Genomic DNA, 144,179 nt, shown 5'->3' on the forward strand with positions numbered 1-144,179 from the left:
GGAGTGGGGAGAGGGAGACTTCATGAAAGTTTTACAGTGGTTCAGGAATACTGGTAAAGTCCAAGTTGGTGGCAATAAAAAAAGGAGAGTGACACTAGAGATGTTACTAAGGAAGAATTATCTAGACTGCCTGGGCAGAAGGAGAAAAGGGGAAGGACTACTTAAATTCTTGAAAATGCTAAAGTAAGAATAAAAAGTTTTGTTTAGAAGGTAAATGTGACCACCTGGGGGAAAATATGAGAAGCCATTGAGGGATCATCTCCCACCAGGATGACCAAATGTCCTGATTTGCATAGGACTGAGAAGGTTCCCTGGACGTGGGAGTTTGGGTTTCAAAACAAGAATGGTCCTTAGCAAACAAACCAGTGCCAATATCATATAGTGTGGTGTTGAATAAGCGCTTTTATCTCTTTGGTGGGGGCTCTCTTGACACTCTGAGTCAACTTTGCTTGGGTCATCTGGGATAGGAATTTCAAATAGTTGGGATTTTAGTCAAAGAGGTTGAGATTTTATGCCTGGGGAAGATTGCTACATGTAAAAGTGGCAGGTGCCTGTGTGAGTGTAGCTAAACTTTATGCCTCCATTTTCATGAGAGGCAAATTTAAGAAGCAAAATCTTTCATTTTGGTGTATTTTCATCCTCTCTCACTAACCCTTTAACCTCTGCCTCCTGAAATCAGAGTTCAGTTTGCATAATTTAAAAGGCTTGTTGGAGGATCACTTCTTAAGTTACACAAATGTTTAATGACTATGCTGAAACTAACATAACATTGAATGTCAACTATAACTAAAAAAGGAAAAAAGGAAAAGAGAGGTTTGCTCCATTTATTATTTCTTATAGTGGATGATTTAATACTGAAACGGCTCACAGCAGAAATCAGAGGGATGAAGAGAAGGCAAGAGCAAGCAAGAAAGAGAACTTTTAGAGTGAACAAATTGATAGCTGATTGTTGAATTCAACTGTACAATACCCCAGAACCAGTATCTGGTAATCCCTCTTTTGTGAGGTTCAGATAAAGAGCTGATGAAGAGCTCAAAGGGCATTCAGCAGCCTGAATTGATGCCTCACATTCATGCACTGATGCTTACGCATTTAGATCAGAAGGCTAAGCTTCAGGGTACATTCCAGAACTGATTTACATTTAATGTAGATGTTGTTACAAGGAACTTATTTGGATTTCTAGCCATCTGAAAGCTGAAAGCAATAAATCCAAAGTTTGCTTCTACGGGCTGACATGAAAATCAATGCAAAATGACCACTGATTATTTGATTGTATGGAAAAAGACAGAAATAAAAATAAAAATTTGTCTAAGTACCTAAAGATAGTGGCCTATTTAATGTAGGGGCGAATAATTCCATGCATATGTTGTTTTATACCCCAATGTAATAACACAGTTAATTTTTAATTTTTTTTTATTTTCCAAAGGTTTTATTTATTTATTTTTAGAAGGGAAAGGAGGGGGAAAGAGAGGGAGAGAAACATCAATGTGTGGTTGCCTCTCACACATCCCTATTGGTGACCTGGACCACAACCCAGGCATGTGCCCCGACTGGGAATCAAACCAGCGACCCTTTGATTTGCAGGCTGGCACTCAATCCATTGAGCCACACCAGCCAAGGGTAATAACTGATAGTTTCAAGAGGACTCTAAATCATTAACAAAAAGTCAAATACATTTACCATATCTTGTCTGAGATCCAAAAAAACTTTTTAGAAAATTTCTATTAAACTACATTAAAAAGTCTCCATTTATCTGGAAAATTGACTTCTGTGGAGTACTTTGTTCTAGGAACCATCAACTATGGAAATGTTTCAGCATGTTTCAAATAAACAAAATGGAGGAACCAATGTGCTCCAGGCCTCTATGTCAGAATACCACTATGTCAGGCCCTGCATTTCTGAGAAAATGGACGTGCAATCTCCCTGTTCAGCGGGGCTGCGCAGTGGATGCTTACTGTAGGACAAAGCCTGATCTTGTAGACACTCTGTGGCCCTGGCTGCCGGCAGAGAGCCATCACAAGCTTTAGTGCAGTCCCAAGGTGCGCATATATTAGAGAAAAAACAAGAGCCATGCTCCAAAATGGCTTATTTAAAATGCAAAGGGTAACAAGAGAGCTACATTTGGGGAAAGCCCAGCTCTCAGAAACAGGAAAGCAATACCAAATCTTGGTTAAAGTTGCTTGCTCTTGAACTAATTAGCTGGGGATTGAATTCAGCATGAGAAGTCAGAATGTGGGTTAAGAGTGAAGGAAAATGTTATTTTTCCTCTTAGGTACCAGCCTGGCACTTCAGAATGTAGTAGCAGGCAGCACATGAGCTTCAGCCAATCTGGCGACATCAGAAATTGTGAAAAACACTATGGTTGATTGTAGAGGGGCTCCAGAGGTGTAATTTGGGTCAGATGCCTAATAACAGGCATTTTTATCTTCCTAGGTGGTAGACTCTTTGTAATAAGATATGGGTAGATTTGTCATTAAAGAAAAAAAAAGGAATGAATAATACAGAATTCAGTGGAACAGCAAATAATACATTCCCACTGCTTTTGAAATACTATTCCTACCTAATATTGATCTGCTATTGTTTTCTTTCAAATCTCTTTTCTTGTTTTTCTAAGATGAGAGATTTGTGGGAAAATCATACATAAAAGAAGGAAGCCAAGATCTTTTGTTTTTGTTTTACTTGTGAACCTTGAAGAAAAGGGTAGAACTTATGATAAAGTCACATTACCGGTTGATGGCATCCCTCACTGGATACGTGCCCTTAACAGAAGATATCTGCCTTTAAGAAGATTTTCTTAACAGGCCTGTGCTAGACTCAAAATTTTCATGCCTAATTAGCTGTGTAAACAAATTTGGAATTTGGGGAATTTTCTATGTCACAAGGGAGTGAAGGTTTATCATCTATTTTGAAGATGGGTTTCCTGCACCCACACCCCTCCATGTGCAGTGTCTATACTGTCTGAAATCCATGCTCTTCTCCGTGGGCTCCCTCTGACTTTGACACTGTGTGTTCTGTGTTCATTCGCTTGTGACTTCTGCATTCAGAAGTGTTCAGAGCCAGAACCAAGGACAGACCACCTCAGGGAGAGTTACACTGCCCACAAAGTGCAGGGCACATTTCAGCAGAGGGCACCCGGCCCTTCAGTCCTACCCTGCCAAAGCCCAATGGTTATGTAAGGTTCCCATGCCCAGATCGCTGCCAAAATTGAGGTTTCTGTGAATTTCTTGTTAGTTCATTGCAGAATGAAAGGAGAGGCAGATAGAGACTGTGCCAAATCAAGAGCTAGGAGAGAAGTGGAATAATGGGGTGTGGCTATCTATCAGCAGAGGGCACCCACCTTATCATCAGCTGGTGAGGAATCCATGAGGGAGCCAAGGGGCACAGTACAGGTCACCTGCAGGTGGCTTTATCTTCTATGACCCACACGGAACGGCGGAGCTCATTTGAAGCTGTTCCAGGCTTGCTGCTGGGTGTTTCTAATCGTGTGTTTTAATTAATGTTTTTATTGTACTTGGGCCCAGAGGCTGTTTCAACAGACCTGCATATATTTAGAAGTCTCTGAATAAATAAATTTAAAATAAGGGAAAACTGACTCTGCTGGAATAATGAGAGTGATTGTTTCTAAAGAGATAGATTAAGGCTTTAGATTTCTTTTTTTTTTTTTTTTTTTGGCTGGAGATTAATTCTCTGCTATGGCCTGTCACCTAGACACACTTTTTGGGTATAGCTGCATGGCCTTGGGATCTTATTCAGGATATGGCTTTAGAAGTCTATACTATGGATCTTGAGGAAGTTGGGGGCACTATAGAATTTATTGTGTCAATTTTGACTTTAAGAAAATAAAAATTTTAAAGATTTTATTTATTTATTTAATTTAAACTTCTTTTATTATAGTTCAAGTACAGTTGTCTCCATTTTCCCCCCACCCCCCACTCTGGACGAGGGTGGAAAGAGAGGGAAGGGAGGGAGAAAGAGAGGGGGAGAAAGAGAAGGAGAGTAAAATTTATGTGAGAGAGATACATCAATCAGTTTCCTCTTGCAAGTCCCCATCTGGGGACCTGGGCCACAAGCCAGCCATGTGCCCTGACTGGGAATGGAACCAGCGACCTTTCGGTTCATAGGCTGGCACTCAATGTACTGAGCCACAGCAGCCAGGGCTGATTTTAAGAAAAAATTTAACAAAGAAATAGGGTTGTTAAATTGGCAGCAAATTTGTGAGGCAACATTTTCTGGGACTAGTGTAGATCTCTTCCCACTGCTGGAGAGAAGAGGTATTGGAGTAGGCGAGTTCCTTTGACTCCTATTACTGTCGTCTTTCGAGTTTTTGCTCTTCCTTTTAAAAGGGGCTTATTTTTTTCCCCATACATTTTAAGTCAGTGGCACTTTTAAACAGTGGACTTAATTCAATTTAGACAATACTTAGCACCTCTTCGTTCAAGACAGGAGCTAGATTTTATAGAGGAATGAAATGTTTGCAAGTTTAAAGGAAATGTATTTGTAAGATATACCTCGCTTTCTAAATATGTGCTCCATTTTGGAGTAGATGAAAGCATCTTCCGTTCCTTTTTGTCAGAATCCATTACTAGTTGAATTTTCTGGTTGTGATTTTCTCTGGGTCCCAGAGAGCTTGTGAAAGTTACTCAACAACTCCAAGGCTGGAGTGTTAGCAAATTGTCTGGCAATAGTAACAGGTCTGGTCCTGGGCAGAGGATATGAGGTTTTGAAGTTTGTCTGGTTATCTGCCATCACATTTTTGCATATCTTTCCTACTAATGGCACCTCTTTTGTCCCCTTTTCTCCATCTTCAGGTGTCCAAATTCTTCAAAGGGCCCCAAATTAGTGGTTTTTGACCCTAGAGAGCATTGAGAACATACTTGTACCTGGGCCTCATGCCCAAACCATTATGAAAAGTGCTATATTGATTCTGCTGTACTGTTAGGGCTGAGACTATGGTGCCCCTGCCCACATTCAGTGATGTTTCTTCCCGTGCATTTTGGTAAATTTGGTAGTACTCAGGAAAGTACCTACTTAACCTGCCCTAGTTCCTTTATTGCAGATACTATCAGTTCTGAGATAAGCTACAGACTTAATAGCACCTTTTTGATCTTAAAGAAACCAAACAAATAAGAAAAACATCACCACATTGAAAACACACCTTAATGTTAGGTCATGACATGATTTCAGAAATATTAAAATTTGAAAAACATGTAAATCTTAGAATAAAGAGATTATGATTCTTAATACAACATTGGCTGAGAGTAAAACTTTACCTGTAATTTTTGAGCGTTATTTGTATTGTAAAAGAGGGTATTTTCTAAGCCAAAATATTGCATTTTTTAATGATAAATTTTCAAATTGGATTCTGGGCTAGGGAAGGGTTTCTGAGTCTTGGCACTACTGACAGTTTGGACTGGACAGATCTTGGTGGTGGTGGTGGTGGTGGAGCTGTCCTGAGCATTGTAGAATGTTCAGCAGCATCTCTGTCCTCTCTCTGCTAGATGCCAGGAGCAACCCCCGGCCCTTGGCCAATTCCAGCTATGACAACCAAAAATGTGGCCAGACATTGCCATGTGTCCTCTGGGCAGAGTGAAAAATTATCCTCAGTTGATAACCATTAAGCTAGTGAAATAGATATTTTGGGAGCCACAGCGTATATTGGTTAAGTGTTCAGTTGTAGAGAACAGACCCCACTCTAGCAGGCATAAGCTGGAATGTGTTAACTGGTCTACAGAACTGCTCTGTGGGCTGAAGAAACAGACTCTAGGCTGGTGAGCTTCCAAAAATGAGTCCTAAAGTCACACCACAACTGAGCCATCAAAGGCACTGCTATGCTGCCTTGGTCTGGTCACTGCCTGTCCAACAGGGAAGCTGTGGTCAGAAAGCTACTTCTGCTCAACTGGAGCATTGACACTCCATCTACAGCAGCAGAATGATGCCTCGTGTCCAGGCTTCCTCTTTGTTTCACTCAGTCTGAATTCATGTTCTGAAAGTGAATATAAAGACGACAGAGCCTGCATCATACCTGGAGCCCAATTTAGAAGGAATTGTGGAAAAAGCAGTTTTTAGTTTACTGGCCTCTGTAATATACAGGAAGACATTCCAGAGGGAGGTTGGAATAGGTTGAATGGGCTCATCTTTAATATCTTCCACAGGGTTCCTTCCAGAAATCCTTAATTCATACTATGGAGTAACCACATATTCTAGGTAATTGGGGTTGGTCCAAATGTCCCCTTTGCTCCCTGTTTACATTTTTTATATTGAGTTTATTTCCTCTCCATTTACATTTTAAATATCAAGTTTCTTTTACTCCACTCTGCTCCCTATTTTCTCTCTGAGAACCATTACTTCCTTTCCCTGATGCTAACTATAGGTTTCCTGAGAACTTGAATAAATTTCATGCTTGGCTTTGTCAACAGACATGACGTGTGAAATGTCTGTGTTGATAGGATGTGAGCTGAGGCCTAGGATATTCAACTAACACCACCTGTATCTCTAGCCACTCAAGACATTGTGGGAATGGATATTCTGGGGCAGAGAATTATGTCTTTGAATCATAGTTTCTCCATCTAGAAGAACTGAACACTAATTAACATGAACAATCGCATTGTCTGATTTGAAGTAAATATTGGTCAGTAACCTTAAGTCTAAGTGGGTAAGAATTAAGCTATGATTTCTGTCTCTGAGTTATAGTGTTTGGTAATTTTTAAAAAAGTATGGCTAAGCATAATAAGTGATCACTTATCTGATATATTTTTCTTCTAGTGTATTGCTAAAATCTCCTAATTATTAATTTGCTTTAAGCAATGGGAACTTTGGTCCTAGGCTAAATACCTTAGGAGGGGTAAAAACATCACAAGTCATTTATTCTGTAGTATAGGGTTGCCACAGAAAATATAATACAACCAGTTAAATTTGAATTTTAAATAAATAATTACTAATTTTAGTATTAGTATGTCCCAAATATTGCACAGGACATAGTTCTGCTAAAAGGTAATTTGCTGTTTATCTGAAATTCAAATTTAAGTGGTTATCTTGTATTTTTATTTGCTAAGTCTGGTGTGAATGAACTGATCAAGTGATTTCTTGAGAATCCATTTGCTGAGAAGGACAGGGATTAAAAAACATGAGGGTAAGGGACTCTTGAGAAAAAGATGAGCAAGTTGGGTTATCTACGGAGAGGAAGAAAGAAAGCTAAAAACAAACAGGCACCAAACTGGTGCTGGTTCTCACTGACCATTCCTAGACATGCAACCAAATAAAGCCCTGATGTGAAGATAAATCTCTGCAAATGTAGCCACTTTCCTCAAATATTTGGATCTGGTGCCAATGTAGCATTCTGTTGCCCAGGCTGGACAAGCCAAGCTTCGAGGTAAGCAGAAGAGATCAGCAGTGCAGGCACTGGATACCTTGGAGCCTTGTAATCTCGCTTGCACAACCTCCAGATTGCATGGTTCTTGGCTTCAGTGCAGCTGGGCACAATTTCAACGCACATCTATGGAGACCATGTCACAACAACAAAACAAACCAACGTAGCTGCGAGTTACATTAATAGCTTGAAAAAAAAAACAAGTCAACAGACTTGAAGACTGCTCTGGGAGCTCCTCCCGGGGAGTCAGACTTTGGCAGAAAGAGAGTTTCAGGGCTTCCTTTTGGATACTTTTAAAGCCGAGATTATTCTATATGATCTGAAGCTTGTCTCTTCCAAAGAGTTTTTGTTTGTTTGGAAAGAAACCTTATTTGCTTTATAATTGGTCAACACTAGATCTTCCTGAGGTGCCAAGTGTCTTGTGTGGCATGCAAGTTTCTTGTCTTGAGAGATGTTTTCTCTGCTACAGATGTCCTACCCACACAATGGTACATCCCTTCCTAAGCCCTGACATTGCTGTTGGTCACAAATACAGGGTCCAGCAGAAGTAACACCTGCTTGAGTATGGCTGGTAGGGTAATAATATGGGTGTAATAATTTATAGTTTTAATTTGATGTCGTATTTAATTTGATGTCAGATGTCATACGATGTGCTTCAGTGTGATATTGTTATGTTACAGAATTACATGCTAATGATTTGAAATAAAAGAGTTTATAATAGAAAAGGGGCATTATTTGTGCCAGACCCTATATATTGAGCCATATTTTCCAAACCTTCTGATAATTTAGTCACAGTCTGGTAGCAAATTGGTAGTCAGGAAGAGTTTGCACTTTTTGCAGCAATATCTCACATGACAATTCTAAAGTAATTTGTTGGAGGCATCTTGCTCCTTATAGAGAGTGCATTAGTACATGTAAATTAAGGCTGGTAGCAGCTTTCACATTACTGAAGTAAGAACAAATTGACTTCATAATGTTAGTGTATCAGCAGTGATATATTATAGAATTGTACACCTGAAACCTATATAATTTTATTAACTAATGTCACTCCAATAAATTTAATTAAAAATGTTAGTGGATCAGGCCCAGTAGTGTATGTGGATGGGAGTCTTGCCAGTATCAGGAACCTCCTGTGCTCACACATTTTTATATCTGATTTTTATGGAAAATTTGATTTATATGCTACTAACATCAGGATGTGTGAGTAAATACACTTTGAGGAAGCTGGTAAAGAAAAGGAAAATGAAACATTTTGGAAAAGATCTTCTTAGCTGCTCAATGTGATTTGTTTAAAACAAATATAAGGTATGCTTTATTTTACATCTCTAATATTTTAATCTGATTTGCATATATCCTTGGACTACTATATTTTACCTCAAAAGTTTTGTTCCCTATACATATAGTACATTATAGCAACACTAACTTTTGCTTTATTTAGTAACTGTAAACTTATGTCTGTAAGAGAATAAAAATGACAAAATTAACAAAACCAACTTCATTTTCCTGATTTTTCTTTGGTTGTCTTTTCATTTCTTTCCCCGCCCACCACCCCCAACCTCTTCTGACTCATATCCTGGGTTATCTCAATTTGGGCTTGTTTCCAGAAGTTTTTTTTTTTTCATTTTTAGTATTTCCCCTTGTTCTTATTTTCTTGTTACTCATTTCCCAACTCTTGTTTCCACATACTTCCCCTTTTCTCTATCATTTCTTTCTGTTTCTCTAGACCTTTGTGGAGAAATACAACCTTCTTTGCTCTTTTGTCACAGACCGTCCATCAGGTTCTGTTCCAAGCCTACTTAAACTATGTGGAACAAATTGCCTAGCTCAAGGAAACACTCCAGTGAGAGGCATGGAAAGAATTGGAACTGTGCGTGTGAAAGGGGATGGGCTCTGATCTCTCTTAGTTCCATTTTGCCCTTAGGATGCCATGATGCCATGAAAAGATACTCTTGGGATCAATGGATTAGGTAAAGTCTTTTTGTGCTTTAAGAGTCACCAATTCAAGTATTACAATTTGAGGTTAAGTTATGCTGAACTGAAAAATAAAGACAAAAACTTTCTAAGCCATAAAGAAACTGGGCTCTTTTCAAAGAAGCCAAAAGATCAATATTGTCAGATGGTCAGAAATCTTGACAGTGTCTGAGAGATTAACTTTCAGAAAGAAAAGTAAGCATGGACTGATTAATTCTTAATGCAGGTAATAAGTCTTTAGCTCTGGCACATCTTGGCTCTCCCTACCTGTGTGGTACCTTTATTTATTTATTTATTAATTATTTATTTATTCATTCATTCATTCATTCATTCGTTCATTTAATATTCCCAAAGGAACTAGAGGCCATTGATCTCTGTAGCATTCCATGCCCTGCCTTGTATTTCTGTGACGAGCAAGGGCTTTATCAGGGGTGAAAAACCTCGTGCTTTAATGAGACCATGCCCAATATGGGAGCTATTGACAAGGAAAGCTGCAGAGTTGTATGTCACAAGTGAAAATCATAAATTCAAATCTACTTATTTTGTTGAGGAAAAATAATATTTGTTCATTCGTTTCATTGTGCATCTATTCTGTTCCAGGCATGCTGTAAAACTGAACAGTGGTGAGTAAAGCCAGCGATGGGGGCCCCCCATCATGGAGTATAGAATCAGGGGGGACAACAGATGGTAATCACATAATCACACAAGTATATTTTGAATATTATCAGTAATAAGTACTAAAAAGGGAAATACATGGAGCTATTAGAGTACAGAATGGGTGGGTTTGACATAGTTGTGAAATGGGAGGTGGTAATCTGAAGGAAGAAGAGGATTTATTTGTTTGGTAAGTACGGTGAGTAGTTCCTCAGAGACAGTAGCCAAGCGTTAAAGCTTTGTGATAGAAGGGATGGTGAGAGAGGGCCAGTGCAGCTGGAATAAAGTGAGAATGAGGCAGCAGCAGGGGGCAATATGACGGTGGACAGCAAGGGCCAGATCATCCAGGGACACAAAGGCTATGTTGTGCGTGATTTTGGGCTTTAATCCTAAGGATAGTGAGAAGCAATAAAAATATTTTATTTAGATATTATAATAGGCATCCTACAAATTATTAGCAGAACTAAACCATTTACAACTAAGGTATATTTTCTTTTAAAAAACTAATTGTGATTAATGGAGACAACTGTACTTGAACAACAATAAAAAATATTAAAAACAACAAAAAAACTTATTGTGATTAGAACACAACATTAGATCTATCCTCTTAACCAATTTTAAGTGTATGTTATTGTTGACCATAGGCACAATATTATAGAGCAGATCTCTGGAGCTTATTCATCTTACTTAGCTGAAACTTTACGATTGCTGATTAATATCTTCTTATTTTCCCACAGCCCCTGGTAACTACCATTCAGTGTTTGACTTTATGAATTTGACTGTTGCAGATACCTTATATCAATAAAGTGTTTGTCTTTCTGTGTCTAGCTTGTTTCACTTAGCATAATGTCCTCAAGGTCCACCCATGTTATTAAATATTACAGAATTTACAGAATTTCCTTTTTTTTTTTTAAAAAAAGACTGAATAGCATTCTTTGGTATGTATTGTATATACTACATTTTCCTTCCATTCTTTCATCAATGGCTGTTTGTGTATTTTCCATTTCTTAGCTATTGTACTGCAATAAATATGGAAGTATTACCTCTTTGAGATCCCAGTTTTAATTTTGGGGGGTATATACATGGGAGTGAAATTGAATAATTTGATAGTTTTATTCTTAATTTTTTGAAGAACCTCTATACTATTTTCTATAGTGACTACACCACTTGTGCATTTCCACTAACACTATTCAAGAGTTCCATTTTCTCTACATCACAGGTGGCAAACACAAGGCCTACAGGCTGAATCTGACCCTCCACCTTGTTTTATATGGCTGGCACCTTGTTTCTACGCAGCAGCAGTGCCAAACTCCTTGCCCCTAGTTAAGGAGTGGTTATATTTATACAGTCCTAAAATTACATTTGGCCCCTTGAAGGCAACCGTGAGGCTGATGTGGCCCCCGGTGAAAATGAATTTGACACCCCTGCTCTACATCCTCATCAAAACTTGCTGCCTTTTGTTTTGTTTTGTTTTTATAATAGTCATTCTGACATGTATGAGATGACATCACATTGTGGTTTTGATTTGCATTTGCCTGATGATTAGTGGTAAGGTGCATTTTTTCCCACATCTTTTTTGGTCATTTGTCTTTGAAGAAATGTCTATTCAAGTCCTAGGCCCATTTATGAAATCAGATTATTAGTTTTTTTGTTATTGAATTGTAGGAGTTCCTTATATATTTTAGAGATTAACTCTTTTCAGATATATGGTTTAAAAATATTTTCTCCCACTCCATAGGTTGCTTTTTCACTCTGTTGATTTTTTCTTTTCCTGTGCAAAAGCTTATTTTGATGTACTCCCAATTGTTTATTTTTGTCTTTGTTGCTATTGCCTTTTGTGTCATATCCATAAAATCATTGTCAAGAGCACCTGAAGGTATTCCATTATTCCTTCTTCTAGGAGCTTTACACTTTCTAGCTTTATGTTTGAACTTATTTTTGTTTATGGCATCAGATAAAGGCCCAACTTCATTCTTTTGCATGTATATATTCAGTTTTCCCAGCACTACTTCTGGAAGACTATCCTTTCCATCTGTGTATTCTTGCCACCCTTGTCAAAAGTCAATTGACTGTGTGTGGATTTATTTCTGGGCTCTATTCTGTTTCATGGCTCTATATGTCTGCCTTTATGCTAGTACAATGCTTACTGTAGCTTCATAATCTATTTTGAAATCAGGGAATGTGATGCCTTCAGCTTTGTTCTTGTTTTTCAGGATTGGTTTGGCTATTTGTGGTCTCATGGTTTCATATGCATTTTAGAATTGTTTTTCTATTTCTGAAAAAATGCATTTGGGATTCTTTTAGAGATTGCATTGAATCTGTTGATGACTTGGAGTAATAAGTACATTTTAACAATTTTAAGTCTTTCCATGAACATGTGATTTATTTCCAGTTGTTTGTGTCTTGTTTATTGCATCACTGTGTTGCAGTTTTTCAGTATATAAATCTTTCCTAATTTCTTTTCCAGGTATTTCATTGTTAGGGTATAAAAATGCTACTGATTTTTGTACATTGATATTAAATCCTGCACCTTTTCTAAACTCCTTTATTAAGTCTAACAGTTTTTAAAGGAATCTTCAGAGTTTTCTGTATTTAAGATTATGCCATCTGCAAGCAGGGATAATTTTACTTTTTCCTTTCCATTTTGTATGTCTTTTATTTTTGACTTTTCTTGTCTAGTTGCTTTGGCTCGGACTTCTGGTACTATGTTAAACAGAATGGGAGAATAGGTGTCCTTGCCTTGTTCTCAGTTTTAGAGAAAAATTTTCCAGTTTTTTTGTTATTGCACATACTATTTTTGGGCTTTTCATATATAGTTTTAATTATATTGAGATATTTTTCTTCTGTTCCTAGTTCACTGAGAGTTGTTCTGCAAGGATGTTTAATTTTTTTAAATCAGTTTTTAATGCATCTGTTAAGACAATTTTGTCATTTTATTTTTTATTCTGTTGATGTGGTATATCACATTAATTGATTTTCATATGTTGAGTCACCCTTATATCCCAGGGATAAATCCCACTTGGATGTGTTGCATCATCCTTTTACTATGCTGTTGGATTTGGTTTGCTAGTATTTTGTTAAAGATTTTTGAACCTATATTCATCAGGCATGTTGGTCAGTAGCTAGCTTTCAGTTCTTGTGATGTGTTTGTTTGGCTTTTGTATCAGGATATACTTGAGATATATTTTTGAAGGGTTAATTTATAGTTATGGCTCACCTCCTAGGTAGTTGTATTCCTTAGACAAATCTTATGCTCTCTCTGTGGCCCAGTTATCATGCCAGTATAATGCCCTAATAGACTTTCCAAAGTGGTTATGAGTCTTAATTGATGCAATGGTTGTAAAAACATTGAGAAGGGCAGATTGATAAGCAAGTTACCATAAATATTGTAATTTTTAGGAATGATAGGCAGTCATTACAGGAGAAAGAAAGAAAGAAAGAAAGAAAGAAAGAAAGAAAGAAAGAAAAGGGAAAGGAAAGGACAAGAAAAAAGAAAGATCTCCAAGATGGCAGCATAGATAAACACAGCTCAGCTCCTAGCACAACCACATAAAGGTTACAACTAAACTATAGAAAAACCATCACTCAGAACTGGCAGAAATTGAGTTGAATGGAAGTCCTGCCACCATGGATTAAAAAGAAACCACATTCACCCAGACTGGTAGGAAGAGTAGAGATGCAGACATGAGGAGACATAGAATGGGCTGCTACCATACCCACATATAATGGATAAAAATTGAAAGGGACATCTTAGGAGTGAGAGGTTGCAGCCCCACACCAGGCCCCCTAGCCCAGGGTGCCAGTGCCAGGAAGATAAGTCCTTTCAACTTCTGGCTATAAAAACCAGGGGAGACTGGGTCCATGGAAGAAACTGCTGGATTCCCAAGCTGTTCTTCCTAAAGGGCCTGCACATGGACTTACTGAGACCCACATGCTGAGCTCCAGCACCAGGGCAGCTGTTGGGAACCACCCTGCCTGGTTTCAGAAGCTGTAATCCCCCCAAGGCTAAGGCTGAGAAAGTGACCTTTGTACCAGAAGCCACTAAGGAGAAAAAGCTTAACTCCCTGGCAGGAATGCTGCTTCTGTTCCCTTTACTTCATCCATAAATGGCCCCCAATGCTTGGTCAACCGACCAAGCATGACGGGCATGATCAAATGGGAGCCCCCCAAGGAAGGACCAATGACGGGCAAAATTCCCCAAGGTGGGGAACGATCTAAGACAGGCATGATCAAATGGGAGGCCCCCCAAGGAAGGACTTGGGGGGCTACAGCAAAAGGGGGTGATGGGCCCTTGACCCTCGACTTTGACACAGCCTGAGTCCTCATTCTGTCTGTGGGAAGTTTCCTAATCTCTTGGCTGCCTTACTTCCCCTGCCTGGTTTAAGCCTGAAACAATGACAGGATGGTGCAGCCCTGTGCTGGAAAGGGCAGGTTCCCTGGGCAATCAGGCCTAAGAAAGAATATATAAAATCCTGTGAAACCTGCTTTGTTTAGAATGCTCTCAATTAAATTATAAGGGTCCAAGCAAAAAGGCAAAAAGTGAGTTTGTTCCTCAAAGTTTTATAGCTCTTTAGCTATCTGACCCTGATTCAAAATGGGCCCTCAGAGTTCTGTTATCTATTGTTTGATCCTTACCACCTGACAATGATTAATGAGCTTTACCTGTATTCCTGTGCAAAATGAACCTAATAAAAGCCCATTGAGGAAAAGGCTCTTGGCCCTTTTTCTTTGAGAGATTGGCCACCTTTCCTCCTCAAGCAGATCATGTCTTGGTAGACTTATTCTCACCCATGGCAGCTGGGAGGGCCTTGTGGGAGGAACCCCCCTCCCCAGGCAGCAGCGTGCAAAGCACCAGTGGCATACAGGGAGGAACTGAAGTATCTGGCATCAGGACAAGATATAGGGGACAGCTTTCTTCCAGATGGAAAGGCAGGCAGAGGCCATTGTTCCTTGTGTGAGCCCTCCCCACACAGAGCCACAGAGCATGGCAGGAACCATATCTGAGACTCCATCAATCTAGCTCACACTATTTGCCTCACCCTGGTGATTTCCCGAGACTCTGCCCAACCAAACTTAGGGGTCCAACCAAGTGGTTATTAGTGGTTTTTCCTTATGAATGACTTGTTTTGACTCATGCTTCTGATCTTTCTAAGTCCTTTCAAACAAGAAGCAGCTGGCCTCAGTGAGCCTGGGTAACTTGCTAAGTGACCCCAGGCCTGGCACTAGCAGCAGCTGGCCTTCATTCATAGCCTAGCCTCACTAGAGCACTTCCAAGCCCAGAACAAGAAGCAGTCAGCTACAGATCACTTTGTAGCTTGTGCCAAGTGGCCCCAGGCAGAACATAAATGAGCACCAGGGCCCTGCTGAAGGAAGCCCTGCTCTGTGGAGTTGGCTCCTGCACAGCTGATCCTCACAGAGGGTGGAGGTTGGTGGTCAGTGGTTACAGGCAGTCCTTGTAGCTGACCTGACCTGGGTAAATCCCTCCCTACCTGCCAACAGCAATTAAGTCTCAACTACAAGAGGAGGATAACGCAGCCCATACAGAGGGTGCACCTTGAGTAGCCAGCTTGGGTGATAGAGGAGGTTATGCCACCTGGACCCCACAGGACACCTACTACATTAGGCAATGCTACCAAGACAGGGAGTCATAGAAGCTCTACTTAATACATAAAAACAAACACAGGGAAGCTGCCAAAATGAGGAGACAAAGAAGTGTGGTCCAAATGAAAGAAAAGATTAAAACTCCAGAATAAGAACTTAAAAAAAAAAAAAAAGGAAATAGGACTTCCGGCAAGATGGAGGAATAGGTGGACGCACCGTACCTCCTCATACAACCAAGATTAGAAAACCAATAATTTACAACAATAATTTACTATCAGAATAACACCCAGATCTGGCAGAGGATTTATCTGAATGGAAGTCGGGCAGCCAAGAAGTTGAAGTAGACGCGTTCATCCAGACTGGTAGGAGAAGACAAGCCGGGCGGGCGTGGGGCTGGCTCGGGTCAGCAGTGTGCGGAGGTCGGGGGAAGGTTTGGCGCGAAATCGGCGCAAAAGCCATCCGGTGCGCAAGAAGGCAGCGGGGATCCCTGAGTACGCAAGCTGCGGCTGGCAGACCCAGAGGGGTAGCGATTGTGGACCAGGGCAGAACTTGCGGCCCAGAAGCCCAGACAAGGGTCTGAGTCCAGGGGAACGGAACTACCGCCATTGTTTTCTCCCGCCCCGCTCCCACCCCACCCCCACATATAACGTCACAATCTAGCGACTGGGGTGCCCAGCCCCGGTGAGCACCTAAGGCTCCGCCCCCCACCGTAACAAGAGCAACCAGACCAGAAAAAAAAAAAGGAGAGACAGGGGAAAAAAAAATATGTTTTCAACAGAGCAGATCAGTCCCCCAGGACTCATCTTTTTGAGCGACCAAGAATTAGCCAATCTATCAGATGCGCAGTTCAAAACACTGGTGATCAGAAAGCTCACGGAACTGGTGGATTTTGGACGAAATTTAGATGAAAGAATGCAGATTACCATAAAACAGATGCAGGAAGACGCGCGGAGGAGAGCCAATAGTGAAAGGAAGGAATATGAGTCTCAAAACACTACAGTGGACCAGAAGGAAGATAGAATCAACCAAGCAGGAAAGCATGATGAAATAAGAATTCAAAAAATTGAGGAAAAGATTAAGAGCATCCAAGACACCTTTAAACATTCCAATATCCGAATTATAGGGGTACCAGAATCGGAAGGGGAAAAGCAACAGATTGAGCACGTATTTGAACAAATAATAAAGGAGAACTTCCCCAATCTGGCAAAGGGAACAGTCTTCCAAGAAATCCAAGAAGCTCAGAGAGCCCCAAAGAAGTTGGACCCAAGAAGAAACACACCAAGGCACATCATCATTACATTAGCCAAGGTAAAAATGAAGGAGAGAACCCTAGAAGCAGCAAGAGATAAGGGGACAGTCACCTACAAAGGAGTTCCCATCAGACTGTCAGCTGATTTCTCCAAAGAGACCTTACAGGCAAGAAGGGGCTGGAAAGAAATATTCCAAGTCATGAAAGACAAGGACCTACATCCCAGATTGCTCTATCCAGCAAAGCTCTCATTTAGAATGGAAGGGCAGATAAAGTGCTTCTCAGATAAGGTCAAGTTAAAGGAGTTCATCATCACCAAGCCCTTATTTTATGAAATGCTAAAGGGACTTATCTAAGAAAAGAAGATAAAGAAAAGACATGTATAGTAAAAGGACAGCAAACTCACAAATATTAACAACCACACCTAAAGCAAAACCAAAAGAAACTAAGTAAACAATTAGAACAGGAACAGAACCACAGAAATGGAGGGCACATGGAGGGTCAGCAACAGGGGAGTGGGAGGAGGAGAGGGGGGAAAAGGTATAGAGAATAAGTAGCATAGAATGTAGGTTGAAAATAGATAGGGGAGGGCAAGAATAGTACGGGAAATGTAGAAACTAAAGAACTCATAAGTATGACACATGGACATGAACTAAAGGGGGAAATGTGGGTGGGAGGGGGTACAGGGTGGAGGGGAGAGAAGGGGGGAAATGGGACAACTGTAATAGCATAATCAATAAAATATATTTAAAAATAAATAAATAAATAAATAAATAAATAAATAAATAAAAATGGAAATAAGCAGTCTTTCAGGTGCAGAGTTCAAACACTGGTTACAAGGATCCTCAAGGTATTTAGTGAGTACCTCAACAGCATAACAAAGATCCAGACAGAAATGAAGGGTACACTAATTGAAACAAAGAACAATTTATTGGGAATCAACAGTAGCTAAGGACCAAATCAATTATTTGGAACATAAGGAAGCAAAAAACAACCAACCAGAACAGCAAGAAGAAAAAAGAATTAAAAAAAAATGAGGATAGTATAAGAAGCCTCTGGGACAACTTCAAGTGCTATAACATTTGCATCATAGGGTTGCCAGAAGGAGAAGAGAAAGAGCAAGAAATTGGAAACCTGTTTGAAAAAATAATGAAAAAAATTTCCCTAATTTGGTGAAGGAAATAGATATATACAAGTCCAAGAAGCACAGCAAGTCCCAAACAAGATGGATGCAAAGAGATCCACACCAAGACATGTCATAATCAAAATGCCAAAGGTTAAATGTAAAGAGAGAATCTTCAAAGAAGCAAAAGAAAATCAGGTAGTTACCTACAGAGGAGTTCCCATAAGACTGTCAGTTGATTGCTCAAAACAAACTTTGCAGGCTGGAAAGGAAGGACAAGAAATATTCAGAATGATGAAAAGCAAGGACCTACAACCAATATTACTCTATCCAGCAAAGCTATCATTTAGCATCTAAGGTAGGTAAATATCTTCTGAGACAAGAAAAAGATAAAGGAGTTCATCCCCACCAGACCATTTTATATGAGATGTTAAAGGAACTTATTTAAGTAAAAGAAGATTAAAACTATGAACAATGGGAGTGTTTACACAATTGGCAATAAATACGTATCTATCAACAATTGACTCAAAAAAAAAACAAACTAAGGAAACAAGCAGAACAGAAACAGAGTCATAGATATGAAAAATGGTTTGATGGCTGTCAGAAGAGAGAGGTGTTTGGAGGAATGGGTGAAAAGCTCAATGGGATAAGAAGTACACATTGGTAGTTACAGAATAGTCATGGGGATGTAAAGTACAGTATAAGAAATGGAGTAGCCAAGAACTTATATGCATGACCCATGGACATGGAAAAGTTGTGGGGATTGTCTGAGGGAGCATGGGGTGCTGGGTGGAAAGGAGCAAAGGGAGAAAAACGGGGACAATTATAATAGCTTAATCAATAAAATATACTTAAAAATAAATAAACATGTAAGAATTTCAAAAAAAGAAAGACGAGGCAGTAGCAGGTTTGCTATGAATTACATGGTGTTGTATCATACCTTTACCTAAGTGAACTTAGTATATGAGAGGGGACTCAAAAAAATGGAATTTATTTATAAAAATTTTTGTGTTTGTTCTTACATGTCTATTCACTCACCTTTGAAATACCTTCATTCAATGCAATTCACCTATGAAGATGTTTTTTTCAGTGCTCAAAACAGTTTTTAAACTCGTTGATTTTTATGTCTTTTAATTCTTCTTCCTTTTTTTGTTTTATCTCTTTGACATCAGCAAAATGTTTCCATCTGAGGACTTTTTTCATTCAGGGAAACATGAAGTCTCTCAGCAAGACTAGGTGAATAGGGAGGTGGGGCACGGGAATCATTATTGGTCAAAGAGTCTTGAACATGCAGCACCTTGGGGACAGGTGTGCTTGTAAGTCACCCATAGTGAGATGAGCATGTGTGTTGAAAGAGTCTTCAAAAAAATTCACTGAAGCCAAATGTAGCCCCTTACAACAATGCCAGCTGGGACACTGATACAGAGGGGTTCCTAGAACACTCACCTATTGGGGGAAGCCTGTAGTACAAGGGGCCCACCCTCCAGAAGATAATTCTGTTTTCTTGTGTCACCCCTCATAAAGGTATTACTAAAACAGCAGAATGGTTGCTAAATTACGATCTAGTGTGTGATAAGAAAGTTTCTTCTTTCTCTATTTCAGGGTGGACTTGTAAATGAGTTGATACTATGTGTAAATAAAACAAGATATTTTGGTCTCATCTTTGATCTTCCTGGTTTGGTCTTGTCATTTTACTTTATCATATTGACATCAGGGACATTTTGATGCTTGTATCTATTCATTTCTGTGCCACTGATAACAATAGTGAAAAGTACCATAGCTATATCTATTGAGTGATTACTAGATGCTAAGGGTTCTTTTTAGGTGCTTTACATTTATACTCTCTTATAATTTAACAATTTAATTAAGTATATACCATTATAATTCTAATTTTATAAATGAGAATACTGAGAAACAGTCAGATAGGTTAAGTAACTTGACCAAGATCATTCAGTCAACAAGGCAGGTAGTTAGTACATGGAGTACAAAAGTGACTAGAAGTATACAAACTGTACAACAGGGTAACCCTTAATGATAGGCTAATCTTGGATTATCTGAGAAAAGTTACTCTTAATGTTATCATGAATCTATAATCAGTTATTTTTAATCAAGATCATAACGAATATCACAAGTGTAAATAATCAATAAGAAATAAAAGTGAAAATAATTAGAACTTTACATGATACAATGTGTTATTTACCAAATTTAACAGAAGAATAATATGCTCTTCACAAAATTTAGGTAGCAATATTTTACTTGGTATGAGAAAATGATCACAAAATGGCTGAAGGCACAATCAGTAAAATTTGATCTAGATGAAATCCTAAGTGATAAAATCTTGTAGAATTTTGAACCCAAAAAGAATTGATCTTGAAAATAGTATCATAAGATAAAAGTAGAAATGGAAAAATTAGAAACACTTTATATATATATATATAGAAGTTGGGTCAAAGTATTACAACGATTTAGTAAAATTTTTTTTAGGATGTAGCTTTCTCCATAAAAATGTGGTCAAAACAACACAGAATGAAAATAACTAGATCAAATGTGTGGGATAAATTTATTTTGGGACCTGTTTTCACTTTTTTATGTATCTTATCAGCATCTTTTGTAGGGTCTTATTCATCATAAATACCTTACTGAAGTAATGTACCATACTTGATATACTTAGTTTTTCATTCTTTGTTTTCAAATCAAATTTCTACTTATCTTATTTGGAAAATGAGTGAATAAAAATGAACCGTTGTGGACCATACGCTACTTGGAATGGAAGAGCTAAAAAAAGGTTGATCTTTTACATTTAACCAATAAATAACCCTTTTATTTCTGTCTGTAAATAATATGGATACTTGTTTTGGACTGCTAGTGACTATTCAGGCACATTATAGTCACCTAATAAATTCTATTTAATTATATTTACCAAATTAAATTATTCTGTAAGTTGATAGTGAAATTAATTTATAATTTATGACAGTGATTTGCAATTTGACACTTTGGAGAATTCTGATCAGCTTAAAAGTATGAGGTAAGTATTTGAAAAAGAAGCCATCTCCTATTTTGGACTTTAAAAAAAAATTCAGATTCTGTTTCAAAAAGGGCACACCTGAAGTTATGGTTAATTTGCCATTGGTAAAATATGTAGTAACTATTGGAATTTTTCATTTACCAATAGTGGAAAGGAACCCCATTAACAATCTGCTTAGGTTGTTCCAAAACCAAGCACAATTTCCACTAATAATTATGAGAACTGGAACAAGTGATAAATGATTACCAAAAGATACAGATGTTAAATGTTTAATTTGAAAAAACCAAGCTTCTAGAAAAAATCCAAGTTCTTGAAAAATACTAAAATCTGTGCATAGCCATAATTGTTAAACTGGATGCAATCTTACATTAATTTGTCATAAAAAATGGCTACTGAGTGAAATGCAACACATCAGTGGAAAGAGCAGCATGAGAACTGGGAGGTGTCAGGTTATTCTACCATTTTAGGTCAGCAGTTCCACGACATACTGTGAAAGAAGAAATATCTCAAAGTTCGTATGCAGAGTGAAATTCTTTTTTTAAGCTCTGGGAAGTCTGTTTGCAAATCAGTCTCATGCCTGTTGCTTATGGTGGGGTATATTAAGCCTAAATCTAGGCAGTGGCACGTAGTGATTGAGGTTGCAGCCTCTGGAGCCTGACAGCTAAGGTTCAAATCCTTACTTTCTCACTTATCAGCCACAGGACCTATGAACAATTGGAAAAATTACTGAAGTTCTTTGAGCCCTGGTTTCCTCACTTCTGAAATGGGATGATAATAATTATATTACTTCACAGAATTGTTGCCAATGCCAGATGTATAATGCATCTAAGAATTCTAATTATTATTATTATTATTATTAGCTTCAGAAGAGAATTTACTGGTTTAGTCCAAATAGCCTTCTTCTCAATTTAATATATAGTTGGTGTTTGGCAAATGTTCTTTCTTACTTAAATCATTCTTAACCTCTATATCCACGTTCTTCATGAAGGCCTCTGAGATAGCTGTGGGCTCTGCGTATGTGTGTGCTTAGGGTTATTAAGATTATAAACTGTAGCATACTATTATATTGTGACATGAGTCTAACATTGCAGATATTGAAACAATAATAACACAGAGAGAATAAAACTAATTCTGAGAAGGTACTTTTCATGAGGAAAGTAAAGTACCTTTCCTCATGTCAAGGCTTGTTTAATTTTATAGGAATTTATTAACATCTTACTGAGCTGAATTTCTTTAGGCAACATATTCTAGATAGAAGCTGCCATGAATTTTTACATTTAATTTTCAGCTTTACTATTCTGCCCTCTTACTGTTTATAAAAATCTACCTCTTACACGACTATTTGTTACTGGTGTTGAGTGTTACCACCATTAAGGACCCGCCATTTTTAAGGTACTCTTCTGGGTGTTGAATAAATATTAGCAAATGTTCTAAATGCCAGGGCCTCTTGAGAACTTAAGAGGAATGTTGCTTAGGCAGGGATAGGGGTAGGGCAGAATAATTTCTGGCTCTGAGAATCTGTGCTCAATGTCTCCAGAAAAAAAAAGTACCACATTTCACTGCTTTAACTGTTACTATGTTAGTGGCCGAATCTCCCTCAAACTGCCTTGAAATATTCTTTTATGTTGATACTTTGGAGAACAAGAATTCTCCTCTTCTCATTTGAGTTTTGAACTGTGTTTGAAAAGGGAATTCTGGAAAGGCTGGTCTGCAAAGGCATGACAAAGCAAGCCATCAACCTCACCATGAGGTCTCAGCAAGTTGCTTCATGTTTTCCATTTATAGCCTCCTCTTCTCTGTTAGTTCTTTTGAAGCACCCATAAAACAAAATAGGCTCATTAAATTTGAAGGGATAAGTGAACTTGGCAGTTGTGCCTATTCAAATAGGCTTTTAAAAATTTTTTAGATGTTCACACTCTAGAAAAAAAGAACAGTCAGAAGATGAATGCCTCTTTCAATTAGCAATAATCACGCCTCGGATAAACCTCATTGGCTACGATGCTGCCACTGCGCAAAGCTAGATGAATGCCTCTTTATCAGTGGCTGCTCATGGCTGCCCTTTTGGGGTGAGTGAGAATAGTTAGGGTCTGGAACATGTGGGCATTTTGCTATAGATCTAGCACTAAACTGGTCATTGAAGTTATTGTCACACTGAAAAGGCAGGATGGCCTCATCACTGCTATTTCAGTCATCAAGTTTATATATGAGGATGAAGACTGACCCTCTCAGTGCTCCTTCCTGAACAATCAAGGGCATTTTTTTATGACTCTTCCCACATGACGTGGACCTGTCTTAGCTGTGGCATAAGCAATAGTTCTGGCCTGTGGACTGGCTCTTCCTATCTTTAGAGTTTCTTCTTTTATGAATTGTTTTCTGCAAATTTGGCTCCTTTTCTGCATCTACAGCATCCACATTTTAATGAGCTAGGGAGGATGCCAAGATATGTAAGAGGTGCTTTTAACCCTCGAAAAGTATAGTCAGTAAATGAGTTACCATGTGATGAGTTTAGTAAATCACTAAGTAAATGTGAGGCAATTTGAGTGGATCCTTGAAAGATGGAAAAGTTTCTATGGTTTCTGGTTAAGGAATAGTTTGTTGAAAAGCATAGCAGTGTTTATAGTCAGCAGACACTGTTTTGGTCATTATTTTATTTGGTCTGAGCAGTGTATGACACTGTTGACCACTTGCTTCATCTTGAAGAATTCTCTTGGCTTCTGTGATACCACTTTTCACTGGGTTTCCTCCTTTTTTCTGACAGACCTTTTTTTTTTTTTTTCAATCTTACCACTAGGTTTCTATGACCAGGTAGATGCTGATGGAGTCTAGCCTGTGCTTCTGGCCAGGCTGATCGCTTAAAGGTCAGACACACGTATCTAACTAACTATCTGCTGTCCCCACTCACATATCCAGTTCTTATTTAGCTACTTTAAGTCCGGCATGTGCAAGGCTAAACTCATTATTTTTCTCCCCAGTTCTGCATCTTTGTTAGTGTTTCTTATCTTAGTAAATAATGTACATTCAGTTATTCAAGTCAGAAACATGGTATAATCTTTCTTTCCTTCTTCCCTCTCCATGTGGTAAACTATCACACCCTTTATATTATAGTTTCTTAATATCTCCTGAATCTGTCCAGGTCTCTCCATTTCCATTATTATCTCCTTGGGTCATCACTCCATCATCTTTTCTTTGCGTGACAGCAGTAGCCATCTATCTTATATCTTTTCTCCAGCTAATTTTTTTACATTGTAGTCAAATGAATCTTTCTAAAACAAAAATATGATCATTGTGTTGTTTCTTTCCTTAAAGGCCCCTGCTAGCTCTCCTTTGCCCTAAGAACAGTATCTTAGGGCTACTTGCCTCTCTTGTTTTGGCCCTACTGACCTCTCTTACCTCATCTCTTGCCACCACTACTCAGGCTCCCCGAACTTCAGCCCTTTTGATGTGCATTTGCAATTCAATGACTCACCAGGTGCGTTTTCATGTCTTTAGGACTTTGGGCATGCTGTTCTCTGTCTAGTACATTCTTTTCCCTTGCTCTTTCTATGGCCTCAGCTGGGAAATCACTGTTCATACTAATAGCTTGTTTACTTGTCTATATCCCCTTAGGTCTGTTAACACCTCTTACACAGTTTGGAACATTTTAGATATTCAGTAGATATCTTTTTGGATGTATGAGTTTGTGGTAATGCGTAACATATCTTTAAGGATTGGCAGATAACACAGTTTAACTGGAATGTAGGATATATGAAGGATAGGAGTGGAAGAGATGAAAGAAAGATGGTTAGGTATCAAGTTGGGTTTCCTGAACACAAATTCTGAGATAAGGATTCAGTGCAAGAAGTTTATTGGGGAATGCTTTTGGGGTCCACTCTTGTAAAGGACTTAGGAAGACAGGATGTGGCATACAGAGAGGCTGGACTAAAATGAAGTTGCAATGGAGCTCTAAGCTAATCCCACATGGCATGCAGAAGCTAGCATAACCCTACAAAGTCATCCTGAATTGAGACAAGGGGGCTGGGCCATTGTATACCACTACTGATCAGTCATGGGTTGTGGGCTGCCTCTAGAGAGGGAGCAAAACTTGGGCCAAGCAGCTCCTTTGGCCCGAGCAGTTTCTGGGGAGGAATTTAACCATGACCTGTCAGAAGCCAACTGTGGCATCTGGAAGACTGAATGCCTTGGTGCCGAAGGGGGATCTGGGTGGCACACCATAGCTCCATGACATGGGGCATATTTCATGACAGATTGAGGACTTTTTATACCTTATTTGATAGGTCTTAGGATGCCATTGAAGGTGTTTACATAGAGAAGTATCATGATTCAGATCTGTATTTAGGAAGAGTAATCTGGCTTAGGTGTTTAGATTGAACTGGAGGCAGAGAAATGGGAGATAGAGAAGACTGTGGAAAACTTTTGAAATAGTCCAGGTAAGGAAATAAAGACCCAAGCAAAAGTGTTGGTAGTGGAAGTGCAAAGGGCAGGTAGTTGATTGCAATAGATATGACAATGCTGGAAATCACAGGCCCTGGCCACTGATCAAATATGGGAAACATGAAAGAGGAAGGAGACTCCCAGGAGACTCCAAGGTTTGGAGCCTGGCTAAATCTAAGAGTGGTGGTGCTGATAAAAGAAGTTTAAGAAGAATATAGGTTTGTTGATAGATTGGTTGAATTTGAAGGGTGGTAGCCACTCAAGTAGAAGTGACCTACAGATGGCTAAGAAGTTTTTCAGAATGACAAAATACACGTAAATAAAGTTATATAATGAGATGGTCATGCAGTAAGATAAGTATCAAATGGATATATATACAGTTATTGTTAAGAGAAGTCAGAGAAGAGAGAAGTCACTGTGGCCAAGAAGTCTTCATGGGGCAGGTGGCTTCTGGGTGGGGTCCAGATGGAGGTGCGGGATCTGTGTTTGGGAAGGAGAGATGGGGAGGGAGGAATGATGACATTCTACATGGGGGGTGATGCTTTGAGTGGAAGCAGAGAAGTAGGAATACACACCACATGTTTAGGAGAGCATGGATAGAACAATTTGGCTAGAAGAGAGGATTCATTGAAGGAAATTTTTGTTTACAAAGCTGGCAAATTAATTGTGAAGGGGTTCAAATGACAGGCCAAATAGCAGGAAGGTTAGAGGAATTCAGGAGCTTTCTTGTAAACTCTGCCTCTGTTTCTGGAGTTTGATCCTGTCTACTGCCTGAAGGTGCGTCTGGGGCTCTCATGTAGAAGGAGACTACTTGCTGGGAGTTCTTTTTCTTATAGATTATAGTAAGACATTAAAGAAAATTCAGCCTGCATGTGTTTCTGAGGCTTTTATATTTACAGTCTTGCTTGGTTTCATGAGGCATGAAGAATCTGCGGCCTAATTGGTCAGCTGGTTTACAGGCTCACCCTGAAAAATAAACATTGTGTATCTTCAAGTGGAAAGTCAGTGTGTGTAATCTAGCTGCCTAGTCACACCTGCCCCAATGTTGTTGAAAACTTTGACCGAGGGCTATAAAACTGTCAAGAGCCAGGGCCCCAGCAAGCTTCCACATTTAGTAGTTCAATATTGAAGCTACTGGGAAGATAACAGAGCATGCATTTGACTTGCTGGGATCCCTGTTTGCTACAGAAGCATCTGGCAGACCTAAGTAGCTTTGTATTTCCTGAACTATTAAAAAAAACACTTGAGCATGTTATTAAGTTGCAACTGATATCCAACAGCTCTACATTAATGTCTAAGAAGCAAACAAAAGAGTATTTACTCTTTTTATTCATTGTTCAACCTCACATAATTGATTTCATTTTTTAGTTCATAGAAATGCTTACAGCACTATGAAATTTAAAAAAAAAAAACATATAGTAAAGTGTCCTTTAGCTGTTTGGTTTAATGTGGGTATGTTTCAGTGATCCACAGAAGACTGACACAAGGGTTGTGTGTTGTATTTTCATTGTTAATTAGAAACTTTAATTGCTTAATGCTTACTTACTCCACTTGGATCCTTTCTGAATCTAGCCTAGTTTTGGCAGCTGCCTTGAACATCCCTAGTATAAACTTTTAATTTCTTTCATAAATACCTTGACTGGACAGGAACAAGCATCATGTCCAGACCCCATGGTATGATGTTGAGGGTGCTGAGAAAACTTCCTTATTTCCCAAGTTAACTCTCATGTAGTTTTCCTTTATTGAGATATCATTGACATGTAACAATACAGGTGTACAACATAAGGCTTCCATATTTGTATATATTGTAAAATGATTACCAGAATAAATCTAGTTAACACTCATCATTATGCATAGTTACAGATTATTTTCTTGTGATGAGGACTTTTAAGATCTAGTCTTTTAGTAACTTTCAATATTGCAGTTGTCTTTTATTAGTAATATTCCTTTAACAGGGATCAAAGATCTTAATGCAATTTATTCACCCATGGCATCTGCTAGACTTATCCCTGGTAGATGGAGTTTTTGGTTTAATGACAGGTTTTTAAAGTCAAGCACAGATAAAATCAGTGGTCACTGAGCAAAAATGAGGTGATTAGGACTGTGAGCTTTGGAGTCAAATTGATCTGGGTTACAGACCTGGCTCCACCACTTCCTACTTGTGTGACTTGGGCAGTGTGTTTCTCTGAAGTTCAGCCTCTTCATCTTTCAAATAGAATGGAAATAAATGCCCATGCCACAAAGTGAGATAGTCTTTGTAAAGAATATCAAGTGTTTAGCACAGTGTAAGGCCACAGTGCATGGCATGTAATAGGTGCTCAGTAAATGCTAGCTCTCATTATTATTGAAATATCTAGGTGTTAAAAATGCCTTTCTTAAGAAAGGTTACCATAAGCTATACCTTTAAGATGCTTGAAAGCATGTCTTAAATTTTCAGCTGAGGCACTAGCCCAAATTCCTCCTTAGGAGATTAATGTGAGCTGCCCAACACCTGAGTCCTTTGCTTCTGATCCTCACTTAACAGATCTGAATCCAACCTGCTCCTGCAGCTTTACCTGTTGAATCTACTGTTTGATGTCTGGTACCTCTTGCCTCTTCTGCTGTGGTACACAAAGTCTGGCCTCTCCCCTGTTCTCTATCACCAGTTTGGCTTTGCTATGCCACCTCATCTATTCGGGTTGACCCTCTTGACCCAGTTCTGTATTTTGACTTTGCCTTACCAGGTTGGCAATGATGGACCCATTCTGGTGGCTGCATATAGGACACCAAGATGTTAAAATTCTCAGCTAATGGAATTGGTGAACTCTGTACCAAAACACTACTGAACAAGCATCCATACGCAAGATTCTGGTGACTTACTCCCAGATTTGGACTCAGTCTCCCATTTCAGTTTAATGCCCATTTTGTTTAGGGAGCTTTAATAATGGCCTGGCTGTGCTTACTTATATTTGCAGGTCTCCTATTTATTTCATGAGTTTGCTTTGAGCTTTTTAAAAAAGAACTTCTTAGTCTGATGTGAAATTCATTATAAAAAAAGTAAATTGCAGATATAGAAAAATTTAGAGAGAAGAGAATACACTGTTCTTTTAATCCTATCCCAGAAATAACTATAATTAACATTTGGAGTACTTTTTTTTGTTTCTGTGCATATATTTATGCAATTGAGATAGCACTAACTGCATTTTCTGCTTAACACTGTATCACAAACAGTCCCTATTCCATAAAAATTCTCTTTATAAACATTTTAATGACTGCATAATATTCTATTACATAGATGTACCATAGTTTTAATTACAGTACATTTAAAGTGTTTGGTTAATAGAAATAACATTAAAGTAACCATAATTGTGCATAAACATAAATTTGAAATCCAGTTCTAGTATTTTTTTTATTTGCATAAAGTAATAGTTTTTTTTCTTTCTGGCATCCTTGCACAAGGAGTAAACAGCTAGGCCAGGATAATGGTAGGCATTTAAATATCTATTGAATGAATGAAGTATTAAAAAAAATGATGTGCCTTCATTAAAAATGAATACCTGGAAGTGTGACACTAAGTAAGGACTCTACTTGCCCTTCAATACAAGAAGTACATTAAAGAGAAGGGATATAGAAAAAAATAAATGAAACTAAAAATAAATCTAGGAATTAGAAAACTGTTCTCTGCTGCAGTCAGAATAAAGAATATACTCATTCTCTAGCTTCCCCATGGAGACAGAGACTGGTGGCTAGTGACCAAATCTCTTTGCTCTTCTTCCTGGACACACTGTTAGACTCCATTTCTCAGCCTTTCTCCTAAATGTGGCAAAGGAAGATGAGCAGTTTGTGTAAGCCACTTCCAGGCCTTCCCATAAAAGGTTCTCATGTTCCATCTGCCATTGAGCCACCTCTTGATATAGATGAACAAAGTGACCTTGGAAGCCATCTGCTGAAGATGGTAGAGCCTCTGAATGTCAGAAGCTTGGAATCCTGAATCTGTGCCTAGAAACAATTGCCTATTGGGTTATAGGAGACAGAACCCAGGGTCATTTCTGACATGTCCTTATTCCTCACTCTACATCCAATCCATCTTAGAGTCCTTTATTTGTCCTCCATACATATTCAATCTGTTCTCTTATCTTTATGCTCTCCACCAATACTTTTGTCCAAATTGACATACCATCCTTTCCTGGGCTGCTGGCATAGCCTTCAAGCATGCATCTTTTCTGCACCCATCACCCACTCTGCCTTTCTAGACTATCAAAACCTGCCTTTCCTCTACTACCTACTCTGGTGCTAGATTCTGCAGGACATATTATATTTTGATAGGAACCCTGGCCTTGAATCTTTGTTCATGCTGTCAGATAATGTCAATATTGAGGTTGGTAGGATTATTAGAAGTTATTTGTATTCCAGACAGGAACTAAACTTAACCATACATAGAAATAACTGTGAATCACATAGATATATCCCACTAAACCCAAACCAAATGTACCTTCTTTTTTAAACTATGTTTTATTGATAATGTTATTATAGTTGTCCCATTTTTTCTCCCTTTGTCCACTTTGGATACCCCCTCTTTGCATACCCCCTCCCACCAGCATTCCCCTTTTGGTTCATGTCAATGGGTCATACATATAAGTTTTTTGGCTTCTCCATTTCCCATATTATTCTTAACCTCCCCCTGTTTATTTTGTGCCTATCAGTTATGCTTCTTATTCCCGGTACCTTTTTCCCCATTCTCCTCCCACCCCTCCCCACTGATAACCCTCCATGTGATCTCCATTTCTGTGATTCTGTTCCTGTTCTAGATGTTTACTTAGTTTGTTTTTGTTTTTGTTTTTTAGGTTCAGTTGTTCATAGTTGTGAGTTTGTTGTCATTTTACTGTTCATAGTTTTGATCTTTTTTCTTAGATAAGTCCCTTTAATATTTGATAAAATAAGGGTGTGGTGATGATGAGCTCCTTTGACTTTACTTATCTGGGGAGCACTTTATCTGCCCTTCAATTCTAAATGATAACTTTGCCAGATAGAGTAATCTTGGATGTAGATCCTTGCCTTTTGTGACTTCAAATACTTCTTCCCAGCCCCTTCTTGCCTACAAGGTTTCTTTTGAGAAATCAGCTGATAGCCTTATGGGAACTACTTTGTAGGTAACTATCTCCTTTTTTCTTGTAGCTTTTGAGATTCTCTCCCTATCTTTAATCTTGGGTAATTTAATTATAATGTGTCTTGGTGTGTTCCTCCATGGGTCCAACTTCTTTGGAACACTCTGAGCTTCCTGGACTTTCATGTCTACTTCCTTTGCCAGGCTGCGGAAGTTTTCTTTCATTGTTTTTTTAAAAACAAGTTTTCAATTTCTTGCTCTTCCTCTTCTCCTTTTGGCACCCCTATGATTTAGATGTTGGAATATTTAAAGTTGTCCCAGAGGTTCCTAAGCCTCTTCTTTTCTTGAATTCTTGTTTCTTCATTATGTTCCAGTCAAATGTTTATTCCTTCCTTCTGTTCCAAACCATTGTTTTGAGTCCCAGTTTCTTTCCCTTCACTGTTGGCTCCCTGTACATGTTTCTTCATTTCACTTTGTATAGCTTTTATTTCTTCCTTTATTTTGCAATTGTACCCAATCATTTCTGTGAGCATCCTGATTACCAGTATTTTGAACTTTACATCTGATAGGTTGTCTATGTCCTCATTGCTTAGTTCTTTTTCTGGAGTTTTGATTTGTTCTTTTATTTGGGCCATATTTCTTTGTCTCTGCTTACCTGCTAAGTTGTAAGAGATGGAGCCTTAGGTATTTGCCAGGGCAGGGCAACCCATGTTGCTGCATTGTGGCATTATATGTGGGGGAGGGGTCTGAGAGGGAACAATGCTGCTTGCTGGACTCTCACCCCACTTTCAGTCACTTCCCTCATTTCCTACAGCAGATTGTGCCCTTTCTGATGGTTATTTCTGGGTGGGTGGGTTTGTGTATTTTCTAGGATCCCATAGGTCCCTTCAATGAACTCTCCTGTGAGACAGGGAGTTTCTCCTGTGCTACAACCCCCACAAATTTTTACAGCCAGAGGTTTTGAGGTGTTAGTTTCCTGAGCTGGAACCCTGGGTTGTGCAGTCTGCCTCACTTCCCATTTGTTCCCTCTGGGTTATCCGCAGGTGAACATGGGATATCTTGGTCTACCAGCTGCCACCTTGCCACGTGTCCTCTCCATTTCTAGCTGTCTGTCTCTGCCCCTCCTACCAGTCTGGATGAATGTTTCTTTTCTAACTCCTTGATTGTCAGACTTCCATACAGTTCAAATTTCTGGCAGTCCTGATTGTGTTTTGTTTTTAATTTGGTTATTATTTTTCTTTTGGTTGTGTAAGAAAGTGAAGTGTATCTACCCACGCCTCCATCTGGGCCAGATCAGAAGTTTTTGTTTTCCAAACGTACCTTCTTCCATGTGCTAGATTTCTGAAAGTACTGTGATTACTTCAGTGCCATCCAGCACGAGAAGTGTGCTGTGACAAGGGGGGAGGGCCAAGTAGGGACCTAAAAGGACAGAGTGATTCTAACCAATTCAACTAAATGTATTACTTTTGCAAACTTTACAAAAATATTATGACCATGTGACACATTGGTAGGGTCTGTGCAGAGCCTTAGAAGCAACTGCTATAAGGGAAGGGTCTTGAAGCTTTATCTTCATTAGCTTCTCTGAAAATTCACCTTTGAAGGTCATCTGATTATATATACTACTTTGTGTTGAACTTATGATGTGTTCTGGAATCAGATAAGCTCATAGTATTAACTATAAGATGCAACTTTATGTAATAGCTAATGTATCTTTGCATAATTCAGATCTATGTGTCATAGACATGGTTAGTACCTGATTTGTTAAATGAGTGATACTCAGAGAAGAAACTAGAAGAAGAGAAAGAGAGAGGGAAAGAGAGAAAAAGATGGAGAACCAATAGGAAAAAGGTCAAGGAAGAGGTTCACATGGTATGAAGACATTAGGCTAGTTATTCTTACTTCAGGTGTCAGACTCATCAGTGTGCTGACCTCAGTCTGTCAGCAAATGTTGATGCCTGCCACATCCCCTCAGCTGCTTGAGTTTACTGGGGACTGCAGTGGAGTCTAGCTCAGTGACAGTATAGTAAATTTACTCAGTCTAGTAAATTTCTAGCTCAGTGACAGCATCCCACATCAAGCCAGTGTCTCTCTTTCTCTCTGCCTGAGGACTTTCTTCATTGCTAGAGAGCTTGCCCCCTGCAGGCAGTTACAACACGGATATAGCGTTAGTGCCCCTGGGGCAGCCCTCACCATAAGGATGGAAGGTGGTGGATAAATGGACCGGTCTAGGCAGCTTCTGAGGTGACTTCCACATGATTCCCCAGAGGCTTTCCAGGGAAACTGAGTGCCAGTTGCCCACAGAAATGACCAGTTCATTACCTCATTCATTTATTGGCATCTGTCCCTTTCCTGACTCATTTTCCCCACTTCCTCTCCTATGCTTCCTGAGGTAACCTCTCAAACTACTCACACTCAATTCTTGTGTCAGTCTGCTTTTGGGGCAACACAAACCAAGACACCTGGCTTAAGTAAGTAATTTGCCATTTAAAGGAACATAACCTAAATATTAAAATATAAAAACATGGAATACAGGTTTTGAAGAAAATAAATAATTTGGAGGTACCCCACAAACTCAAAAAAATATTTGTTTGTATTATATGCATCTGTTTAAAAATAATGCTGAGATCTTGAAAAAAGTAATTAAGTTTCTATGGGAAGAAAAGCAAAAGAACTGAATTATTGCATTCAGGTCTTTAAAATTCTCTTCCATTTATATTCCAACTCTGGCTTATTAAAGAGCTCTGTGCTCCGTTAACATATACATGTGCTTACAATATACACAGGTTAACTAGACATCTGTGTTGACTGCATATGAGGCAGTTAACTTTTTGCCTTGTTTCTGTTCAATGATTCTGATATTTTAGTCTGCTAGCCAGATGAAACAAGATTGGTTTTTTGGTACCAGATGTGTCACAGTATGGGTTTGTATTTTGCAGGTGCTCCCCCCAGCTGGGAAGATGGAAACTTGCCATCTTTTTGAGATGATGATTCAGGATAGAAATATAAGTGTGTTAAAAATAATTCAACATATTAATGCAGGGCTTTATCCCTTGTGGGCTTCTTATGCATAACATATGAGCAGGCTAACAGCTGTTCTATATTTTAAAAGAAGATTCAGAAAGTTAGAAGTTTTCGTGGGTACTCAAAACATAAGCAACTGCTTGGAGTCATGGAAACAAGATTCAACAATAAACTTGTATTTGTGAGGCTTCCCCCAAAATAATAATCCCACCGGGCTGTGTTCAGGTGGTCTGAGGGTACTGAACAATCTATTGCCAGCATTTGGATTCACTAAATCATCTTTTTTGTAGAGACAGAGTATAGAGATGGCAACATTTAAGAGATATGGGAACTAGTTTCCAGCTGATTTCTACCCTCCAATATTTATATTTTTAAATCACATTAAAAATTTACACTTATTCTTGCCATTTTACTTAAAATATATTGTGAAAGAACTAAAAGCCCAATTGAGAACTGAGGTGTTAATAAAATATATCTTATCTTATTCCAGGTCTCTAAGCAAAACTCCTTGAGGTGATGATATTCATTGTTTGCCCCTTCAAAAATCATTTAATGAGTATTCCCCAACATCAAGGAATGGCGTAATCCTTACATTACCCCTTACCTCACACTACTCCTATGGAAGAAGGACTCTGTGAGCCCTTTGATCCAGCTTCTGACCCAGGAGAGTGTTAGCCTGCTCCATCTTTACCACTGTGACTTGTCCATTTCCCCCGTGTTGACAGCTCCGTCTGGATCTTTAATAATAGGCATTTTTTTCTTTTGGAAATTGCTGTTCTCTCAAGTATAGTAGGTCTACACGACTTGTTTCTTGAATTTCAGTTTCTAGAGTTTAACAATATTTTGTGTAACACAATTACTTCTGTTCTCTGGAGTTTTTAAATAGAATAAGTCAGCTGAAGTTGAAGGGAGTAAATAACAATCAGGTTGTATCTATGTTATTTAGACCTCATTGCACGGAAGTATCTGCAGTGGTGAAAACTGGTCATGGCAATCAGCAAGTCTGGTCCAAGATGTGGGTGGACACTGTGCGCGAAGAAGGCTGGAAGGAAAAGGATGGGTGGTTTGTGTTGAAACTGGGAGTGTGGACAATGAAGAGCCCTAATCTAAGTCATAAGACCTGCATTCTTGGTACAGTGTTCTTGCTCAACAAACTGTATCCTTGAGCAAGTCTTAAAAATAAGGTGGTTTGATGAGGTGACATTTAAGTTTAGGATCCTATTATTATTAAAAAGCATATGTATATGTATAATAATTGGAGATTTTATATTTGGAGGAGACAGAGGTTGCAAGTGGCCAAAGAAACTAGTTAAGAGGGAAATTTGACAGTAGAAGGGAAGTTATTCTCCTTTTGAGAAGTCTTGACAACCAAGAGTGCTTTCTTAACCATTGTCAGAAAATAACTCTGTTCAGCCAGAGATGATGGAAGGTTCAGAGCCCAAGCATGAACATTAGAATAGTGAAGTGATGGAAATGACTAGTTCAGTTTTCATTACTGAGTAAGAACATGTGTATTTCCCCAGAAGCATGTTTGAAGTGTGGGAACCCTTGGCTGGACTTTTTCACTGGTGAAACAAGGTAAAAGGATTTCCAATTCAACATGACTAATCATATTTCAGTTAGTGTCAGTGGAAAGGAGCAAAAACATTCATAATTTAACACAATGAATTATAAAAATTCTTAATTTAAATTGTAATTTAAAAATTTTTATAGCTAAATTTGGTTATTTCTCATGTCCTTGGCCCCAGTGATGAAATCACATTGCAAAGACCTATTTTGGGGAGGGAACTATTAGTTTTCTCTTCTACCAATGTCCAATAGCCTCTGCATGCAAAGAATACTCAGATGCTTAAAATTGGCAAATAGAGCCATCTTCTCCCAATGCAGCACTGAGGTGGGGATTAGTTATACTTTATGAAGCTGAAAAAAAAAAACGCTGTTTGAATAGCCCAGTTTTATGAATAAAAAAATAAAACTAAGTTCTTCACAAAGCTAATTCTCACAGCTGATTGTTAGATGTGAGACTAAACCCTTGGTTCTCCTACACTACATCATGCTGATAGAAGTTGCTCAATAAATGTTTGCTGCTAAATAATAATGACTGATGATGAATTATTCTCGTAATTCTCATCTCTGGGAGTTGGTTTCAATCAGTGATTCTCATGGAGGAAGGGAGGTGGGAATCATATGTATTTTCAAAACAAAGCAGGGCTTTGTCTTACTGCTTTGGTATGTTCTTAGAAATGATAGTTACTGTATTTTGAATTTCAAATTACATGAAAAGAAAGCATATGATTGTTCTGTTAACTGAGAATGGTTGTACCTATAACTGAACTCATGCATTTCCAGGATTTTGTGTCTGTCAATTAAAAAAAAAAGACTTTTTAAATTTGCTATTATTTTTAGTTGAAAATGAAACTAAAAAATGGGTAATTTAGGCTGTGAAATTAGTCTAGGAATCAGTTTCCTCTTTGACACTCAAAGTAAAAAGGAATTTCAGTTAGAAACAACCTACTAACTGATGCTCATCAACTGATGGATTGTTAAACAAATGTAATATACCCACACAATGGAGTATTATTCAGTCATACAAAGGAATGAAGTAGTGATGTATGCTACAACATGAGTGAACCTTGAGAACATTTTGGTAAATGAAAGAAGCCAGACACAGAAGGCCACCTACTGTATGATTCTATTGATATAAAATGTCCAGAATAGGCAAATTCATAGAGACAGAAAGTAGGTTAGTGGTAACTCCCACCAAGGCTTCTGGAAGACAGGAATGGGGAATGACTGCTAATGTGTATGGAGTTTATTTTTAAGTGATAAAAATGTTAGAGACCTAGATAGTGGTGATGTTTGCGTAACATTGCACTGTACTAAATGGCACTGAGTTGTACACTTTAAAATGGATTTTATGTGTATTTTACAACAAAAAAGAAAATTCATCAGTGACACTTCAGTACATCTACCCTTTCCATGTGTCTATGATTTTTTAATACAACTAGGCTTTGGGATCAAGGGACAACCATCTTGTCGGAAGTTAATGGCTTCTGTAGATCCAGAAAACATACATGCATACATACATACATACATAAATACATGTATTTATGTAATTCTGCAATAATGTAATTATCTTCTATATAATTATATAATAATATATATGTTTAGCAGCCAGGACTTATGCATAGTAATTTCATAGACATTCCTGTTTCTTCCGTGATCCTTTGTGGAGTTATAGATAAGATACTGTCTTCTTGTTTAAGAGTGAAAAGTCTTAAGGTCTTAGGTTTAAAAAAAGCTTTTACCATTCTTAACTCTGACTTGAGAACTGTATCTATAAGTAGAAAAATCACTATACTGATTAAAAATGGAAGAGTTTAGATTAAGGCTTAATGTTTCTGGCCTGCAGGTAATCATATGAACAGGGTGACAGGAACACCCTCCCAATCCTGCTGTGTCGTAGCTGGCTGTTTTCTGTGCTTCCTTGCCCGGTTCTTGCTCAGGACTTCTCTCATCATCATTTCTGTGCCCCTCCAGCCTTTAGAAGCTCACCCCCTGTTTTACGCACACAAGACGTTTGTGTTTTGGTTTTTGGTCTCTTGGGTACACTTTCTTTTTGACAATCCTGCCCATTTAATCAACTCCTGAGAAACGTTTGTTTCGGTGTAAAGGTTACCTGGGGTCAGGGTTTATTCATAGGTATTTTGAAACAGTATGCAAGAGAAAATTGGCTGAACACCTTTTTGTGGCATGATTTTAACAGTCTTTTTGTTTCCTCGTCTCTAGATTAATTTTAAAAATCAAATGGTTGTTTTACTTTGGCAGCTATGACTAATTTTTTCCCTAGACATAAAAATTATATTGGCTGTTATAGGTTACCTTAAAAAAACCACCAAAGATTGGGTGATCCTCTGAAAGAACATTTGTTTTTATTTAAAACTATGATACATCAAAGTAAAGCAGTTATATTTTAAACAAGTAAGAAGATATAAAACTTTTTCACAGAATTGGGATGGAGGGTAATTTGCTTTAAGTTCACTGTCATTCTGGAGGCCAAGAACAGGAACCATCACCACTTTCTTTCTTATGAGCACTATATATAAAAATGGGAATTTTAGTTGTAAGTTGGTAAAGTTTTAGGGTTTTAATTTTATTCAGAAATTAAAACTTCTTCAGTAAAATACCTTTTTTTCATTTTACTCCACATCTCGAATTTAAGAATGTTATATTTACTCGGCATTATGGACTAAATGTTTGTGTCCACTCAAAATTTATATGTTGAAATTCTAACTCTCACTGTGATGAAATTAGGAGGTGGGGTGTTTGGGAGGTCATGAGGTCATGAGGGTGAATGCCACATTAGTGGGATTAGTGCTCTTATAAAAGGGACTCCTGAGAGCTCTCCCTCCCTCTCTTTCTTCCATGACACGTTATGAGTCCGTAACCCAGAAGAGGGTTCTCACCAGGACCTGACCATGCTGGCACCCTGATCTTGGGCTGCCAGCCTTCAGATTGTAAAAAACAGATTTTTGTGGTTTATAAGCCACCCAGACTATAATTTGTCCTAGCAGCTCCAGCTAAGATACTGTGTTTCCTTCTTCAGGTTAACTGTAATGTGGTTTAGAAGGTATTTGTTTTCTCATCTCCTCCCCATAGATTTCCCAATACAATAATTTTCTAAGGGATACCTCATTCATTTTGGAAATTTTGCTGTTTTTTTTTTTTTTACATTCACAATCAAACATTTCTGACAAAATTTAAAATACCCTACAGAAACCAGCATATTGTACAATGATTTATTACTGTGTAATAAACAACTGTGTTGAGACCGATCATGAAAATAAACACAAATGTGGTAGATACTCATTTTCTAAAGAAATATATCTTTATTGACTTTTTCCATTTTCTTACAAAGCAGTTAAAAAACTCATTCTTGAACTTGCTATTCAATGTTATTATGGCTGCCTCCTTATGAGACTTAGTGGGGCTATAGTGAGGTTCCTTAAGCACCACAGAAGACAGTCATTGCTTGGTCCCACTTTTACAGAGAAGATTCCAAGTTTCACTGGATAGAGTATGCTTAGCTCTCTTGAAGATGACCAGTTTAGTGGATTAATGTCTAATTTACATACAGTTATAAAGACAAACTTTGAATCTTTACAGATTAAATGCCCACTTTATACCATGGTGTAATTATTTGAATTATTGGTGAGTGTACAGTATATAGATGTAGATGTACTAGATGTGTCTATAAATAAAATAGTGCTTTAAGGTAACAATATTCTTTGGCTGATTTAAATGCCTAAAGTGGACTCTTTTAAAATACTAAAATGAAAATGGACCCACTATTATTGTCAGTCTTAACACTGAGCTTGTGCGGAAGGTTCCTATACTGCTGACTGTCAGCATCTCTAGGTCCACGATGTACTCTCTTGGTCCTGATAGTGACTTCACCAGCACCAGCATTGCACTGACAGGACTTGTCGGCTGAAGTAAAAGAAAAAAGAGGAAGGGAGAAAATAATTTTTTTTGGATTGACATTTCTGTTTTTTTGTGAGTATACCTCCTGTAAGAAATAGGAGAAGAATTTTGAGGGTGGGATAAAAGTTACTCCTAGTCTCTTCCTGCTTCCAATTCTTGCGCCTTACCTCTTGTCCACAGTCATTAGTTCCAAGTTACAGGAGCCTGATGTTCTCTTTGTTTTCTATTTGTCCGTCTCTGTTAATGTTCCCTCCACTCTTATTGAATATTTCCAGCCTTTATAGAGACTGGAGTTCAGAGGATAATCTGAGAACTTGAATTGGTGAACAAAGTTGTCGTCTTTCACTTCTCAACATTGTGGATGTGTTTACATTCTAGTAGATGAAGAGACATCTACTGGATGGTACCACTCTATGTGCAGTGCACAGAAGAGTGAACAGACAGCTAAACTCTCTGCTCTTATTACACTCACACTCTAGTGGGTGACCTAGACAAATGAATATTATGCAAGTGTCGATAAAGGCTGTAAAGAAAAATAGGGCTCAGTAAAGGAGGACAGATATTGGGTGGGATGGGAGGAGGATGGTATTCCACCTTGAATTTCATGTAGTACTTCTTTACGATATATCCCCTTTTCTAGGGAAGAAGGTTTTCTCAGTATTCTCCCCAAAAGGAATATAAATAATATCCTATATAACACAGATCCTTTCAAGGTTCAGGTCCAGGCTCATGACCACCAAGAAATATTCTTTGACTATTCCAGCCCACATATTAATTCCTGGACCATGGATTTAAACTCAAGCTTTCCCCCTTCTTTTCTCATAGATATTATTTTTTACCACATAGTAATATTTAAAACTCTTTGAAATAAGGAACTATGTATAACATTCACCTAGTATGGAGCTGGGCATGATAGATGCTTAATTAAGACCTAATTGATTCTTAGGCATTAAATACCTTCTACACGAATGGAATTTTAGTGGAGAAGTTTTGTAGGATTTGATTCAACAACTTTTTAAATGACGTGATAAGAAATAGTTTTGAAATATCTTTTTATTTTAAATAGTTTTTTGTTTCAAATAATTTAATATTACTTAAGTCTAGGATATCAAAATTGGCACTATTTTAGATCATTCATTAGAAATAAGGATTTTACTTGAGAGAAACACTAAGTGTATTTGAAAGCATCAACTCGATGAATGCACTGATATGAATCATAAAACTTTTAGTGCCATGTTTATTGCAAGGAACAAGCATGCTGGAATTTTACTTCACTGTTTGTTGATACTGCTAGGAAATTTTATTTTCTTAAATTATAGTTAAAAGTTTAAAATGGAAAATTATTTTTAAAGAAGATTTCTGGATGAACCTATTTTATTGCCATGGGTTACAAACAATGTTCTTTGTTTGGACTAGAATTATTAAATTCACTGTGTGAAATCCATTCAGAGTAAACTTCTTACATTGTCTAGCCTATCTCAAATTTAAAGCATCAAATGTTACAGAAGTTTATTCTTGGCTATTAAAAAAAAGGATAGTAATATATTGTATTTTGGGTTTGTTTTTTCTCTTCAGAAGTTGGTCATGAGAAATTAATCATTTCTAATTTACTGGCAAAGAGACAGAATCACATAATTCTGGAGCTGGAAGGGAACTTGATACAGCAAAGAACGGCGTAAATGTGTAAACATTAAAAATCTGTAAACTTTACCACAGGGATGAATTTCCTAATTTACTTTTCATATTCTCAAACTGAAATATTGACTTTAAAATTTGATTAAAAATGAAGAGTGCCCAAAGGAGTTTTGAGAAAATTAAAACTGGATGAATAACATCCTTAGTGTGAAACAGTTACCGTAACCTTGTAAACTGGTTGGTGGGGTGCCATCATTTTCACATGAAGTGGTGAGCCATATTTAAAATATGTCAGAATTTTAACCTAAAATAAACTTGCTGAGATTGTGCAGCGGGGGTAGGGGGGGGTGCCTGCATGGCTGAGGCACTAGAGTCAGGGAAATCTAGTTGGAATCTGTTGGAGAGATTGGGGGTGGTGTGAAGAGCAAGTTTAAAGGAAGAGAAGCAGGGGCCTGGGGAAGCAAAAATAACCCAGGAGACATGGTGAAGAAAGAAATGGCAGAATTCAGAGGAAGATTTCATATAGGCAATGAAAGAAAGGGAAAACACAATGGTGACCTCATATTGTCTGCCTGGAGGTTTGCAAGAGCAGCACGACTATTGACACGCACGCCTGTTGCAGGTGGTTGGGATCACTTCTCAGGGACTTCCTGGTTTTAGTTTGCAAAAGTATAAATAATCCTGTAAACGTAACAATAAGGACTTCACGATTTTTGAAAAGCTCTCCAGGAATTTTTTTCTGGGTACAATTAAATACCTATCTCTAATTTGGAGTATCTATTTGGAGTGCATGTGTTTGTGTGTGCATGCTTGTTTTGGTGGTCACAGCAACTCGGTTAGAGTTTACAGCTTGTTATCCAAGAGACTTTAGAGAAACTACTTAATCTGAGTCTCATTTTTCTCTTCTGTAAAAAACCGGAAGTACATATTTAATATCTATCTTACAGTGTTACCAAGAGGATTAAATGAGATAATGTGTATAAAACTCTTTAAATGTTAGCTTTCTTTCCATGTGAACACCACCAAACAACAATAATGAACTTGAACCTTTCTCAACAGCTAAGGCTGCCCTAGGATACTTACTCTTAGGTAGAACTCTCCATTTTCATTTCCAGATTTGAGCTGAAAAGTATTGATAGTGTTGGCGTAAATGGTTGTGGCCTGTATCTGGAAGATGTCTGATGGCACAGACCTATCAGATCGGAGGCTCATGTATTTATAGATTATGGCCTGGGGAAGGTCTCGGCACAACGCATTGGAGACTGGGCAAATGCATCGGCTGAAAAGGCAAATAGAAATACTCAATAGCTTGATTTGGTAAGACCAGGAAATTCTCACTTTCTGAAGTTTTGATTTTCTTACTTCTCTGATGCTAGAACATAGGGTTCTTGACAAGGATTTCGTGGGTAACAACGGAAGCCACCATGATAATTCCAACACATTTCATCTTCCCGACACTCATTTGTGGTCTCACACTCATTTATATCTGTAGAGACATAGGGTCAAAGAGTTTACTGATCCAAGTAAATTGTTTAAATAAAAGATCCAGGTTTTCAAGGAAGGAGGTGTTTGGGAATCTGGACTTATGTTTTTAGATACAAGACTGGATGGGACCTGCGTTCATTGCATTTAATTGAGCCATTGTAGACAGATTGATATATGTCTTTCATGATATTTTTATCAAGCACCTATTGTTTATATGTTGAATTCAAAGCCAAATGCTGCTTATATAAAAGTGGAAGATACTGCTTGACCTTAGGGAGGTTATGATTTAGTTAGGAATATAGCTATGACAACAGTTAATTATAAAATAAGATGGAATTAAATAAGAGATTGATAAGTGCAGTGGAAGATTCAAAGCATAACTGATTAATTCTTCCTGGGGAACTAGGGAAGGCTGAAGAAGGAGGGGGGCATCTCAACGTGGCCTTGAAGGGTGGTAGTTTAATGGGATTTTCCTGGTTTCGGTCGGGAGGGCCTTCCAGGCTGAGAAAGCAGCAAGCAAAAATTATGAAGAGGGCAGTTTATTGTCTCAGAAGCTTTGGAGAAAGGTAAAGTGTACAAATGTGGTTACAGTAAGCAATAGCATGCTGGTGGAGAGTTCTTACTTTTGGAGTGGATTATACTTTCCAGAGGAAGCACAGCATAGGAATGAAGCTCTAGTATTCCACCTTGTAGAGCATAGCTGTTCAAAGACACTGTGGAAGAAGAGGAACTAAGAAAGGGAGTGTCAGTAATGACAGGCAACCCAGGAAAAAGCAACACAAGGAAGTCAGAGCGGGAGAGAGTCCTGGGAAGGAGGGCAGTGGACAGGCCAGGCTAGACTGAGACCAATTTGAGATTTGGGAATTAGCAGCTCCCAGATAACACCCGGGAGAACAGTTTCACTCGAGAGCTATTACCTGAACAGCAACAATAATTATATAATTATCTACATCCTTATCTATGTATATTGCCCTTTGCATTTGACTAGTGATTTAGATTTTACTCAGTATAAGCCTTTTCCATATCATTCTTTTCCCACAATTGGATATTTTCATTTGTTAATTTACTCATTGCATAAGTAAATTATCAAATCCTTGCTGCAAGCTAGGCATGGGCTAGTAGTTAGGATATGATCTCTTTCTCCTCTCTGAATTCTCACACCTCAGTTTCTTCTTTTGTACCTTTATTGTTTTCTGCTTTGCATCATTTTTTTAAAACTTTTGTTATTGTTATTCAAGAACAGCTGTCTCCATTTCCCCATCACCACTCCCCCCACAGACCCCAACTATCCCCACCTCCTACCCCTGATCCCACCTCCCTTGGTTTTGTCCATGTGTCCTTTATACATGTTCCTGAAAACACTTCCCCCTTTCCCCTCATTATCCCCTCCCACCTTGCCTCTGGTTACTGTCAGTTTGTCCTTAATTTCAATGTCTCTGGTTATATTTTGCTTGCTTGTTTGTTTTCTGGACAGCTACATGCAAAAAAAAATGAAACTCAGTCATCAACTTATACCATACACAAAAATAAACTCAAAATGGATTAAAGACTTAAATATAAGTCACAACACCATGAAAGCCCTAGAGGAGAACATAGGCAGGAAAACCTCAGATATCCCATGCAGCAATATTTTCACTGATATGTCCCCTGGAGCAAGGGACATAAAGGAAATAATAAACAAATGGGACTTCATCAAAATAAAAAGCTTCTGCACGGCTAAAGAAAACAGTATTAAAATAAAAAGAGAACCAACTGTATGGGAAAACATATTTGCCAATGATACCTCAGACAAGGGCTTGATTTCCAAAATATATAAAGAACTGACATGGCTCCATTCCAGGAAGACAAAAGACCCAATTAAAAAATGGGCAAAAGACTTGAACAGACAATTCTCCAAGGAGGACATACAGAGGGCCCAAAGCCATATGAAAAGATGCTCAGCGTCACTAGCCATTGGAAAGAGATGCAAACTAAAACCACAATGAGATACCACCTCACACCAGTCAGAATGGCCAACATAAACAAATCAACAAACAAGTGTTGGAGAGGATGCAGAGAAAAGGGAACCCTAGTGCACTGTTGGTGGGAATACAGACTGGTGCAGCCACTGTGCAAAACAGTGTGGAATTTCCTCAGAAAACTAAAAATGGAACTGCCTTTTAACCCAGCAATTTCACTGCTGGGATTATACTCTCTGAGCCCTGAAACACCAATGCAAAAGAACCTATGCACTCCAATGTTCACAGCAGCACAATTTATAATAGCCAAGTGCTGGAAGCAACCTAAGTGCCCATCGGCAAATGAGTGGATCAATAAACTGTGGTACATTTACACAATGGAATTCTGTACAGCAGAGAGAAAGGAGCTTATACCCTTTGTGACAGCATGGATGGAACTGAAGAGCATTATGCTAAGTGAAATAAGCCAGGCAGTAAGGGACAAATACCATATGACCTCACCTTTAACTGGAACTTAATCAACAAAAGAAAAAACAAACAAAATATAACCAGAATCATCAAAATTAAGAACAATCTAACAATAACCAGAGGGGAGGGGGGAGGGGCCAGTGGGGAGAAGTGTTTTCAGGAACTACTAGAAAGGACATATGGACAAAACCAAGGGGGAGGGTGGAAGCAAGGGAGGGAGGTGGGTTTGGAGGGGGTGGGGAGAAAATACAGACAACTGTAATTGAACAACAATAAAATAATTTTTAAAAAAGAAATACACACTGTCTTGACCCTTCTATTATCTTGTAAACTCCCTGAGGGTAAGGGCTCTCGAACATATCTTTATATCTCTTTATCACCTAGATTTAATGCAATTGGAGGCACATGAGTTTTTAAGAAATATATTAAAGTGAACTAAGTTGCTCCTCACACAAACCACATGGAGATAGATGAGAAAGATATTATTTCTATTTAACATGGAGAAAAAACAAATAAGGGCTAAGTAGCTGACCCAAGTTCATGTGACAGACAAGTTTCTATATAAGGTACTGCAACCTCTAGATGAGAATAATTCCATGTCTTGTCTTTTTTGGGGGGTAGGGAGAGAGAGAGAGAGAGAGAGAGAGAGAGAGAGAGAGAGAGAATGAACTTTCTTTTAGTTTCCAAAGTGGCTAATGTAGCTGGCACTCAAAAGAAGACTGGAAAAGCTCTGGGGTTTCCAAGAGTTAATTACAAGAAGTGTCTTCTTTTGGACTGGCTATGGCTAAAGAAAGAACTGAAATTTCTCAGAAGAAATCACAATTGAATTGTCTTTTCAATATTTTTTACTTTTTTAGAAAATAAAGATGCTGTTTAGCTACAGGGAAAAGTAAGAGTGGTTTGTAATGTGGAGTCCAACAGTAGCAGAAAGAAATTTTATGTAGTAATTTTATGTGTTTGTTGAAAGAAGGTGAAGGGAAGTCAAATAATGTGTAGAATGACTCATGGACGTGGACAATGGTGTGGGGATTGACTGTGGGAGTAGGTGATGGACTGGGTGGAGGGGGGAAGGGGGAAAAATTGGAAAACTGTAATAGTATAAGCAATAAAATATTTAAATAAAAAGAAAAAATATATAATTTCATACATTTCAGTAGTTTAATTTAGAGCCTAGCATAATTGACATCTTAATCATTCTGGAAGGTTTTCCAGAAATTATTAATAATATTAAAATATTTGATGAATGTATCTATGTGTATGTATATTCTATTTTTTTTTGTCCTCTTGTCCCTCTTCTGCCACCCACCCCATTTTTATTTGCGCAAGACCATAGGAATGACAAAAACTATTTCAACCTCAAAATAAGCCTTTTAGAGGAATGTAAGAATCCACTCTTCCAGTTTTACCTTAGTCTGTGGTGAGGTTGGGAAGGGATGGTTTTAGTGGGGGAAATCAATTGCTTTGTGCTTTAAAAGTTGGCATAGCCACACATTCTGAAGCTGCATATCTTTGAGATATAACATTCATGAATCCTTTATTTGAAATTTCAGTGCATTTCCACCTTTAATTATAATAGATATTAATGTTTCCAGAGATACAGACTGGGCAGGTGAGATTCTACTGTACATTAATTTGCTCCTGTCTTTCACTGAGTATCAAATCCATTTATGATGAGGAACATACAGACAGTGTTTGAAGAACTCCAGCGAAATTGGTTAAGATGCTCATGTTAAAAGTCCCAGTTAGGGTTCAGAAGGTAAAATCATTGGAATGCAAAGTTTTTCCACAGTTAACATTACAGAGTCTTTAGTAACCTGGAAAGGGGCACAATGTTACTCATTGTGCAGTGGATGTTCATAGTTGGTGGCTGGAATCTGATTATGCTCATAGTTGGTGGCTGGAATCTAGTTGAACAATCACATGCATACTAATAAATCCCAGGTCAGTGGATGTTCCTCTGAGTTAATATTTTTCTGTAAAGTCATGATACAGACTGAGAATCCTTAGGGTCTCCTTTCTTGATCTTTTCCTTTCCCTTTGTGTCCCCTATCAATTTTTTTAAAGATTTCATTTATTTATTTTTAGAGAGGGAAGGGAGGGAGATAGAGAGAGAGAGAGAAACATCAATGTGCGGTTGGTGGGAGTCATGGCCTGCAACCCAGGCATGTACCCTGACTAGGAATCGAATCTGCGACACTTTGGTTCGCAGCCTGTGCTCAATCCACTGAGCTACGCCAGCCAGGTGTCCCCTATCAATTTTGATTAAAAAAGACTCTCTAGAGAAGATTTGCTACTCATCATACCAATTATCTTTATGTATATTACCAGTATTCCATTTCCCTCCCTCAATTCCCTTTTGAAATGAGAAAGCTGACACTCAAGAAATTTGGTAATTTCTTCAATATTTTACAGATAGAATGCAGTACAGCTAGTACTCAAACAGATTTTCTGTCTTCAAGTTCAGTCATTTCTTTCATTTTCTCATTGCCTTATTAAATGTGTTTGTACTAGCTTTTCCAGGATTATCTACATTTTTGGTTTTATCTGAGCAGTGTTTTATCTGATCTGCCTTTTTCCTTTTAAGAAAGAAATTTGAAGCTATGTGCAGCATTCATGGTAGTGAGAAGAGAGTGCATACTTTCAAATCTTCACAAGAGACTCTGGCTGAAATCCTGCAATATAGGGTTGCTTCTTCCGCCTATGTGTGTGTGTGAAGATCACTCGAATGTTTGTTTCTAAAGAGGATCCCAGGACATTAGCTATTTTTTTAAAATTTAATATTTTATTGTTTATGTTATTACTGCTTCAATTTTTTTCTCTTTTGCCCCCCTTCCACCCAGCACCCCCCGACTTGTCAAGCGCCACGCCATTGTCCATGTCCATGGGTCATTCATATATGTTTTTTGACTAATGACATTAGGTGTTTTTCAATCAACAGTTTTTTTGCCAAAGAATTCAAGCACACTTCAATATATACATGAGGATAATTTTCTCAAAATCTAAATTACTACACAATTTATAATCTTGGTGTGTTAGAGAACCAAGACTGGTTTAAGGTATGCCTAACCCACTTATTAAGTTTATGCTCTGGACTCAAATTCATGGTAAAATATTTTAATAATTGATTCTTTTCTGGTGGATGCTTGGAAGACATATATCATGGAAATTACATAGGCCATAAAGAAGGGATATCAATATTTTATTAAAGTTATTTATATTTTAAGAAAAACAATTACTTTAAATTTCAAAGGAAGTAGGTATTAACAGTAAGTATCCTTCTTTTTTTTTAGTGAATACCCTCTGTATGAGATGTGCATATCTCATAATGAACAGGGAACAAAAAGACCTCAACTTGTATATTCCAGGTGGAAAAAATAAAAAGTCTATGGTAGAGAATCCTATAATTTTTCTCTGTTCTTCCTGGTTAAAACAGAAAATAGCAGCTATAGAAACAATAAACTTACCCTGACATGTTCTGCCTCTCACCAGTTGGTATCCCTGGGGACACATACATGAGAATTTCCCAGGTTCATTGACACATTGATATTGACAAAGGTAGCTTGAGGTTCTGCATTCATCAATGTCTGTTGGATCAGAGAAGAGCAAGGACACAAAATTCAAAAACTACTTTGGTGATATATTTTTTAGATGAGGTAAGAGAGTAAAAGCACTGCAAACTCTGAAATAGAAATACAATACTTTATAACAAGCTCAAGGGCAAATTCTAACAATATTGGCTCATTTCATCTAGAACAGCAACTTTCAACCTTTTTCATCTCATGGCACACATAAACTAATTACTAAAATTCTGTGGCATGCCAAAAAATACATTATATTTTTTGCTGATCTGACAAAAAATAGGTATAATTTTGATCCATTCACACCAGACGGCTATTGTTGTGTTGGCTGTGTCATTTTTTTTAATTTGACAGTCTAAGTCAGGGGTGTCAAACTCATTTTCACCGGGGCCACATCAGCCTTGCAGTTGCCTTTACAGGACCAAATGTAATTTTAGGACTGTATAAATGTATTACTCCTTAACTAGGGGCAAGGAGCTCGGCACTGCTGCTGTGTAGAAACAAGGTGCTGGGTGGGATAAAACAAGGGGGAGGGCCAGATTTGGCCTGTGGGCCTTATGTTTGCTACCTGTGATCTAAGGGAAATGATCAGTGCCCCTGACGAAATAGGTATTGCATGTTTTAATAATTTTTGTGGCACACTAGTGTGCCTCTTGCAGCACACTGTTTGAAATGATCCTCTAGAACTTCACAGCACAGAATTTGTCTTGCCATCAGTTTTGCTCAATCACTGCTGACAGTTGGTCAAATCCTGCACCTGACCATCTGAGCTGAGCAGAGTGAATGAACTGGTTTGTGGCTGGCCCTTTTCACTTTGGGCTCTGCAGACCCATCAAAGGTGCACATTCATATTTGTTTTCTCAGAAATTGGACAGCTTTGTTGCCAAGTTCATCTGGTCACTGAACTTTAAGTCCCATTGCTGTGCTAGCTTCTAGAGGTGACATCCTGGCAGGGTCTAGCATTCAGGAGAAAAAGGTTTTGCATTTCTCAATGGTGAGGCCCCTCTAATTTGCTTAGAGGGTAGAGGCAGGTGTCCAGAGCCAGTCCCTTTTGGTTTTGAGCACAGTAGCATGATTCAAGGTGTCTCTGGGTGAAGTATGACCTTTGTGGCCCCAAGTTAAGTAGGGAAGGTCCACAAGGAAGTGAGAGGCATCAAGTGTTGATGCACTTCCTCAGGATGTCTTATGTCTTTTAAATTACGCATTGAAACTTGCATGTGCAGTGGACTCTGAAGGCCATCCCTTCAGTTAAATGGCCTTCCTTAGTTATGTGGAAAGTGAAGCCCAGGCAACTTCAGATATGTGCCCAAGGTACACATTAACAGGAATAAGACTAGGGTCCAGGTATCTTGGTTTTTATCCTAATGTTTCTGACATGCGGTCAGCATCTTTCAAACTTAAATGTTCATAACAGTTACCCAGAGTTAGATGTAGAATCTGACTCAGTAGGTCTGGGCTGGGACCTGAGATTCTGCATTTCCCGTAAGCTCCCAGAAGGTGCTGATGCTGCTGACCCTTGGATCCACTTTGAGAAGCGAGACACTGGGGCATACTTCTAATTATTAAACCCACCTTGCATTTAACATTTCAGTCATTTTTTTCTTCTCCATTTTCTTGATAACATACTAAAAAGTCCATGTTGCAATTGAATTAATTGGACTTTAGGATAGAATTTTCATGGATAAAAATTTGTTTTCATAAACAGGTACATAATCAAATAAAAGGATAGCAAAGGGATTGGAGTCTTATTAAGAATTATTTGAAAAATATTTTACCTTCACAGTTGAGCCTGTCGCTACTTAGCTCATATCCTTGGTTACAGTGACAGATGTATGAACCAAGAATGTTGTAGCATTGCTGAGCACATTGATTGCTGGCATCACATTCATTGATGTCTGAAAGGAGAAGTTATATACATTTATATATTGATGTCTTTAAACATATCTTTGGTCTTTTGTACCTATGTCATTCAATGATAAGTAATTCCCTAGCTGGATTCCTTGCCCTACAGAAGCTCACTGGAGAGTATCCATCCAGGTTTCATATTTGTTGAAACAACATCAAAGATCTGTTGTTTCCTTCCTTTAGAAATACTGGAATGACAGTTATTTTGCTGAGAATGACAGTTATTTTATGGTTTGACGAATCTTTCCAAAAGAATTTAATGATTCTAATAAATATACATTCCAGTGTCTATTTTCTTTTATTGTTGTTCAGATGCAAAATGCCAAGTCTATAAATAATTAATATAAGACGCTCATACTGATACGGTCTCTCAGCATGCTGTAGTGAAGATTTATCTGTGCTATTTATTACTTTTTAAATGGGTTCTGTTAAATTCCATTGCAATTATAACATAAGCCTTTGAGACCCATACAGAGTTTTGCAATGCTCTAAGGCACTGAAAATATTGTGAAAAGGCATTTTTCCTGCACTAGATTCTTTCCATGTCATGCCAGTCTCAAAATTGTGTACTGTGACATTGCATTCTGAAAGGGGAGAAGAAGCATGAAAAATCAGATGTGCTTTCAGAGGAATGTTTATGTACTTGAACTTGCTGTAACCCCTTTGGCACCTTCAGCTTTTGTATCACACACTGTTGACTAATTGGTGTGTGTATATCAATGGATTTGTATTTTTTTATACACCACAGATGAGAACTAAAACCAAGATTAACAAAGTTTTCCATTCACATCTTGAAGTGTTTTAAGAAACAGATTGGTTGCTGTCTTTTCAGCTTTATTCAGGGAAGTTGATGGAAACCAGTTCACTCAACAAAACTGAAGACTAGAATTACTGCAATGCGGCATAGGTTTGCTTTTTTTTGAAGAGAGAGATCAGTTAGTCAGGATGGCGGTTCCCAAAAGGCTTACCTACACAGGTATAGTTGTTGGCTGCCAACTGGAACCCAGGACTGCACTGGCAATAAAACGATCCTGGCGTGTTCACGCATCTTTGGTGGCAATATGGAGGCATCGCACATTCATCTATATCTAGGTTACCAGGCACACATCACAAAGAGAACTACATTATTGATTATCCACAGCTGTTTGCTCTCAAGCTCTCAGAAAACATTATCTAGAAAACATACCTAGAGAGGACCTCACTTTAAAAGGGCATAAGGGGACTAATTGGCAATGGAAGAAAATACAATAAAGATTAAATTTAAAAAGTAATTATGTTCTTTTTTTTAAATTAGGGTAGATGTGTTTTAAATATACTTAGATCTGGCACTCTGCAGTTAAGTGAGATGTTAAGAACAATTACTACATAAACCTGGCTGGGTGGGTTAAGATTTAAAAGAGAGAAAAGTAGTTAAAACTATTTCATATATATATATGAGGATGTCAGTTTGAAGACTAAAACCTTTATAAAGATAGAAGTATAAAAGCACTATTGAAGAACTGAGTGAGATGCATAAAATGAAGAGAAAGAAGGAGTAGGTTGTTCTTTAGTTGGTGACTTTGGCACGTTCATTTAAACATTCAGTATCTTGGTTCTTACTTTTGTAAAATGTGGATAGTAATGCTTACAATGTTTCTGTGAGCATCAAATGAAAGAACACTGTGGAAGGAACAGGATGCTAAACAAAAGTGCCCTTCTGACACATCAATGAAGCGTTCCAGCCATGTCCTTCTCTTATAAGTATTTCCAACCGTAAAGCGCTCAGCTGAGAACTTGTAGAGTAGGACTAACATCTTAGAAGCATAATAAAACTACATTAATTCATGACTGTACACGTTGCGACAACTCCGACATGGCACGCATAATTAAATATAACAATTATGCATGGAAAATGTAAGACTATACAGTGACACTATCTTATAGTAAAAAAAAAAAAAAGAGTGAAAACAAAACTTCATGCCCAGCTCTTCTGGTACTTTAATGACTAAAAGTGTAGGAGGCATTGTGTTCAAGTGGCCTCAGGGTAATCTGAGTTTGAATCTCAAACTCCTGGCAATTACTAGCCAGGGGTTTACCTCTCCCAGCTTGCGTTTCCTTCTCTGTCAGTAATTGTGCAACAATGGGGTAGAATTGTTGGAAGGATTACGTGACATAATGTAGGCAAACTTCCTTACACAAAACAGGTAGAAATAAATGGGGGCTATTATTGATAAGTTACAAAATCTATTGATTTAACTTGAATATTGAAACAAATGACAGTGATTTGCACATGGCTTCCCCTCTCATTTATTTAGGTGTCTGCTCAAATGTCACTTCAGGAAGACCATCTCTGACCATCCCTATAAATAGTTTCTTCTGCATTATCTATCCCCCTATATGTTTGTATTTCTTTGTAGCCATTGACATTCCTTGACATTGTGTCATGTGTTTGTTTGCTTCTTGTCTGTCTCCCTCACTATAATGCATTGCAGATAAGATCCATCTCTTCCTTTTGAGGTGAAGTATTTTTTGTCTGTTCATTGCTGTACACTTAATACCTGGAACAGGTCCTGGCATAGTAGGTACTCAATAAACATTAGTTGAATGAACGGAAACATCATACCAACTAAGAGCAATTTTAGCATAGTTCTTCCTAGTACCCAGTGTTATACCCAGGTGCAAGTCTCAATGGCTGATATGTATACATGGTACTTTCTAATAGTTCTATGAGGGCTATGAATCTGTCCAAGATGTCTCAGTACCTAAGACAAGGCCTGGCACATAGTCAACTCTCAATAAATATTCGATGAATAAATGATGTGTGTCTTTACAACCAGTAAACATTCATTGAGCCATTGCTATTTGCTGGCATTGTGTTTGGCATGTTTATAATGATGATAAATGTGCACATGTTCTATCCCTATCTAGTATGGAAGATGGGCATGCAAACAGTTTACTACATAGGATGATGAGACTGACAATAGGAAGGTGTATAGGGGACAGAAGAAACACTGTGCTACTCAAAGTGTGGGCTGCTGACCACGGCTAGTCCATGGACTATTTGGACCAGTCTGTAACAAGTAGGTACAGAAAATGAGAGTATTTGTTTAGAAATAGCAATTTGGTGTTATCACAACATTTCTATTGTTGTTTGTAGAAGAATTAATATACAACAGATAGGACATCTACAAAAAGGATCCATCAAAATTTGAGAAGTTCTACCTTAGAGGAGGGGGTGACTAGTTATATTAGGATAGATCATGGACAACTTCCCAGAAGAAATGACCCCGAGGTGGGATTTGACAGTTACATAGGAGTTTGCCAGGAGTGCATGTTCCTGGTGCTGAAAGAGCTGATGTAGAGGCACCAAAGCATGACACTGATGAAGTATGTGGGATAAAGCTGGAGGTTTTTTTTTTTTGTGGGAGAGGGTTGTTCAGAGTTGGGCAAGAATCGGATTAAAGAAGACTTCTTATGCTCTGTTGAGTAATGTAGAAATGATTCTGTGGGTGAGAGGAATACCACATGATGAGACTAAAGAATGTCTCCTCCTACCATATCAAAGAGTTATTACCTTATGTTCCATTCTCTTTCATTCTTCCACGGTAGTTTGGGTTAGTTCTTTTTCTATACTTTTTATGCTCTCAATTGTTTATTTTCCTGGCTAATACAGTGGACAAAACTTTGGTGTATGTGGAGTTTTCCACATAGTGTGTTCCTAAATCACAGCTTCAGTCACTGCAAAGCCTGGGCCTTCCTTGGAGGCCGGGCAGGAACCCCAGCCTCTAGGAACAGCCCATGGCAGGCAGAACTCCACTGGGGCCTGTGAGGAGCTCAGTGTTGACATCTGACATCAACAGCCCACATTCTCAGGCGAAAATGGATGCCGGTTGCCTGTCCCCATATCCTGATCCTCTGTTTCTCAGAGAAAATAATGACTCTTCACTTCCATGACAAAAGGTGGTATGTAAATCAATAGATGGTGGGAGTCCGTTAAAGAGTTTCAGGCACAGTGCTGGGTCTCATAAATGAGCCCAGAATACTTTAGTTTACCTCTTATTTGCCAGTTGGCCTCCCCATACTGTGTTCTTCCAGTCATTCAAAAACCATGCCTAGAGCATCTACTTGATGGGCACTCTTCAGGAACTGAGACATCAGTGACACAAACCAGACCTGGCCTCTGCTTTGAGGGAGCTCATGTAGAGCTCTCAAGTAGAAGCACATGCTGCACTTGGCTTTGCATTCCTAGCACTGCACCTGCTTGCAGCATAAAGAATGTTTATTATGTGAACTCATTGCATAATGATAGCACACAGCAATTCAGCCCATGACCAGGCACTGTCCTAAGCATTCCCACACATGAGCTTCTGAAGTGGGGCTAGCATTATCTCCATAGTATACAGGGAAAAGTGAGATAGGGAATTTCAGTAACTCACTTAGGGCCTGAATGTGAGTTATGGGTGTTGGTGGGGTTTGAACCACACCATTTGCCTTATAAACTGTTACGCTGAAACCAGTGAATGAACCCCATATCATCAGTGTTTAAGTGTTATGGTCCCCAAATAGCTAATTTAAAATTATTCTTTCAGTTGCTTTCATGGTCCCATTCATACTCTAAATTTCTGCTTTTGCTTAATCTAATGTGTAACCAACACTTTGATGTCCGGAATACATTCAGCCTTTAAGGTTAGTTCTTTCTTGTGAATGTGAAAAGTGGATTGGCATTCAAAGGAAGGATAAGCAGTTGTTGGCTATCATTCTCCACATAAACATGAGTGCTTTGTTTTGAATGCCCAAGGTTTAAACAATTAAGATGTTCAAGACAGGACTTTGCTGACTGCACCGTTTTACTTACCCACACACTGCTCTCCTCGCTTCTGGTACCCTGGTGGGCACTGACAGGCAAAGGAGCCACGCAAATTGATGCACACTTGGTCAGTTCGACAGTTGTGTGTCCCTGCAGTGCACTCATCTATGTCTGTTAAAGACACGTGGCATGGAAATGGTATGAGTTAGTTGTGAAGATGTTAATATTTCCTCTGTATTGTCATAATACTTTTCCTAAAGAAACTGAGTTTTTAGTTTACTTTTTCAAACATTACTTTGTGGCACTGTTATATTGGAAATATTTAAAATGATAACTTATTTTTAGTGTTCAGAAAATAATTTCATAGATGCCAGTGTGTACCACTCAGATTTAACCAACACTAACAATTTGCTCTGCTTGCCTCAGCTCACTTGATTTTGTCAAGAACTGAAACATATCAGGTCCAGCTAAAGCCTTACTCCACCCTCATCCCTTTACCTACTGTCCTGGTAGGTGTGAACCCTTTCCTGAGAGGTTCACACCTCTCACACAACGTTTTTATGCGTTTAATATACAGAGACACGCCCCTTAGAATATACAGTATTGGTTTGCACATTTTTAAATTTAAATAAATTGTGTGATGTGTTTTCTTTCCCAATAAATTGCACTTGAAATAATTTCTATTGATAAATCTCTAAAAATTTGCCCAATAACAGGGTATAAATCAAACTTTAATAATACACATTCCCTGTTTCTCTTTGCAGGTGTGTTCAAACTTTAGGGTAACATGACTGTGTGTATAAGCCTTTCATTGCAAACTTCAAAATGCAAAAGATTTAATTTGGTCATATTCCTCTAGGAGAGATAGGCTGGTGTAGTGTAAAATACATAATTTCCCAAAGCATTTCTATTCTGAAAATAATAGAGTAAAGATGACATAAGGAGTAGGTAGGTTATAGATCTAGAAAAGTAAAAAAATGCTTAGTCATAGTATAATAAATCTGTTATAATAAATCTCTTGGGGATCAAAATGTGATGTGAATATGTGAGTGTATGTTTATATTACCCAATAATTTATAAGTGATATTTGATGTTGCTTTATCTATATCACTTTTGTATTCATTTAGATCTCTCTCTTTCTCCTCTCTCACATTATGAAGTTAAATAGCACAAATGAAAGGATTATGTGATATTGGCACTTTTTCAACAACTTAAGACTCTAAGTGTCATTGAAAAATATAGCCTTGTAATTCCTTGATGACAAATTGAGCATAAAAACTGTGACAAGCTTAGGGGGTCTTAGAACATCACTGTGGTAGATCCAGGGTGGTGATTTGGGCCAAGAATCAATAGTAGAAAAATGAGCCATCAGTTAGAATTTATTCTTCAATTCTTGCCCTTCCCTTTAAGAAGCTCAGAATGTTGCCATTCATCTTTCTAATATTTCCAAGGAGAATTACTGCACTTACACTACCCAGTGTAATAATGTAGGAAGTTCAGGCTACGAGAGGGTTGTCCTCAGATACAGGCTTCAGTGAGCTGGGTGTGGAAATGATACGAGAGATTCCAAAAGAATGAGGGAGGGGACATGAAAAATACTCGAGGGATATGTGGCTGTTATTGGATAATAACCTATTAAAGCAGCTAATTACATAATTCTTTCAACCTGGTTTTTAAGTTTTGGTGGATTTTTTTTGATTATTTTTTTTATTTTTGTTTTGAAATTTATTATTATTTCCAAATTAGTGATGACAACTCTGTCCTTTTTAGGTACTATACAAAGGTACAGCAATCTTGCTTTGAGATTATCTTTTCTCTTTTGTGTCTTTTATTATTTTTTCATATGCACTTGATGAAAACATTTCTACTGAGGTTTCTTCAGAGCTTTATGACTTGCTAATGCAGAAATGACAGCAGAATTCCTATTGTTTTATGTCAAGAACATTTGCCAGGATTTGCAGTGATAACAGCCCTGAGAGATACTGCAATGTGAGATTCAGATGTGGCAAGTGTCCTCAGTACATGCTGGCAGAAGATCAAGGACGGGCTGGCTGCTGCATTTTCTAAAGCAGGCCTCGCCAGTGACTGAGGCTTCTCTCGGAGACAACTGCGAACTGCCTCCACCCCAGCTACATTCCTGGTGTCCTACAATTTCCTTCCTACTCTCTTGTCGTTCAGTTCTAAGTCTCTTTGATAAACAGAGTAACATTTCTAGTGGAATTAATATATCATTAAATAGATTTTAAACATAAAATCTGTGCTCCCTGGACCTACTTCTCCTTAAGAACAGGTCCATTTATCTTCTGAGAAGGATTATTTAATAAAAATATTGGGTGAGTGAAAGTAATTTAATAAAGACTAACAAACAAAAACAACAGAAAACCAAGTGAAATACCACTGCCTCCACTACAATTACATTCTTTTCCTTTCTTTATGAAAGAAAACAAAACACTGAAAACTGCAGTAGGACTCGCCTCACCTAGGGTTGACTGGCAATATTTTTACTACATTTTCTATTTGCCTGGATTCACTTTTATTTTTAATTCTTTCATGGGGGAAACCTCTTGAAATGCAATAAAATACAGTTGTATGAAATCCCCTTTGAGAAATTATTCCAAAGGAGTTGACTGCATGCTTCATCATATACCTGAGCTGTGTCTGCCGGTATATGAACTGACTGTGTTTTCATTTTCGCTTCTCTGACTTGAGGTTAGAATATTTATCCTCTCCTTTGCTCTTAGCAGGTTATCTAATGGATTTCTTTGAATTAGCTTCAATTGGAGTTTATTTCAAAGTAGTTCTGAATAATTCCTCAAACCTAAAGCAGCACTAATTGGAAAAGCCTTGTTGGTAATCTACAATATTTAAGATACAGAAAAATTTTGCCCATATAACACACTAGGTGACTTCATGTTGTGGTCAATTTATTAGTTTACTTAAATAAAACAATTTTACTATTTTGAAAGTTGCACTTCAAGATCCTGTTACAGCATTCACAAAGTGTATGTCATATTAGAAAGTTACATGAGAATATACAAAGTCCTATCAGAATCGTTATACACTTTTAACATCTTTTATGCTTCTCTTTTCCACTTCTATGCATTTTGATTTGTCTTCAATGTTAGAAAGGTCAATGGGATAAGAAAAACATCACTAAAATATAAGTCTATGTCAAAAACTCATGCAGAAAGTCCACCCTTATGCAGATGTGCCGGAAGATCTGGCCTTCCTGGGTGTGACTATGAAAGCCCTCTGTGGTGAGAATAATCAGTTGTGGCAAAAGCAACACTTTATTCATAAGGAAAAATACTTAGGTCAGCCATGATTTTCCTGATAATCTAAGAAAACATATTCTGGGGAGAGGAGTTTTTGTTTGGTATTTAAGTCCATCTATAATTTTTCCTTGACAGTTAGGCTGCCACTTAACACATTTCCTGGACCCTGGGACCCACACTCTTTGAGGAGGGGCCTGTTGTCGTACCTGTATTCCTTATCTGTGTTCCTAATGCCCAGCAGAATGCATAAAACATGGCGATTTTTCAGTAAATACGTGTTAATAAATGGATGAATGAATTATGATGGCCGAAAACTGAGGTCTAGAGTTTAAGGAAAGTAGGGCCAGTGTTTTAGCTCATGGAATTTAACATTTACAAGACAGGTTAACAGGCAAGGTGTGAGAAAAACAGCAAGATCAGCAAGATGTCCGGAGACGACAAAGAACAAAAAGCAAGGGCACTGAAAAGTGCAGATGCAATGAGGAATAAGGCAGTACCAGAGAAGGGTGGCCATGGATGGTTTGCCAGAAGGGATGAGTTTTGAGCGGCATTTTGAAGAAGGTGAGGTATGCAGATTGACAAAAATAGGAGGCTCTTTCTAGGCAGAAAGCAGGTTGCATTAGAAAATGCTGAGAAGACAAAGTGATTTGCATGAGGGTGGCTGACAGCCCGGTCAGGTCACATAGCTGGAGGAGGGGCTGTGTGTGAGGAGCCTGGTGCAGCGCCTGGTTGAAAGTGCTCCTAAACTGGTAGTTCAAGTCATGAGCAAAATTCAGGGCCTTAAAGGTGAGATTAGAGTTTGGACTGAACACCACAGGGAACAGCTCTGAACCATGTAGACATAGCCTAATGTAAACATCACTAAAGAACAAAATAATAGAGTGTGCTTCCTAAAATATCGCAACACGTAAATCAACTCACATTTCATCTTTCAAATGCATTAAGAATAGCTAATGGCAATATTTGGTGATTCCCTCATTTTTCAAAAATGTGCCCATGTTCTCCCTCCTAGGGATTTACACTATTACAGGTCCCTCTCTTGCTGACTTTGGCACCATCATTGCTTTAATAGTCTGATCTTTGCTCAGCTTGCACTCCTAGCCTTTCTACCATACTGACCCCCAGTCTATGCGACTGCATATTTAGTTTTCTCTCCAAGTCAGTGGAGGTAACTATGTCTACATCTTCCTGGTGTCCACTAAGTCCCTGCTTAGGCCGTCATTCTCTATGTTTTTGGCTCCGTCCCTTTAGTCTGACTCATATTTCCCAAACCCCTGACTCATGCAGCTTTCTCTCTCTTATGCAACATTTTAATCTCTGTAATGTTCTTTCCACAATTTGATAATTTACCACAACATGGAATCAGTGTGTTTCATGGGCAAAACTTTTCTGTATCTTAAATGCTGTAGATTACCAATTAGACTTTTCTAATTTGTGCTGCTTTAGGTCTGAGGGATAATTCAGAGCTACTTTGGAATAAGCTACCTTCAAGGAGTGATGAGAATACACTGAAACAGGATGAAGGGGATTGGGATTCTTTTGATTCTGTCACCGCCTGTGTGGTCCAGGGCCATGGTGTCTTTTTCTCTCTGTTTCTCCATCTGTAAAATAGACCGTCTATCCCTAATGATAGTGCACAGATTTTTAAAAAATTGTTCAGAATTTTCAAAATATATCTTTTTGTATCCAGACTGTGTAATTTATTTTACTCTAAGTAAAGTAGCCACATCTTTACTAGTTCTGTGTGGGACACTGTGCATGCTTTGGCAAGATTATTTGATGGTGCTGTCCCTTGGACTCCTGTAGTTAAAGGAAAGGTAGTGGTTAAATTCAAGTTGCTGCTAATTCTTTATCTGTATGGATTTAAAATTTTGTTATATTTTCCCCAGTCATGCTGATCTAATCTTATAAAGGGAGTAAAGTTGGGGGGCGGGAGAAAGGTCTAGCATTTGTGTTTGCTGTAAGGAGTTGCTTTACTCCTGGACTTTTCTTTCCATTTTCTTTTTCTTTTCTTCTTCGCGTTTTTAATGGTTTAGACAGATACCCATCTGCTCAGAGTGATGGGTCTTAATCTTTTCTAGGGACAGGACAATAAATTAGTTCTTAGCAAAGTACTCTTTCTACTTACTTTATGAAACTTTTTCAATAAAAGGAACTCACTGGGTGAAGATCGTAGTGTTATTTAGATATTCATCTTATTTTTCAATATAATCCTGGAAGTAGGAAGTATCTCAACAAGAGCTGAGGGCATTGAGTTTTACTGCTGCTCCATCCAGTAATGGCTACTGATAACAATAACCTGAGTACATTGTGCTGACTGAAATCTGATTAAGAAGGTATGTGGTGTTTTATATAACTTCCTATGCAAATTTGTTAAAATTCTAAAATTAATTGGTATAAAAATAGGTAAATGCTTGGCAATCTCTAAACACCTATTATTTGATTAGGAAGTCAGATCTACAGACCTCTGAATTAATCCTAATCTTGGCCCTGTGGAATAAACAGGTGATCACATCATCCACAATTACAGGTGAGGCAGGAGGATGCCACTGAAATGTAGATTGGTGAGGTAACCTGCCCAAGGTCACAGAGAGCAGAAATACAAACCCCAAATTTCCATTTTTGCCTCTGCATTTTAGGCCTCCAGAAAGATTTATTTCCTAAAAGTTCTAGATAGCAGCAGCTTTATTGTGGTTATATATATTTAACTTTCCTTAGTGTTAAAGAGAGGATTGTTAATCTGTAGCACCGTGGTTCCTCCCTCGTGTCTTTCTTCTATGTTAGAACAACATTCATGGCCCTCCAAGTCTTCTGTTTCCCCACTCCTTAGCCAATTATCAACAATTTTTGTCAAAGACTTTCTATTTCCCTTGCTGCTTCTTTCACAGCACTGGAATCAGATTTATCTGGGCCAAATGCCCAGTTCTAGTTAGCTTTACACCCTTCTGAAATTATCAACCAGAATTCACCCAAGCTAAGCAGTTCTAGTGGAGAAAATAAATACTGATATTAAGTAACAAAAGAAGACTGTCTTCATCCATGGTCAGCAGTAGATTTATAGTTCTAGATTCTTATCTGTTCTGGCAAAACAGATTGTTAATCACTTAGTGTGCTTTAAATGATAAACAAAAATATCACCAAAGTCAACAAATATCAGTCTCCCTGATAGTTCATGTTATTGTTTTAGAAAGTGAAGTTGGAGAGTCACGTGGCCTGAAGTCCTTACCATTGCACTGTGTTTTATCAGAACCTTGAAATATGCTGTTCCCATACAGAAAAAATGCTACATGTGCTTGAAGCTCCTTTTTCCAGCAACAATGATGGATTTGCACTGCAAATCTGGTCTCTGTAGTTAGTGGTGTTCACTTGCAAGATGACTAGATGAGGTTAGACACAGGGTTCATGCATGTGGGGAAGAAAACCAACTGACGTGTTGGGACACTGAACTCGTGGCTCCTCTGCATTGTGCACAAACCAAATGAACCAATCAGTCATACACTAAAACAGGAGAATGAGCAAGGAAACAAATGCCTTAACTCTCATTTTCAGGTCTTTTTGCACACTGGCAAAGTAAAGCTCATTGGTTTCGGAATCTTAAAGAAAAAACATTTTCTACAAATAAATAATTAATTGCTAGGTATGCTCTCTGGCAACTGTGAATGTTATACCCAGATAACCTCTCTTTTTTATTCTTAAACTTAATTATCCATCAAGCAAATGTTTGGTAAAAGATGATGCTAGTATTGGGGATGATATTACAACCAGATTGATATTACAGTCTACAACCTTGTGGAGGTAAAACTGTATTTTGAAACAAACAGCACCACCAGTCTTTGTCCCAGGGTGGCTCAGTACCAGGAACTAGAGACCCTCGGTGTGAAAATTCAAGCCCATCCCATACAAGCTGTGGACATAGCCTTTGGAAGAATTAGGATCCCCCCTTATTATGGGATGCCTATGCACTGGCATTTCAGTTGTGTTTCCCTGGTGTTCCACTACTTCACTTTGAACCTCCCATATCCTCCCATCCTGAGCTCCAGATCAAACCCCTGGAAGTGATGAACAGAATGGAGACTGACTGCATTCAAATGAGTCCACCATGCCCTGCCTTTGTGCTGCGATTTGATTTCTGGCCCCTTTTCCTGAGTCCTTACAGCCAGATTAGTCAGTCTCTCTAGCCCAAAACACACACATTCCTGGCTTACTCCTTCAGGCCAATCATCACTTGAGGTCACATAAGCCCCCGGCTATGGCAATGCCAATTATAACAAGCATGGCTTGGTGACCTCCTAATCGTATGAGACCAATTACATTATACTTGTTGTTCATTCAACAATAAACAGCTTTTGTGCTCACTAAATTGAGGCATACTACTAAATTTGCTGAGTGTAACTTGGCAATACTTCTCTAAATCATTAACTACCTAAGGCTTTTGAAATAAAGTATATCTTTGTGCCTCTTGCCTTTAGAACATGTTACCTTCTTGTGTGTATTTTCCTACCCATTTTGTTACATCTTACTTATGTTTCTGTACAATGTTTCCCCGTATGCCTCAGGGCCCTTATGTTTTTCTGAATTCCAAATGGAGCAGAGAGACAGAATGAAGGGGAAGAGGGGTTACTCAACAAATTTGCACTAGTACATTTTTATTTTCTCTTTCTGGTTTAAAATTTCAGCCCAATGAAAAGCAATGAGAGCATACATATGTTGGTAAATCTAAATGAATACTGAGTACATAAAACGAGAATAGTAAGGTCTTTGGGGGTTTATAATATCTACAGAATAAAAATACATGAGAATAATAGCATATAGATTGGCAGAGGGTAAACAGAGTTGAAATAGTTCAAGGTCCTTGCAATGTCTGAGAAGAGGTAAAACTACCAGTTAATTTCAGACTTTGATAAGTCAAGGATGCATGTTCTCCAGGGAAAACACTAAGGAAGAGTAAAAAAAGAATGAGACCACAATGCTACTACAGGAGAAGACAGAATACAAAATTTCCCATCGCTTCAGAGAGAAGGTGAGAAAAGCAGAGAAGGGAACTAACACGTGCTGAGCGCATGGGAGGCAAACGCTGACACGGAGGTTCAGACCTGACCATGGCAGCGGGCACATTCAACCCGTGTGGTCGATGCTCTTCCTGAAACCCCAACATTCTCAGGTGGGTTAAGAACACAGCACCTACATAAGCTGTTTCAAGAGACACAATTTAAATATAATGACACAGATAAAGAAAAAAAGATAAAAAGTATACCATGAAACACTAACCAAAAGCAGTTGGCTTTGCAGTATTAATATCTGAGAAAGTTGACTTTAAAGGAAAAAAGATTACTAGAGAATGAAAAGTAATACTGTGTAATGATACAAGTTTTACTTCACTAGGAAAATATAGAAATTATAAATTTAATGACACTCACTTGACTTTAATGCAGATAAAACAAAAGTGGATGAAACTAAAGGGAATAATGGATACACACAATTGCAGTAGGAGATCTAGCATACTTTTCTCAATTAACTATAAGAATGAGCATACATTTTCAGAAATGAGTAGAAAATATGAATAATATGATGAAAAATTTTGAAATAATTGACAATTTAGAACACTGTACAGCATATATAACCTTTTTAGGTATTGAGAGAAACACAGAAAGAAAATGACTATTCTCTGGCTTAGGGTAAGAATAAATAAATTTCAGAAATGACAACATGCAGTTTTTATTCTCTAACTACAACGTGAATAAGATAGAAATAACAGCAGGGAGAGACGGCATGCCGGAGAGGTCGGGAAAGTTCTGCACCCCTTCCCGTGTACCCTGCCCTGTGGAGCCCTTCCAGCTTTATTATATCCTTTTATAATAAACTGGTAAGTGGTAAGTTAAAGTGAAGATGATAGAAACAACAACAGCAACAACAACAAAACTAGAAAAATCTCCTTATTTTGGAAAAGAAGACACACATTTCAATACAATTTATAGCTTAAAGAAGGTAACAAAGTTAGTATCTGAGGCTCCTTCTTAGTCATGTAGTGCATACACATATATCTTTGTATAGTTGTAAAGATTGCTTTTATAACTTATCCTCTAACATCTGAAACACTTGCTTGATGATAAAAATTTTTTAAAGTGCACAAGAAAAGATTTCATCTTTAGTGATCTTTTAAAATATCCTCTTCCTTGAGCAAGGAAGCAATTAAGAAATCCTAGACTTGGTAGATCCAAGATAGTGGAGGAGTAAGTGCATATTACCCATACCTGCACTCAGGACCAAACTGGAATTACAACTGAAATATAGAACAATTACCCTGACTAGCTGAAGAGAAGTCTTATAACCAGGAATTTATAGAAGAAACCACATCAAGACTGGTAGGAAGGATGCTGTGAAAAGGGCTGCCCCTGCTCCCACAGGCAGCAGCTGAGATTCTAGAGGGATACGTCAGCTGTAAAAGTTCCCCGTGAGGAGTAAGGTGTCTCATCTCCACACCAGGCTCATCAGCCCAGAGCTGAGAGCCAGGAAGAGGCACCTACACAAGATGTGGCTGTGAAAATCAGTCTTCCAGGAAGAGATGGAAGTTTTCTGTAGATACAGGTACCTTCTTAAAAAGCCAATGCACAAAATTTTGTTCCCAGACACTCACCCTGGATTCTGGCAGAGAGAGGGCAGAATAGGCTACAGTCATGTGAAGAGAGACTGAGGTTTGTGGCTCTGGAGAGAGAGCTGAAGGGACAGCTACCAGGATCCCTAAGCTGAGTTCTTCTCCCACCTGGCAGATGCCATCTTTTGTGAATGGAGCACTCCCTTTCACATGGGCTGCACCTGAGGGAATGCAATAGCCCTGCCCTTTTGCCCTATCACCACACCCTGTGTAGCTTCTGCCTCACTGAGGAATCATCTGTCTGGGCCAGGCTGTAGAGGTCTGGAAGGACTCAAGTAGTGCTAGTGACTGAGTAGTATGGCTCTGGGATGGGGTCCACTCCCTTTACCTTTCCCCAAGCCTGACTGACACCTCCCCCTCAGAGGAGATCCACTAGCTCCACCCTCTGATTCCCAGTGGCCCAGCCCTGCTAAAATTGGGCTCTGGACAGAATCTGGGACAGCCTGAGTTGTGTGACTCCAGGACAGGGGACATATTTCCCTTGCACGCCCAATTGGCATAGAGCCCTCCTTCACATGGCCTAATCTTGGTCTGTTTGGGCCTAATAAACTCTGCTGGCCTCACCCTGCCAATTCCCTCAGACCCCACTTTACCACAAAGGTGTATAAGCAACCAGGAGGTAGCAGCAAGACTTGATATACCCTGGAGCATTTGTTGAGTGGCCTCAGACCCAGTATTAGCACCAAATTAGAACCTTCATCAATCTGGTGAGCACCACTCGCCCTTACCTGGTGACTCACTGAGAACCTACCTTATATAAATGGAATATCACTGGAGGCTCTTTCAGCCTAATAGGCAGCAGCCTAATAGGCAGCTAGCAGGCAGAGACAGGCAAAGGTGGATCTTGAGGTTCTTTGGGATTTTTGCTGACATTCCCCTGAGTCCCATATTGGTAAAAGTCAGACTTGGTGTTCAGCTTGGTCCTTCCTGTACACACTTGGGTCCAGCAGAGGCGTCCACAAATAGTGGATTGCTTTGTAGCTCCAAACAGGTTGTCCAGGGCCAAAGTCTGCAACTGAAAATGGTCTGCACCAGAGTCCTTCCCAAGAGTCCCAGAACCAACACACCCAGAGGCTAGCTTTAGACAACATCAGAGCAGGATCCTGTTAGTCTCACAAGAGGCATATGCAAAGGGAAAACTTGGCAGGCACCAGAACCTACTGAGGCAAACTTCACTTCATGTCGTCAGCACTTGCACAGCAGCTTGTATACTGTGGTCAGGCTGGATCCTCAGAATTAACCAGCCTGAGGGTCACCCTCATGCATGAACATGGCAATAGCAATCAAGACTCATTCACAACAGGAGGTCCCATCTAACCCACAAAAGAGACATTCCTGGAGCATTCAGCTCAAGTGATCAAGTAGACTATGCTGCTGGGTCCCACAGGACACGTACTACATAAGGTCACCCAATCAAGACTAGGAGTCATAGAAGCCCTACCTAATACATAGAAACAAAAACAAAGTGGCAGCCAAAAATGGGGCAACAAATAAACATGCCCCAAATAAGAGAACAGGAGAAATCTCCGGAAAAAGACCTAACTGAAATGAAGGCAAGCAATTCATCAGATGTAGAGTTAAAAAAAAATGGTTATAAGAATGCCCAAGGAACTTAGCGAGAACTAAGACAGGATGACAAAAAAGACATAGAAATTGTAAAAAAGACCAGTTAGAAATGAAGAATACAATATCTGAAATGAAGAATACACTGAAAAGAATAAACAGTAGATTGGAAGAGGCAGAAGACTGAATCAGTGATTTGAAAGAAAAGGTAGCAGAAAGCACCCAATAAGACCATTGAAAAAAAAATTTAAAAATGAGAATAGTTTAAGGGACATTTGGAACAACACGAAGTGTAACACTAACCTAATCATAGAGGTACCAGAAGGAGAAGAGAGAGAGCAAGGGATGGAGAACTGATTTGAAGAAACAATGGCCAAAAAATTCCCTAACCTGTTGAAGAAAAAAGACACACAAGGCCCAGAAGTGCAGAGAGTCCCAAACAAGAGGAACCCAAAGAGGCACACACCAAGACACATCATAATTAAAACAGCAAAGGTTAAAGACAGAGAGAGAATTTTAAAAGAAGCAAGAGAAAGAGTTAATTACTATAACAGAGCTCCCGTAAGACTGTCAGTGGATTTCTCAACAGAAACATTTCAGACCAGAAGGGATTAACATGAGATATTCAAAGTGATGAAAAGCAATGTCCTATATGAAGACCACTTTATCCAATAAGGCTATCATTTAAAATTGAAGGAGAAGCAAAGAGCTCCCCAGACAGGAAAAAGCTAAAGCAGTTCATCACCACCAAGCCAGTATTACAAGAAATGGGAAAGGGGAAGAAGAAGAAAGAAGAGGAAAGAAGAGGAAAGAAGAGGAAGAAGAAGAAGAAGAAGAAGAAGAAGAAGAAGAAGAAGAAGAAGAAGAAGAAGAAGAAGAAGAAGAGACACAAAGAAACATAGTTAAAAGAATCTAATGGCAATAGATACATACCTATCGATAATTACTTTAAATGTAAATGGCTTAAAGGCTTCAGTCAAAAAACAGGGTAGCTGAATGGATGAAAAAACAAAACACATTTATATATGCTGTCTAGAAGAGACTCACCTTAAAATGAAAGATCACACAGACTAAAAGTAAAGGGATGGAAAGAGATATTTCATGAAAATGGAAATAAAAAAAGGTGGGGTGGCAATACTTATGTCTGACAAAATAGACATTAAAACAAAAGCTATAGTAAGAGACAAAGAAGGATACTACACAATGATAAAGGGAGCAATCCAACAAGAGGATATTACCCTTGTAAACATTTATGCATCCAATATAGGAGCACTTAAATATGTAAAGCAAATCTTGGTGGGCATAAAGGAGAGATTGACAGAAATACAGTCATATTAGGGGATTTTATCACCCCATTGACATCAATGGGTAGATCTTCCAGATAGAAAATTAACAAGAAAACTGTGGCCTTAAATGATACACTAGATCAGAGCATTTCACCCTAAAACAGCAGAATATATATTCTTCTTAAATGCATAAGGATCAATTTTTAGGTAGATCACATATTAGGAAAAAACCAAATCTCAATAAATTTAAAAATACTGAAATAATATCAAACATTTTCTTGGACCATAATGGTATGAAACTGGAAATCAATCACAAGAAAACATCTGAAAAAGACATAAAGACATGGAATCTAAATAACATGTTACTAAACAATGAATAGGTTAATAATATCAAGAAAGAAATCACTTGAAAAAATGAAAATGGGAACAAACAACTCAAATTCTAGGGGATACAGTTAAAGCAGTCCTAAGAGGGAAATTAATAGCATTACAGGTCTATCTCAATAAACATAGCATTACAGGCCTATCTCAATAAACAAGAAATATCAAGTAAACAACTTAAATTTACACTTAAAGGAATTTGAAAAAGAACAACAAACAAAGAGTAAGTGAGTAGAATGAAGGAAATAATAAAGAGCAGAGCAGAAGTAAATAAAGCAGTCTAAAAAATATAAAAGATCAAGAAAATAAGAGCTTGTTCTTTGAAAAGATAAACAAGATTTACCTTTAAACAGATTCATCAGGAAAATAAGAGAATGTGCTCTCCCTTCCAGGAGCATGCCCACATCTTTCTTCCCCCTAGCCATGCATCTCCTAAACTCTAAGGGTCCCCAGGAGACTTGCAACCAGTGGAGCAATGGGTAGCAGCAGCTCATCCCAAGCTAATTCCTTGAATCTGTCTGAGGACCTCTTTTTATTGACTTTTCAGTGAGCCAAAGCAGCCCACCTAGGCTCTATTGTGTTGCTTCCTCTATCCTAAGCCCTTCCTTGTTTCACTGTCCCAGTTTTAATAAATGTACTCTGAAAATAAAAAAGGAGAGGACTGAAACAAAATCAGAAGTGGAAGAGGAGATGTAACAACTGACACCAAGAAATACAAAGGGTTGCAAAAAAATATTATGAACAGTTACAGGCCAACAAATTGGACAATCTGGAAGAAATGCGTAAATTCCTAGAAATATACAGTCTTCCAAAACTGAATCAGAAAAAAATAAGAGAATTTGAATAGACAGATTACAACTAGTGAAACTGAAGCAGTAATAAAAAAAACTCCTTACAAACAAAAGTCCAGTCCTGGATTGGATGGCTTCACAGGTGAATTTTACCAAACATGCAAAGAAGAACAAACACCTATCATTCTCAAACTATTCCAAAAAGTTCAAGAGGAGGGGAGACTCCCAAGTTATTTTACGAGGCCAGCATTAGCCTAATTCCAAAACCAGATAAAGACACTACAAAGAAAAAAACATATAGGCCAATATCCCTGATGAATATGGATAGTAAAATCCTCAACAAAATATTAGAAAACTGGATCTAGCAATACATTAAAAAGATCACACACCATGATCAAGTGGGATTTATTCCAGGGATGCAATTTGGTACAATATCTACAAATCAATAGATATAATATTCCACATAAACAAAATGAAGATGAAAACTACAAGATCATATCAATAGATGCAGAAAAAGCATTTAATAAATCCAGCACCCATTTATGATAAAAACTCTCAGCAAAGTGGGAATAGAGAGATTGTACCTCAATACAATAAAAGTCATATATGACAAACTCACACCCAACATCATACTCAATGAGCAAACACAAGAGGCATTTCCCTTAAGACCAGGAACAGGACAGAGATGTTCACTTTCACCACTCTAATTCAACATAGTACTGGCGGTGCTAGCTACAGCAATCAGACAAAGAAGAAGAAATAAAAGGCATTCCGATTGGAAAGGAAGAAGTAAAACTGTCATTATTTGCAGATGACATGATACTGTATATAAAGAACCCTAAGGATTTCACCAAAAAAATTACAAAATCAAAAAACCTGCTGGAACTGATAAAACCTGCTGGAACTGCTGGAAATGAATTCAGCAAAGTAGCAGACTACAAAATAAATATCAAGAAATCAGGTGCATTTTTATTTGCCAACAATGAACTATCAGAAAGGGAAATAAGGCCCAGATCATGTTGCTCAGTTGGTTTGAGTGCCATCCTGTACACCAAAAGGTCAGGGCACATACCTAGGTTGCAGATTCGATCCCTAGCTGGGGTGTATGTAGGAGGCAACTGGTCAATGTTTCTCTGTCACATCGATATTCCTCTCTCTCTCTCTCGCTCTCTCTCTCAAGTCAATAAAAAAAAAAAAACAAAACATATCCTCAGTCGAGGATTAAAATAAAAAAATAAATAAAAAGAAAGGGAAACTAAGTACACAATCCCATTTATAAGTGCATTAAAAAATACTTAGGAGTAAATTTAACCAAGGATGTAAAAGGCCTGTACTCAGAAAATTATAGAACACTAAATAAAAAAATTGAAGAAGATACAAATAAGTGGAAGCATATACCATGTTAATAGATAGGAAAAATTAACATCAAAATGTCCATACTACCCAAAGCAATCTATAGATTCAGTGCAATTTCTATCAAGATACCAATGGCATATTTTACAGAATTAGAACAAATATTTCAAAAATTTGTATGGAACCACTGAAGACTTCTAATAGCCACAGCACTCTTGAGAAAGAGGAGTGAAGTTGGAGGAATCATGCTACCTGACATCAAACTATACTAGAAGGCCATAGTAATCAGAACAGCATGGTACTGTCATGAAGATAGATATATCAATGGAACATAATAGAGAGCCCAGAAATAAACCCATGTTTTTATAGCCAATTAATATTTGACAAAGGAATCAAGAACATACAATGTAGTAAAGACAATCTCTTCATTAAATGGTGTTGGGAAAAATGGACAGATATATGCAAAAAAATGAAACTAGACCACCTTCTGACACCATATGCAAGAATAAACTCAAAATTAAAGACTTAAATGTTAGGCTCAAAACCATAAAAATCCTAGATGAAAACATAGGCAACAAATTCTCAGATATTTCTCATAGCAATATTTTTTTTTCTGATATAGCTACTCAGGCAAGGGAAACAAAAGAAAAAATAAACAAATGGGACTACATCAAACTAAAATGTCTTTGCACAGTGGAGGAAACCATCTACAAAGTGAAAAGACAAACCACTGGATGGGAGAACATATTTGTAATGATACATCTGATAAGGAGTTAGCATCCAAAATTTATCACAAATTCATAAAACTCAACACCAAAAATCAAAACAAAATAACAATCAACTAAAGAATAGGCAAAGGACCTGAATAGACAGTTCTCCAAAGAGGACACACAGATGGCCAATAGACATATAAGGACATGCTCATTATCAATAATCATCAGAGAATATAAATTAAAACCACAATATCACCTCATACCTCTCAGAATGGCTATTGTCAATAAATCAACAAACACCAGTGTCAGTGAGGATGTGGAGAAAAGGGAACCCTTGTGCACTGTGGGTGAGAATACAGACTGGTACAACCACCATGGAAAGCAGTATGGAGATATCTCAAAAAATAGAAATGGAATGGCCTTTTCACCCAGAGATCCCACTTCTGGGAACATATCTGAAGACACCTGAAACACTAATCTGAAAGAATATATGCACCCTTCTGGCCATTGCAACATTATAATAGCCAAATTTGGAAGTAGCCCAAGTGTCCATCAGAGGATGAGTGGGTAAAAAAGCTGTGGTACATTTACACAATGTAATACTACTAGACCATAAAAAAGGACATCTTATCCTTTGTGACAGCACGCATGGACCTGGAGAGAATTATGTTAAATGAAATAAATCAGTCAAAGAAACACAAGTACCATATGATTTCACTTATATGTGGAATCCAATGAACAAAATAAACTAAAAAACAAAATAGAAACAGGTTCATAGATACAGAGAATAGACTGACAGCTGTCAGAGGAGAGGGGGTTAGGGGCTGGGTGAAAAAGGTGAAGGGATTAAGCAAAAAAAAAAAAGCCAAACAAAACAAAAACAAAACTCACAGACCCAGAGAACAGCACGGTGATTACCAGAGGGAAAGGGGTGTGGGGGGAGGGCAGAGAGGGTAAAGGGCAGATAAATAGAGACTTGACTTGGGATGACAAACACACAATACAATATCCAGATGATGTATTATAGAATTGTACTTCTGAAACCTATATAATTTATTAATCAGTGTCACCCCAATAAATGCAATTAAAAATAAAGTCAATTGATTAGCAACCTTAAAAAAAAGAAATCCTAGGCTTACTATTCTTTGTCTTGTGTTGAGAATTTTTTGGAAAGGAAGACTCTGCAAACTTCATCATATTAAGGCACGTGATTATTTAGTGATCAAATTGTTAAATGTGAGCAAATATCATCTTGTGCCCAAATCTTTAATATATCATTAAACCAAATGAGACTTGATTTCTTGTTTTATTTTTTTAAGTTGAAAATATAGTTACCACTTTCCCTAAGTTATTCATGAATTGCCATTCATACTTGAATTTAATTTGCTGATAAATTGTGTTTGACATACATAGGCTGTGGGACCCTCCCTCCCACTTTTCTGAGTTAAAACACTTTTAGTGTTGTAAAGGGAGAGCATTCCAATAACTCCTGAGTATTAGTTCAAGGAGTACCTAAAGGCAATAGGAGATGAAAAAAAATACTGTTTAGTAAAATTATGGACCCTGTGAGAGTTTCACTTCTAAATATTTCTCAAGCTAATGTGTAAAACAGTCTTTGGGATTTTAGATGAGTTTGTGGGCCTTGTACATCACATTTCCATTGGGGGCAAAAATAAGTTTGGACTCGATGGTCTGCCTGGCAAAAGCCTAGCTATTGTTAATATAATGAGAATGGTTTGCATGACATTGATGTAACCAGGCAACCAAGGAGAGTGGACTGGAATGCACATGTGTGAACAATGACCACTTCACTGTACTAGTCAGTGAGGGAGGTAGCTGCCATTGAGTGAACATGTTTACATGTGTGGCTGAAACATTCAGAATGACTGAGCACACAGAGCAACAAATCTGCATCAAATTTTGCGTGGAACTTGAATATTCTCTGCAGAAACTATTTGGATGATTCAGAAGGCCACAGCTATGGGCAACTGGTGATTGGCAGCTTCATCATGACAATGCGCTTGCTCATGCATCCTATCTTGTGCAGAGTGTTTTGGTGAAACATCAAATCACCCAGGTGACTCAGCCCTCATACAGCCCATGTTTGACATCCTGAGACCTCTGGCTTTTCCCCAAACTAAAATCACCTTTGAAAGGGAAGAGATTTCAGACCATTAGTGAAATTCAGGAAAGTATGACAGTGCAGCTGATGGAGATTGGGAGAACTGTGTGAGGTTCCAAGATGCCTACTTTGAAGGGGACTAAGGCATCATTGTTCTATGTACAATGTTTCTTATACCTTATGCCTTCTCCAATAAATGTCTCTATTTTTCATATGACATGGCTGGATACCTTCTGGACAGACCTCATATACTCAAAGATCTCTTTTAGCTTTAAGAATCTAAAATGAAAACTCACTTTGCTGAATTCCTGAATGCTGTTGTAAAAAGTATTCATTTTCTTGCTTTTCTATCTTCTGCTCTTTTTAACTTAAAATGTTGAATCCCGAGAAACCTGAATAACATGCTCTTACTTTTGGGGGACCATAACCATAGTTCTCTATATCTTTTCTTCTCTTTTGTTTGTCAGCACTAACTTGTCCATCCTTCTAATTTATAATCAAAGGAGAGTCTAAAATGGACTCATCTTTCTGGACAGGATTAAATGGCTCTCTGCTAGCAGAGTGAGATCAATAGAAAGTTCTCCTCGATGTTTAAATGCACTACTGTGTACCTGTAAGGTTATATACTTGTTAGGAATTTAGGGTAGCTTAATGCCTGCTTGGCAGCATAAACTCTGAAAGTCTCATGGGGGAACTTGCCCTGTACACGTTTTCTATGTCTGTTGAGTACAAAAAGAGATGGATCCGTGCCAGTTATGCAGTTGATGTGCTAAAGGTAGATGCCAAAATAAGGCAGCCTTGAACAGAATTTCTTTGCATGAATAAACACAGATAAAAAAGTCTATGTTCTTAAATCTGTTATAGACACTTAAAGTGGTTACTGCATGAAGCACATCCATGGAGTCTATCATGTTCCAAGTTTTCATTTTAGAGGAAAATGGAAAAATTGAGCAATTCATATTATTAACTTTGAAATTAGCCTAGAATTATTTTTTCCTTAGAAATGCAATAATTTGTTTGTGGAAACCTTTAAATGAAAACCCTTGATTTGGGGCACATATGTGGTTGACGTGGACAACTGTGAGGCTTCCAGAGAGGTGTAAGGAGGTCCTCTGTTAGTGATCTTCAACTATGGGTCTCTTTCTATGGCACTCAGCATTAGAATAATCATTCTATTTTCTCACTGCATCATCTTTGTAAGGTCTAAATTATTTTATTTGAGATCGTATCTTTCTTTAGTTGTTTATGCTAGTTTTTTTTCTTAGCCTCATTACACCAAGAATTTATTATACCAGGAATTAGGGTTTATGGGAGAACTTGTTGATCTTTTGAGAAAGTCTGAGAACCACAGAATAAAATTTTTTCTTATGCAACTCACTGACAGGAAGATGTGAAGTATGACTGAGACAGAGAAGTGAGTAAGATCATGGGTTTTAGAGTCAAGTAGGTCTCAGTTCCAGTTCAAGCAACACCACATTTTAGTTATGTGTCCAGAAAGGTTAATTATTTAACCTTTCAGGGTCTCACCATCACTCTGTCAAGTAGGGAAAATGCCCATTTCATAATGTTATTGTGAGCGCTAACTGAAATAATACAAAACCAAATGGTACCTGGTGACACTCTGCGCTCAGACAACTAAGTTGGTGTGTATCAAGTTGGTACTTCCATTGTATACAGATGGAAGGAAGCAAGAAAACTGTAGAAAGTCAGATGTTTTAACAGAATTTTCTATTTATTGCTTGAATATGAGTACATATCCTATCTTCATTTACTTGCTCAGTGTCAGATTTTGAATGTGGGCCATCAGGACTGAAATCAGCTGGGGGGCACCACAGCACTGAATGATTTCCCTTGTCCTGCAGTATTCCAGATGAATGGATTCAAGAGCAGAAAATCAGCCTTTCTTTTTAAAAGTTAGTTTTCATTAGAGAAACTGCAAATGCTGAAACAAAAGGGATCTGGCAAAACAAAAGAATCTAACATCTTTTACTTTTAATATACATTGTGATATAAAAGGACAGTTCGTGGCAATAGGACCTCCTTATAGAATAGGGTGTTAATGTTTATAAAGATTACTTAGTGAGCACAGCTAAACTAGTGCTCTAATTAGAACCTATATGTAACTTGGAGACAGTACTTTTGTGTGAACAAATTCTATCTGTGAAAAAGCTATGAAAATGTAAATTTCAGCAGCAATGTTTCTTCATTATGTTGACTATATCAAGGACAGTATGATCAGTATCTTTCTAGCAGTGATGAAATTGTAAATCGGAACTAGAGAACAGATAGAGAATATTTTCAAATCTAGTGGAGATAACTGCATGTAAAGTCAGGTCAAATATTTCTGGGTGTTTGTTTATAAGGACCAGGCTCAGAGTTAGACTCTAAGATGAAAAGTTTGGATGCCTGGCCTCTCAGATGAGCAAGTCCAAGGGATTTCCACAAAATCTACATCATTTGTAATTAATGAGGCATACATTCAATGTTATTACACAGGAGAGTTTGATTTGTAGTCAACTACACTAGTAATAGAGTAAAACCATGGCATATTAGGGAAATACTCTTTTGGAAAACTAATTTTGATTTCTTTAAACACCAAATGGCTTCCTTCAAATGCTTTCTTTTAGGTGAATGATATATATATATATATATATATATATATATATATGTGATAGTCTCTTGTTCCCGTATTAAGGGGATAACAGAGAATGAAGAAGAAAATGAAGTAACTGAAAGTCAAGGAAAAGCACTGTGCTTGTGGTGACAGTATGACAAATGGGCAGGTGGTTAAGCTGTCTGTCTCCATCCTGCATTTCTGACTCCCTTCTATTTAAACATTTGATTTTGCATTCGTCCTTTTTCAACTTTGCCCTAATTGAACAGACCATTCTTTTACTTGAGAGCTCTGACTGTTGCCACAGCAGAGGTGGTATGAGAACCATTTCCTGACCGCCCAGAGGCCTTGGGCACCTCAGCACTGGTTTGGGAGTGCTGTTTCCTCTGGCTTCGCACTGTGGCTCCTCAGTGCACTCCAACCATTGGGAGCTCAGCAGGGCTGCCCCTGCCATCTTCATCTCCTCAGTGAGGCTGGGCTGCTGTCCAGGCCCTCGGGACTCCAACACCTGCCAGCTAATCTTGTGCCTATGCACGCAGATATCAATAAAATGCAGAAGGTCCTGTATGATTGGTTTGAACCTCATTGCGACATAAGAAGTTCTTTTATTTAAAAGAAAGTCTTTTCCTTAGACTCCAACTTATCAATGCCATCTTATGCGACCTCCGTCATCAGCCAGGCTACATACTGCCTTGTGCAACACACATGTTACCACTAGTCTGCCTTTGCTGTGGGCCTCCCTGCAACCCCTCTCCCCAAACAGGACAGACTCCTCTTCAAGGCCCAGCTCATGCCTACCTTCTTTATGCTTCTGTTTCCCGGTTCCTTTGGCCAATGTAAGATCAATACAGAAAACAGCTTTGTCCAGCTGATCTTTGGGACAGCTGTATCCACAAGTGATCTTTGTTAAGAAAGAGGTGTAGCAGAAAACTTGCTGTCTCTGGAAAGTCAACTGCCTTGGAGAGGTCTTGGATGCCTTCTCTCTCGCCTTAACTAGAGCCACCTTAAGGATGGAGGGCTGTCCCTGGCACTTTGTCTGGCTCAGAGCCCTAGACAAGCTTTGCCCCGACTACCGAATTCAGGCTTTCTCCATTAGGAAACCAGCAGCTGGATAAGCCTAGGCACACATCAGTGGCCTGTATAAGTTCAAAGCCTCAGTTTGTTGAAGGAACCAGTTGAACTGTCCATTAGGTTTGATGTATAAATTCTATCACTGTTTTAATGTGGCAAAAACACTTAAGATAAATAATACTCAAAGCTTTCATATTATTTATACACTTATATTGTCACTACAACACATTGTTAAATTAAGTGAATGTGTACAACCTCTTGCAGTTTCTGCAAAGGCTGAGTTACCACTTTACTTTCAAACTAGTCTCCCAGTAAGTTTTGGTAGGAACTTTCAGGTGGAAAAAACCCCAAGTAGTAAAAATCCCTTAAAAGTTAGCTATATTCTGTGTGGGTAAAATTTTAATGTCCTGGAATGCTGCACTAAATGCTGAGTTGATTTTTAAGGCTGTATTTGAATCTTTCTTCAAGCTTTTCCTGAGCTAAGATCTTTTCTCCACAGCATTGTATTTGATAAAAATTTAAGCTTACAAACAGATCTGTGCTATTTGTAGAATTAAAGTCATACTTAATATGCCTTTGAAGCACTGTTATAAGTGGAGAATAAAACCACTCCTAATCAGTTACAATAAAATTACCTAACTTGGTTAGCAAGGTTAGAATTCAGAAATAAGTTGTAAAAGCTAATGAAATATTTACCTCTTTTGTGAACAAAGAGGGTGGGCTTCATGCACATTTGCATAAGTAAGTTTCAAATTGGTAGAGGGCACCTTTCACTTGGAGCAGAGGGACTGTGATTGTGTCACTTCCCAGTATTTTCAAGATGACATCCTAACTTTTTAACATCACATGTGGGGGCTCTTCGTGATTCGAATCTTGCCTACCCTCCCGTGCTGCGCACTGGACCATACAGAATGCTCGTTCCCTTCTTCTCTGTCTTCTACTTACAACTTTAGTAAATGTTCCAGCATGGAATATTCTTTTTCCTTCCCTCTTTCTATACTCCCAGTTTGTTAAAGGCTAATTCCCACAACTTTCTAAGACAGAGGCCTGCTGTCACCTTCTCTGGGAAGTCTCTAAAACAGAATCTAAAATGTCACATTCTAGGTACTGTCCACTTCCTCTTAAACTGTGAGTTCTCTGAAGGCCGGTACAGTACGTTTTTATCTTGTATTCTCAGGACCTGCTGTGCTTTGCACACAGTAGTTACTCAGCTCAGGTTTGTTGCATAAGCTCACACTTTAAAATTATGTTTAGGGATCCAGCTCCAGGATACCTAGTCTGTGATCTTGTGCCACCTTTCAAACTGTAAATAACAAAGCAAATGTTAAAAATTTCCTTCCTATTTCATAATTCCTAAATCCAATAGAAAATAACAAAGTAAATCCAGACAACTGACATGTCATCTCCGCAGACCCCACTCTTGAGAAGGAAAAGTACAGGCATGACTTGTTTATGGAATGTTCCAGAATGGAAACAAATAGATCAATAAATAGACAGACCAGGTTTTCTCTTTGCAAAATTCTAGCTGTGGATAGTACATCAAAAACAAACAAACAAACAATAAAACAAAAACCAATATCATGGCAGCGAAGTGAGGAAGGAGCTAAATCCAGTTAGAATTCCTTTGGGTTATTCTATAAACTAAACTATATATATATTCTTATGTTCTTGCTCTATTAGCTTAGCTGTCCAGCCACACCCCCACTCCCAAACTGCCATTCCTCTTTTTTTAACTGCTTTTAAATTCTTATTGTTAAACAAAGATAATTTTTAACTGGAAAATCCATTTCCCCTAAACAGATCAGGAAACTTGTTCCCCTCTACTTATAATCAGATTATCGCTTAGTTCCTGCTCATGTGCAAATTAGTCGGTGGGGACTTATAGGGGAAAGTGGGCCCATGGATAATTGCCTCTTACTGTAATTTTCTATAATTGTGTAAACTTTATTATAACCAGGGCACCACTCTGCTTAGGTTGTGTTCATTATGGTTTGTAGTGTCACAGCCTTAAACATGTTAAAATAAGAGTAACTGCTATTAAAAGTCTATGTTTAGACATAGTTTATGCTTAGGGACTTGTTCTGTATTCTTTCAGTCACATATTATGAACATTCTATAGTTTAATAGGTGTGGGCACGAGGCAGAAAGGCTGACTGTTCAGAAGATCATTTAAGGGCTTGTTTTATTCCTAATTGGTTATTTCATAGGGTGCAGGACCTGAAGTTATAAAAAGTCTTATTAATTTAGGACCTAGAGAACATTATGCTAAGTGAAGTAAGCCAGTCAGAGAAAGACAAATACCATATGATTTCACTCAAATGTGGAATCTAATGAACAAACTGAACTAACAAGCAGCATAGAGACAGACTCATAGATAGAGAGCAGGCTGACAGCAGTGGAGGATGGTTAGGGAGTGAAGGGACTGAGCAAAAGCAACAAGGACTCATGGACATGGACAACAGTGTGGTGATTGTAGGGGGAGGGGGTATAAAAGGGATAAGTAGTAATGGAAGAAATGCAACAAAATAAAAAAATAAAAAGGAATTTCTTGTTTACCTTTGTAATACCTGTAATATATTGATAAACAATATTATAAACTGTTTACCCTCTTTGGAGTGGTACTTGTATTAGAATCATCATTGGACTTAAGAGAAGCACTTGCATGCAAAAATGATGAATGTTTGTTAAAAATAGTTTTAAACAAATTATTATATTCCCGAACATAGTTCTTGTGGTTCAATCTCTAATTTGTATGCCTCTTATTAGCAATGTTACTATATGCATAGTAATTGAAAGTTAACACAATTCTTTCCTGAGAAACTCACTTACCTTTCAGTAAATCAGACTAACATATATCCTTTCCATCCCCATTCCTCACCCCGGTCTGTTAGGATGATTTAACACTTTTAACCATATGTGTATACTCACTTTTCTTCTTCATCTTACAGCTGTCTAGAAGTATCATTTTCATTATGTCACTCCTTGCTCAGAATCTTTCACTAGTTATGACAGTACTAAATCTAAAAGACTTAAGCAAGAGTCCAAGAATTCAGGGTTTTTTATAACTGTTCTTGAATGATTTTTTAAAAAAATCCTTACCCAAAAGTATTTTTATTGAATTTAGAGAGGTGGAGGTGGGCGGGGGGGGGGGGCGGGGAGAGAGAGAGAGAGAGAGAAAGACAAACATCAATGTGAGAAAGAAGCATTGATTGGTTGCCTCCCTATGCACCCTGACTGGGGATCGAATTCTCAACCTAGGTATGTGCCCTGACCAGCAACCTTTTGGTGCATGGGATGACAGCAACCAACTGGGCCACCTGGCCAGGGCTCCACTGACTCTTCCTGTCTTGTTTCCTGCTGCTCCATAGCAGTCCCCCTTCCCCACTCCAAACAAAGACACAATACTATCATCATTATTTTGTAAGCAGGGTTTATACCCAGCAAAGCTGGCCTGTCTAAGAATCATTTAATTTTTAAAAATCTGCCCTTAACCAACCTCTTCAGATAGACTGAAAAGTCCTTGCAAAGAAAAGTGGTATGTAGGTATCTAGAATAATTTGAACACATATTAATTAACTGAATGCATTGCAGCATGAATTGATAAGTGGCTAAAAATTAAATGAATCCATGAGTAGTGCAGACTTCAGAGTATTCATGGAAAAATAGATCCTGAATTTACACTAACAATTTGGGGTCTAGTGAGGGAAAGAAAGGTGGAGTACTTGAGAGTCAAGGCTCTTGATATTAAAATTATCCTTTAATGCCTACAGGACAAACAGCAGTGGGTCCACCTGGAATTCTGGAAATAGGCTCTTTTGGTTCCATAATTCCTCTTTTGAGCCCTGTGTGTTTGAGGATTTAAGATCAGCTTGAAGTTACGGTGAAGATCTGGCCATACAATGTCTCCCTTTCCTTCTACCCAAGGAGGGTTCATGACCTCATTCTTTGAGAAGTGGACTTTCCCCCAAAGCATCTGCCTTTCTGATAGATTAAGTAAAATGCAGAATGGGGCAAGGCAGATTCAATCTTACTTAGAGAGTGTGCACCAATTCTAGGGGGAAAAGTCATTGCTGAGTTTTATATATATAGTTTTCTTCTGAACCTTTTAAAAGATCAACTCTGGTTTCAGTTCAATTTTCTTTTTTTCACAATAAACCTACATGGCCACTTCTTCAAATTTGTTCCAGATGGATTCAATCATAGAATGATTGATTACCCACTCAGTTGTGAGCTATGTGGTTAAGCTCAGAAACCTACAACAAACTGGTTTGGAGCCGTGTTTCATGGTAAGTGGCAGAGAGGATAATCCTCAAACTGTCATTTTATAGTTAGTGATGAGGAAAGAGGAATTTAGTGGGGCTACTTATGTCAAGAGAATGTATTATTAGTAAATGGATGGCTGGAAATGATGGAATCTTATGAGCATAATGCATTTTTTCCCTCTGGACTTCACAGTAAAGGGAACCAGATATGACTGGCAGCCCCCTTGGGAGCTGCCCCAGCTCTCACTGCCTGCTTCATGGGCCAGACAAGTCTCCCCAGGATGGTCCAGGCTGGAGACCAAAGACTGACTTCTATCTGGCTACTGAGGCCTCCATTTATCCTACTACCCACACAGCAGGCCTACAGAGGTTTTATTATTGGCATCAGAGACACCTGTGCAAATCTGGAAACTAATTCTTAGGGGTGAGTGAACCAAGGAGAAAGTATTCTACACTCCATACAGAGCTGCATTATGTACTTTGAAAAGCAACTTAAGAACATTTGGTCCATTTCCATTTTCTTTAAGAAAAAAAAAAAACCTTTCCTTTGGACTTTACTTACTCCTTTTTATAGCTACATTAGTCTTTATTCTTTCCTTCTGGTTAATTCACAGTTTAGCTACTAGAATATTCTTCTAGGGGAAACGATGTGGCTCGTAGCCTTCCCTGCATTCCACATAGGTCCTCCTATACACGATTCAACTTTTTGGTTACCATCTTTACTGATTTTCCTAGTTTATCTTTTCCTTTCTCTTAGAGTGCCATTCTACTTCCTATGGCCTTCTGGTTGAAAAATAAGCCACTATTTTGCCTTTTATCAATATACCTACTCCTCAGAATCCCAAGAAAGTCCATGTTGGATTTCATGGCTTCTGAATTTTTAACTATTATACAATGAATTTATTATAATCTTAGGTTATGTTCAGCACATGTCTCCGAGTAGACTTCTGAGGCAAAAGAAAAGAGGTAAATGTATTTAAACATAAAAATGATGTTTCCAGGAGCAGGCTTTTGAATAGGCTGTACGAAGAAACATGTGACCAAAACAGAACAAAGATTTCTATGGGAGAGATGGGGAACATTTCTATGTTTCCCTAACAAATTAAAGTATCACAGATGTCTAGGCCAAAAGTTAACATGAAGCAAGAACAGTTTAAATTTCTTTTATGTAACAGGCATGTGGGTACATGCTATCTGCAAAAATAGAGGGAGTTTTGTGTTTGCTCATAAAGTTTTTGTTTCATGGATATTGTTTATTTGTAGAGTGGAGTAAAGGAGGATTTTAGTAAAAAGAAGTTTTAAAATCAAAGGATATAGTTATAATTATTTAGGAGTGGTTTTGGAAAGGATTGATAGCATTTTAGAAATCCCGAGCCCATGGAGAAGAAAAGGCTACATTCACACAAAAGGAGCTCTTAGAAGCAGCAAGGTTCTTCTTTTGGACAGTACTTTGACTATTTCAACCACACCCATCAGGCTGCATATCTGAATGAGTCATCCAGTCTCCTGCATGCCAGGGGTGGTGGGTGCCTTTTGCTTTTTAACTCATATTTTGCATTTAGAAACTATTTAAAATTCTAGGTTTAACTCTAAAGGTTTGGTTGGAATCAATTCAGGGGAGTTTTAATTACAGATTGTGGTAGGCAGCTTCTGACATGACTCCCAGTGATGCCAGTCTCCTGGCATTCGTGCCCTTGAATGTGGCTGGATCTAGTGACTAGTTTCTAATGAACAGAATATGGCAAAAGTGATGAGTTGCCACTTCGGTGATTAAGTTACAAAACGCTGTGACTTGAGTCTTATTAGTACTTTCTCTCTTGCCCTGTACTTGCTTACTCTAGTGAAGAAGGCTGCCACATTGAAAGATGCTGTTTAGAGAGGGGTATGTGGCAAGGTATTGAGAACTCACCGGGGAAGGCGGCAGGAGGGGAATCCTGCCAGCAACAGTCAGTGAGTGAGCTAGAAAGTGGATCCTTCAAGGTCAAGCCTGGAGGCGACTGTGTTTTTGGGAAAGACCCAAAGCCTGAGGACCCAGCCCAGTCACACCTTGACTCCTGACCTAGAGAAACTGTGAGATAATATTTGTTGTCTTAAGCCCCTAAATTTTAGGGTAATTCTGACATGGCAATAGATAACTGGCTCATAGACCTCCTTATGTGATGAATATAATGTATAAGCTCAGGAAAGACTGACTGCTTTGTTGTAAGCATGGTTTGAATCTGAGGGTGAAAAAAAATCCCAAAATGTGAGATGAACAAACTCATAGACTTTAAACAGATTGTTCTTTGCTGAAAGGAACTCAAGTTCCCCAAAGAAGGTAGGAAATATCTTCAAAATCAAGAAAATAATTAATAGCCTATACCATTTAGTATTGGCACCTTTACATTTAAAAGGGGTTTATATTAATACATGTGAAATATATTTACGCACCAGAATAAAAATGACTCCTTTCTGAGGTAGGATTGCAATGGGGTCCTGTGCTGTGGCATGAACCATAATAATTGCCCATGTCATTGCCTCGGGAAAAGATTCCAGGGATCTAGCTTTTAAAGCTTCAGTGATTTGGTCCAGACTTTTAGCAAACAACCAGCACAAGGTGTGAACTGTTTTGTCAATAAAGAGTCAGGTCATTAGACCTGTCTGGTTTTTTGTTTCTGAGTCATTAACACTATTATAATCACAGAATGCACCTGCATTCTTCCCAGGGCAGATTTCAACAAGCCCTGGTATGTTTTCCTGATAGATATGCCATTGAGAGACAAAGAAGAACTCCGATCAATAGAAACCGTTTAAATTCCAGGCAGTATCAATCAAGAACCATAGAGTAACCACACCTCCAAGGCTCGTGACCTAGACAAAGTGTGCTCTCTCCTCTCCTCTCCCCTATTCTTTCTCTCTCTTCTTTCTCTACTAAAATTATGTTGAATAAGAGCTGGAAAGGAAAACTCTTATTTTTAACAGCTGAGAAAACAGGCCCAGACAGGTTAACTGGTTTAAATGGTCAGAGTCACGTAGGGAAAGACACAGATGGGAACCTTTGTCTCTTGCTGAGTTTTATGCAGTTTCTGCCACTCTTTGCTGCCAAACACTACTTCCTGGGATCCTCCTGAGTGCTCAAGCATTGAAAACATTCCACTGCATGAGAAAATTCTACTAATTAAGAAGGAGTGGAGATATCTATGCATTACAGCTGTAGCTGTTACCATGGAATTTATATCAGAGAAACAGTAGGTAACCAGAGGAGAGAAATATCTTTGGGGGGAAAACACTACATGCAAATCCATCCAAATTATACTACAGTTTGCTATGCAGAAAATAGAGAATGAAGAATCACTAGACCTAACAGCTTCTTGGTGGGAAGAACAAATTGTCAGCTACTGGATGATAGGTTCTGTATATATCAGTTAAATCTAGGAGATTGTTAGAAATGTAAAATCTTGGGTTTCATGCCAGACCTACTGATTCATAATCTTCATTTTAACAGGATATCCAGATAATTGGTATGTTCATTAAACCTTGAGAAACATTGGTCTATCACACATAGTATATAGGAGATTTCCCAAAACATAGTAGACAATTCTAATCTAAGACTCCCACAGCCAATTTTATAAAAATAGCAAAACTGATTTATTCAGGCATCACCTTTTCTTTTCTCCTTCATCAGTCTTTTGAGGAAAAAGTACACTTATACATATGTACATAGTAATTATAATACTGTTTTAAGAAATACAATAGAACTTGTTTTCCATCAGTGCCCTCTTATGCTTGCTCAATGTCCTCTCCTTTCCTCTTTTGCTCTCTTTTGTGTCTTTCTTCCAGTTTCATCCTGCATCTATTTTTATTTTCCTGCCTCTCATTCCTCTTACTGCTAGCTGCCCCCACCTCTCAGGGTAAGAGTTCTTAGTTTCTGGAAGAGAAAGATACGGCTCAGCTGTTTGCTCTCCTTTGCTTTTTTTTTCTCCACAGAGAGTGAATACACTCTTGGCCTCTACCCTAATGGGTGTTCACTGTATTTTAATGTTTTCCTTAGATGACTGGTTTCCATACTGAGCTGGTCCTGTGAGGAGAGTGTCACTTTCACTCGAGTCATTAAGCAGAGGAGCCAGGGAAGTCCCATAACTGGCTTCACAGTTTCATCCTAATAATATGTGGCAAATAAATTTAAAGTTAATCAATGGGCAACATTTAAATCATGAATTTTTAGTGACTGCAGTTACCCAATTGTAATCTTTGTGGTTAAAAGGTTCACCTAACTGTAACAGAGAAGAGGAAAAATGATGTTGTCTTTCTGCTGAATCAGTTGACTTAAAAGTGATCTATTAGAATAATCTTTCAATACAGCTCTCCAAAACAACTGCAAAGGCTCAGTGTGAATTTGAGTCTATACTGATTCTTCTTTTTCTAATTCAAGATCTGCACTGAAGAATAGGCAGACCTGTTGCTTACAGGTAGTTTTGCCTGCTTGAATTCTTAAGCTCATGAGAAAATTTAACACACCATTCAGATTTAATAAAATAATTCATGCAATCTTCCTTATTAGGTCTTCCTTATTTTCTTTTGTCACTAAAAACTGTTCCCTTAAGATGAGATCAGGGAACTGTGTATTTTACCAAGAAAAATATACAGCTACAATTGACTCTGTAGTAGATTCATAATACTTTTGGTAATGTGTAATTCTGCCTACTCCTGACTTTGATATTATAGTCATATTTTCCAATAATTCTTTAAAACTCTCTATCAGAACCCTAATACTGCTTATGGCCATGTTTTTACAATGACAACTAAATAGCTCAAGCTCTTTTTCTAAGGGTGATATTTTGATAGTCTATTCAAGGTATTAACCATCAGTGATAGCTCGGTTTATTGGAAACTATTATTATGGCATGTTTACACAATCCATTTTTCTGCTAATATTGAAAATCAATGATAAGATTTTTTAGTTTACTTAGAATTGAACCCTAATTTACAATGGTTGTGCTATTTAACATTTTTTTTGAATGAACTATTTTACCAAATAATCTTTCCTAGCTTTTCAGAACAATCATTACCTGCTTAAATCGTACCACAATTTAATTTCCTTCTTTCACTTAGCTTCTTTTTATCATTAGCTTATGTTTTTTCATTCACTAAAGAGGGAGATCATGCACTTGAAGTTCAGAACAAAGCCCTGAATCTCTGCCAGATTGTTAGGAGGACTTTTTTCTCTGGCTATCTCCCTGGATTACGATTCTCCTGATATACCAGGTCGTGAACTGTTTTTACAAAAAGGGCCCACAGCTTTTACTGGGAGAGTTTAATTAATCATGAATGACTGTAATTTTCTGCTTTGCACATTCAGTGGCATTTTATGCTTGGCTATCTCCTGACTATATAATTTACCGAAGTTTGAAGAATAAAAGAGTTTGGGGATTCAATGTCAGTTCCAGATAAGTCATTTGCTAATCAAATCTATGATGATCTATCTTAAAAAGTTCGTTTTGTTAAAAATTCAGCTGCTTATTATGGAATACAAAGGTGGGTCAGGATGGACTCCAGGTAAATCTCTAAGAAAGATTAGGAAAGAACCAGCCAGGATGCTGCAGAACTGTAAGGCTATAGAGCCTTAGCGGTTAGGCCTTAATCCTTTCACTTCTATTGTTGACCCTTTCTGTATCCCATCTAACAAAATTCTTTGTGGAGTAGCTGTCCAAGGTGCCCTGTTCTTTTGTGAGAGGTAGAATTTAGAAAGCAGTTTCTAAGTGTGGATTTTATGAAAATAATAAGAGGGGAACTATGTTCTGAATCATTTTAGAAGCATTTATCAACTTTGATCAGTTTAATTTTGGTATATGTTACTTTCCAACCCCTGAAAAAACGGTGCATTTTATGTTTATGCACCTGTGTATACACGGGCATTAACCTGAGTGAGTATATGTATGCATGCACGTGTGTGAATTAAATAGCTGGAATAAAGTAAATCTAGGCAAGAAAGGGTGCATTCAGCTTGCATAGACAGGGTTCTAAGGTGTCTTTTAACAACTTTTAGAATGTCTGTTTCTATTTTAGACGATGTATATCTGACATCACAAAACTCCCCAGGTGAGAACCTGGATAAGGAGAGAAAACTATCTTATAGAACAGTGTCACCTTAGGCCTCAATTACAGAAAGCAGTGATTAGAGAAAAGTTCACTGGTGGGGTTTGCAAATTGAATAATGCTGGATATCTAAATGGCTCACATATTTTAGGAGAATGATTAAACTTGACCTAATTCTCTAATAAGTCTCTTAAAATCAACAGCAATTTGAAGGATTCAAAGCAGACTGAGAAATGGAGTTATATTGCTCTTTATAATTTCAGAGTATTAAAAGATGGAGATATTTAAGTTTTTCAGTGAACAGTAAAAGTGTCAACAACAATTGAACAGCATACTCGCTTTGTTAATGCATGTATGAGAGGAGCACTTGCCTGCAAAATATTTCACAAGTGAAATTTAACTAATCCCCATTGAACAAAAATTATTCCCTAATGCAGATCGTGATAGACCTGGTCTCCAGGGTGGACACTGAACAGGACCTCTTGAGCTGTTTCCCATTTTAGAACATATTCCACACACGCACTCAAGGAGGAGGGATTAGATTTCTTGCAGCACACACAGACCTTTAGAGTGCAAAGCTTACTTCACTACAGTCCCTGGAGCTTTTTGAGATTTCACCAGATGCACAAGGCAGCTCTAATTCCCATCATGGTTCTCACGTTAGCTGGGCACAGGTAAAGCCATACACACAGCCTTTATGGTTGTGTCTAGTTCCATCCCCTACTTCACAGAGATGCATTCTTGGTTAAATGGCTTGGCAGAAGGTAAATAGATTTTAAGTGTTTTCAATTACTAGTCTTATTTCACCAATAGTTCAAGTATAAGCTAGTTATCGGCTTCCAATGGGTCTTCAGTAAGCTGGTTTCTTTCTTCATGGGATCCAAGGATTTCCTTCTCACTTCTCTAGAATTCGGCTCTTCCTACTTTGAGACCAGATCAGAACGTTTTTTTAAGTCACCTACACCCAACTAAGCAACATTCCTGTATTCCGCCCTTCATCATTTGAACAAAGTAGATTTTAAAAAGACAGTTTTGGCCTGCAGTAGAGGGAAATGACCAAGATGGATGTTCTGATCCCTTCTTCCTTTTTTACTCTACACTATTGTGTAGAGCTTCATCAAGTGCCTTGGGTATCTTCACAATATGTGACAGCTCATATAAATACTTACCAGCTTTTTTTAAAATTCAAATATCATAAATATTAATATTTTCTAAATTCAACTGGATTATCATTATTCAGCATTAGATTTCTAGGAAGCATATATTTGACACAGAGATGCATTCATTGGTTAAACGTCTCGCCAGAAAGTAAACAGATTTCAAGTATTTCCACTTACTAGTCTTGCTCTAGGAATAACAGTAACCTGTTTATTCACCAATGTTTATTAAAAATCTAACAATCCAAGATATAAATTATAGACTTTATAGCTTCTTCTTTCAAGTACCTTAAAGCTTCAAATGGGAACAAAATGTTTAAGCCCTCTAAAATTAATGAGAAATTTGATAACATCTATAGTTGGGAAATATACCTTATGTCCATATGCTATGTTATGGTTCATTTTCAAGGATAGTTTCAGAACTCAGAATAAACTTTAAGTCTAAGTTCTCTGATGATTAAAAATCATTCATTTATTCAAACACACACATATCAAACATTTGCCTAGTGCCTACTGATTAATAAGTAAAATGAGACACAGTTCAAGAAGATAGAGCTGGTGGAATACATTGATATTTTGTTGGGAGAGTTAGGAACTGAAGGTGGAACCAGTAATGGATGCTTGCTATGCAGTGCCTCTGCATCCTGTGAACTTTCTGATTCGTTCCCCTCTACCTACCCCAACCCTTGCTTTGTTAGCATTGCAATCAGCAGCGTGCTGCTTCTGGGGGACTTCCCTGGGAAATCACTGTAAGACATAAGGGACATGGACACAATACTGATTTGTGCTTGTTCTGCTTGGCTACAGGACGACTGCTCCCTGTGCTCTTTGGATCTGAATTTCCTCTCATCATTCTATCCTCTCCTAAATGGGGCATTCCAGGGTGAAACCAGACTTCTGCTCTTGACCACATTTCTGGGTACATATTTTTTTTCTCTGCCCAAATATGGACTTTAGTAAATTGTAAGGCTACCTGTGTCACACACTACTTTTACTTCTATTTTTGACAATTCATCATGTACTTCTTGTGATGTACCATGTGTTTACTTTATTGAACTGTTTGTTTCTTTTGGCATTATTTGATAACTCAAGGGGCAATAACACAAAGTTCCCTAAGGATTATGACTACTTCTTTCTCCTTTGATGCTATCAAAGCATCTTACAACAAAAAAAGTAGTTCTCAAACTTGATTGAGTTTATTGAATATTAATGGAATGGTTTTGTATTCTATTTGATTGACTTCACTTGAAATATTGCCTCACCTAGTATAGATATACACTTATTTGGAAGGAAGTTCAAGTTTTAGAGTTTGAGTTAGCCCAATTCTAAAATTTTTTGCCTATTTAGTATTCATTTACATAACACCGATTCACTGTCTCCCTTTCTAAAATCTGTGGTCATATGAAATTGGTGGCAATAAGCTTTCTATGCTGCTGCCAATATCCTAGCACTCAGCCTTCCTTTCACGTCATTTCTTCACTTTTTTATTACATATTTACAAATCATTTAGGTTCAAGCTACAAGCCTGCAATTGTGGCTAAATGCTTGCAGTGACAGCTGTTTTCTTCTGCCAATATTTGCATGCAGTTTTCTTGATCAGTTTTATTTTTGAGTGCAATTTGCAGTTACCTCCTGGAAAAAGAAGCAGGCTAATGAATTTCAGATGTGGCGTGAATTGCTTATTTGTACATTCATGCAAAATCGAACATATTTGGGGCAAATTTTGTTTACTCTGGTTTCAAAGAATAACATTGTGCCAGTAATTCAACAAGTGCAAAGGCAATCCTTACAAATGGGGCAACTTGTTGATTTCAGAGAATAGAGCTTGAGACTTTCTGCTGGAGAAAGAAATAATGAGCCAGTACCAGTGCACATTCCTGAAGTTACCCAGGTTTGCAATTCTACTCCAATCTGCTTCTTTTTGTTTTTATGGGGATAGGGATTTTTGTTTCTATGGGGATAGCGAAATTCATTTTACAGGTTAAGTGTTAGTTTCAACAAGAATTTTCTTGTCTTTGGTAGCAAGTAAATCTTTGATCAAGTTTAAATTGAAGAGAAGACACTTATGTGAATATTCTTTTACTGTCTGATGATATTCATAGAGTCTAAATAGAATGAGATGTCAGCTGTGCCTCTGGTATTTTGATAACCAAAAGATGTTTTAAAACCAAAGTCTGAGTCAAACTCCTCTTTTGTGACTCATGAACTAAACCTCCAAACAGCATTGCCTTATCTCACAAGTTTATACCATGGAGTGTATACGTATCTCTTAGCACCAGTCATATTACCATACCCATAACATAACTTAGAGTTTCACCTGCTGACAATTTAAGGGCAGTTACAGTATTGCATATCTGCAGGTTTTATAGAGAGATGTAAGATCTCGTCTTCTGTCTTTTTCTATTCCCCCAGGTTGCATGTATCATGTTCTTGGTTCAGAGATATAGTCCTAACCAGGACTAAGTACAGGTCAGAAAAGCAAACTAGAAATATTCTGTCCTAGAAGCAGAATGTATATTTTTGATGTTTTCTCCCCACTACTTGCCATATTCCATGTGAGGTATTCTGACCCTGCCCCCTGATATTGGTAGCTAATGCAGCTTCCTGAAATTAAAAGTAAATTAGCACACTGGCTCTCAAACTTGAGCAAGGGTCCAAATTGTGGGATTGTTAGAACACAGATTGCTGAGCCCTATCCCCAGAATTTCTGATTCAGTAGGTCTGATGAGCCTCGGGATTTTGTATTTATATGTTATCGGATGATGCCAATGCCTCTAGCCTGGGACCACACTTTAGGAATCATTAAGCTAGGCAGTTATGTAGCACAGTCTCTGGTTGAAGAGTGATCATACTGATATCTTCCATGCTTCTATCTCCAGTAGCTGTCTTCAATTGTTATGAAGGAATTTTAAGGACACTTTCTGACTATGTATGAACCAGAAACGTATACATATTGTTCACAAGTGTACATTAAAAATGAGTCTTAAGTTAACTAGAAATTTAATGACTACAGTTTTGGAAAGTTAAGTTACAAAACACTGCTATATTTTTCAAGAGGAAATCAATCATTTCTATTATACTGCATTGGCTTATTTAAAAAGTAATTAACCTTTCCCTATAAACTTAACTCCTATTTATTGATGTGGCTTTAGAAAATTTTTAAATATTCAAAGGTAATATTACAGTTCTTCATTGTTAATATGAAGAACTGTAAGCAGGCTAAATACGCATTTTACTTTCTGCTTGATGTATTTCTTTTCTGTTAATATGATAATTTACTCGATTATAGTCTTCCTTTTGCAAAATATCTATTTTCTGAGATCAAAGGTTTTTTTTGGGGGGGGGGCTGCTATATAATTATATGTAACAAAAATTAGGCATTTCCTCACAAACTAACAAAAGCAAGCAGAGACCCTAAGGACATTAGTGAGGATCAACAAAAGGGTGGTGTTTGGAAGGTGTTTGGTAATGACAATGCCCGGTATGCTAAGCCACTTGAATGCACTATAATTTGTAAATCCTCTTCTGGATATGAGATCATTTAAGTTTCAAATGAAAGGAGTCAAAGAAAGATGTCTCTATCATCTGAACATCTGCACGTGTTAGTTCAAGTTTCTTTTTTAAAGGAGATGTATAGGTAATAACTCTTTTTCAAAATAATGTTTTAGTTATCCTTATGTTTATAAAGAAATGTGTGGGAAATAATAGATGGCTCCCAACAGTGTAAGTTTTTCTAGCCGAGTATAAATTTTTGTTCCTTTAGGGTTTATAAAAGGTATTTTTAAAAAGATTTTTAGCTGTTCCTGTGCCATAGGTAAAAAAGATAAAAACAAAATAAAATCATTGAAACTATAGTTAAAATTTTTTTAAATAAAAACTTTGGCAGACAAAACTTTACAGTTGAAGCATGGTATTAAATTTGACTGTGTGGTAAAAACCTTTCCTTGCAGTAATGTGGCGAGATGAGCTAACAATGGTGTGACAGTGACAGGCATCTCAGTAGCAGGTGCGGATGTCTAGGGACCCTCCACATGCAGTCTAGGACAGTGTGGAAACCAGCTCATTGACAGACTGGCCAGTGGGATCCTGCCAACTTGAAAGAAAGGCTCTGTCCGGGTATGTAAAAGTCAATGAAGGTTAGACTTTGAAAGTTTAAAACAAATAATAAAAAAAAAACAGTCCCAATGATAAACAATGCCTTAACCTGAGGGGAAATAAAAGGCTCTAATATTTGAAGTTTCTCAGTCTTGGCTATGAGGTGCAGGAGACTTGGTTATTGGGGGCTGTGCTGGGGTCGTCACCATTCCATTTGCCCAGGACTGAGGCATTTCCAGGGTTGTGGGGCTTTCAGTTTTCAAAACCAGAACTGTCTCGGATAGACAAGGATGTTTGCAAACCCTAGGTTATGCTTTCACATTTCTTACATTATATAATACAAGCCAGGCACTGCATTGTGGGTTTGGCTCCGCAATCAGCTTCATTAAGCATTTGTATTGAGTTTATTTTTTGATGGCACAGTTTCTTTAGCAAGTTAGTAATGATACCTATAAATCCTGAATGCATTTAGTAATGGCTTAATTACCAGTTATAGAAAATACCCTATGTTTAATTTTACAAAAGTTCAATTACATGAACAAATTCCTTCAAAATGGGCAATCAATGCTTGCTCTTGTCAGTTCCCAAATGGTGTTTTGTTCTTATGAGAATGGGCCTCTTAGAAAGTTATATGTGATTTAAAAAATCCTTTCTCAGCTTGACTTAGTGATCTCTAACTTCATTTCTGTTGAGGGAGATTTCACAGAGACGATGCACTAAAGATGTAGAAAAATAAAGTGAGTCATCGGTGGGTTACAGTGTATTTCCCATTCATCCAACTTGCTTTTGGGCCAGATGAATATTTGTTGTCTTTGAGGCTGATGATAGCTCATGGAGAAACTATTAATTTATAAAACTTTGTTTACACATGACTCCACATATGTAACACTGATACGATCTTCATGTAAATTTATAACTATCACCTATCATTTGAAATTCTCGGTGTGAGTGGCTTCCCCAGCGTTACACTACGTTAACAAAAATTACCCAAAGAAAAAAGTGCTCACTATGAATTGATATATGGATGCTATGTTGCATTTTAAACCCCTTGTTTTTGCATAAAATTGAAAATCTCTGGAAAAATTCAAGAAAAGGAGTAAAAGGATCACATTTTCACTAAATGTTAAAACACAGAGAGCTGGTTAAATACATATTAATAAAGGAGAATATATTTAAAAATATATAGTGGCACTTAAAGTATTAGGTGCCATTTATGATTGTTAATAGTGGATTTAAAGGCACAGTTGACTTTAACACTGAAATACAGTACAGATTTCAGCCATTACATAAAGATGTCCTCAGCTTTAGTTTATGTAATAAACTGTACCTGATGAAAAATATATGTGGAAAAAAGAAATGATTTTAATACAAATATGACACCTGCAGTCATTCGTTTATTCTGGTCCAGTGGCCGTGGTAAATGTGTTTGGATTATTGGGCCCAAGTATTCAACATTTAAAAGGAAGTGGAGATCTTATTAAAACAGAAGGCTCCTCAAACTCCACAATGATGTCAGTAACTGAGGTCTTTGGAGCACATTATTGTTTTAAGCAGAGGTCCCCACAATTTCACATTGGTTATAAAACATGATTTTGTGCTGCTGGCCTGGAATGAGAATGTCATGCATCTGTAGGCAATTAGAAGAAGCTGGACTGCACGTTCGATCCGCTCAGTAATACACAGGCATAAGTGTGACTTATGTTAGTCAGATTTCCTAGACAGATTATCCTGTTATTATTATGTGAAAGAACCCCCTTTTATCAACAATTAAGTAAATCCACATTTGTGGGCACTCTGTAAAATTGTGAGGTGGGAAGAAATCCAATTTAAGCCTTAAGTCATCCAAAACACTTTTTAACATTGCTTCCAATGATACAGACTGCCCCGCACCAAGGTTTAGAAATTGGCTGAATTATGCAGAACAGTTGTGTGCAATCAATAGGTACATATATAACATCTACAATAAGCAAGACATTTAACAGTTTTAGCTTATAACTATAAAATTTTCCCAAAAGAATTACAAATGTTTTAATATGTGAAAAGTAACTTGCTTTGTAAGATAGTCTGAATATTTTTAAGAAATAGTAAACAGGATTTCATTGTTATTATTCACATTTTACAATACAGTTTCTACCAGTGCTTATTGTAAGTAACCAATGAATGTTTAAGTCCTGAATATATTTTATTCTAGAACTTTTTTACTCGGTTATAGGCATCATTCTTGAATTCCTCAATTGTCAATGATGGACCATAAACTACTTTGAGAAATAAGCCATCCATTTAATTGTTTTTTTCCTCCTAAGTACCAGTAAAATAAACACCTGAAGTGTAAAAATTAATTCAGTATAAAAAGTCCTACATTAAAAATTTCATTAAAACATGTCAGTTTCAGGAAACGTACCACCAAACCCTCCAATATAATTATATATTTCAATAACAATTAAAAATTGGTATCTTAAAAACAATCAAGAAGTTTTATCAATATTCACTCAAATGCATATACAAAGTAACCTCAGGAAGTTATCTCCTTGACATAATCCTTAAACTAAATATCAGAATATCAAGCAGATGCTGAGGCATTCATCATCAATATTGGAATTCGGACGCATGACAGTAACATGAAACAGATGCTGATATGATGGGCTCTCTGAAAAGTGACACCATCACAGCATGGGTTAGCTCTTGTTGTGGGGCACTTAAAATGTGAACACAAATATAAAATAATAAAAGTCAGAGCATGATAGGTTTTCTTACTTCACTTATAAGCCATCTAAAATCTACTATCTTGTATGCAGAAGATACAACTCAACACTGGCGAATAAGGGGCAGCAGCCCAGGGGACCAGAAGATGCTTTTGCACTTAATGCAGCCGCTAGGGGATCCCACTTGAACCCCTCAGTGTTTGAGGGAGGAAGGCGCTCTCTTCCTCACCCATGAGCAGGCAGAAGGGAAGAACTCCTGGGCCCTTCCATGGACCAATGTGTCCCAGGCATTGCGGTATGATACAGGGTCTCCTCAGTCAACTCTGTTGTGAAAAAGGAGTCTGGGACACCTATGGCTTATCTCAGCAACAGCCTCCACATCAGACGGGTCTGGGAGGGATTGTTAAGTGGGAAGAGGGAAACAGGATGCCTTAGCACAGTCCAGTTAGCTAATACCCTACATGTCTTCCAAGCCCAAGATTCTTACTGTGTTGCTAGCATGAGTCTATAGCTGTTTCTAGAATACACAGTGATGTGTACTCTTTGTGAAAATAAACAGAAAAACTCAGGCAGATGGTGCCATGGTGCAAGTGATGTGAGTGAAATGTGTTCAAATGAGAGTTTTAGAAGACATAATATGAAGGGGTGAGACTGCCCTCCCTTAAAGGTATGGAGAAGCAGGAGCCCCATTTCTTTAGTCCACAATAAGGAAAAATTGTCAGAGGTAAGTTCAATGGAGAGAGAGCTTGAGAAACCAAAAGGGAATATTTATGGAGTAGCTCGACAGAACAGTTTCATCTTCCCATGAATAACTCCAACTGCTGCTTTGGACAGCTGTGACTCTGGCCCTGCCCACCTGGGCTGGAAGGCTGGCTCTGCACTCACTGCCTGTATGACCCCTGGTTCTAAAACTTGGCTGCAAAACGTGGCTGCACACTGGAACCACGGGGGGAGCTTTAAAAGTAATGACACCGGGAACCCACCCCTGAGATTGTTATTTAATTGGGCTGGGGTGTAGCTCGGACAGAGAGGAGTTTTGAAGGCTCCCAAGTGACTCTGACTATGTGCACCTAAGGTTGAGAACCACAGTTTCCTCATCGGTAAAATGATGCATATGTGGGCAGCAACTTCCTTTTAGGATTAGTGTGATGACAAAACGTGATAATGCAGGCAAAGCATTTAGCGCAATGTCTGGCACATGTGGGAAGCTGTCAAAAATTTGCAAGTTGTTATTTTCACCACAAGGTTGGACGCGTTAGTATAAGAAGTCATGCTTACCTTGGCAGATGTTATGCTCACTCTGCTCATAGCCTGTTGCACACTGGATCCGGTGAGAAGGGTTGGAGGGAACGCGCTGAGGATCTGCTGGGTTCCGCCGGATGACAAAATTATTGCGGCTGGTCTGTACTTCTGGGCCTGCGACTGCAGCAGCACTGACGATATAACCAGCCCCAGGCACTGCCGCACTGGTTGCCATGCCGCTGGCTGCCATGCCCCCAGCTGTAACTGAGGAGGATGCGGCTGCATTTGCAGCTGCACCTATATTTTCAGCTGCTGGTGTTTCTTGCTGAGGTTGTTCATTATTGACTATAATCTGGGCTGTTTTAGGAAGGCAGAGGTATCCTCCATAGTGGTTGACGCATTTCATTCCACCTTTGCAGGCATCTGGGACAATGTCACATTCATCAATATCTGCGGTCAGTAATAACAGAAGTCAGGAATCTTCTTAGGGGGGAAACTGAACATGTACATATAGGCTCATGCCTTTTTGGTGTAATACAAACCAGACAGGAAGAGTGACACGAGGTAACACAGAAAGCTATGTTCAGATGGGGGTTCTTTGAAGTTGGCTCACCTTTGCACTGCTGTCTTACAGGATCCCACTCGTATCCATCTGTGCATTGCTGTGAAGAGAACATCAGGGTGGGCCCAGGAGACAGTTAGTTAGTGTATCCAGTCCCTGGCAAGTAATTCTAAAAGCTTCATTATTATGGCAACAATCTTTGTCCTAGAGTCCCAGATAGATGATGAGGTGAGTGGTTTTATATTATCTAGCTTTTCTTTTTTTTTTTTAAAGACAAATCTGAACATTGTGCTATTTCAGGTGTCCCTTCTCAATCACCAGCTGGCTCAACTCTGCTGTTGTGTGTGGTAGAGTTGCCCATGACCATCTTGGAATTCTTCCTTGCCTTGATACTAATCTCCCATCTCTCTGACTGCTCTGCTGTTTTTTGCTTTATTTGCTTCTTCTCCTACATTGTAAATTGCCATCCCCCACCCCGCAAAAGAAAATATTTTCAACGGAGTTCTTTTTTTCAGCCCTTGATTCTTCCTTCTCTCCCTAAGTCCTTTTAGAGCAGACCAGAGCCTGGCTTTCCGTATTATTCCTATTTAGCTGAGTCCAGAGCCTCCCTCACACGCTGGCTTGCCTCCTCACTTCAGTTCCCATAGCTCCTGTTGTTTGCTCACTGGCTGAATCATCTGTCAAGGACCTTCTCACACAAGGTACCATCCTACTCCCTGGGAATCCTAGTCCCTGAACTCAAGCAGCTTATAGGCCAGAAGAGGAGACAGATGGGTAGACAAGCTGGAGCAACATGTTAGGTGCTACGACACCAGTACGTATGTAGAAAAAGTGGTGGATTCTGACCAGGGATGTGGGTAGGCTAAACAGAGTGGAAGGAAATGCCCTATGGGGGAGACCACAAGTGAATGAGGACTTACAAGATAAAAATCGTTTAAGAGTGCAGGAGCTGTAGGTAGTCTTGGGTGGGTAGGGATGAGGTTAGAGAGGTAGGTAGGGCTAAATCTGGGAAGCTTTTCTTTAGGACAGATGGGAACTGAATTCTTACTGAAGCTCAGTGAATCTCAGACTGATATGGTTAAAAATCACCACGGTGCTTGTTAAAATGCAGGTTCCTGGTTCCACCCAAAAGATAGAATTCTGGGTAGGAAGCCTGGAATCTGAATTCCTAACAAGCATCCCAGGTGATTCTGATACAGTTCATGGACGAACTTCTTTCTATTTTACTTTATTTGATATTTTATTGAATTTGTTGCAGTGACATTGGTTAATAAAATTACATAGGTTTCAGATATACAATTCTATAATACACCATCTCTATATCATACTGTGTGTTCACCAGTCGAGGAGGCTCGACCCCAGGTCGAGACTCCTTCCACCACCATTCATTCTCCCTGTACCCTCTTCTACATCCCCGACTCTCCTCTCCTTCTAATAGTCACCATACTATTGTCTGCCTGTGAGTTTTTGGTTTTTTGCTTAATCCCTTCACCTTTTTCATCCGGCCCCCTACCCCTCTCCTTTAACAGCTGTCAGTCTGTTCTCTATCTGTGAGTCTATTTTTATTTTGTTTGTTATTTTGTTCATTAGATTCCAAATGTAAGTGAAATCATATGGTGTTTGTTTTTCTGTAATTGGCTTATTTCACTTAGCATGAGCTACTTCTTGAGTAAAGAAGTAAGATACAGGAAGTACAGAGTAAACAAAAAATAAACAAATTTCTTTGATAGAGCTGAGAGTTGCTTATGCACACAACAGTCACTTGGCGAGTGGCCAGCTGAATGCAGACAGAGGGGTCAATGTAGATATCTTACTGATATCTGAAACCTCACAGGGTAAACAGTAAACTCTATCTCTTAAATTCATTCTTCCTAGTTTCCCAACACTGTTCAAGGCACTACCACCATTCTCAGGATGCAGGATTACAGTTTTGACATCAGCATTGACTTTCGCAATTATTTTCCTTCAGTTCTGCTGACTTTGTGTTCACTTCTATATCTACCAATTAGCATAAGCCCTCCTGGCCTCATGAGTAGGCAAGGCTCCTTAGCTGGTCCCCTTATCTCTACATGGCTGCACACAGCCTCCAAGGCAACCTTTCTTGCTCTGTTGGCACCACTGTTCCTCCATCCAGGAGATCAGTCTCAGTGGCCTGCGGCCCTCTAATCTCCCATTGCCGTCATCTCCAGTTCTCCCTACTACTCAGCTCCAGCCCATCTGACCTTGTCACCTTGTGGACTTGTCTTGGTTGTTTTTACTTCTAGACTTTGATTATGCCACTTTTTCTTTTTTTTATTTTCTGATTCAGGTGCCTCTTCAGCCTTTCCAGATTAATCCAAAATCAGTACTTCCTTCAAGAACCAGCCCACAGTTCTAGCTCCTCCAATATGCCAGCACTAACATTAATTATCTCCTTGCTTTTCTACTGTTTTAGCAACTTGAATAATCTGTATAATAATATTATTTGTACTTGCTTAGGAACTTTGTAGTTCTCAACAGTATCTTCCCAGGGTAAATTCCCTGAGGTTAAGGTCTGAATTTTCTTAGTAAACAAATAAGCTCTTTTGAGAGCAATGAGAACTGCTTGGGCACATGGCAGATACCTGGCAAGCAAACAACTGAACGGACCCGTCTTTGATACAGAGGGGAATGCTATATTGTGGATACAAGCCCGTTCTTCTGAAAAGTTTCTTCCAATGATAGTTCACTTGAATAATCTGTGTGCTCATAGAAAAGACTTCAAGTTTGTTTTAGGTATTTAGTTCCAGTACCTTTAACATGGATCTACTATTATACAAGCCTAGAGTGAATTAAGCTTAACCACTTGCTGTGTAGCCTTAAGCAAGTGAGTTATTCAGTCAGACCTTCAATTCTACACTAAGTAAAAGGAACTTGTTGCTACTTACCTCATGCTTTGCTGTGAGAATGAAAGGAGATAATGTCTCCACAGTGGGATATTAAAAAAATAGTTACATCTTGTCCTTTAACCATGACTCATTAGGCACACACAATTTGAGAGAGAATAGACCTAATCTTAGCAAAATGTTGGATCTGGGACATCTGTTGTCATAATAGTGAACCTTAGTAAGTAGTTTTAAAATGATAGTGTTTAATCCACAGGGAACTTTCTCTGCTAAAGATGAATAAGATTTAGGTGATTAGCAAAGGGAAGGGGTTATAAAATAAGCAATTATAAAAGCAATAAAATCTTTTATTAGATGAATATAAAAGTGGGTCGCTAATTTAATTTTACCTCCCTGAGAAGGTAGTAAGTTTGGCCTGAATAACAAAACATTTTCATTTGAAGATAAACAACGCATGTATTCATTTTCTCTTCAGCAGAGGAAGCAATTACATTTAGCATTAAGTTAACAAAGTGTTTATATTAAACACTATTTGATTTAGAGTTGATCTAAACAACAACAAGGAACATTTGCCAGATGGATACCTAACATTCTAGGGATCATATTGCACCAAAAAAGTGAGATGATGTTTATTATCAGTAATTGACATTAGCTCACTTTTGAGTTTTATTTTTAAAAATGTTTCACATTCTTTTAAGTAGGATTACTTAATTTTAAATTGGAAACAAGTAAAAAAACATGTCTTTCATTCTCTGATCCAGGACAAATAGCATTTTCCTCATAACACTGATTAAAGAGCAGAAAACACAAAACAGAGGTGCAAACCCACCAGAAGTGCCCTCTGTTCTCACCACCTCCATTCCTGGCAGTGGGGGAGTCAGATGATGTTTTCGGTAGTTTAGTAAACACTGGTTATACCCATGTGATTAACTAATTAATCAAATATTATTTGGATATATGATATATTAATTAGAAAATGCAAAATCAAGTTTCACACAATGCATTTGGAAACCACTTGAGCAAATACCATGTCCTGGCAACACATTAAAGTGTACCTCAAGGGCATTTATATGAGTTATCAGTCATACTATAAATGAATATTAGCCTTTAGAAACTCAGGAAAGGCCACTTACCTGAGAACAGAAGCTGCATGCACAGATGAGGCAAAGTGCTTTTGTGGTGTTTAACTTTCTTTTTTGACTTGAGTCCTACTCTGCAGGTTTTGGTTTAATCTGCATGTATACAGGAATCCAGGTTTTCCAATTCCTTATCCTCATTAATTTATTGAATGTGTTGGAAATAGGTAGTTTACTTTGGTTTTTGTTATGAAAGGGGTTTCCTTTTTTGGGCCTTACAGAAATCATTACATTTTGGTCCCCATCTCAACTAGTGACCTAAATGAACGTTTGAAAGTACCACTGGCAATTTACAAGGAATCTTAAACGTACACCATGCCAACGCGTTGTTTAACTTATTGCCCTCTACAGGGTGCAGCCTGCACACCTAGGCAGAAGGGGATAAAGTCCCCCTTGTGTCACAGGATCCCGCTGAACCACACTTATCTCAGATTCCATCACCCCTTACCGTGTACGTGATGGTTTCCTCGGTGTCTTGTGACTTGACCAGTGCCAGAGTCAGCATGGTTAGGAAAAGGGTTTTCAACATCATGAATCTCAAAGAAAACACAGGACAAACTGATGCTTAGGACCAGCTGCGGGATAAATAACAGAACTTTAGCTGTAAAGTAACGAGCGAGGAAGGGAGGGTGGCGGAAGCTGAGGCTCTACCACAACCAACTCCCAATACACTTTCTCATCTCCCCTCCCCCTCCTCAACCTTCCCCGCGGCCAAACGAGGCACCGAAGTCAGCAACAGGGCTGCAGAGTTACATTTCATTTCACTCCATCTGGCTGTGCTCAACATATGTAAAGGTATACAGCGTATACCTTTTATACTGCACCTACACAACAGGCTCCAGAACGGGGCGGAAGGGAAAGAATAGAGGGTAATTAATTTCAAAAGAGATGGTGCTATTTATTTATTTATTTATTTATTTAGCGAGAGTGGAGGTGGGGCAGCAAATCTCCTCTTTCCTTGAACATTAAAGCTTTCCTCTATAAGCTCACCTCCAGCTAGTTGAGTTCTTTGCGCAGCTCAGTAGAAATACTTGCAAACCAGTATGAATTACCTTGGCCTCAAACTTAAAAAGTGAAAATAAAATACCAAAACAAACCTGGGGGGAGGTGGGGAGGTATCTCCTCCCAGTTCTAGAATACCTGCCCCTCAGAGCTCCTTCCCGCATCCCCAGCACAAACTCTCCAAGTGCTATTTCCATGCTGTTCTCTGCGCGCAGCTTTGTTTAAAAGAATCAGGTTGCGTGGAGGAGCGTCTGATTCCCTTGTGCCTTATTAGTCCCTCGGTCTCTGGTATGCTACCTTCAGGACTGGGGCTGCCTAGGGCCGGAACCCGGGGACCACACTGAAGCCGAGGTACCAGTTTCGAGGTGGCCAGCCTGGAGCCCCCAGGAAAGCGAGGTCCCTTTTTTTAACAGTAGGCTAGCTGGTGGGAGTTTCGGGAGCTGCTCAGTGCTCCAGCTTCTAACCAGCTCCTTTGGAATCCAGGTGCGTCTTAAATCTCTCACATTGGCCCCTTGAGATTTTCAAAACCACGTTTATGGGCAAAACCCTGTCTGATGATTGTTTGCGCGCACACACATGCCCACACAAACAGATGTCACCCTGGTACTCGCACATGCTGACAGATCGCATTCCGAGACCGCACACCTCCACCTCCCTCTCTGCCTGAGACATCCTGCACAGGCTGGGGCAGTTCTCGGGTACACTGCACCCCTCAGGCCACCCCAGTTACTCGCCGGCGTGCGGCCCGGGGTGCACTGGGCACAACGGTGTGACCCCCGCGTCGGGGGCTCCTACCTGCGCGGCCGTGCTGCGCTCCGGACCCAGGCAGCGAGGGGAGAGCGCAGGGGAGGGCAGCCCCGTGGGTCTCAACTGGCGAGATCTGGCAGCTGCTGCAGCGGCAGGAGGCTGGAGGAGGAGGAGAAAGGGAGGGAAAGGGGAGGGCAAAGGGGGGCGGAGGAGAGGGCTGAAGGAGGCGTGTGGGCTGAGCCAAGAGCTGCTAGCCCCGCGGGAGAGCACGCTGCGCTGCGGGGCTGAGCCGCGCCCCTCTGCCGGGTCTCCCTCCGCCACACCGCCTGACCTTTTATGCCAGCCTGTCTTCCCCAGTTCCAAGACATGCAAAACCCCAGGCCGTAGATGGCACATTTGGGATAAGCTATGGGGTTTGAATCAGCCTGGGGATGCCCGGCCACCCAGGCAATTTCTGGTGCTTGTGGAGGGAAAAAATATCTCTGGAGGAGAGCTTCTAAGAGTCCTGGGAAACTGCTTAACCCACGTCCCCCATTAGTGAATTAAAAATAAAAATTCCCACTCAGAGAACCGATTCTTTTGACTTTTCTTTCAAATGCTTTTTATTTGTTTGGAGTGAAGGAGGGTCTGTTTCCTCAAATGTAGCAAAAGGATAATCCATTCATCAAATATTTGTAACCTACTATGTTCCAGGTGTTGGGAATTGCCCAAATGGAACTCAGGCTAACAAAGTTGTGAGGTGGGGTTTGTTTTGGTCTCTCAAGCCTCCCTTTTTTATGGACCCCTTTCCTCACATACTGCCTTTCTTCTCTCCACCGGTTCACTTGTGGGAGTGCCCAATACTGGTCATTCAAAGTTGGGTATTTCACTCTCACCTTTCATACTAATGGTGGAATTTCAAGAATCTGGAGAGAAAAAATTTTTCTTGGCTTCTTCAAATCATACCACAAAGTTTGAAGTTAGCTCTTGAAGCATTCAGCTCTAAAATCAGATTAATAGTTTGCTTCTAAGCAAACTGTTGTGTCTTCCAAGAAGTGAAGAACCAAAATGCAATTTCATCAACACGACAATGTGTAAACTGAAGGCATTAACTGAGGGCTTTGACCCAGAGCTGGAGGCAGAGGGTGGGAGGTGGAGGTACTGTTCCTTTTCCTTTTCTGCTGCAGGGAAGGTGGTAGATAGTGCAAGAGACAGGCAGTCAGGTGGAAGCCTCTCTTCTCTCCTTATCTTTGGAGTATGCAGTAGATTGCCACACCTTGCCAGCCTGGTTGCAAGCCACACAATATTGGGCAAGATCAGAGGAGCTCCACGACCCTGAACCTTACTTGAGTTATGTGGGGTTTTGCTAATAGTACTGACGGTTTTCACTACCAAAATTCGAGTAAGTTTGTATGCCTAGTCATTAATGAGCTCTAAACTTAAAAAATATGGATCTTAAATTTTATACAGTAAAAAGATCTGTCCAGACATTTTTAAAATTTCTTTTGAATTCTTTCTACCTATTCTCAATCCTTTCTTCAGAAATAGTGGGTTAAAGCTGCCAGATTTCTATCTCCAGCCTGCAACTCTTCCCATATACCCAACTGCTGACTTCTTATCTTCATCTGTACACCTGCTGGACATTCAGATTTGTAGAAGCCTGCTGATTCTCACCCTCTCTCCCAACCTACTCTCTCCACCTGCTTCACCATCTCAATTAAAAGCAGTTTCACCTTTCTGTTTGTTCAGGTCCAGTATCATGGAGTCATCCCTTCATTTCTTTTTCTCACACACACTGCATTCAATTCTCCAGAAAATTTTGTTGGCCTTATCTTCAAAATATATCCAGAATTGGGCCCTTCTCATCAATTCTTTTGTGAGCAACATGATCTAAGCCACCATGACCTTCCACTTGGATTATGACAACAGCCTCCTACTAGGTCTCCCTGCTTATACCCATGTTCCTCTGCAATCTTTTCTTGGCATGAGTTCTATAAATGGGATTCTGGAGTATGTGTTCTTTTGTGTTGGTTTTCTTCACTTAGGATGTTTTGAAATGCATCCTTGCTGTTATATGTATCAGAAGTTCATTCCTTTTGGTTGCCAGATAGTATTCCATTATAGGGCATACCCTAATTTGTTTATCTCTTCACCTGTTGATGGATATTTAGATTGTTTCTGAATAAAGCTGTCATGGAAATTCACATAGAAACCTTTGTATAGATATGTTTTCTGTTCTTTAGGTAAATACTTAGGAGTAGAACTGCTAGGCCATGTGGTAGGGGTATGTTTATTCTCATAAGAAAGTGTCAAACTGTTTCTCAAAGTAAGTACTATTTTATTTTCTTGTCAGCAATGTGTGAGATTCCATTTGCTCCACATCCTTGCAATACCTAGTATTGTCATTCATAATGGTAGCCATTATTTGGGATATGTAAGTGGCATCTTACTGAGGTTTTAGTTTGCATTTCTCTGATGGGTAGTGATATTGAGCCTTTTTAATGTGTTATTGTCCACTAATAGATCTTCTTTTGTGAAGAGTCCTTTTAAATCTTTAAATCATTTCTTTATTGTTTTTTTGGTCTTACTAGTAGTTGTAATGGTTTTTAAAACATAGTCTTCCTGTAAGTCCTTTGTCAGACATATGTATATTTTTGAATACTTTCTCCCAGTGTTTACCTTGTCTCTTCATTTTCTTAATGTTGTCTCTTAGAGCAAGCATTTTTAAATTCAATGAACTTTAATTTATTATTATTTTTTTTAATTTTGTTTTGTCCTTTTTATGTACTATTTAAAAAATCTTATCTTGGGCAAATCTTTTGTGCTCTCTAAGCTTTAGCTCCTGCCTGGCTGGTGTGGCTCAGTGGACTGAGTGCCAGACTGCAAATTAAGGGGCGCAGATTGGATTCCCAGTCTGGACACAGGCCTGGGTTGTGGGCCAGGCTCCCAGTAGGGGGCACGTGAGAGGCAACCACATAATGGTGTTTCTCTTCCTCTCTTTCTCCCTTCTTTCCCCACTCTCTAAATAAATAAATAAATGAATAAATAAAACCTTAAACTTTACTTCCTGTTTCTGAAGAAGAGGGAAGATATCACTCTCTGCTTTTTAAGGTTGTGAGAACTGAGTGAGACACTCATGGCAAATATCCAGTACATGTGAATTATTCTTCTTAGATATTGGAACATATGGTATGAGAGGCTATAGTAGACCATTCCTCCATGATGACATAAACTGAGTATTATTTAGGTACGTTCCTATTCCTAACAAAGAGTATTTCCTGATGAGTCTAAAGATGATAAAATCAGTAATGCATTCTCCAGCTATTGCGGTAGGCCATTGTCCTGCTGCAGACGAATCAGAACTAAAGGGAAGATTTCTCTTCCGTTGTTAGGGGAAAGGCTTTCCAAGCTCACAGTGGAGGGGAGCAATGGAGCCCTTTGCTTCAGTTGCTACTGCCAGCCACGTTGCAATGCAGGGGTAAGCCAGCCTGGGCATGAAAGTGGTACTACACGCTGCGCATGGCCAACGCATGCAGAGAAGCTGGGTCCCTGACCGTGTGTTCACAGGCCCGACTGACCCTAGGGCCCATGATACTTTTAGGGGTTCTCCATAACATTTTATTTCTTTTAAAGTCAGAAGGAAAAAGTAGATATCATCCAGCTTGGATTACATTTGTCTTTATACTATTGTAGTCATAAAATACAATTTTTTATGGAAGAAAGGGCCCATGAAGGCAAAGCTGCCTAAGGAACCATGAAAGTCATAATGTGGCCCTTATTTCTGAGGGCTTTTTCCAGTTTGTCAGTGAAAGGTCTGTGTTCTGTGAAACCCTTCAGCCCTAGGCAAACTTAAAAGTTCGTAGGAAAGGTATAGTAGAAAGAAAATAGGACAGGCAGCCAGGAGTTCTTGCCTGGACTGTGCCATGCTCTAGCTGGGTGACCACGGTGGTGGCTTCACTTCTTTGGCTACATAAACGTTAACTGGGGTAACACAGTTAGCTGTAGCTATTATACTGTACTTATCTCTTATTATCACATTGTAACTTATCCTTAACTTACCACATTGTTTTTGCCTGTTCCTCATTCATTCTCTCTTTTATTAATAAATATCCTGGTTTTTCTTCAGAAAGCGTACCTTGTGGTGGCTGGCCATGACCAGCTCTGCCTATAGAATGCCTCTAAGTTTTCCAAAGGGAAAACTCTTAGGTCCTAAAAATTAGTGGAAATGACCCAGTGCCAGTACAACTAGAATGTCAAGTCCTAGAACCTGGCACCTGGGGCTGGCGATGTGGCAGAATTACTGTCTTCTGCGGTGGTTTGGGTTGTTTCCGAGTGCTGATGAGACTGGGCATGTGCAGAGTGCCCTGACTGGAAGACAACCTATTCTGCATCAGTTGTCAAGACTCTAGGATTGAGGCCTGTGAACTACAAGGTTGGCCAGGAGCTGGGACATCCACCTGAGCCCCTTTTTCATTTATATCCTTTGCTCACTGATTTTTACTATCCTTGAATCCAGACACCACAGTTTGACTTAGAGCATATCCGGTCCATATGATTTGTATGGAGCTTATTTTTCCTCTGACTTTTTTGGGGTAAGCATGTGGCCCAGGCTTTGCCATTAGTATCAGATTTCCTATAGCCACAATCATTTGTTCAGAAATAATAGCTATACCCTAAGATAACCCCTAGGGAAGGAGCAGTGTAGTATATGGCCTGGATCCAGAGAGCCTGGGTTTGAGTCTTACCTGTGTCACTCATTAGCTGTGGGACCTTGGGAAAGTTACTTAACCTCTTTGGGCCTCAGATTCCTCACCTATGCAATGAAGGGTGAGGGTAATTCCTGTCTTATAGAGCATTTTGTGAGTATTAAATAGCATGCATGTAAAGCCCACAGTGCACGTAGCTATTGCTGCTGCTGTTATTATTAATCATGGTGAGCTATCACTCAGTTTAGGCTGTAAGCTTGGTAAATCAGATTCATTGTACAATACAAAAGATGTTACTAAGGTTGAAAATCTTCATATTTTGTTTGTAACTGTCTCTAGTTTATGGGGTTTTAGGAAGAAGCAGGGTCTGGACATTTAATTTGCTACAGTTTGATGACTGGGTTGTAGAAAAGTGTGGCAACATACTGAACGAGCTCCTGAGATGATGGTATTTTGGGGATAAAATAGCTCTAAGATACCTAAGTTTTTGAATTTAAAATGGCTTATAAAAGTTGTACTTTCTTCCTGATAATGAATAGTACCAAATAACACTAATGTAGTGCTTACACTGTGTCAGGAACTAAGTACTTCATATGTGACAACTCAACGGTAATATTATTCATGCCTATTTTACTAAATAAGAAATTGAGGCACAGAAGAGTTTAGTAACTGCCCAGGCCAGGCGGCTAGTGACCATCAGAGTGGGGCGGGGCAATAGCAGGCTGTACCTGATGCCAGAACCCCTGCTCAAAATGCTCCTCTGTTATTCTTTCCTCACCACCACCTGAATTTAGGATTGCAGGAACAGAAAAGAAGCACGGATGATTTCTTCTATGTAGTACAACTACAGAGATTCAAACTGATACATAGATTGAGCTGACTGCTGTTAGAGATTGCAATAAATTCAGCTTGCTAAATTGCTGTGAGCTCAGGAGATGCTGAGATTTTAAAGATTTGAAATTCTGTTTGGTGGGGAGAAGAATCACAGTTTCAGAAGAGATTCAGAGATGATGATGACCATTCATTGTGCTTTAAGTCTCTGTGTGCTTTGAAATGTGTATCTGAATCAAAGATATCCTATCATGTGGCTCAATTCTGAGAGTGGTGGATTAAGGTGCAGGCTAACTGGACCCCTTGCATATCCCTGGCATTCTAGAGACCAAGATATCAATCACAGAATTAGCCTACAATTGCTGGCCATGTAGCCAACCAAGCAATATTTGGGTACAGTTGCATTGTAAAAGTATATTCCCTTATGAAGCTGTTGAATAAGAAGCCAATGCTGGAGCCAGGATTGGCTGTATAAGCCTTTGCTTTTCATAGAAAGTGTTCATTTGTCAAATACTAGTTTTCTTAGTAACATGATAAAAAATGATCACTGACTTTTGTAGCTCTGTAACATACTCTTGCAAGAATAACATTGATTAAATTATTTTCTTGCTTTCACATTGAGACTTAAAAATTCAATACTTTCGAAAACTAAGTTGACCATTATTGTCCATGAAAATATTCTTCTGGTGACTTTACATAAGGATTTCTGTTTTCCTTGCTATTACTGAAACAAGTCCTTGGAAGGATAGCCTCTAATATTCTTCTTAGAGCTAAAATTCTTTGATTCTTTCTCTTCATCACTGAGTTGGAGTCAGCACAAGGCTAAGAGAAAAGATGAATTTAAGTGGGCTTTCTGAAGATGCTAAGTCTTTTCTAACACATACACACATCATTATAAACCTGTACACAGAAGATAATGTTTATTTTTAAACTGATTTTTTAAATAGCCCCAAACATGAACCCATGCCACTGGTGGCCTGTGCCTCACAAGAGGACTCATTGAAAACCATGGAGGTTGGATCGCAGCCTTGGCCTCAAAGAATATTGGCAAATTTGCATTTATGTGACATTAATTTGCCTCAAGCATGTCATTGGTGAGTTCTTTGTTTTAGTGAGTGCCAGATGTATTCTTCTGAATATATTTGGTGAAACTCTATTCCTGAATGCCAAATGGACATGGGAAAACTTTCAGTCATCTGGAGCTTGTAAATTGTTCTGAAATTTTTGGAATTTTATTGAAGGCTTGATTTCATCATAGAGCAGAGAATACCTTGGATGAATAAAAAGCAAATCAATCAGAAATGATTGGAACCAGTAATTAGAATTTCCCTGGAGAGATAAAATGTATGATGTAAATCCACTGCCTTGCAAAAAAATTGCTTTCTAATAAGTTATCAGATCTTACAGAGCAACTTCAGATGCGGACACAGATGTGAAGCTTTATTTTGTTTTTGGCTACAAGTTTCTCCCTCTCTCCTTTCAAACTTAGCTTTTCCGGAAACTTTATTTGGCTAATCAAAGCTGATGGGGTTTCAAGATGATTGTCTTATAGAGCAGAAAACTAGAAACAATATACCTGAAAATTAGTAATTATATTTCAATATGTAATTTGAAGAAACCGATTGTCATTCTCCCCTACTTTTGCTAGTTTGGAATCTTTTCATGTTTTGTTGGCTTTTATAATTTTTGATGTTCTACTTGCTAACTTATTTTACCTTACTTGAATTATTTTTTCTTCACGTTGTGGGTTATTATTAAAATAGAAAATCCTCCTCATCTATCTTTTTTTAATACTTAATCTTGTGCCTTGATACCGATTACAGGTACAAAAATTGGTTTTTAAATGTCTTCAAAACATTTATATTAATTTTTTAAGAAGCAATAGTTCGAACAAAATAAAACACATTGTGTACATTGAAATCTAGAATTAAAAAAGTGTGTCATAGCATTAGTAATATTGATTTATAACTTTTTTCTTAGTATGTATATCTTAGAGCAGCGGCACTGCTTAGACCAAAGCCTAAGCTGGAATGGAGGCTATTTTTTCTTTGCTCTTACAGGAATGTTAAGGTATAAATTATTTTGATAAACTAGCATTAACATCTTTCTCACTGTGGAATGTAAAAAGGCAAAAAAAAAAACCCACCCCACCTTTCTACTTGGAATTACAGTATGCTGCTAATGGAAAAAAATATATAAGAAATGACATATCTGACATTTATTGTTGATTAAGTAGGGTAAATGTGGAAACTCTATTTAAGGTAAGAGGTTAAAAGTTTACATATCCACAAGGGAGATATTGCAAAGATAGTGCTTAGGTTTAAGTGTTTTTTTTTTTTAAATAACTGTTCAAGCAGATGCTTCAATTATAATTTTTTAAAAAGCCAGGAGTTATAAAACACTTGAATTTTTTCAGTTTGTTGGAAGAATGGCAGAATCCGAAAGGAGTTTCTGATCTGATTTAAGATAAATGAATTCATTTTATGGTTAAAAGGAAAAATAAGAAAAGGGAATATTAGCACACATTGCTCCAACTCCATCATGAAACTTGGAACTTAGATGACTTGTCCAAGTTAATCCTAGTTGGTGGCAGAGCCATGGACTAGAACCAGGTGTCCTGATTCCTCATCTTTGGAGCATTCGACTTCCCTGCCCTATCCTTTTATCTGCAGCCTCTTTTGTGTATTTGACGTAATTTTCATTATCATCATCCATCCACATAACATGAATTAAGCATTTGACTGGGGCATGTTTCCAGACTTAGGGAGATGTTGGGTGGAGCTGACACGTACATGTACAGAATTAAATGGGTGTTACCTCTCTCTCTTGTGCTAAGCTGTGATCTTCTTGAAGGCAGAACTACTGTATTTTGCCATGTATATTGTGCACATTTTGCTCAAATTTTTGAGGGAAAATAAGGATGCACCTTCTACAAGGGTAGTACTAACTTCATATCTATATAAATGTTTTTAATTCTTTTATTTATACTTATGCATTAAAAGTATAACTCCAGACAGCAATAATGATATCTGTATGCAAAATAATACCCTGGAATACAATAATTGGTTTTATTTCTCAATATAAATAAATAAAAATTTGAATTAAAAAATTAAAATGGAAGATTTTTTTCCTGAAAGTTTGGGCCAGGAACATGGGTGTGCAGTATACACAGGAGTGCATTATACATGGTGAAATATGGTACGCTTGTCCACCTGCCTTCCAGTCCACAGTGCAAAACATGCTCTATAAAACTTTACACAGAGTGCACTCTGCCTCAGCAAATTTCTCCACCTTCTCTTTCCTACAAATCCTCTGGTCTGTTTTGATTTCTGTCCCATTGCCTCCTCCTAGGAGTCCCCCTCTCAGCCTCCACCTCATTTGGAATGACAGTTCACCTGGTCAGCCTGACTTGGATTTTGGTATCTTTCCTAGAAATTACCTTTTATATTATTTCAGCTGATCACTGTGCTCCATGAAGTTTGGGCAAAAGTGACCCTCCTCCCCATATCTGCCAGGGCTTTAAGCTTCCAGATCACTGCCTGTGTGTATACTATACTAATGCTTAAGTCCCATCTGCCTGGGAACTGAAATTGTTAGTTACATTTTTGTATTAACGAGGAAACGAGGATAGCCTGGCACTTGTTAGACATTCAACAGATATTTGTAGAATGAATATCAGAAATACTTATTAGTGTCATTTTTGTCTTCATCCTTTTCATCTTTTTATTGACTATTTACCTGGGAGAGATGATATTAAGCACTGCATGTGATGTCAAATGACACATGGTTAAACTGATCACACTTAGATACTTAAATAAAACTTACTCTTAATCTTGAACCTTCAGATAGCTGCTTTAAATATCTGCCAAATTCTGTGACTTACTGCTGATTTTTCCTCTTCTCTGTGTATTATGAAGACTCAGTTTGGATATAAGTTTTTGCTTTATTAACAGATAATTTTCTCTTCTAAGGAACTATCTAATCAGTGAAGAAAATGGGGTTGTGTTGTGTACAGATGTGAATTTCTATCAAATAGTCTTCTTTCAAACACTCTTAGAAATTCTAGGCTGAAGCTAACTAATAAATGGCAATTTGAAAATAATATATGAATCAGCTATATTTTAGAAAAATAGTCCTTATTTTTCTTCTGTAGAAGTGCAGGTTCTGGCACAAATAATACCCCTTTTTATTATAAAATCTTTTATTACAACATCATAAGCATGCAATTCTGTAACATAACAATATCACACTCAAGCACACCATATGATATTTTAGGTGAAATGTTCAAATTAAAACTACAAATTATTATACCCATATTATTACCCTACCAACCAGATTCAAGTAGGCATTACTTCTGGCAGACCCTGTATATTAAAAGAGTGTAACAACAGGTTTAATAGTGACAATTCTGATTAGCAGCTTTTTGTCAGTGATTTACTAACATTTAAAAGGAATTTATTATTTTTCTAAACATTCTGTAGTTTCCTTCATTCTAATTACTTTATAAACAATATTTGTTTTTTTATTAAAAAATAATATATGCTCAATACAGACATTTAAAAATACATGAAACATAAAGATGTAAGTTAAAATCTGAAATGAATCCATATAAAATTCATAATGAAAATGACTTAAATATTATCACTCTAAGAGACAACCAGTGTTAACATTTGGTTGTATTTCTTTCTAGATCTGTCTGTATGTTCATTCACTCTATCTTAACCTTTCTTCCCATATTTATTCTATGTGTATATGCAAATAACAATGATGTTATTTTGGAGCATATACATTATACATATGTATAAGATTTTATTTTTATTTTTTTAAAGCTTTTATTTATTTATTTTTAGACAGAGGGTGAGGGAGGGAGGAAGAGAGGGAGAGAAACAGCAATATGTGGTTGCCTCTCACACGTCCTCCACCAGGGACCTGGTCTGCGACCCAGGCACATGGTCTGACTGGGAATCTAACTGACGACCCTTTGGCTTGCAGGCCAGCCCTCAATCCACTGGGCCACACCAGCCCAGGCAACACATGTACAAGATCTTATATATTGATTTTTTTTGTCTCTCAACATTATATTTTAAACATTTCCTCATATTTTGTAATGTTTTATAAAGCTTGTATTTGATTTTCTTATGACTAATCTGTAGTGCTAGGTTCTGGTCATTACTGAATTGGATGGGCAGCCATAATTTCCTGGATAATAATCATGCTGCACTTTAGTTGATTGAAAATCCAACCTTAACAGGAAAATTACCCTTTTCATTTTATGATACTTACAGATTGGAGTAAACACTTGTCTGTACTATGACAGCACCATGTGTATTTCTGTTTTTATTATGTTGACTTACCATCTATGATTCTCACATATATGTGCATCTGTATGTCTGTCTCACCTATAGGACAAAAACTCCTTGAGGGTCAGGTCATGTTAATTTTGATATCCTCTGCTCTCAGATGAGTGGCTATAGTTTGTTCCTCATATGTGTTTATTAAAGAAAATGAAGAAATGGAGGCCCAGGAACATGAAGTCATCCCAGAGAGTAGGACTTATCTAGACCTCTTTGCTGGAGGGCAGGGCTAGTCTCCGTAGTTTCTTTGTTACCGAAGTTAACTGTAGGCCACCACACACCTGCATTGATAATAATATCTGTTTTCTAGTCTTTCTAGTCTTGGAGTCTGTTTTTTACTGCAGGATCTTCAGTGCCAAATTTGCTCCTTTTGGGAAAGGCAGGTTTGGGTGAAGGGTTGTGGGAGGCTTGGGAGTGTGTTACATGGGCTCAAGAACGCATCCTTCTTACTTCTGCTGACAGCTGAGAGCTACTGAGCCTGCAAAGTGACATAACTCTCTTGGGGATGAAGTCTGAGGTATTCCGTTGGGCACTGCAGCTTCCACAGGTGGGCTGGAGCCCATGAAGTTCCATAATGAACTGGTTTTTGGAGCTTCCAACGCTCTGAAACTGCCCTGCACTCATGCAGAAGTGGGGGAAATGTCTCATGCTTCTCTTGAGCCACATTTTGCCATACGAGAACCAAAGTGGCATTGCACTGGACATTACAACTGAAACAGTCATTAGCAGAAACAGTTTCTCAAATCAGAACCTTTCCTTAGGAATCAAAGGGTAAGGCTTTGGCCAAGGGGACAAATCTGAGTGGCCATACTACCTCAGGACATGCTGCTACCCTCCTTTCTTCCTCCTTGGACTACTGTGTTTTTATTATTGAATCAAACTTGGGCTCTCTCTAGGAATCACCTTTCTATAGGCCCACCCTCCCTGTTCACCAGACTCATATACCTGAATTTCAGTGGAAAACATGGTATATGTATTTCTATGTCAAATTATACATTAGTCTGCAAGGATGATCTACTGGTTAGTGATGAAGATAGAAAAGATTTTGAACTTCCACAGAGTCAAGAATCTTTGAACAATTGTTATTCTACCTACAGGCTAGTTCTTATTGGTATGCCTAATGCCTATCACTTTTCCTTTCTTCCTTATAGCATCTACTGTGTGTCTTTCCTCCCTACCATGTTTCAGCCCCTCATTTATTTTTCTACAGGATGCTGAGGAAAGTCGGTTTTCTTAAACCAACATTATTGCATTTACATAGAATAGGTAACAACGGGGTCACAGAAAATAAGGCTAGTCCTGTCCCTTTCATTCTTACTAATTTTTCTATAAAGAGCCTTGAAACTGGAATTGAACAAGTTAAGAATTAGTTTCAATGAAATGAAACATTTCAGAGTCATATAAAAAGAACTGGATTCCTGTCTTCTATATTTTAAAGGGTCACTTTTCAGACCTGCCTTATTCCCATAGTCTCATGTTTATCAATGGTCCTGCAACATTAAACAGACCCTAAATCTTGAATTCTTTGACCCCGTGTACTATTCATGTTTTTTTATTAATATACTTTAGAGCTGGAGCTTTAATCCTATTCCACTATCATATGGATGAAGAAATTTATTTGAAAACACACACACATTTAATAGAAGAGCTGGGTCTGGAATCCTGTTTTTTTTTTTTTTTTTTTGACAGTATACAATATTCACCCCTATAAAATATTACCTATAACATTTATCCCTTCATTTTTCTTTAGTGTCTGCTTCACTCCAGGCCCTGGGCTAGGTGTCAGGGGATGCAGAGAAGAAAGGCCAATCTCTGACCTACCCTCATTTTGGAGAGGAGACAGATAATGCTTACACCTCTCTGAAGGAATCAAAGGGTTTTTTTTGAGACACATGCTACACTTATTTGTAAGACAGTTGTTCAGGTCTTGGAAGCAGTTTATAAGAACAGAAGGAAATTATGAAAGCATAGTACTGGGGTGTTCAGAGATGCAGGTCTCTTTTTTCTAGTAGCAAGCTGCTGTCAAGCGTTCATTACACCTGCACCAAGCTCCAGCAGGGCGGGGGCTGTTTTGTGCCTTTCCGCTTTTGTGCCGATGCTTGCTTTGGAATAGGTACTCAACAAAAGTATGTTGGGTGCATTACTGAGTAAATAGTGTTTTCTTGGAAGCTGTGGTTTAGTTGAAGAATCTCACTGAACACCCTGATGATACTATGAGGAATATGGCTCCCTTCCTGCCACCCTCTGATCAAGAGTGATTCTCTTCAACAAATGCATAGCAGCTACCTTTTGTGATTCTGTTTTGCTACCATTTTCCTTGGACAGTTGAAAAATCTGAAGAGACTGCTTGCTTAATGAACCTCAAAAATACAGTAGGGTTAATTTATGTATGTTTTTGTCTTTGCAATTAGAACTTCTAAAGCACAAATTTATGAAAACAAGTGTTCATGTTTTAGTCTTTTGATTCACGATTTCATTTAGACAACAGAATTGAGATTTTAAACACAGAATATTTAAGATACCACCAAACTCAAAAGTCCTTTGCAAATGAAAGTGAATGTATATTTCTATTATTTGTAAGTGGTAATGCATTAAGTCTGACTAGCTTCCACTCTGTGGAGGTACCATGTATATGAGAAAGCTCTTAGTCATATATTTAAAACTGACTGATAGACTGTTCCTAAATTATAAAGTTACTATAACACCAGTGACTGTATGCTCTTCAAATAGTCTGCTAAGTCAGTAAATTTTATGAGAAATAAAACTAGTTACCAAACCATTTATGGACAGCAATGTACACTAAATTATTGGCTTTATTGCCATAGAAAGATAGAAGTATTTAATTTGGTGATAAGTTTTAATTAGGTGATTATGTGCTGATTAAATGGTAATATATTTTACTTGAAGTGATTAAGTATGCTTGGTTGCTATGATTGAATTTTATGGTTAGAAAGTACAATAGCCAAATGTCTCTGTGAAATCACCTGGTTGGTTTTTGTGTATGGATGTGTGCTATTTATTTATTTTTTAAGATTGTTTTTAAAAATTGTATCGATCCCTTAGTTTTTCTACAAACATTTGTAGAATACCTGCTGTGTACTCAGCATTGAGTTTCCCACTATTGCCCCTAAGGGCATCACAGTCCTGAGGGGGGTCAAACGTGCAAGCAAGAAGTGATGACGCCATGGGATTGGGCAGCTCAGAGAGCACAAGGAAGCGGAGAATAACACTACCCTGGGAAGTCACGGGGGGCTTGCTTCCTGGAAGGAAGGATGTTTAAGACAAGTTCTTAGGTGTCAAGTTAGCCAGGGCAGGGCACGAAGGAACCGGCTTTTTGTAAAAGTTTCAGCAAGTTTCCAGGGGTGCTGTACGCAGTTTGGTATGAACGGGGTAGTGAGAGCATGGTTTGGTAGGAAAAGGGGAGTTGAGGCTGGAGACACAAACTGGGGTTGGGTCAGGAGACTCTTGGTCGCCACCCTAGGCAATCTGGGCTACATGGCTCTGTATAAGTGGGTTGCAAGTATGTGTGTCTTGAACTGAAATGTGTTGACTGAATTTAGAACCAGAAGTCATATTTGACCTTGAAGAGCGCAGTTTAGTGGGAGGAGTGGAAGTGGATACCAGACTGCAGCAACTTGAAAAGTGAATGAAAAATGACAGAATAGAGACAGTGGTTGCTGTCTCAAGGAGTTGATTTGACTTATGAAACATTTGAAGTTTGTATGTCACTAAACATATAGGATTAGTTTAGAATTATAGGTTGGCTACAATAACAGATGATAGATTTACCACCATATACCTTTCTTGATATATGTTAATTTTATTTTCCAAGAGTATTGTGAAGAAAATAGTATTAGGTAATAAAAATGTTTCCTCCAAAAAGAAGTGTCTTTTTATGGTCAAGGCTAACTCAAGAATTATGGTATATCTGCTTGAGATCTGCTAAATTCCTATGAAGTTCTGTCTCAGTGACTCATTAAGTGAACTTAAGAGTAGTTATAGTTACTGCTATAAAGAAAGCTGGTCACAAGAATCTAATTTTTGAAAATAGCTTATTCATTTTATATAAAAATTCATGACATTATAAAAGACACTAGCTACAGGATTTCCTTGCCTCTTTTATACATGTAAAATTATTTGATTAATAAAAATTCTGCTTTCACAATATTCTGCAAAGCAGCCTGCCCATACTGTAAGTACCATGTTGCCTATCTTTCGGCACAGATTTTTTTTTCAGGCTACATGCATTAAAAGTGAAAAGGATAGATGATGCTTCTGATGTTGAATTGCTATCAGGGGTGGATTTACCATGAAGTTAATGAAACTTCAGAGTCCCCTCACTTGCACAAGCTTTTACCTAATTTTGTATTTTTAATTTCTAAGGCCTTGCACCTAATTTTGTATTCATAACTTTGTGTTCTTTTTTCTTAAAGAGGGCCCCCAAAATGTATAAGTTTCAAACCAATAAAAATATGGTTTTGCCATGATTTCTTTGTACTAGATGATCCTTAGATCAAGAATCTCATGGTAAAGGTTTGAAGCTTCTACTTGGAACTTTACCAGGAAAACTGGAGAAGTAAACTACTGGAGGGAGAAGCATACACTCTTAAATTTTAAACAGGCAATAAGGAGCAGAGAACCAACAAAGCAAAAAATTCCTACAACTAAATCATTTCACTTTATCTGCTTGTGGCTTTGTGATCTAGCAAGAGGCCAGAATTTTTGAGGCTTATTGTGAGCTACACTTAAATTAATCTTCACAACAATGCTGTGAAACATTGCTGTTTGCATTGTACAGATGAGGAAGCTGGGGCCTTGAATGCTGAGCCTGATCTGACCCTACCTGTTAAGGATACATGTAACTTTGCTGTGTATTGTTCCAATGGCCAATATTAAGCAGTCAGATTTGCTACCTGAACAAAATTAACTCTTCATAGAGAAATATGTCTAAAGGCAAATGCCCTTGGTCATAAGGGAATTATTAGGAGCCATGGCTGCCTCAGTGCATATCCATGACCACACAAGAAAAGGGACCCTAAGCACTTCAAGTGTACGTCTATCTGTGGCATCATTAGTATGTGAGTATGTTAAAAGGTGCCTGGTATGCAGAACATAGTTTATTTTCATGTTTCAAATCTGAAATCTTATTTATAGAAAAATTAAAAAGCCAACATCTGGGATCAGGCAGAATTGACTTAGAATTAGTAAATTTTTCTTTTAAGTGAATTTAGTTGATTTTGTCTTTGTTGTCTATTCTTTTCTGATTATAAAATTTTCTTTAGAAGTTTGGTGGGAAAGGGGGTTGAAACAACTGAATTTTTGAAGGCTCTTATCACCCTATAATGTTACTGTATAATGCTGGTTAAAGTCTCTGCATTTTGTAAATTACCAAAAAAAAAAAAAAAACCCTGCTGTTAGAAATTTACCAAATCATTTTATAGCTGAACGAGTTGCTTCTGAATGTTATGTTTAACTCAAACAGCTGACAGATTTATTCCTCCAATAACCTCCCATTCTTGCCCCTCTAACCCCCCTACCTACTAATTTTGTCTTATTTAGTCATGAATAAACAACATTTGTGATTACAGTTTGTGATGGCTCTTGGGATCTGTGAGATGCTCTCAACTGGAATTTAAATTTCCGCAAGCAGTAATCCAATTTGTCAGATTTTGGGATCTTAGCCATGTATCCTTAGCATTATTCAATCACCAGAGTCATATCTCTAGGAAAGAACAGGTCTCGCCACATAAATTCAGTCTCTGAATGAAAGCCAGCATGAGTCAAACAGACACAACTAATTGGGTCTTCACCGTAAAGAACTGTAAAGAGCATTTGTTAGCAAGTTGTGGCATAATTGTTCATTATCTGATAGAAAACTCAACTCTATTGGGAAAATGTTTTACTATGAAAATATAAAATATATGAGTTGGGGGTACTCATTGGGAGGTTTAAACCATGCTTTAAATGTAACGGAAATCTTGGACTTTGGAGACTAGGGCATCAAATTTGAAATAAAAATTAAAATATTTTGGACTGATTAAGTTTGTCTTTTAATTACGGCATGGCTTAATGTGTTTAATTAAATATACCAGCACTTACGTGAAAGGTAGAGCCGGGCAATTTTACTTTGAACTTAAGCCACCTGTCTCCCTGAAATTTTCATTCTCTCATTTCCTCTTTTAATACATGCATAGTTATTTAGAGAAAGGGTGAACATCAGGATTGACCTTTAATTTCTACAGTATTTTCAGGGTCCTAATAGAAGTGCCACCTTGGTAGGTTGCTCTTTGGATTGAATACTTTTTCTCCAGGCAAAGGGGACCATATAACCACTGGGAATGAAGTGTAGGCTATAATTCTGAGTCATTTGTTGATGTAGGCTATGTTCCAAACAATGAACTGGAGGTGAAAGTCCCCACGTCCTATTACTAATCCCCATGGTCTCTTAGGTTCCTTTTGTTTTTCTTCTCATTACATTATTAACTGTAGAGTGTCAGGGGATATATCAAACTCCCATAATGGAAGCACATGTATAAACAATTTACAACTTAAAAATTCCTCATCCTAAATGTAGGGTTCTCGTATTTAATGTATACCATCATTGAACTCTAGATAACTTTTTAAAAATATGTTATATTTCTGCAGATTTTCCAATTTGTTCCCTGATATTAGATTTTAATTTTTATGACTACCTTACTCTGTTGTATTAAATTGTGGCCACAGTAGGGAGTTTAAAAGTCATTTAACTAGTGGCTTCCATTACATTCTGTCGTTGGATAGTCTTGTGTTGGATTCCATAGTACCACTTCTTGAACCTCAGCATCTTCCCTTTGAAAAGTGTGAGATTCACCACAAAGAGAAATGTCAAGTTTAAACACTCATAATGGTATTACCCCTGGTGCTGTTTACACACAATATTATTTTTGTAAGTACTACATTTAAAGTGTTTTTATTTAAAAATTATTCCTTATATGTGATTATTGTAGAAGGTAAGAAAATAAAGACAAGCAAAAGGACAAATTCAAATTACCTCAAATTCTACCAACCAGAGGTAACAAGTACTAACATTATCATTTTGATGTGTATCATTTAATATCTGAGTTTTTACACACACATATATGTGTATATACATACATCTATACATCTATATGTATATATAATGATGTCATACTGTGTCCACTTATATTACAACTATTTTTTCCATTTAATATTACCATCAAAATATTTTCCTGTTCACAGTGAGGTATCTATACTATCATCTAATGAAGGGGTGTCCAACCCATGGCCCACAAGCCACATGCCGCCCAGGATGGCTATGAATGTGGCCCAACACAAAATCATAAATTTACTTAAAACATTAGTTTTATTACTTAGATATGTACATTTTCTATATTAGTGATCATGAACTTGAGACTTGCTCAATGATTGTAAAAGATAATCAGAAGGGCCACTGCATAATTAGGGTTATTATGTGAGGAATTTTTTGCTTATCTGTGGTGGCAGATATCATAAAAATTATTCACAGACCTTTTTTTGCTCATCAGTTCTTGTTAGTGTTTGTGTATTTACTGTGTGGCCTAAGACAGCTGTTCTTCCAGTGTGGCCCAGAGATGCCAGGGGTGGTCCACTGGACACCCCTGATCTAATGGTTGCTGATGTGATGTTGTATAGATTGCTATAATTTATTTGGTGAATTCTTAATTATTGGATTTTCGAATTGTTTCCAATCTTATATTGTTATAAAAAGTTTTCTACTTGATGTCTTTATACATAAATCTTGTGCATTTAACTGATTATTTCCTTAGGATGAATTTCTAGAAGCATAATTCCTAGGTGAAAAGTAAACATATAGTAAACCTGTGTATCTGTTGCTAAATTGTTCCCTAGAAATGATATATCAATATATAGTCCCTCCTATTGAATGAGTGATTTTTTTATCTCATACTATTCTTTTCTTTTACTCTTTGACATCCTCACAGTTGAAAATGCCATCACATGGTTCCTTTCCTTTCATTCATTACTAGTAATATTTAATGCCTTTTTATGTATTTACTTGCTTGCACATCTTTAATTTTTAAAATGGATTTTCTGTTTCAATATTTTAGGCTATTCAATAGCCTAATCTTTGATTAGATATATTGTAGGATTTAAAAAGTGTAATAACTCTTTGTGTATTAGATTTGATAAAAGATTTTTTACTTTGTCATTGGCCTTTTAGTGTCTGTGATATTTTTGATATATAGTTTAAATGTTTAGCTTTTATTTTAAAAATTAAATATATCTGTACAAGAGAACACATAAATGCTACATCTATCTATCTATACTGTTTGAATAATAATCATTAAGCAAGTAACCCTGTATTCACCTTCCAGTTGAAGAATAGTACCTTCCTAAAACTTTTTAAGTTTCTATGAGCTCTTATCATATTACACGTCCTCTTCTTTCCAGAGGTAACCAATTTCCTTAATTTTGTTTTTGTTTTCTTTATAGTTTTATCACATATAGACAATTCTTAATGTATGATTTAATTTTGTATAGTTTTGAACTATGTTAACTAGAATTATACTTTATGAATTCTTTGTGACTTCTTTTTATTTTTTTTAATTAAACATTATCCATTGAGAATCATCAATGTTAACACATCCTTTTTAATGCATGTATGGTGTTCTACTATGTGGCCATATCATAGTTTATTTATTCATTCTTCTGTTGTTTCCAGTTTTTTGCTATTATTAAAAAATGGCTACCTTAAACCTTCTTGTACATATCTCTTAATATTGGAAATTACTTTTCAAAGGCTTGTACTATTTTATACTCCCAGCAGCAGTGTTTAAGAGCTTCTATTGTTCCACATTATTGTTGTAATATTGTAATATTTTATATTACCAGACTTTAAAATCACTGGTGGCTATAAAATGGTATCTCACTGTGGTTGTATTTTGCATTTTGCTGATTACTGATAAGGTGTACATCAGGTTATTGGTCATTTGTGGATGCTTCTCTGAGGAATACCTTTTCATGTCTTTCGATCATTTTTCTGTTGGATTGTCTTTCCTTTCTTCTTTTGTTCTTTCCTTCCTTTCTTCCTTCCTCACTGAAATCTCCAAACTTCCAGAAATTAGCAAATGCTAGTGAAGGCCTTCAGGCAACTGCACATTTGAGTACTTGATTACCTTTCTGGATTCCATCCTTTAAGTCATTTTTGCTTCTGAAGGATCCCTTTATTTTCTTCCCATCTAAACTATATTTCTAAAAGGTTTTAAAAAATGTTTTATTCAGAATTTTCAGTATCCAGTACAAAGTCATTGTTTGTTGTATAAGATATTTATGAAAGTATAAATCTAGAAATTTAAAAATTTTAAACAATCAAGTCTATCAATATTTCCTTGTATGGGGTTTGTTTTTGGTGTTGAAATTAGGAAGTCCTGCTCCACTTCAAGAGTATTCAAATATCCACGTATATTTTTGTTTTGTAATATTGAAATAAATAATTTATTTAGATTATTTTATTTTAATCATTGTTCAAGTACAGTTTTCTCCCTTTTACTCCCATTCCAGCCTAGAATATTTTTTGATGGAACATGAGAAGTAGAACTCTAATTTTATTTTTTCTCTGATAGTTCACTTGTTGTCTCAACATCTAAGCAATTTGTCAAAAAATGAAAATATAAAATAATAAAAGCTGAAGTTAATATCACCAATAAAAATGATTGTGTTTGAATAGAAGTTATAATCATACTTATTAGCTCCATAATATGGAAAATCAATTATGAAAATAAATGGTTTTGTGTTGTTAAAAGTACCTTAGTTTTTTTTGTACTCTTGGAAAGAGGAAGGACTTTTAATTCCTTGGTTTTATTTGCCAGTACCTACTTTGGAAGATATCATTTTCTCTTAAAAATTCTCAGGATATTCTAAAATAAGGCAATAGAACAGGAAACCCTGGGGAGCTAAAAAGTTTTGCTGACCCCATGTACATATTCTTTCTGTTTTTCTAAAATCAGGATCTTGAATATATTGAATTCCCCATTGTGACACAATTATTGGTGGTCTAGTAGAGAATTAGAAACAGACATGCATTAATTTGGAAGAGAAAAATGAACCTTTATTTCCACAGGGACATGGACTGTGAGGGTGGAGACAGGGGTGCATGTATATAATCTCTGTGGAAGAGTACTAGGCTCTTCTTTATAGACGGAATTGTGGTTTCTCGCCAAGCTTCCCTGCATCTATAGAATCATTTCCATGCAAACCAGAGATTCACTGTCTGAAAAGTAAAACTAAACTTCCAGTTAGAACTCACAGCTCACAGGTCTACAGACTCGTGTGGTAATAACAGGGGATTTGCATATGAACATAATCTCAATGATTCAGCACTTATTTGTTGATCCTTCAAGATCCCATGTTTGGGCTTGCATAAAATAAGAAGAGATTTCAATTCTCATTTATTTATAATGCAGGGTAGTAGGTTATTTTTTGATAGGACATATAAATTATTAGTTACATTTTTAAAAGTCAGCAATATAATACATTCAAAATTAAAAGTAGAAAGAAGAGATTTGACTCTGTTTGGAGCTTCCAGATTTTATAGTGTTTTTCCTCTTACCATCAGAATATTTACTGTGGTTATAGTTGAACAAGGAAGTTAAGAGATTGAATCAGATTATCTTTTTGATGTGTTGGAAGTTGCTTTATAGACTAAGTTTTTAAAAGCCTGGTATTTGCTATTTTTGCCCCATAAGAAAGAAGTTACACAATTCTAATCAACATTTGTGACATATTTCATATGTCCATGGCAAATGAAACACAGTGTTAGGGACATAGTAGGCATTCAATAAACACCTGTAAATTAACCAAGAGGGGGGCATAGGAAAACATCATCCTGTTTATTTTAAATTTCTGGTTGGTTCATTCTAGATAAGCGACAATTCATTGTGGAGACAAAAACAAGACCTGATAGAATCTAAAAAGACATGGAAAGGGAAGATTGTGCAGGAGGTCAGGAAATTTGAACCCGTTGTCAAGAGTTCTGAATGTTTTTCCTGTTCCACATTATGAGATGCTTACCTATCATTAATTTTAGTTTGTTTTTATGTGAACTTAAACTTTGGGTGATTTCTTGACTAGTACTTCTTTTTATTTAATGTCAGTTTTTTTTTTTTAATTTGCATTTTGTTTCACAACAGTTGCCCAAAATATCCTTGAAAAAGGAGAGCTGTGTTAACCTTTAATACTTAAAAATCACTTGGAGGAAGTTCAATTGAACATGAGTATGTGTTTGCAAGAAAGTAAAACATAACCAGAATGAGTAACCTCTGTTCTCTGAGGCTTATTAGGCATATCATTTATGCTTGAAAAAACAAAGTGAATTTATTTGTTTTAATGTCCAAAAACTTTGACCCAAGAGTTAAAAGGAGCTAGCTGACCAGTACAGTAAAAATAGCAGCAAACTTACTTTTTAACCTCCCATCCCTTCTTCATAGAACATGTTGAAAATAGTTAGAAATAATGTGCTTCCTAATGCTTTTCTAGCATTAGAAAGCACATTTAAAATGTCTACTCTGATAATATGAGTTGTAGGCCTGCCAAATTATCGAATAACCAGTTCCCAAAACCTACTCTGGAGATAAAGGAGAGTTATTTTTTAATTTAAATTATCCAAATAGCTTATCTTTATAATCCCATGACACTCAGTAATTGCTCAACTTTCATTGAATCCCTGCTGCCTTGTGGACAGAGTTATATTCATAAAAATGAAAGGATTTAAGGAAATAGTGTGTCAGGAACCAGGAGGGAAAGGTTCATTTTACTTTAAAAATGTTGTTTTTAAATTAGAGATGATACATGGTGGTTTAGTTAAACCTGAAGAAATCCTGATTAATCCCCTCATATATCTATATTTGTGCATAAATCCTGGGAGATTTTGCTCTGTTGTTTTCTGTTTTCTCTAATGGAGTGGTTGGATCTCAGCTTAATTTGCTGTTCCTTCCCAGGCTACTAATAAAGGCAGGCCTCTTTCCCAAATGACTTCTTTTATTATCTCTCTAGAAAAATGTTGATGACAGTATCTTTTTTTGTTACCCTTTATACTAAACCTCTCCATGCTTTCTCAATTGAATATGGCAAAAGTTGTTTAATATTTAATAAATAATTTTGGGTGAAACAAGGGCTTTTTCTCTCCTTTCAGTCATTTTGAAGCTTAAGTATACCCTGAAAAGTATAATAGAGAATATGAAACTCACACATTTAGTTATTTCTTTTAGACTCTGAGTTTGATTGTAGAGGAAGTAGCACTGATAAAATGACCTCTCAATAATAAATAAATATTTTGCTTTGTTCTTGGTACTGTGCCATATACATTGTGGGGTATAAAAGCTGAAGATATGATGACTGTCACCAATTTACAGTCTGGATGAAGTGATCACACTTATATCTGAACATTCAGCAGTTAGATAGCAACATAAGACAGCATATGACTAAATGTTGAAATAAGCAGCATAAACAGTGAGTACTATAAGAGCTCCTAATAGGGGTTTAAGCATCAGTAGAGGACATTTGATTTAACCAGTGGAGTCATCACTTACTTGGAAGTTAGGTGCTGAAGTTAATCAACACGCAATGTAAAAACTACTGAAGTTCATATCCCTGAAACTCTCATATCCCTGAAAGTCTCAAATCTGCCATAAATTTTAGTACATTTAGTCAGAAATAGGTACTTCATTGAATACTGGCACACACACTCTCCCAGCAAGTTTTGTACAGGTAGTGTTTCCTTCTGTACAAGCAGCTCACTGAAGAAACTGGCTTGATGTATCTCCAAACTGACAGTCAGCCTCAGCATCATGTGCTGCTTATCCTATGAGAGGCGCCTGGGATGTGATCTGAATTAGCATCTTTGCTCCTTTAATAGAATAGTGGGCAGAGTTGTCCATGCTTTACAGTTCCTTTTCTCTCAGTCTCCCTTTCTGATAAGCCTGTAGAGGTGACATTACATAAGTTAAATGTGTATGTGATGTGTTTCACTGTGTATAATTTACACATACTTTTACTAGTCTTTACCTACTCATAGATGGTAACTTCTGATTTGTTTTATTTGGCTGCATTTAACATTTCTGTGGTATACTTAACTTAATATGTTATTTTTCTATGATTATTTTTATAAGACCAAGGCTCCTTTATTCAGAAATTTTGTATTCTCCTTTATCATTTCCCTGTATCTTCCTTCTCATTGTTTTAGTTTCATGGAAGGACATATACCCTATGTTTCTATAAGCTAAAACCACCATCTGTTCTAGTTCCCACTGCTTCTCATGTTCTCTAAATTTCATCCTCTAAAAGATTTACCAATCAGCAAATATTAAGAAACACATACTATGATGCAAAGTAATTGGGCTAAGCTTTGGGGAAAAATGCTTTTAGCTTAGATACATAAAATAGACTGACAGCTACTGGAAAGGAGGTGGGGTTGGATGAGACTTGGTGAGGGAATTAACTGAAGAACATTTAAACACAATCCCTGGACACAAACAACAATTTGAGGATTAGCTTGGGGTGGGGAGAGGGTAGGGTGGGTAGAAGTGGGGAAAGGGAGAAGAAGCAAGAACAACTGTAATAGCATAAACAATAAAAACAAAACTAAAGAAAAAAAGAAAGAAAAAAAAAGCTTCTAACTGCACAAGAAAGGAAAAGAAGGACATTGAATAGCTCACAGTGCCATGTTGTACATGCTAAGCTGGTGATACAGAGTGTAAGTGGTGTGGCCATTCAGAGGAGGGAGACACTCATGGCCTGTGGCCAGTGTCCTGAAAAAGTCTGGGAAAGAGGCTGGGATTGAGTCAAGCCTGGGACTTTGGGTAGGATTCAGATAAGCAGAGGGCAGGGTGAATGGGTACATTCATAATCCTCTTCATTCGACTGAGAAAAATGAGTGCTACCTTTCCTGGTCCTCTGTGAGCTCATGGTCCAGTGACAGAAACAGAAAAGTTAAAGGATAAATTACAACACAATATGGTAACAGTGATCATATAGGGATTAGAACAAAATCCTGTGGGGGCACAGGGACTGTTGGATTAGATGAGAAGTAGGAAAGGAGGGGTCATTTGAACTTTACTTTTTTTAATCTTTAAAAAATATTTAGTTTTTGTTATCTCATAAATGTATTTGAAGCACTGTAATATCCATTCTATTTTTTTTATTTTTTATTTTAATCATTGTTCAAGTACAGTTTTCTCCCCCCTACTCCCATTCCAGCCCACCTACCCAACCCTCCCCCCTTCCCCCCATTACCCCCCACCCCTAGTTTTTGTCCATGTGTCCTTTATACTTGTTCCTGTAAACCCTTCCCCTTTCCCCCTGAAATTCCCTCTTCTCTTCCCTCTGGCCACTGTCAGACTATCCCCTATTTCAGTGTCTTTGGTTATATTTTGCTAGTTTTTTTTTTGTTTTGTTTTGTTGTTTAGATTCCTGTTAAAGGTGATATCATGTGGTATTTGTCTTTCACTGCCTGGCTTGTTTCACTTAGCATAATGCTTTCCAGCTCCATCCATGCTGTTGCAAAGGGTATGAGCTCCTTCTATTTACATAGTATAAAAACATAAAGGAAAAGTGAATTCAATATTAAAATATTTCATTTATTTATTTTGATTTTATTTATTTAGTTTTATTGTTTTATTTATTTTTCAAATACAGTTTACAGTTAATATTATCTTGTATTAATTTCTTTCAGGTGTATAGCATTGTGGTTAGACAATCACATACTTTATGAAGTAGTCTCTTGATATTTCCAGTACCCAACTGGCACCATACATAGGTATTACAAGGTTATTGCCCTATTTCCTATGTTGTACTTTGCATACCACTGAAGAAAGAAACTGAAGAAGATTCAAATAAATGGAAGCATATACCAGTGCTTGTAAATAGAAGAATTAACATTGTTAAAATGTCCATACTACCCAAAGCAATCTATAGATTTAACACAATTCCTATCAAAATACCAATGGCTTATTTCACAGAACTAGAATGAATAATCCAAAAATTTATATAGAACCACAAAAGACCTTGAATAGCCATAGCAATCTTGAGAAAGAAGGACAAAGTTGGAGGAATCATACTACCTGATATTAAGCTATAGTATAGGGCCATAGTAATCAAAATAGCATGGCACTGGCATAAACACAGGCATGTAGATCAATGGAACAGAATAGAGAGATCAGGAATAAACCCATGTCTTTATAGTTAACTAATATTTGACAAAGAAGGTAAGAACATACAATGGGGTAAAGACAGTCTATTCAATAAATGGTGTTGGGAAAATTAGACAGTAATGTGCAAAAAAGAAAAAGAAAAAAGAAACTAGACCACCTTGCTACATCATTTGAACTTCACTTTAAAAGTATGCAGAGGCTTGCCAGGGCATGAAAAAGAGAAAAACACATTAAGTCAAGGAAAGCACTCCTCTTAGCCATGGATTTACAAAAATTGAGAAGCTCACCATGACAGTGATGAAAGACTAGGGCAGGGGGGTGTGGCCCATGGGGAGGCAGATTATGAAATGTCTTTTATGACTGGGGGATGACTTACATTTCATTTTGTAGGAAAAAGAGAGTCAAAAGGGAGACATAAGCCACAGCATAACATTATCAGATTTGGTTTCTAACATGAAAATTCATTAACCCTGGTGGCAGAGACCAGCTGAAACTGAAAGCTACATTAAGGGCAAAGTTGTATTTAATCATTCTTGATATGCCCAGCACCAGCACATGGTAGATGTTCTATAATATTTTACTGAATAGAACCTTTTTGTTGTCTGAATAGTCTAAGGAAAGGTTGGGAACCCAGACTAAGGCCTTAGTAGTAGAGCTAGAAAGAAAAGGTAAAATTTGAGTGAGGTTTGTAAGATGGAATCCATAGGTCTATTGTCTGATCAGATGTGAAGGAAGATTAGGAAGAAAAGAAAGTTGAGGATAATGCCAAGGTATTTCACTTAGGAGACAGGATGAATTTATCATGAATTAAAACAGAAACCACAGGAAGCACCATGAGCTCTCTTTTTGAAGTGGATATGTTTGTGTAAAGGGCTTGTGGATTTCTCACTCTACTATGTCCAGTGGGAAACAGGAAATAGGGGTTCAGAGAGTGGAATTAAGATTCAGGCTGGGGATACGGACTTCAGAGTCATGAGCAGAGAATAGATGGATGGAGGGGTAGATGACACAACACTGGAATGGCTATTCTCTGAGTAAAGGATGGATGAGGATTGTTCAAGGTTGAATAGTAACCACCCCTCCAAATTCATGTCAACCTGGAACCTCAGAATGTAACCTTATTCATAAATAGGGTCTTTGAAGATATAATTAGTTAAGTTAAGATGAAGTCAGACTGGATTAGGGTGGGCCCAGATGTCCTTCTAAGAAGAGAATACAGAAACACAGAGAGTAAAGGAGGCCATGTGAAGACAGAGGCAGAGATTGGAATGTCAAGTATTGCCAGGAACAACCAGAAGCTAGGAAGAGGTAAGAATGGACCTTCTCTAGAGCCTTCACAATGAGCATGACCCTACCAACACTTTGATTTCATACTTCTAAACTCCAGAATTGTGAAGGAATATATTTATGTTGTTTTAGGCTAGCCAACTGGAGTCTCTTTGTTACTGAAGTCCTAGGAGACTAATATAAGAACCATGGATGTATCCCAGCTTAAAGGTAGCAGAGGAGGACCCATGAAAGAGGCAGAGAAGGAACAGCCCTAGAGGGAGGGAAGAGCCATGGGAGCACATGTGTGGAGTGGTGCAAGCGTGGTTTCATTAGAAGAGATGATTTATGTTGAGGTATGGTTTAGACATAGGGTCTCAGAGGTACTTAGAAATTACAGTTTGAGGTGCAGGTATGTGGTTAGCCTTTCACCTTTGGGAGCAAGCAGGGGCCAGGATGGTTCTGGGCTATTTCTACATCTTGAATCTTATATCTGCCAAGGTTGGCCTTTCCTCCTCTTGCCTCCAAACTCATACTGGTTTTTCCTATTTTGTAAAGGACAAAACAAGTGACCCTTGATCTAACCTGCAGCCCCTATTCATCTCCCTTTGTACCCACGGCCTCCATTTCCTCACCTCTCACCCTCTGGGATTTGATTTCTCTCCTTAGTTTCCCAATTAGCCTTTAACTTGTTAAATCCAGTGCATTTTTTTCTTTCTCCTTGTTTAACTTGACCTCAGTGCATCCCTGCAGCATTGACATTTCTGATCTTCTCTCCGTTGTTGAAAGTTTCTCTTCCTATGAATTCTCTGCTGCTATATTATTCTAATTCTTAAATTACATCTTGGTCTCCCCTGGGGTTCATTCTTCCTGATGCTGCATAATGTGGACTAGGTGATTCTCTTGGTTTGACTATGACTTCTATGATTCCCTTTCTCCCTCCCACAGTCAATTTTTATAACTATTCATTGAATGAATTAATTATTAATTCATTCAATGCCTATTAATGACACCAAAATCCCTTTCTCACATCTGACCTCCCTCAGGCCTAATGTAATTTTGGTCAGGAATATTGAGCCTCAATTCTAATCTTTCATCTTAGAATTCATCTTTTTTAATTTAAATTAAAAATTTTTCCTTATGAAGCTCTTTGGAGCAAATATGGAAAATATAGAAAATGTGAAAAGAAAAATTTTACCCAGTATTTCCTTTTATTTTTTACTTGTAGAGATGTATTGTTTATTTTTATAAGCATAGTTAAAAGCAAATGTTATGTATGTTTGTGTGTCTATAATATATGTTTGTCTTCTGTGTTTTAATTTAACATTGTAATATAAACATTTTCATGTTATTACCAAAGTTTATAAATATTTCTCATGGCTGCATAATATTCTGTTGAGAGGTTATACTAATTTTTTCTTGACAATTTTTTCTATGTTCAGTATGTCCTGTGTTTTTCTGTTATAAATAATGCTGTGATAAATGTCTTTGTCCACAAAGCTTTATGTTAGTCTATATTTTTAAAAATAACATCCCTAAAATGGAAATTTTGGATCTAGGGTATAAACATTTAAAACTTTTATATATATTGTCAAATTGCTTGCAACAGAATTCTACCAACTTGCCTATCAGCAATCTATAAAAGTGCCTATTTACCACAGCCCTGATAAAATTTCCACTCTTTATTTTTTCTTTTAAATTATATTTTACTGTTTATGCTATTACAATTGTCCCAAATTATTGTCCTTTGTCCCCCTCCACCCTTCCCACAACTCTCTCAGGCAAACTCCACACCATTGTCCATGTCCATGGGTCATGCACGGGTGTTCACTGGCTACTCTGTTCCCTATGCTGTACTTTACATCCCCATGACTCAGTAACTACCAATTGGTACTTCCTAATCCCTTCACGTTTTTTCAAATCCCTTCACTTACCTTCTATTTGACAATCATAAAAATGTTCTCTGTATCTATGATTCTGTTTCTGTTCTGCTTTATTTATTTTGTCTTTTAGATTTGATTTTTGATAGATATGTATTTATTACTCATAGTTTTGATTTTCATCTTATTATTCTTCTTAAAGAAGACCCTTTAACATTTCATATAACTTTAGTTTGGTGATGATGAACCCCTTTACCTTTTTCTTATTTGGGAAGATGATAGCTTTACTGGGTAGAGTAAGCTTGGTTGTAGGTCCTTGCTTTTCATCATTTTAAATATTTCTTGCCAATCCCTTCTAGCCTACAAAGTTTCTTTTGAGAAATCAGCTGACAGTGTTATTGGAGCTCCCTTGTAGGTAACTACCTGCCCTTCTCTAGCTGCTTTTAAGATCCTTTCTTTGTATTCAATCTTTGGTGTTTTAGTTATGTGTCTTGGAGTGGGCCTCTTTGGGATTATCTTGTCTGGGATTGTGTGCTCCCTGGACTTGTATGTCTATTTCCTTCACCAAGCTAAGGAAATTTTTCACTATTTTTTCAAATAAGTTTCCCATTTCTTGCTCTCTCTTCTCTTTTTGGCACCCCCATGATGCAAATGTTGGTGTACTTGAAGTTGTCCCAGAGGCTCTACAATATCCTCACTGTTTTTGGATTCTTTTGTCTTCTTGCTGTTCTGATTGGTTGTTTTATGCTTCCTTATATTCTAGTTTGCTGATTTGATTCTTGGCTTTATCCACTCTACTGCCAATTCCTTGCAAATTGTTCTTAATTTCAATTATTGTATCCTTAATTTCTGACTAGATCTTTTTTATGCTTTTGATATCCTCACTAAGTTTCTTGAGTAGCCTTATAACCTCTGTTTTGAACTCTGCATGTGATATATTGCTTTTCTCTATTTGGTTTGGTTCTTTTTCTGGAGTTTTGATCTGTTCTTTCATTTGGGCCATGTTTCTTTGTCTCCTTGTTTTGTCAGCTTCCTTGTATTTGTTCCTATGTATTAAGTAGAGCTGCTTTGACTCCATATCTTGGTAGAGTAGCCTAATGTAGTAGGTGTCCTGTATGGCCCAGTGGCACAGCCTTTTCTATTACCCCAGCTGGGTACTCAAGGTATGGGCTGTGCACACCTTCTTCTTGTAGTTGAGCCTTGATTACTCTTGGCATGTCCAAGGTCAGCCACCACCTCTGTTCTGTCCAGGGTCACACAGCATTAGCTACAAAGCAATCTGCAGATGGCTGCTACTTGTGCTGGGCTTTGAGTTGCCCAGGAGAGTCAAAGCTGTGAACCAAGGCTGGTTACTGCTAGTGCCAGGCTTTGGGCCAACTTAGCAAGAAATATGGGGCTCACTGAAGCCAGGTGCTACTTCCCTGAGAGAATTAGGGAAATATGAAGCCTGACCAAGACAAGTGATTTGTATGGAAAATCCACTGGAGACAGCTTTGGTGGGCCTGAAAGTTGGGCCTATTCAAAGGCAAGCCTCAGGAAATGACCAGGGTAGGGCAAACAGTGTGATCCAAACAGAGTCTCAGATATGGTGCCTTCCTGCTAGTTCTTTGTGGGGAGGGCTCAGAAAAGGAAAAATGCCTCTGCCAGCACTTCTGTCTGGGAAAAAGCTGACCCCCAGCTCCTGCCCTGATGCTGGACAATTCAGTTCCTCCCTGTATGTCTCTGTTGCGTTTTGACCTGCTGCCCCCATGCTGCTGGAGCTCAGAAGAGTGAGTCTAGATCTGTGTGTGGACCCTTTAGGAGGAACTGCTTGGGATTCCAGAAGTTTGTGTCTTCTACAGCCTCAATCCTCACTGGTTTTTATAGCCAGAAGTTATGGAGACTTATCTTTCTGGCCCTGGAACCCTGGGGTGCGGAGTCTGGTGTGGGATTGGCACCCCTTGCTCCTTAGATATCCCTCCTGATTTTTATCCACCACATGTGAGTGTGAGGCTAGCCCATTCTGCATCTCCACCCCTCCTACCAATCTTGATGTGGTTTCTCCTTTAATTCCATAGTTGTAGGACTTCCTTTCAGCTCAATTTCTGATATTTCTGAATTCTGGTTGTTCTATAGCTTAGTTGTAATGTTGATGTGGTTGTGCAAGGAGGTGAGCTGTGTTTATCCACTCAGCCATCTTGACCAGGAGAAATGCTTCACTCTTTAAATACTTGACTTTTTTACTCCAAAAACACCGATGGTGTATCTTAGTGAATAGATCTCCAATTCAGATATTTTTGTGATACATGCATTAAAGGATTGTAGTAGAAACTAAGTTGATGACAAGGGTTTGCCTTTCACTAACAAAAGCATGTTTACTTGGAAAGCAGAATCTTAGAAAAGAAAAGATCTGAAAAGAAAATATGATATGGTTTTAAAGCCAGTCTCTTTGAATCTGTGGGACAGTATTTTGGCTTGAATTTCTCTGTGATTCTTCTGCAGAAAGGAAAATATTCTTAATTTCTTAATTTTAAGCAGAAAAACAATTCCAACAGAGAGGGAATACTTTCTCTCTGCAGATATGAGAGTCACACATCCTTGTAGAAAATGTCTTCCCTGAGGCATATACAGATGAATATATATATTCTGATGTGCTTGTTATCCATTTGCCAAATAAAGTGATTGTTTAGTAAAGTTTATTATGAGTGAAATGTGCATTATCCTAATGTGGTACATGCAGCTTGTGGTGTGTAGGGTCTGCTCAAAACATTAATTAAATTATTCCTGCTAGTTTATGCAGAACATACTGTCAATGTATAGAAGAGATATTTTTGTGTTTATAAAGTCCCTTCAAAGAATCTGAGATCTGATATCTTACAGAAAAAAAAATCTACATCTTACCAAGTTTGACTTCTGGAATCACTTCCTTATAACTTCCTGGGTTTCCAGTTAGGGATACTTGAATAAAAGTCACAGAAAATATTGGTGCTTGATAACATGTAACTGGTTTGTTCTGAATCCCCAACTTTTGGAAAAACCAGACCACTGTTAATATGCTGAAAGCTAAATGTTGTAGAATGTTAAACACTCATGAAAGGAACGATGAAAGAAAGGGCAGGTTTCCTGCCAGCATTGCGGTCAGCAGCAGTACTCTGGCCTGATTACTTAAGCCGATGTTTTCCCTAAATCAGTCATGAATCAGTAATTATCAAGTTTTGCAATACTAGGCAATTCTCTTGAGACTAGCAAATGATTTGTAATGCTAAGTTGATAGCTTTTTTAAAAAGAAATAATTTGGCTCTCCTTGATGGGTTTCCCTGGGTACTGGGCAGAACCCCTACTGATTAATGGGGCTTTGTCTATGGAAGCTTTGTAGAGTGAACTTTTCCTATATGATCAAATAGCACATATTTGTTATATTTTCCCACAAAAATAAGAATGCTGCTGGTGTGTGGTGTATTGGTTTCACTTTCATTCATTTGGCTTAACTATTTAAATTACAATTTAGTCCAAAAAGGATAAAAAAAGAGAAGTCACAGATGAAAAATCAGGAATCAAAGCTTTTGCTTTATTTAGTTTCTTCCAGCCCATTTTGGGATGCCCCGTTTGATAGCTATTTTCTTCCATGTTAGGATGTTTTCCTTTGTGCATTGGAATTATGGACATTAGAGTGGGAAGGGACTTGCTGAGAATTTTCTAATTCAGTCCTCTACTTTCTGAACCTCATAGGAGTAAACTGTTTCAGTTACAGAGTCCGGAATTGGTTAAATGGAGATCCAAATGTGGGCTCTTTCTTACTTGACAGTGTGTTAGCCAACATGTCTGCATCAACACAGCAACCTTGTTCTGGTACAGGAGAGCTGGAGCTCAGTGAATTACATCCTTTGCAATCTGTTCTGATGCACTGTGTGGTACCAGGATTTTAAACAGCTTGTTCTTTAGTTGCCCAGGATCTTCATACTGTTGCCTCTCTTTTACAGTCACCATCCTGCGACTACATATTTTACTTAGGATTTCTGTATAACTTTGCTTCGTCTACCCCTTGCTTGTTTCACTTTGGAGATGCTGTCTTTTTGGGTACAGTTTTGATAACACCTTTGCTTGGAGGTTCTCAAGGATTTTAATGTTTTAATGACTAGCAGGTCTCCTCAGAATGGGGTCTAGGAAAGTCAGCATTCTATGGGCCTTTCAAAATATCCTAGAATCCTAATACCTCCTTTTCAAGGGGGTACATTTTTAGTTCTTTAGTTGGTCTTTGTCTTGAGGAATCCACATCCCCCTTTGAGTACTAATGAATTTTGGCATTATGACACTCTGACCCTGGGTTGTTTGGTCAGGCTTTTGGTAGAAGTTATATGTTCCCATTCTCCCTGTTTTCTCACTGCCATTCAGATTGGGCTCTGGTACCCTGAATGAGCTTAACTAATGGCTAACCTTCAACATGTGACAGTTCTGTAGTGTGGATTTCCAGATTCATCTATTGTGCTATCAAGGGTGAGCTGTAGAAGTTCACACAATCACAGGCTTGGAAGGGAGCCTACTGGTCATTGAATGCCTGAGTCACCCCTACAAAATCACTGCCAAATAATTATCTAGCCTGACGGGAAACTTATTACCTCCCAAGGCGGTTCTTTCTAATTTGGACAGCTCTGACTGGTGGGAAATTCTTTCTAATACCTATTCAGTGTTGATGTGTTTCCCGTATTGAGTAAAACAAAACTCCTATTAATTAGGCTCCCCAGAGTCTTTCCACAGTTGACTTAACCTAATACCTTTGATAGAAAAATATATTTGCATTTACAAAACTTGGTGGATGTTGCCCTGTGAAATTCAAAATGCAGCCTTATATCAACAGACCAGTAGTGGGCATTTCATATAAAACACATGTGCAACTAAAAAACTGAATTATTCTCTGAAGAAAGCAGTGATGGCCAGGAGTATGGTGCTTATAGCATATATCATTCTTTTGGAAGCTACCACCTTGGCCTGTTAGTTTCTTTATATGCATGAGTCTTGGCTATACAGCTAGTTGTGAAGCTCCTCAGGTATAGACCTGTCTGATGTGTGCAGTCCCTAATAAGCCTTACTCATGACCTTGCATTCACAGGATCAACTAGTGTTTTGCAAAGAAGCAAAAGTGAAGAATTGCTCCTTCTGTCACTGAATTGCTTTTCTTCTTTGACCCCAATGATGAGTGTTGGTATTGGTGGTACATGAATGTTGGCATGGACCCAAGGTCAATTCTGTTTTTTGGAAGGTTTTAGAATTAATCTCCTAGCACAAGTTTTCCAGGCCAGCCTACAAAAACCTGCTCCTTTTCTGTCTCTGACAGTACTGCAGCATTGGTAGAGCTACCTCAGGGGTTAAAGCAACACTTGGGTGTTGGTTTGGCAGCCTGACAATCACATACCAGGAACACCCTTCTCCACTCATCTGCCTGGTGTGCACTTCCTCATTCTTCAGGCCTCAGCAGGAATGTCTGTTTGTGGAACCTTCCTGATCCTCCCAGGCAGAGGGATCACCTTTTCTTTCTTGTCCTTGCTGTACTGTGGACAGTGCTCTATTTTTATACATGTTGCATTGCATACATATTATTTACTTCTACCACTATCTCCTTTGTTATTCTGTGAACTTCTGGAGTGGGGGGACCGAGTCTTATTTCTCTTTTTTGCCCTTGTGCCAACATCAGTGACTAGTACAAAGGAGAGAGATAACTCAATGAATATTTTTGAAGGAATGACTATTAAAATAGATTAGTTGTTTGTGATGGCTTGGGAAATGCATTCCCAAGTGCTAGAGAACCTATTTACAAAGAAACTTTTGGAACATAACATTTTTTGAAGTTGAGGATTGCTGACACTATTTTGTACACTCTCAGGGCTCTGCCCAAGACAGGCATGACTAAGCAGCATCTTTTCAATTAACTATAGTTAGGGTCATGTGGTCTGGAATAAGCCATGAGCTGGAATAGGGACCAAGTGAGGCAGGCCCTGAGGATTTAGACTTGCCTTAGGTATTCTAGGGTGGTATAGAGTAGCAAGCAGGGCATGGTATCCACTGGGTACAGCAACCAAATCCAGATCAGGCAAGCAGTGGGTTTTACAGAGTCTAATGGAATAAGTGAGAAGTCCATTGGTGGTTGGATTTAGTGGTAGAAATTGAGGAAGAGGTGATCCTCAGAAGTGTAGGCTACTAATTTGTCAGCCTATAGCAGAAAACCTGTCAGCAGGTGAGAGGATTTATGTGAAGGGAGTACTGGCAAGGGCCTGGCAGAGAGCCACACCTACAGGGACACTGGCACAAAGCCTTTTATCATTCATTTGTTCAACAAATATTTATTGGCTATTGCTATGGATTGAATATTTGTGTTCCCTAAATTAATATGTTGAAATGTAATCCCCAATGTGATGGTATTTTATCTGAAGGTGGAGCCTTTGGGAGGTGCTTAGGTTTTGAAGGGAAAGCCTTTATGAATAGGATTAGTTAAAAAAAAGAGACCCCATGTTGAGGACACAAGGAAAAGACAGCCGTCTAAGAACCCAAAATCAGGCTCTTACCAGATACTAAATCTGCCAGCACTTTTACCTTGGGCTTTCCAGCTTCTAGAAGTATGAAAGTTAACTTTCATTGTTTTTAAGCCACCCAGACGAAACTATTTTGTTATAGCAGCCCGAGCAGACTAAGACAGATACCTATTGTGAAAATGCTTCCAAGAGGAGGTGAATTCTTGATCTGATTTTTAGTAGGAAAAGAAGGAAGGAGCCTAGTTACAAGCATTGGTGTGCATGATCAGGGATGGAGTAATGACTGAGACATGATGTGAATTCCTTGTCATGGGGCTAGAATTCCCCAAAATGCCTTCTGTTTCCAATTAGGATTTATCCTGGAGACAGGATGGAGCAGAGCTTCCAGGGTCAAATAAACCCAGCTGTGATGAGAGGAAGGCCTGGGGACTGGGTTCTAAGAGGAATCTGACAAACATATCTTGACTGACAGGACTGCTTCTGCCCTATGACTGTCCATTAAACCATTAATTATGGTTGACTGGCCATGCCAAATGGTGGCACTACATAGCAGAGAAAAAGAAACATTGATTTCAGACAAGGGTTTGATCTCCAAAATATATAAAGAACTCACACAACTCCACTCCAGGAAGACAAACAACCCAATTAAAAAATGGACCAAGGACCTGAACAGGCACTTCTTCAAGGAGGACATACAGAGGGCTTAGGGACATATGAAAGGATGCTCAGCATCACTAACCATCAGAGAGATGCAAATTAAAACAACAATGAGATACCACTTCACACCAGTCAGAATGGCCATAAAAAACAAATCAACAAACAACAAGTGCTGGTGAGGTTATGGAGAAAAGGGAACCCTAGTACAATATTGGTAGGAATGCAGACTGGTGCAGCTACTGTGGAAAAACAGTATGGAATTTCCTCAGAAAACTAAAAATGGAACTGCCTTTTGACTTGGCAATTCCACTGCTGGGATTATATCCTAAGAATCCTGAAACACCAAGTCAAAAAAACCTATGCACCCCACTGTTCATAGCAACACAATTTACAATAGCCAAGTGCTGGAAGCAACCTAAGTGCCCATCGGCAAATGAGTGGATCAAAACACTAAGGTACATTTACACAATGGAATACTGCGCAGCAGAAAGAAAGAAGGAGCTCCTACCCTTCTTGACAGCATGGGTGAATCTGGAGAGCATTATGCTAAGTGAAACAAGCCAGGTGGTGAAAGAGAAATACCATATGGTCTCACCTATAAGTGGAGCCTAATCAACAAAACAAACAAGCAAGCAAAATATAACCAGAGACATTGAAATAAAGAACAAACTGACAGTAACCAGAGGGGAGGTGAGAGGGGATCACATGGGGAAAATGGGGAAGGATCATCAAGGAACATGTATAAAGGGCCCATGGACAAAGCCAAAAGGAGGTAGGATTGAGGGTAGGAGGTGGGGGTGGGGGGGGGGGAAATGGAGACAACTGTACTTGAACAATAAAAAAAGAGAAAAAAACACAAACAAACATTGATTTCAATATCTTGCACTTGAAAAATGCTCCATATGTACCAAAATACTTTCACATTTTACTATTTCATGGGATTCCAAAATCTTCTTTTTGACAAATTAAAAATTTTCTCATCCTTTTTTACAATTAAATTTATTGGAGTAATGTTGGTTAATAAGGTCATACAGGTTTCAAGTATACATTTCTATGATATAAGACTTGTATATTGGTTGTGTGCTCACCACCCATAGTCAAATCATCTTCTAACACCATATATTTGACCGCTTTATGTTCACTACTTTCCACCCCCTTCCCTCTGGAACAATGCCCAACCAATGCAGCCATGTCGGCCAGGGCTGTACCACATCTTTATCCCATCATTTATCGAAGGTCACTTTGGTTGTCTCCAGGTTTGGCTGCCGTGAATAATGCTGCAGTGAACATAGGGGTGTGTATATCTTTGTAAATAGATAAACATTTTCTAGTTTTTCAAGTAGATACCCAGAAAATGAATTGCTAGTTCATGTGGTAACTCTGTTCTTAATTTTTTTTGAGGAACTGCCATACTGTACCAGTCTACATTCCCACCTGCAGTGAATATGCGTTTCTTTTCTTCCACAACCTCTCCTGACACTTACTGCCTATTTTGTTGGTAATAGCCATTCTAATAGGTGTCAGGTGGTAAAATGTTGCAGTTTTAATTTGCATTTCCTTAATAGGTGGTGAAGTCGAGCATCTTTTCATAGTATTTGTTGGCCATTTTTGTGTGTCTGCTTGGAAGAGATGTCTGTTTGTGTCCTCTGCCCACTTTTTAAATTGGGAAGTCTGTTTGTTTGGCATTGGGTTGTATGAGTTCTTCATATATTTTGGATATTAACCCCTTGTCAGAGCTGTTGTTTGCAAGTATCATTTCCCATTCAGTTGGTTGTCTTTTTGTTTTACTATTTTTTTTTTTGCTGTGCAGAAGTTTTTTAGTTTCATATAGTCCCATTCATTTATTTTTGCCTTTACTTCCATTGCCCTTGGGGTCAAATTTATAAAATATTCTCTAAGAACAATTTATAAATTATTGTTTCAGACCTTACATTTAGGTCTATTAATCCATTTGAGTTAATTTTTATACATGGGGACAGACTGTAATCTAGTTTCATTCTTTTGCATTCTGCTTTCCAATTTTCCCAGTACTGTGTATTGAAGCAAAGGCTTTCATAAAGGCAGGGGTGGTGTTATACCCATTTTTTTAAATGCATACATTAGGCAGTAGCAGTTTAAGTGGATTGTCTAACTCCTGGTTAGCTAGTGGCTGAGGCACAACTAGAACTTTGAACTCCTTATTGCCTAGTCCTTGCTCTTTTCCTCATGCTGCTGCTTTGCTCTTGTGATGCTGTGACAACTTTTGGAAGACTGCATTTATTGAGAATTTAGTTTGGGTTTGATTGACTTCTGCGAAACAGAACCCAGTTGGGCCTGAACATCCAAGAGGATACTCTCAGTAATAGTAATGAACTCAAGTATTGTTTATGATACTTCCTTTAAGAAATATGCTTTGTCCCTGGCAGGGTAGCTCAGTTGATTAGGCCATTGTCCTGATAACACCAAGGTTGCAGGTTTGATCTCCGGTCATGGCACGTACAACAAGCAACCAATGAATGCATAAATAAATGCAACAATAAAAAATTTGATGTTTTTCTCTCTCTCCCCCTCTCCCTCTCTCTTTCTAAAATCAATAAAAATATGTTCGAGTTCTGATTGTGTGAGTTATTATCTACTTTAAGGAGGTTCCTTAAATGTACTAAAGTAATTGAGCAATATTATTTTAAAAATATTAGTTTCCAGTAAAAATGGTCCAGTTTTTGTGTTTTCACCATGTTGAATTGAGTTCTTATGATGTGCTAAGTAGTTTTCTAAGCTCTGAGAACATGGCAATAAAAAAAAAAAAACCAGAAAAAAATTCTCTTTGTCACACAGCTTTTGTTCTGCTTGGGGAGGAAGTGTTTGTGGATGAGACTAAAAGAAACCAAGTAAAATTTGAAGTATTTCATTTATTGATAAGTGCAACAGAGAAGAATGCAGGGAAAGGGGACAGGATACATGGGGGTGAGGAGGGGTAGCAATTTTAAGTAGGATATTTAGGGAAAGGTTCATGAAAAACTTGAAGAAAAGACATAAATATTTTAAAACTACAGAAAAAATGAGAAAACATTCAAACTAGATATCAATTATTAGTGAGTACACACACAACTTAGCATTTTACTTTGAAAATGAATTCCCAACTCTATTTACCTAAAATACATACATACATACATTCATACATACATACATTTGATCTTATTTTGCTGTAGAACTGTGTGGATATGGAATGTAGCTCTCACTAATCTCTGCTTTTTTTGTTTGTTTGTTTGCAGACCTCCCACTGTTTATCTCAGTGGTAAAACTCTACAATAAGTTTTGACTTGAAAAATGTCAGGATATCACGAAAATGGGAAAGACAAATGAAGGCTACGAGATGAGGAAAATATTTGGCAAATCCTGTAAAGCACTTAGAACAAGCTTTATTAAGTGTGGCAGAAGCAGATGATCAATACTGTATTTATTTTTATCTGGGGTCAAACATAATTAAAATAGTTTCTGCGGGTTTCCAATTAACCTAATGATTTATTGGTCTCCAAAGATCTTTGTAGATGGTAATCTTGGCTAGAGTTCTAAAAGAGGGCTCTCTAGATTTGGAAAGAAGTTACAAAATAACTTGTTTGATAACTAAACAAAAAAATTCCAAGAAACACCATGAAAGAATGTTTTGTGACATAGTGAGGATTCAGCTGAAAGGTGCTATCAGTGATTTTTATGGCAGGCTGAGTCCTGAAATGCCCAGCTTGGGATGGTTCAGAACTGCAAAAATCAAGGAGGAAATGTGGCTGCCCTCTTGTGGCCGAATTAAGATTTTTTCCCTCTCCGTCTCAGTGCTTGCAGGAAAAATGTTCTTTTTTCCCACCTGGAGCTATTAATGGGATAATGTAGAGTATTAGAACATTTCAAGTTTTTAGATGGGCTAAAAGAACTCCCTCCAAAGCAAGGATCTCGTAGGTTAGTCAACAAGTATTTTTCAGTTGAGCAAAAGCTTTTGCTATTGAAATTGTGGCCCTTCCACCATACCCCAAGAAAAGTCATCTGAGATTTCTGGGAAGATTTTAAGAATGAAATCCTCAGGTCCACAAATACTTTTTCGAGGGGAAGCAGTGGGAATTCACTGCAGGGACATATAGGAAATGACAATAGGAAGGCCATTGCCAAAGCTCAGTTGGATCATCAAAGCTAAATCCCCTAGCCTGTGAGCATGGACTTCGTTGTGCTCATATGTAAGGTGAGAGAATTCACAGGCGACTTCTGGGACCCCTTTTAGCTCTAAAACTGTAAGTATGGGAGCGGATGGACAGGGCAAACTGCTTTGTGTTGCTGGGATTTCTTCCCTTTTTTGTTATGTGGCTTTACAACTAGTGAACCAGGAGGGGAGTTGTGTGATGAAACTTTTGAAAATTATAGGGTCGTAAAAAGATTTGTAGAATTGCCCCATTGCTCGTGTGAGATTTTTTTCAGTTTATTCATACAAGCACTGAATTTGCTAAATATCTACTATATGCTATACATTATTCAAGGTGCAGGTAATAACAATAGTGATGGAGAAAAAGAATCCTTGTCTTTAAGACACAGTTTTTTTTTAAGATTTTATTTATTTATTTTTAGAGAGGGAAGGGAGGGAGAGAGAGAGAGAGAGAGAGAGAGAGAGAAACATCAATGTGCGGTTGCTGGGGGTTATGGCCTGCAACCCAGGAATGTACCCTGGCTGGGAATCGAACCTGGGACACTTTGGTTCCCAGCCCGCGCTCAATCCACTGAGCTATGCCAGCCAGGGCTAAGACACAGTTTTTTTAAAAATTAAATTTAAGTATTTTTATGTGGCTTCATGCAGTTTGGTTTTACATTCGTATGACTTTGAAAATGATAAGAAGCACTTACCTTAACCTTTAAATGTCTCTGAAGGTCTTCTAGATGGGATTGACTTGAAGCTTGGCAAAACTCTCAATAAACTTGGGCAAGAACTGGGCCTGGAATCAAAACTTCGAGGTCAGGGGAAGTATGCCCTTTGGTGAGCTTCTAGTGGAAGGGGTGCCTGGCTATGTTGTTGTCATTTTGAAAACTGTTTTTTCAGGGGCCATTTCTTCACTGAAAGGAAATTCTAGTAGTAGGTCCCACATCTCTTTGGAAAATGACTTTTCCCTGTTCTGTTCTCACATTCACACCATGATATGAAACAGTTCATTCAAAAAGCAAGATTTCATTTTAAATGATTTGTACTTTTATTTATTTTTTAAATTTTATCATACTAAGCTCATTTTTCTTGTTTTGTTTTCTTCTCAAGTCCTAGTACATACTCCAACGTGTAAAATAGAGAAACAATAATAAACTTT

General features: G+C 38.1%; 1 protein-coding gene and 1 non-coding gene across 3 annotated transcripts; both read right to left on the reverse strand.

Moving 5' to 3' along the window:
• Nucleotides 1-22,863: 22,863 nt before the first annotated feature.
• Nucleotides 22,864-23,008, reverse strand: LOC114501056. The gene has a single exon (XR_003684837.1). It is a non-coding gene; the product is annotated as a U4 spliceosomal RNA (small nuclear RNA).
• Nucleotides 23,009-38,389: 15,381 nt separating this feature from the next.
• Nucleotides 38,390-102,659, reverse strand: EFEMP1 (EGF containing fibulin extracellular matrix protein 1). 2 transcript variants are annotated; one of them, XM_028516378.1, is made up of 11 exons: nt 102,537-102,659; nt 101,188-101,275; nt 96,791-96,839; nt 96,214-96,627; nt 54,872-54,994; nt 51,006-51,125; nt 49,908-50,027; nt 48,019-48,138; nt 42,006-42,129; nt 41,727-41,922; nt 38,390-39,014 (listed from the first exon to the last, which is right to left on the reverse strand). In XM_028516378.1, the coding sequence occupies exons 2-11, from the start codon at nt 101,269-101,271 to the stop codon at nt 38,853-38,855; spliced, it is 1,512 nt and encodes a 503-aa protein (XP_028372179.1). In that variant the 5' UTR covers nt 101,272-101,275; nt 102,537-102,659; the 3' UTR covers nt 38,390-38,852. The 2 variants fall into 2 exon arrangements, with proteins under 2 accessions (XP_028372179.1, XP_035883879.1); XM_036027986.1 differs by having other exon boundaries at nt 101,188-101,277; nt 102,544-102,651.
• Nucleotides 102,660-144,179: the final 41,520 nt, after the last annotated feature.

This window comes from Phyllostomus discolor, chromosome 6 (assembly GCF_004126475.2).
Source record: "Phyllostomus discolor isolate MPI-MPIP mPhyDis1 chromosome 6, mPhyDis1.pri.v3, whole genome shotgun sequence".
Lineage (NCBI taxonomy): Eukaryota > Metazoa > Chordata > Mammalia > Chiroptera > Phyllostomidae > Phyllostomus > Phyllostomus discolor.

What these genes read in the sequence shown, in the direction of transcription:
- EFEMP1 (XM_028516378.1), bottom strand. Translation starts at nt 101,271, where the DNA reads ATGATGTTGAAAACCCTTTTCCTAACCATGCTGACTCTGGCACTGGTC. An exon ending in TGAGCATAACATCTGCCAAG is followed by an intron (nt 54,995 to 96,213) that starts GTAAGCATGACT and finishes TGTCTTTAACAG; the next exon opens with ACATAGATGAGTGCACTGCA. An exon ending in ATGGAGAGTTCTACCTAAGA is followed by an intron (nt 39,015 to 41,726) that starts GTAAGTATCCTA and finishes CTTTTACTTCAG; the next exon opens with CCGACAAGTCCTGTCAGTGC.